This window comes from Mytilus californianus, unplaced genomic scaffold (assembly GCF_021869535.1).
Source record: "Mytilus californianus isolate M0D057914Y unplaced genomic scaffold, xbMytCali1.0.p SCAF_14, whole genome shotgun sequence".
Lineage (NCBI taxonomy): Eukaryota > Metazoa > Mollusca > Bivalvia > Mytilida > Mytilidae > Mytilus > Mytilus californianus.
The window spans coordinates 24,665,046-24,785,409 of NW_026262626.1; the positions used below are offsets into that span (position 1 = coordinate 24,665,046).

Here is a 120,364-nt window from a genome sequence, read left to right on the forward strand (position 1 = left end):
GCCACAAAACAAGCAAGCTTTTCTTTTGCTGGCAAAGGAACATGTATGAACAAAACATATAAATGTAAACAATCTGACGTTCCTTGTAGCAGAAAGTGTCAACTTGAATAGGAGTGCCATAATAGAATTCAGATAGACAATTAAATAAATATGTAATTTAATTGTTTTTAATGTTCAGTATTTCACTTTATTTATCTAATTGTAATAATATTAATAATAATAATTTGCAAAACTCAATAAAAGATTTTGATAAATGTTTGTCTAAAACTAACCCATATGGTCCAAATACATATATGGTCCAGTTCGACCCAGACCGTATGAAAAAACTCATATAGTCCGACCGTACGCGTATGGTCTGACCGTACGAGTATACACATACGGTCCAGACAGTACGCGTACGGTCAAAATACTCATATGGTCTGGAATATAAACATGTGATTGTCTTTAAAGCACAGCGGTCAATGACAAAATTCCCGAAAGAAGGTCAGGAGCTGCAATAACAGGTAATCTACATATGTGTATTACTCCATAAAATATCCTTGCAGTATTAAGTTTCGTATTTGCTTTGTTCCTATTTAACAGGGATACACAAAAATATAGAAGCAATCACGAATAGTGAAAAATTTTGAATATTAATTTTGATCTGTATGAACCAGTCCATACTTTGTGTGGACTCTCTGTTCTGGGCTGTATCGTCTGCTATATAACCAAAGGGTCGTTGTTTGTTGAATTTTTATGACATATTTATCTGGTCATTTCTAAGGTACACCACAATGTAACTGTTAGAAGAGACTACAACTTCAACCTTTCTCTTGCATCTATTAACAATGTAGATATCCTAAGGTATGATTTTCAACTACTCTTGCAGTGCAAAGAATTTAAAAATGTCCTTTTTAATGGAAAGACATTTTGAAGCATGCATGAGTTCAAGAGATTCCCTCGGTTTTTTGTGTATTTCGTTTATTTTTATTTTCCATGATTTGAATATTAGTTAATTGGTGTCGCTTAAATTGTAAAAATAACCACTGTCAAATGATTTGTCCTCCAGTGGAATAAATTTCGTAAAAAAATTCAACATAATTTTTTTTTTATGCGTAACATTTCGTGATTTCTTAAAGAAAAGCAGTTTATTCAAAGAAGCATTCTCATTTTCGTAATGCATAATTGTCACTTATTAATACATGTAATTATATCCGTTTTGAACAACGTAAGACGCTGGATCCTTTTTCTTTCAGACATTCAAATAACAATGGCCATAACTGGCTGCCTATCTGGAACATTTGTGATTTTTGCTATTATATCTTCCATTACAAAAATGTTTGGTAATGGAAGGGGGAAAGGCCAGGAAAATGAAAACACTGAGGTAAAAATCTGTCATATAAATGATACAAAATATGTTCCATGTAAAAACTTATTACGTCAACATGGTTTAAGTGGAAAACATTTCGGATGAGATTTCCACCCAACTAAACATGTTTACTGAAGGTTGCATTTCTGTTAATATAGACAATACAATTTCCATTAGGAACGCCTTTGACAGCCAAAACTGTGCCACTTTTTCTATAAAGTATCGTTATAAAATATATTCTGGAATGAAAAGTTTATATGCACAACATTTTTTTTCAAGGGTCAAAACATACGGTTGTGTGCCACACTTTTAATATGTATGACGTGTATATGCCTCGAATTTCTAAGAGTTTACACTATACTTAAATTTAAAACTACCCCGCCCTTCACTTTGGGTTTTCCTCAGAATTCAATTTGACCGCTATCCATGTGTATATATGATGATTACATTCTCTCATTGTGTCTCTACGAGATGAAGCATTAAGAGTTTATTTTGGAACAAGTTGGTAAATAAAACTATATATTTATGAATATTAAATTTCACCCCAAAAGAGGCGTGGTTTGTGAAACAGCTGTATTTACAAAGTGCAACCTGAAATATGCATGACGAAAATACTATGTCATACCAAAAACTACCAAATTATCACATAATTAAGTTTGTTATTGGTATGTACAGGTAAATAACAACTTTGAGACAGTCTGAAAAATTACTGAACTGATTTTAATTACGTGCAAGCGAATTGTCGAATAAGTACTTAATTTACGCAGTGGATAATTTGTTGCTCGGACTTTTCCTGACTGTAAGTTCAAAATGACTATTTAAGACAAAAATGCATTTATTACTATTCATCATTGTTTACCATCTTCAGCAAATTCAAAATATAGAATAACTTGTTAACATAACATAGGCACATAAACAGTTGGCGAGGACAACGTGTAGTATAATTAGTCAACAGATCTGATGTATTGTTTCAAAAGAAAGTTACTACTTTAATTATTTAAGGATGTTCGCTACTCTGTTTCAAAATAACAAGCTTTTTAAAAGACTGTTACAAATTGATATTATATGAAAAAAGGAACTAAAAAAGAAGAAAAAATTGAAGGGCCAGTGTGCTTGTTTTCGAGATATAAACCATTGAAAATTTCGCGGGAAATAATTCTCTCTAGACATTTCATAGATTTAACATTGGCACCCTTTTTCTTTAAAAAATATGAAAATATAAAAAGGATTTTATAGCATTTTCAAATATCGCTTTTAAAACTATATGTTATAAAATTATGAAAAGAAAAGTAGGGGTTAGCGGGGAAAATTTTTAATGGCACTATATGGATGAAACCAGGGGATTCTGAATATCCGGCAAAAATTCAGAAACAAAGAGGAGCAAACATCCTTATATCAACATGTGTTGGTACGTTTAATCATTGATATTCCTTCTAGCATGTGTTTACGTTGTTACTTTGAAGTATATATTTTTAAGTTTTGAAAATCATTATTTTTGTTTATTTTTTTATCTTATTTACATGATCATGATAATTTTAAAAAGGAAGAAAAAAAGACAATATTTTAAATATGCCAGGCTACTTTATATATTTGGGTTGAAGTGATAAACGCAGTTTGGAGTCAAATTAAGTGTTGGATAGATTTTGCTTTCCATATAATAAATGAACACCTTACATTGAATGGGGTATGCCAAACAAAAACAACGTAACACAATACGAATTACCACAATATAAAACCACAAAGGTATTACCATATTCTGTCCAAAATAGTTTATATTATTGTGTATTCTCATTATTTCTTTTTAAAAAAGTAACCATTCTTTACATTTCTGCATAAGGTTGCGATAGAAAACGGAAGAAGATATGTAGAAAATAACCTTTTCGAGTTGGAAAATGGACAAAGTAGATTTGTTTCCAAGAACATACCTCCTTTGGACCACCATGACCTTAAGCATTATGTACACAGAGACTGACTACTCATGTTAAGCAACTCGTACATTTTAGTTTACATTTTGAACATCTGTAAACTACGATCGCCTGATTTTAATTTCTTCCGTATTAAGATATGACACACTACTTGGTTTGATGCTTTATGTATATGTTGTCTTACTTGAACATGATTTTGTTGATACCATTCATATATATACCAGATACATGTATGCTTAAGTTGTACTGTTCTATGCGAGATAAAAATATTTACAGCTGCATCATTCATGTCATAAAAAGTATCATTTCACAATAACTGAATAAAATGACTTATCAGCGTTAACTCTTTCGTTAAGATTCACTTAAACCTTTCAAATGGGTTTTTTTCTCAATCAAATTTAATCATTATGTAATATTAGTCACTCTAAGGGAAAAAAGAAATTAATCAGTTGCCTCCTTTTTTTGAGTAGGATACAAGTCATTAGGAATATTTTTACCGGTAAAACAGAGTATGTTAATGTCAGGATTTTCGAAAAACATGTTAATATTTGCAATTAGTAATCTTTTTCCATGTGCTATATCTGTACACTAGTTGCCTTCAGGTCAACCACAAGTCTTTGGCCAATTTGAGTTCCTGTGTAATGTAGTTTACACTGCAAGGTATGACGGAAGATCAGCATTACGAACGACAAAATCGTGGTTATCATGATGTTCAACCTTAAAAATGTTATAATTTAAAAAGAGTGTGAGTTCGTATTACACCATACGCCGCTATCATTATCACAATAAAAGATACGAAAACGCGAAATTTAAGTCCGAAACCCATTAATAAATATAATGTTAAAAATTAACATAACATAAAAGTGCGTACACTTTTAAGGTGGATGATGCAAGAATTTCATGGTTACATTATACTTCCTGTATTCAAACTTCGACCTTCTTTCATGAAACACAAAGTCTTATTTATTTATCAACGTTGGCTAATTATTGATTAAGCAATACTGATGTGGACCCCTGCAATGATAAACACATCATATCTAAAAAAGTAGGTTTTACGCTCATACTTAGAAGGATTATTATTTTTTTATACTGACGTTTAAAAATCATACTTTTACTGTTACTGCATTATCTTATTTTAAAATGTTAACGAAAAACATTTTTCGTAATTTTAAGTTATGTTTTAAACCTCTTAAATAATACTTTAAAAAAGCATCCTTATCAAGATTTTATGAGCAGTATATCCCTAAAAAAGACGCGTTTTGTGTATAAATCATCCGATCATATAGAACATGAGCACAAAAAATGTGTTTATAGTTAACAAACATGCTATTGATTCTACTTGACGATTATTTGATCAATAAAGTTGATAAACATATTCAACTCAGCTGAAACAAACAAACAAACTATTTTTGATGTATTTACCGATGGGTTCTTGGCCATTGATTTTCAAAAAGAGAGTTGTCTCATTTTCTAACCTTTTTTTTTAACTTCCAAGAACCAGATACCGATAATAATATTTGTACATGTGGAGTAAGAGTAAAACTGATGTAATCTAAAATATCAAATACATATAAAACAAATATTTCAGTCTTATTTAAGAAAAATACTTTATCACAACATATAATACACAAAATTATGATATATTTAGTTCCATGCAACAAATTGAAAATAATTTATTCAAAAGTGGTGAATACAAACTTATATTTTGTTTACCACCTAGATCTGTACATGTTCACTTGATTATTCTTTTCAGTTCAATAATAAAAACAATTCATCCTAATACATGTAGTATTATATAGCCATATATATCATTAGATGTTTATAGAAACATAGTATATGTTAGATGTATCATAAAAATGTGTATGTATGAGCAGTACAAGTAATGATTAATATAAGTTTAAAGTACAGTAAAAGTGATATTCCTTCAATATCCAACATTTGTATGGACATCAGGATGGGTGAAGGACATTATCAAACGTTACAAATTACAATAGAAGTAAACTCTGTGTAACCCTTCTCCAGTTCTCTTTTATGAAATTATCAGATTACCAGATGAGTGTTCCCAGAACAATATTACTTGAATCTTGCGATTTTTAGAACACACTGGATCAAGTCTTAATTTAAGTTATATTTATATTCATAGATTATCGTGGCTAATCTCAACGAGATTGATTTTCTCGCTTCAATCGAGTTGAGATGACCAATGATAATCTGTTTATCGCTATTTTACATATGACGACGTTTTTAATTATATTGACAACGGGCACGTGCACCCTTAGTTTCTAGCGATAATTTTTTATATCACACTACTGTCTTTAGAAAGGAAATTATCAGTAAGTAAGATCAAAGGAAAACTTCGTAAAATAGCGATAATATTTATTATAACATAAGATAATAGCTACACTGGTTTTTTTATATTTTGTACATACTTAATAAAATATCATAAATATTATACTTTAAAGATGATTTACCTCAGAATATTACATTAGATGCACTATGAATATGTAGCCCTAGTCTATATAAAATGTTGGATTCAAATGTTTGACAAAAATTCAATTTATATAAATCGTAATTTCTTGTCAATACTGTTTGATATATATTATACATATAATACATAATCATTGTCATATACAAACATTGAATGTAAAGTAACTGAAATAGACATCAGATTGTAGTATATTCCAGAAGCAAATGGATAAGATGAAATTTTTGTACTGTTATAGTCACTAAGTGTATTTTTTTATAATGAATTTCTTTTTATTTGCACATGAACATAAAAATAAGTTATACACACTTTTATGCACAATAGTTATATAGAATAAACAGATGATATATAATATATTTGATAGACACTGCTGTAATAGTTTGGTACATTGCAGAAGATGAATGCAAGACAAAAGCTGTTTGTACAATATCTGTGATGTCTGTTGATTTTTTTTTTTTTTTTAATACAATAAAGGAGTCCAGTGGTTCTATCAGTTCTCTGACCTACTGAGTATTTTATTTTTATAAAATATATATTTTTTCTATTAATAAGTTTTCTTTTAAATATTTTTTTAGTGCTATCATATCTGTTTGTTCCGTTGATAATTTGCGTCTATAAATGTAGAATTTTGTTAACAGAATTATTAAGTTTCTTATGTCATTTTTGTCTGTTTTTATTTGAATACAAAATAAAACTAAATCAATATTCAAAGTTAGTTCTATTTCTATCTTCTCAAATATCCAGGAGTAAGATCCTCCCATAATTTTGATATATACGGACAAGTACAGAATATATGTTCTATTGTTTCGACCTCTCCGCACCAAAAACTACACTTATTTGTATCTTTAATTTTTATTTCAAAGATTAATTCATTCGTGCCTTAAATTCGATGTATTATTCTGTATTGTAACCACTGCAATTTTGAAGTCTTGGTAATATTAAAAGGCAATACATGTTTTTTTTTCCAATTGTAGTTTGTACTGAGAATTTATGACCATTTTTGTTCACATTTATGTTTAGGATATTCAAAATATTATACATGTCTTTTTAACCTCTCTGGGATTTAAAAAAAAAAACCCTTTATAACTGAGGGCAAAACTGGACCGTTTTCTCTCACTAAGTCATTGAGACATATGTTATATTCTTTTAAATACTTTTTTTATTGCAGAAATTATGCCTTGATATGTAAGAAAATTAGTTTTAATATTATATACATTTTTAAAGTGATCAAAAGTCATGAAATTTCCAACTTCCTCTAACAAGTCATTGATCAGCCAAACTCCTTTTTTCCAATCTTTATATTAAACTGAATGGTTACCAATCTTTTTTCCATCATTCTTTCTAAAATAAATTATTCAACTTTTTATAGGGGCCACGAAATTGCATTTCCAAAAATTCAAATTTTCTGAAAAGAGGAATAGTTTCACTTGTTTTGAATTATTTCTATTTATTCTTCTTATCCAGGTTAATTTTAAACCTTTTTCAATATTTATCAATTTTAGTCCTCCTAAACAGTGTGGTTTGGATAAAGTGTCTCTATTAACTTTATCTGGTTAAGTGTCTTGAATAAGAATTACAGTAGAGGCTGATCATCTTTGACATCTACATGTAGTTTTAAATAATCAACCTTTAATTAGCAGGTGACCTTATTGTGACAGTCATCACCTCATTACGGATTTTTTATAGGACTCTGAGAGGAGCTCTGATTGCAAAATCATGTTTGCCAACAGTTCTGAAAGTTATGAACATTAACACTATTTGACGCTTTCGTTGCTTACTTGTGACTTTTGAATCAATTTTCTGTTCTTACTTTATTAAAGACAGACAGAATTGTAAATGTCCTGCGAAGGAATAATACTTGTAGAACTTGCAGTGACAGTATTTAGCTTGTGAAAATACTTGATATATTACCATGGATTAATATTAAATAAATCATGTAAACATAATATTGGAAGCTTCAGAAGGCTAACGAAAATCTATTTCTGACTGTGTTTACATCGTTATTTAAACGGTACTGCCTTCTCGTTGCACATCGCGAAATGAATGCTAATAAAACATCTACTTGAGCCTCAGGCTCCATTACTAGATTGACTTATCTGCAATCCAAAATAATCGTACATAGCTATATATATAACAAATAAAATAATCGCAGAGATGATATCAATATTTCGAGCGACTTCGGACCAAGCGATAGCCTTTGTTTCTGTCAATTCTTTTGAAATAGATGTAGCTTCGTGGTCAATCTGTGAAATGGAGTCTGATTCCAAATGAACATTTTCCGAATCAGCTCCATTTGTTTCTCCCTGAACACTGAATGTCGTGTTTGTTTCGTTTTTTTTAATATAATTAATTTTCTTTAAAGTAATTTCATCATGAGAGGATGTATTATCTCTATCTGGTTTCTCTCTGTTTGTGAATTTGTATTTCGTTTTTTCGTCCCGATTTTCATATTTGGATCTTATCTTATCACAGCACAATGACACAAAATTCGGGGATTCGTTATAAATACATGTAGTTACAAGAATACTTAATACAATCACAATTCCACTTAACAATAAATTAACAGACAGTAGTATACCAAAATACGACCTTTCGGAAGTAGGCGGAATAGAATCGTTGAACAATCGGATTGAAACCAAGTTTGCTAGGAAAACAAAAATAACCAATTTAATTTTGTCTCCACTTTCTGGAGGTAAGACGAATCCAAACCAGTCTGCAACAGAAAGAGAAATCAAGGGAACTAAATAGTTCCATATGTAAAATTTATGTTCACGTACCATTCGAATTTTTAATCGTATACCTGATACAGTTCCTTCAGGATGCCAAAAAGTTTCCTGATATGTTTCTATTTTGACATCTTCCCATTCACTGCTGGAAAAATGTCTATCATTATCCACGGAATTATTGGCACTTCTTAAAGTCTCAGATTGATCGTCAAAATATGATTTTGTTAAGTTAATGTTACAATATTGAGTTTCAAATGGGTACAATTTCGTACTGACCCTACATTTAGTTTTCATATTAACGTTTACAAGCAATTTAATTATCCCGTCACTATTTATTGTGACGTAATTAGTATCATCGCCGTCATTTATCAGAACTTTCTGTGTATTTGCAGAGTTCATGATAAAGACATCCGGATTCCAAACTGATTTAAGATTTACTGTTAATTTGTCAAAAAATCATGTTTTATGTGTATCTCTATATACATGTACCGCTCAACACAGACCCAATTGAATATTTAAAGAACATAACATTTAAAAATCAAATAGGTATATACCAAATAATTGTACCGCGAACGTATACATATTGTTATGATTTTGAAAATACTTATAATTATGCCTTCTTTTTTTATCAATGACATATCTAAAACTTAAATAAAATCTATTGTGGAATTTAAATTCATAAGAATAAGATTTGTACGACGATTGTGTACGAATATAATATAGTATTGAACAAAAATCGGCACAACAAAACTTAGGACCTTCGTCTTTTTAATATAATTAAATGTGCTGGTTGTATGTTATCTTGTGACTCTAATAAATATATATATATATATGTGTGTGTGTGTAACCAACTGCGAATTCGAAATCAATGATTTACAATCTATGTAAATATGTTGACGTAATGAATTTATTTTTTAAAATTTTTTTACCAAACAATTCACTAAATGTACCGAATAAACAGAACAATGAATCTAGATTAACGTATTTTACAGCAGCTTTTAGTTTTCCAATAACGGAATATGTAGACAAAAATCGAAAAAGATAACATCTAAATTAAATAAAGTGGGATTTAAGGATGTATTGAAAGACGATAAGTAAAATACAAAACAAGCAATACCATGGCCAAAAGAAAAAAGGTAAACAGGAATACGACAAACAATCATAACACTACACAGGACATTGACAGTTGAGCAACACAATGGTTCGATGTTTAAGTGATGATTGTCATTTAAATGATTTTCAAGAAACAGAAATTGATATTCAAGTTCTGGTGAATGTGTCTCTCTATATACTGCCTACAGGAACACGATAAAACACAACAACCAATAACATATTTGAAGAATCAAACACTTAAACATCAAATAATTGTACTAAATAGGTATGTATGTAAAATAAGGAGAGGTAGTATGATTGCCAATGAAACAATTATCCAACGGTGTCCACATGACGTGGATTTTAGCAATTATAGGTTACTTTACGGTCTTCAACAATGAGCAAAATCCATACCATATGGTCATATATAAAAGGCTCGGATATGACGATATGTAACGTAGTCCAAACGACAAAACCTACTGATTTATTTAAAAACTAGATCGTGGCGCGCTTAAATATTTTTAAGAGTTCTTAATCATCGCGCAAACAGGAATATTGGTGTAACATCACACCATAAGTACAAACTTTAAAAATGAGTTGGTCATTGCTTGACTCGTCAGATTAGCACGAAACAATAAAAACACTTAACAGTTAAGACAAAAGAAAAACAGTCCTCGTATTTACCGATAGCTGGTACAAAGCTAATATAAACTAACATTTAGATAATTTTCTATCAGACTAAAGTATCAATCGGTAGATGTCTAACGGATTTAGTATATATAAAACATCATAAACAGTCTGAAAAAGCATGACCTTGTGCAATGTCAAGTATATAATATCGATACGATGAAGGACCATAAGTTTGAATAGATTTAAAGCAATACATAGTTATTAAAATTTATGTTATTCAAAGATCTTTATTTAAGGAATGACTGTAATATTTTTTCTGTCTATGAAGAAATAACATCAAAAATGTGGTGCACACTGAATAACCCGCGTAGCGGGTTATTTAAAAGTGTGCACCACATTTTTTTAGGTTATTTTGAATAGACAGAAAAAATATTACAGTCATTTCTTATAATTTAATTCTAAATTTCATTTTTAAGGAGTAAATTTTGAAAAAAACGTTGGTGACGTCACGGTCACATGACAAAATTATGTCTATTAGCTGATAGACAAAACACTTTCAGCCAATTAGAAGACGTGTTACATCCAAAATTAAATTATATGGTATTAAAATTAAGTCCTTCAAAAAAAATTTTATTCAAAAGATCAATAATTTTACATGGATCGTACTTACAATTTATGCTGTATAAACAATATTACAGTAAAATAATGTTGTGATATTCCTTTTTTGATAAGAATTCTACAGATCAAGCCAAACACCAAAACCAAATAATTGTATATAAAAAAGATATTAGTAAAAGTTTTAAATAATTCGGCTTTGAGCGTTCTTGAGATAATTACATCCGAGAAATTTAAATAATATGGACATTAATTTTTCTTGAAACAATAAAATATGTAACATTCGTAGGTTTAAATAGCCACTTCAATTAACATGAAAATATGTACTTCTAGTAATTTCCCCCAAAATATTACACAATTGATGAACGTTGAAACTGTGTATGAGCCTCAAATGAATGACGTAACGCAGCTGTTTTTAAACTGAATGAAAAAAAAGTTAAAATCACTAAAGAGTGGTATAGTATAACACTACAGTGTTTTATTTTGGGAATTCTGTGCTTTATATTGCATTGCATTTGTATTATTTCATCATAGCTTGCACAGAGTCGTAATGATTAAGAGCTTGTCATTCTGTATAGACAACTAATGGAATTTAAGTACTAAATAGACTTAAATTCAGTTATCGCTGGGGCCACTGACGGATTGTGTTTCATGTTTTAGATTTACCTAACATGAGTGACGTTATATTCTGTGACGTAATTTAGTCCTTTACAGAAATTCATCGCAGCAAGCAAGCTGTTTAAATTTCGTTAGCGGTAAAATTGAAAAAATTGAAAAGTAGTATCTTGTAATGGTAAAGTAGTGTTAGTATTGTATGGTTATAACCTGCCTCATGCTTCCAATGTTTATTTGAGTAATCTTAGAAAGAATTCATTTTATCGATCGTCATTTTTTAACCATTCCACCAGGAATTTCATCGCCACGTGGAGAGCACATGCAAAGACTGAAAGAGATCGGTCCCATTATTCGTTTTCATTTTTAAAAAAATATTTAATTTTTACAAATATGAGTAATTAGATGCAATATTGTCCTAAGATTTGCAGATTATAATAATGATTTCGTCATTGTATTCTACATCAAATTAGATGCATGTATATTCTGCCTGATACCGATAGGTACTCATATATATATATATATATATATATATATATATATATATATATATATATATATGACGAGTTTAATTTTTTTTTTTTAATATTACTTTTTGTCCATATCTTATTACTATTGAAATTGAGTATTGACAGATCGTCTAGTGTCTATGGTTTAGCTTAACAAATTGTATTTGCGCTGTAACACTAACAGACCATCCAGGTTAGTAACGTGTCTATAGTGTTTATGTGTTATGGGGCAGGCGTTATCTGATGAACTCCCGAATTATCATTAAATTTTCCTTAAAAGGGTATACATCGGGAATGTGTACCTAGATCTTTCATAGCACATATTGATATACAGCAAATATTCCATGAAAGGATATGGACGTACAAAGGTGCAAAGGGACGTACCCTTTGGGGCGAAAGGACCCAGGTTCGTAACCGGAAGTTCAACTTTCGATACAAATAAACAAAAATCTTGGAGATAAATCACAAATTTAGACATAATGTCATCAACAGGCCACAGCTTGAATTATTGTAATAACATAATTATATACAAATATTACACTATGTCACTATCAACTGACTGTGGATTTAAGAATTAATAAATAATATATACTAATTTTAAATTTATTTTTTTTTAAATTATTGTAACTATCATAAGACACAACTATGAGTATACATAATAATTTTATTGTTATTGTTTCTTTGTACAGTCATTTGATTTTGTTATGTCAATGCTATGTAGCATGGTGGAACTAATATTTACCTTTTGTTGAGTTGTAGCACATGTTGGGAAGATCAGTTAGAAAGCGAAAAGTGTGACCTTGCTTGGCTACAGAACACCACAAGGGTTGTAACAATTGGACCAGAGACATAGACAACAATCAGACAATGACGTGCACAGTTTTTACAGATGGGTCACCAGACTGGACGGGATTCACGACTCATCACGCCACTAACTCAACTCCTTTAGGTCACATACATTTGTACATTGGATCATCATCAGACGTCATTTATGCAAATCCCCAGAGCTCTGCATCAGTATGTTCCATTTGATAATTTACCAGGTAATCGTCAGATTTACAAAAACAGTATATTACTTTTAAGTTAAACCCCTACGTGTACATGTGATTCTAACAAATAACAAACATATGTATAAAGATATAAGGCAACTTTTTTCCAATCTTATGGTTTAGATGTAGATTTGTGTAATGATTATTTCTCAGTTTCTAAATTTAAAACCACAAAATATTATTTAAAACCACAAAATATTGGTGAATGTGTTATTTTTATATGGGATGCCACATCATTCGTTAGAAATAAGAAACAATTCTTAATTATAAGGTTATACAGTTATATATGATTATTATAATTATATATATATAAATATATTACATGTGAAACTTTTAAATGTTGTGTTGTATATTATCATATGATTGGTAACATATGATTTGTAATCCAGAACACTATTGACTAATATAATATTATTTATCTTGATAATAATCTGAATATTCCAAATCAGATATGCATATACTGCATGAATACAGATATTGCAATAAAGTACCACAAATATAAAGGACAAATTTATAGAAGTGAATACTTATTGATCACTATTTTAGGACAGACTGCAAATATTTCTGTTTGCCCAAACCCTATCAACCAGTCTCAGCTGTGTGGGAAATTTTTATTATTTTTTATTTTTATTTTTTTATATATTTAAGGGAAAATAGGGGCCAAAATGGTTTTATCTTGTAAACAACTTTTAAAATGAGACTATAAGAGATTTTTGTGTAATTTGTGTCAGACGCAGTAAGCGAGGATATATACATGTATGTATGGTTTGAATGGTTTTACACTAGTAATTTTGGGGCCCTATATAGTTTGTTGTTCGGTGTGAGCCAAGGCTCCGCGTTGAAGGCTGTTCCTTGACCTATAATGGTTTACTTTTATAAATTGTTATTTGGATGGAGAGTTGTCTCATTGGCACTCATACCACATCTTCCCATATCTATGTACATGTAATATTAGCAAAACTAGTACAAATTACGTAATTATTTACAGCTTGTCTTGCAGTCTGCTCCAAAACCAGTTAAAAATCTTTAGTATTTAGGTGTCAACAACAGCTTTAATTAATATATATACTAGAATTTATTGTAATCTTCATCCTGGAAGATTCTAGGAGTTGCTCAAGCATATGAGTATCTTACGCTGTACGTTTAGGTGCCAAGCTTTGTTAATTTAGGCTGGAAGCATTATGACGAGCAATTTCATTTACATAAAACCATTGACCCTACTGGTTCCTAGGCTACAGTTGATTCCAAATTATGGTTGAAATTTATTAATGAAAATTATAGTACAGGTTGAACTTCAGTTAACATGAACACTGGGACTAATTTGAAATGTTATGCTTTTAATTACGTGGGTACCTAGATGTTGTTAAGCAGCTTATTTGTTTTTTGTTGTTGTTTTTTGTTGTTTTTTTTTGTTGTTTTTTTGTGTGATGCAGGTCATCCTATTATAACTTGTCGGTTGTCCTAACAGGAGCATTTACCGTGTTTACTTTGCATAATCTAGGCCTTCTTATGATAATCCAAGTTTAAGGTCACCTAGACCTCAAATGGAAATAAGTTTTCATTTGGGCAAACTAGTTCAAACCCAAGACGAGACAGAGAGTGGTTGCTGCTGTTATACTAAATGTTTGTTTCTTCTTACATGGATTTAGACTCTAGTATACAGGTCCTCATAGTCATTCTTTAAAAATTGCATTTGCCTGAGTTGATCCAGTTATTCTTGTCTTGTTATATGGGCAGTTTATTACATTATAAGAAATTCACTTCATCATAGACATCTTACACATTCAGGTATTTCCCATCCAATCTTTTATGGTAATATTCTTTACAAAGCACAAAATGTCAGGTTTAACTCAAAAGCTAACAAAACATTAAAGCAAACTTATGAAGAAGGAAAACTGTTGCCTGCAAAAAAAACAAAAACAAAAAAAAAATTGGCATTTTTGGCTTTAATATTGATTCACTTGCACAGTCTTTGCATCGGACATAAACTTATTTATTCTTAAACCAGTTGCTGGTATGATACGGGTTATGTTCCTCTAATATATTTTATGATGGTATGATACTAAACCCCCAATGGAGGTGCTAGATATTTCATATAATGAAGACATAATCTTTCGAACAGTTAAAATAAGGTCTGGAGCTGGCATGTCAGTAACTGTTTGTAGTCCTTTGTTGTTTATGTAATATTGTCATTTTCAATTTTTGTTTTGTTTGTTTTGTTACCTATTCTGTTATTGGACTCGGACTTCTTTGTGATTTTTACTTTGCGTATTGCTGTGTGTTTGTTTCTTCTTCATTGGGTTGAGATTTTAAAAAGCTTGTTTAATTTAACCCCTCTGCATTTTAGTGCCTGTTCCAAGTCTGGAGCCTCTGGCCCTTGTTAGCCTTGTATGAGTTTTTATTTTAGTTCATATATTTCGGTGTTTAGTATGACATTCATTATCACTGATCTGGTACAAATTTTTCTTATGGCTGAAGCCATTTCTGGTTTTTAGGTGGATCGCTTCAGATGCTTGGTCCCAACTGCAGATGTTTTTCCTGCTATAACCCCACGGGAATTTATTACTGTTATTTCAGACCTTTAGTAACCGTTTAATTGTAAGTTCCATAGCACCTAGTACATATAGATTTTTTTTTCATGAGTTCAGATCTCTAATTGTTTTAATGAATACATTTCCTTTCTCTCTCTATGAATTGTTGAGGTATTGCTTACTTGTACATTTTGTATCTCTCTCAATAAAATTGTGACATTACTAATTTACTAGATTTGGATATATTTTAGGAAAATTTAACAGATGTGTCAACAAAAAAAAATTTGAGGTTTGACAGTTTTTAAGGAGGTATCAAACACTCCAGGCCTAAGGACAATGATTTACATTTACCTTAACCAGAGTCATGCTGAAGTCTAGCAAATATTTCCTTATCTTGTGTTAGTTAAACTTGGTATGAATGCAGTTTGTTTGAAGCTGTCTTTTCAATTGTTTTTGAGGATTATTAAAGGGTCGGAGATCCAATGCTGACAACTTAATACAGGGGTTACAGAAGAATTATTATTTTTCTCGATTAATTATGCTTTAAATTGTATTGGTTTTTCATATGTACATATACTTCCATGTAGCTAATTGCCGTACAAGAATTGTAGGAGATCCTATATAGCTATAATGTTTGGATAGTAGAATCCTCAATAGTAAGTATGTTTTTGTAGCAGACCGACATCCTCCAGATGGGGTTGACTTAGGTCTAGGCATTGAAATGAATCTTTGTGGTGGCATGATTGTCAAGCATGTTAAAAGTTAACTCAGAACAATGAAACTATGAGGATCCACCATATTTCTTAATAAAACATGTAGCAGGTAATGACACAGGTAGTTCTAGAGTGGGATTTTTGCACAATGAGATGAAGAACATGATCAGATGGATTATGCGGTTCATCAATTCTTAAGTAGTATGGTCTCAAATTTGACCAGGTTATTGCAAAGCATGGACTTGTGTTGCTATAGATCTAGAATATACAACTATATTATTGCCTTTATAATTAGCTGTCAGGGTTGCTACTTACAATATCATGATTTTCGATCAGATCAGAAATTTTTCAACTTGATGGTTCTCACTTGTCACCCTTAACCAACATGCTTATGAAATGAATTGTTAAACATCTTGAATATTTATTTGATGATATACTATAATATACTATATTTTATGATATACAAATACAATCAACTATCTTATGGTTTGGTGTAGTTTTGGTTAGTATTTTTATCTGTGTAGGTAAATATGTTTTTGAACAGTTGTTCACAAAACACCATATTGATTATTTAACATATATATGTACCAAGTTGTACTTTAAATAAAATATCTATCTATCTATCTATATTTATCTGGTTCACAGCTTTGCAGCGAACCGCCCTTTTTATGGCGGTTGACAGAGTCTCTGTTTTCCTCCGTCAATGTGGCAGAATTCGCTGCATAGAATCTTAATGTTAACTATGAAATTTTAGGTTTTTGGATAATACAGACTACACTTGTGTATCCCACGGTGTTTTCTAAATTTAAAGCACCAGTGTATCCCACGGTGCATCTTTACATTTTCATATATATCTATCTATCTATCTGCAAGGTTGCCATATTATCTTCGGGTAACCAACCATATATCTATCTACATATACATATACATCTATCTATCTATCTATATATATATATATATCATATGAATCTATATTATGAATAAAAGTTGTGGCCAGATATCGCCAAACCATATATGTATTTTGTTTTAATGGCACCATCTGAGATAATGGAATTTAAGTAAATAGACCTAAATTCAGTTATCGCTGGGGCCACTGACGGATTGTGTTTCATGTTTTAGATTTACCTAACATGAGTGACGTTATATTCTGTGACGTAATTTAGTCCTTTACAGAATTTCATCGCAGCAAGCAAGCTGTTTAAATTTCGTTAGCGGTAAAATTGAAAACCCGCCCTCCCACTCCTTTTTTTTGTACGAGATACTGCTCTTTTGTATTTATTTTTCAGGTTTTTGTCGGTGACAGTGGTAATACAGATGTGACTGATGATGTTAACTTGTTTGCTGTTGAGAAAAGTGACTTTTATTTGAACTTTGAGCATCATAAATAGATTCCCAGTAAATGGCAGAATTCGCTGCATAGAATCTTAATGTTAACTATGAAATTTTAGGTTTTTGGATAATACAGACTACACTTGTGTATCCCACGGTGTTTTCTAAATTTAAAGCACCAGTGTATCCCACGGTGCATCTTTACATTTTCATATATATCTATCTATCTATCTGCAAGGTTGCCATATTATCTTCGGGTAACCAACCATATATCTATCAACATATACATATACATCTATCTATCTATATATATATATATATATCATATGAATCTATATTATGAATAAAAGCTGTGGCCAGATATCGCCAAACCATATATGTATTTTGTTTTAATGGCACCATCTGAGATAACTACTATTTAAGACTGTATGTTACAATGTGTAAATTTTTAAATTAATTTTTATGTCATTATGCTGCTGCCTCATATACATATGTCCAGCATCTTATTTTAGTCATATCATTTGCACAATTTTGATTTTTTATTATGTTAGATCTTTTCTTGTTAATTTATTTTTCAAAATAGTTATGTTGAGTTTAACCTCGTGTACACGATTCAGCATCCATAAAAGGAGATGTGTGGTACACGCCCGTGAGTTATTTATTGATTGATTGGTGTTTAATGCCACTTTCAACACTATTGTGCTATTTCGTGGCAGTCAGTTTTTATTGGTGGAAGCTGGAGTGCCCGGAGAGAACCACAGACCTTCCAAAAGAGCACACGAGAGCCACCTCCCCCCAAAAAAATGTTATTAGTTGTTCTTTTTGGAACAAGAAAGTTGATTGCATATTTAAGTAAAAAAGACATTGTTAATTTATATGTGATAATAAAATTTGCCACGCACATCGTGTTTTCAGAGTTTGAATTTCAGAGTATTCACTGTGCATGACATTTTTGTTCAATATATCTCATTTATTGTGCGCAACTAATGAATTCAAATATATTTAGGTGCTCATAATGACATATTGCTTAAAAACGATTTTTTTATTTTACAAGTTGTCCATTTATACATAATTTAAAAAGCTATTGTACTTACCTATTGATAGTTGCTTTGTCTCAAATAATCTTTTATATTCTTTGAAATAAGATTATGAATTTATAACATCTTCAGACCCTGTTTGTATCATATCATGTCGCTGATGGACTGTGTAATATTTATATCTTTTTTTATTTCAACATCACTTATAAGTCTTATTTAGACGAAACGCGCGTCTGGCTTAACAAATCATATTAAGCCTGGTATCTCTAGGTTAGTCTATGGAAAGGTATATACTATGAAATTTAGAGCGAGGGGCTTGCCAATTATCCAATTTAGCACATATTTACAACTCGAGTAATCTTTTAATTGGTCTATTGATAGTTTATTTTGGCTGACTACTTGTATCAGGTGTTTGTAAAACGGAGCTCATTAACGAAGTTTTGTAAATCAAATTTATTATAGCTTTAGTTTTACTGTGAAATTAAAAAATGTTTTCAAAACATGTAAAGCTTCCACTGCAATTTAATTATTGCCTGCTTTTGGTCTATTTATTTTGTCATCTTACCTTGTAAGAAGAACATGTATAGTAAAACACCGCTTTATATCAGTATACATACTTACACCAGCAGCTACCATCTTTTCATTCTGGAGTGAAGGGCCTTTTGAAATCACATATTTTACAATGATACTAGTGAGTAGATTTACAAAACTTCGTTAATGAGCTCCGTTTTACAAACACCTGATACAAGTAGTCAGCCAAAATAAACTATCAATAGACCAATTAAAAGATTACTCGAGTTGTAAATATGTGCTAAATTGGATAGTCTATGGAAAGGTATATACTATGAAATTAAGAGCTCGGGGCAAGCCCCTCGCTCTAAATTTCATAGTATATACCTTTCCATAGACTAACCTAGACTTAGTTTTTATCGAAACAACTATTCACTAGTAACCAATTTTGATCGAAACAGTTCTTCAAAGACTGAACAATAAACTATTATGTAGTTTTACTCTTTCAATCAACTTTCAGACCTTTTCATTAAATGTAGTAGTGTTCAGACAATTCGTTGGCAATTAAATAAGATATGTTCAGTAATTATTCAGACTGTTCAGTAGTAGTTTGTTATATCTTTACACATTAAAAACATACTCAATTGTTTGAAAAAATACTGAACAGAATTGAATTACCGCTGTCAATTAGTCTGAACTTTGACTTAAAGACTAAATATGCTTTAATAATTTATTGTTCATACTTTTCAGATGTTGTTGAGATTAAAATGACCGTTTTAAGACTAAAGTTCATTTTGCTGGTGTTCTGATAAATTTTGAAAAAAAAACATGAGTATCTAATACTTACTAATGTTATTTAACAGAAGACAGGGCAAGCTCAATAACAATAATTCACGTGCACACCGTGTATCATATGTACACAACCTATTCAATTCTCTAAAGACTATGGAAGGTACGATATATATAGACATGAAACAGCAATGAAACATTATTGATACAGTAAACACGAGTGACCAAGATAATCATTTAATGTTAATAATTAAAAACTACATTTCTAGTGTCTGGGTGCCTAAAATAGGATATGAGGAAAATAGGTATCACGTGTTCGGCGTTTTAGATATGGTCCGTTTCGGTTTTCACAGAATTTAAGCTGCCCAGCATAAAACCTTAATCCAAAACAAGTATCGAACTATATACCAATGTTTCAGAAAAAAAATATGTTTCTTTTTTTCCAACATTATTCAGGAAGATTGGTCAAACTTTAGTCTGGTTTTTGAAACAATAAACTACATACTAGTGTAAAATAACGAGATGTGATATGACTTCCAATGAATCGACTGTCTAATAGAGTCAAAATAAGATGGATATAACCAATTACAGGTCAACGTAGGCTTTTAATAATAAGGGAAAACAATATCCTAGCCTTTTGAGACCCGACAAGACAAAATGTGATACAAATCAAACGATAAAAACTAACGGCCAGATTTAAAATAAAACAATAAACGAAAAACATATATAACAGACATCATCCAACGATAACTACTGAATTTTTTAAGATCGTGAATTGAGACAGGAATGTGAATGTGTTAATGATGTGTGTTAACGCTTAATCCTCTCCTAATCTGGGACAATTGTGTAACAGCACAATATAAGAGCAAACTGTGGAAATCAGTTTAAAATGGTTTGACTTGTCAGATCGGCACGAAGTACAAAATAACGTAAGCTTACCTCGATTACAAACAAATAAGAAATTAAACCACTACGTTTATTTTATGAATAACTTAAATAACTGATCCCGGAGCTTTATTTTAAGACCCATGTAGCTTAATATTAGCTTCGAGATCCAAATTAATTACCTCCGTAAAATGTAAACTCCAATCTTATTACACATACAAAATTTCAAGCAATGGAAACACAACTCCCATTATTGCAGTATATACCAGAGACATATCTGTTTCTAAACATTAAAAAATCGCCTAATTTTATACCACCTTTTCAGGATAACAACAATTACCATTTTGAATTTAATTTGTTTCGAAACAACTTGTCAATTACGTAAAGAATTCCAAACAGCTTTGATCAAATACAAAACTCGGTGTTGTTAGTTTTCCACTATACTAAGAGTTCGGACCTAGAAGAATTTACTCTCTAAAATTTCGAGAATAAAAAAAAAAGTTTATAGATTAGCTTTCAATTCATTGTTTGATTCTAGTTTTGAATGCTATGGATCTTTTTAGATATTCATTATAATTGGTCATTGATTTTTCAAATTCTAGAACCATATGAATATACTTGTTTGTGTTGCATAAACATTGATTTTGGGAAATTTAAGGCAAATAGGATTTAACGTACAATCTTATAACTTGACAGTAAACTGGAATGATAACAAAAATATTAATTATACAACGATTAATGTTAACTTGTAAACTAATGTTTTTTTTTTATATTTTAACTGTAACACATTTTCGATAAAACTGTATTTGCATCATTAACTATATTTTTGTGTATTACAAAAATCCCATGTGGTAGGTTTAGAACTATATATATGCAATCTTTTTCCAGTACACAAAAAGAGATAAAACCAAAAAAAACATGCATGATCAGGAAAGTGACGATAAATTGTCTGCTACCACAAGAGTAGAACGGGAACAGGAACAGGAAAAGAAAATCACCAAATGCTTATAGCCTTTTTTCCCCAGTAGTTAATATCTTCCAATCTCTGATTTATATTATATTAGAAACCGTGTCCAAGACCAACAAATCCAAACACAGTTTATAAATGGTGTGCGTTCGAAGCATGAGAGTGCTAACAATGCAATTTTCCATATAATCAATATTTCCAAGGGGCATAACTCTTTTAATAAAATGCTCCGCTGGGTGCAGCTTGATACGACCGCAGAGGTCGAACCCTGAACAGTTGGGGCAAGTATGGACACAACATTCAAGCTTGATACAGCAATGAATTTGGATTGTGATTAAATATTTGACACAGCATAGGTTTCTGACAGAGAATGAATGTGGTCTAAGAACTTAAAAAATTTTAATTTACCTATTAAAACCATATCATTATTTGCTTTTATATATAAATCAGAAATAACCAATTTAAAATGGAAAATTTTAAAGAAAAAAAAAAGAAAAAAAGGAAAAAAAAATCCCCCCCAAATTTTTTGAACCCCCTTATGATTCATCACCCCCCAAACTCAATCCCAGCCTTCCCTTTGTGGTATGGTACCTTGCAGTACAATTTCAGAGAGATCCATACACTTGAACACAAGTTATTGTCTGGAAACTAGAAAAATGCTTATTTTTGGCCCCTTTTAGGCCCAAAAGTCCTAAACGTTTAGGGCAATTACCCCCAAACTCAAACCCAGCTTTCCCTTTGTGATATGGGACCTTGTAGTACAATTTCATAAAGATCCATACACTTACACACAAGTTATTGTCCTGAAACTAGAAAAATGCTTGTTTTTTTTCCCCTTTTTGGCCCGTAATTCCTAAAATTTTGAGGCAATCATCCCCAAAATCAATCCCAGCCTTCCAATCGTGGTATGGTACCTTGCAGTACAATTTCAGAGAGATCCGTACACTTGAACACAAGTTATTGTCTGGAAACTAGAAAAATGCTTATTTTTGGCCCCTTTTTGGCCCCTTATTCCTAAACGTTTTGGGCAATTACCCCCAAACTCAATTACAGCTTTCCCTTTGTGATATGGAACCTTGTAGTACAATTTCATAAAGATCCATACACATACACACAAGTTATTGTCCTGAAACTAGAAAAATGCTTGTTTTTTTGCCCCTTTTTGGCCCCTAATTCCTAAAATTTGGAGGCAATTACCCCCAAAATCAATCCCAGCATTCCCTATGTGATATGGAACCTTGTGGTACAATGTCAGAGAGATCCATACACTAACACACAAGTTATGTCTGGAAGTTACAAAAATGCTTATTTTTGGCCCCTAATTCCTTAACTGTTGGTACAATAACCCCCAAAATCAATCCCAACCTTCCTTTTGTGGTATTGAACCTTATGGTAAAATTTCATAGAGATCCATTCACTTAAACTAAAGTTAGAGTGCGAAAACCAATGTGTCTTCGGACGACGACGACGACGACGACGCGGGACGACGACGACGCCGACGCCGACGTCATACCAATATACGACCGCAAAATTTTTTTGCGGTCGTATAAAAATAATTGGTCGGCACTGACTTTCGAACTCGTTAAAAACATTGATGATATAAACCTATAATATAAATTTCATAAAAATCTGGCAAGAATTGTACACATGAGAGTGCTAACAATGCAATTTTCCATATAATTAATGTTTGCCAGGGGTATAACTCTTTTAAAAATAATTGATCTGCACTGATTTTTGAACTCGTCCAAGACATTGCTGACATAACCTATGATATAAGTTTCATAAAAATCTGTTAAGAATTGTACACATGAGAGCGCTAACGATACAATTTTCCATATAATTAATGTTTCTAAGGGGCTTAATTCTTTTAAAAATAATTGATCAGCACTGTTTTTCGAACTCCTCCAAGACATTGCTAATATAAACCTATGATATAAGTTTCATAAAAAACTGTTAAGAATTGTACACATGAGAGCGCTAACGATACAATTTTCCATATAATTAATGTTTCTAAGGGGCATAACTCTTTTAAAAATAATTGATCAGCACTGTTTTTAGAACTCCTCCAAGACATTGCTAATATAAACCTATGATATAAGTTTCATAAAAAACTGTTAAGAATTGTACACGAGAGTGCTAACGATGCAATTTTCCATATAATTAATGATTCCAAAGGGCATAACTCTTTTAAAAATAAACAGCTGCGCCATGAGCGCATGATACGCCCGTCGTCTTGTGTGTGAATTTTTATGCAATAAGCAAAAAAAAGTTTCTGACATACGGCGTGACATGCGAAAACCCCCTTTTTTTTTTTAACAAAAACTCAATATCTCTAAAATATAATTTTGAATCAAAACCAAAAAGTATACAGATCTTTAGATTAATATAAATAAGAAGTGTGTAAAATTTTAAGCAATAATCATAAATCGTTTTTGAGATACGGCGCAACAGGTGAAAACCCCCCTTTTAAAAAAAAAAAATCAATATCTCAAAAATAAAATTTTGAATCAAAACCAAAAAGTATACAGATCTTAAGGTTAATATAACTAAGAAGTGTGTAAAGTTTTAAGCAATAATCATAAACTGTTTTTGAGATACGGCGTGACATGTGAAAAACCCCTCCCCCTTTTTTAACAAAATACTCAATATCTCTAAAATAAAATTTTGAATCATCACCAAAAAGTATACAGATCTTAAGATTAATATAACTAAGAAGTGTGTAAAGTTTTAAGCAATAATCATAAATTGTTTTTGAGATACGGCGCGACATGTGAAAAAAAACACACACCTGTTTTAGTTACTAAGTCCCGTAACTCAAAAAGTTTTAATCTTATTTTCACCAAAAAGTATACAGATCGTTTGACCATCATAAGAAACAACTAAGTTAAGTTTCATGAAATTTGGATAAGTCATTCTCAAGTTACAGTGCGACATGTTTACGCCGGACAGACAGACGGACGGACAGACAGACAGACGGACAGACAGACAGACAGACGGACAGACAGACAGACGGACGGACGCCGGACATTTGTATAACATAATACAAAAATTTGACGGGCGTATAATAATTGATCGTCACTGATTTTCGAACTCATCCAAGATATTGATGAAATAAACATATGATATATGTTTCATAAAAATCTGGCAAAAACTACACGTGAGAGCGCTAACATGACCGGACGGACGGAAGCCCGGTATTCCTGTCACCGCAACGCATTTGCAGGGGACAAAAATAACGGCTTGCCAGTCATTGCACACACATTAATCCTTGTTCGTGTGCACAACCTATGATGATGATAGATGGCCGTCCAGCGTTAAATTCAATGCCGATTCAGGACCAGAACATGTTAATGCAATATGAATAATAACCCTGGCTTTGTGCTAGACTGACATGCTGATCCAGATTTGTTACATGCTAGCTCACAAGGTTAAAACAGTCCACAGGAAGACAAGTTAACCCTACCAGGACACATTATTCTGACTCCGATTCATCCAGTCTTTGCTCTTACTCCTTCAAAACGCATGCTAAGCGCTGCAAATACGTGGTGAACACGCTACCATAAGACAACCCAGGCGGTGCACAACTTACGCTATATGAACAAAACAAGATGAAGGGTATATGTCAATGTGACAGCAACCAGGCAAATGACACAAAATATAGTCAACAAGAGACAAGTGCTTATAGTGTTCCAAGCTGCAAATGGGCCTGGGTATAGAGGACATAAGAATAAATCGAAAAAAAGTTTGCAAAGATCTTTATGACAAAAACATTAAGATATGACTACATCTAAATTCAGAAAGCACTCATTAAGGAACTTTTTAAACAATTGACTCATTTAGAGCTGACATATTGTTTAGACATCTATTGTTAAAGACTTGTATGTTGACCTTTAGATATATTGTGGTTACTGTTGATTCATTTGTTTTCGTGGATACCAATTTTCATGGATCCGGGCAAACTTGTATTGTCGTGGATATTTAATTTCGTGGTTTTGCAAAGTCTGCATACAAATCTATATAAAATGTGTAATTCGTTGAACATTTGAATTCGTGGTTTACCTATACCCACGAAATCCAGGAAAGTTGGTATCTTGCAAAAAATAACGAATCCACAGTATGTGTATCGTGTGGATGCTTTCTCATCCACGTATACTATATTACTGTACTCCTCTATTTCATATCAAAATGCTTCATAATGAAATGGCAATTCAGGAACAGCTTCAAACAAATGCAAACAGAATTCATAATTCAGAGTTCTAATAAATACAAAACCAATAACATTTCATTATTGCATAATTTTATTTAAAACATTGCATCATAACATTTTCTGGTTTAAAGTAACCTTAAGTAATACAACTTTTACTATAGAAACAAAATATGTAATGAAATCAAAGTTGGACCTAAAATAATAAAATTTAATCCAAAATATATTCATTAAATTTCCTTACAAATAAAATTTGAAATGAACAATATACTTAAAGGATAAAATAATTAAGCCATAGTAAGATGGTTAAAGATACATCCTGCCTGAAGATAGTTTTAAATACAGTTAACACTTGCCCGAAGATAATTTTTTGAGGTTGTACATCTAGCTAAAACATATGCCTTTTCTAACAAAGTAGGGGGCCTCGGTTGCATAAGTTGGTCTAAGAAGTCGAACTACTGTCAACACTGAGGTTGTGAGTTCTAATCCCGAATGTGGCAGGTGCCCTCCACTCCTATCTTAATTGACTAGGATTGTCAGATTTCCTATCGAAGGTCGTGATTCTCTCCAGGCACTATGGCTTCCTCCACTAATAAAAACTGACTGCCATGAAATAAAACAATAGTGCTGAAAGTGGTGTTAAACACCAATCAATCAGTCAATCAATCTTACTAAGTAGTTATTTTGGTCCAAAAGTGCATGTAGCAAATGGTTCAACAAGTTTACATTTTACATGAACTATTTATATCAGAAAAGTGGAAAATAGTATTACTTTAAATGTTACCATCGCTACTTATAAAAAAAGAAACGGATAAACCGTTTGTTTTAGCTAAAATTGCATAACTTGTGTATTTTAACACTATTATAATTCCAAAATTTAAAACTTTCCTCAATATACACTCCTTCCCAAACAACAGTGAATGCATGCTTGTTTACTGTTAAAATAATAAAATACAACAATAATATAAATTTAAATAAAATGCTCCGCAGGGCGCAGCTTGATACGACCGCAGAGGTTGAACCCTGAACAGTAGGGGCAAGTATGGACACAACATTCAAGCTTGATACAGCTCTGAATTTGGATTGTGATTAAATATTTGACACATCATAGGTTTCAGACACAGAATGAATGTGGTCTAAGAACTTAAAAATTTTAAATTGGACATTCATCTATTATGGTCCAATATCCAAAATCTAAATACATGGTTAGATTCAGCATATCAAAGAACCCCAAGAATTCAATTTTTGATGAAATCAAACAAAGTTTAATTTTGGACCCTTTTGACCTCAATGTGGACAAAGTTAATAACGGGGTCCAAAAATCAAAAATCTAAATACATGGTTAGATTCAGCCTATCAAAGAACCCCATATATTCAATTTTTGTTGAAATCAAACAAAGTTTAATTTTGGACCCCGATTTGGACCAACTTGAAAACTGGGCCCATAATCAAAAATCTAAATACATGTTTAGATTCAGCATATCAAAAAACCCTAAAAATTCAATTTTTGTTGAAATCAAACTAAGTTTAATTTTGGACCCTTTGGACCTTAATGTAGACCAATTTGAAAACGGAACCAAAAATTAAGAATGTAAATACACGGCTAGATTCGGCATATCAAAGAACCCCAATAATTCAATTTTTGACGAAATCAAACAAAGTTAAATTTTGGACCCTTTGGACCTCAATGTGGACCAATTTAAAAACGGGGCCCAAAATACAAAAACTTAATACACGGTTAGATTCAGCATATTAAAGAACCCCAAGAATTCAAGAATAAAACCCCATTGAAATTGATCAAGAAATAAGCAATTTATACGAAGTATCTTCTTTTGCACAATACTGTGCAATTGAATATTTCTTGCTATTGCGCAATACTGTACAATTGACAATTTCTTGCTATTGCGCAATATTGTGCTATTGGATATTTCTTGCTATTGTGCAATACTGTGCAATCGAAAATTTCTTGCTATTGCACAATACTTATTATATAATAACTTACACATCCTGTTTGGTGTGTATCTCCTACCATATCATTATTATTTGCTTTTAAATATAAATCAGAAATAACCAACTTAAAATGGAAAATTTTAAAAGAAAAAAAAAAGAAAAAAAAGAAAAAAGAAGAAAAAAAAAATCCCCCCCCCCCCAAATTTTTTGAACCCCCTTATGATTCATCACCCCACACTCAATCCCAGCCTTCCCTTTGTGGTATGGTACCTTGCAGTACAATTTCAGAGACATCCATACACTTGAACACAAGTTATTGTCTGGAAACTAGAAAAATGCTTATTTTTGGCCCCTTTTAGGCCCAAAAGTCCTAAACGTTTAGGGCAATTACCCCCAAACTCAAACCCAGCTTTCCCTTTGTGATATGGGACCTTGTAGTACAATTTCATAAAGATCCATACACTTACACACAAGTTATTGTCCTGAAACTAGAAAAATGCTTGGTTTTTTTCCCCTTTTTGGCCCGTAATTCCTAAAATTTTGAGGCAATCATCCCCAAAATCAATCCCAGCCTTCCAATCGTGGTATGGTACCTTGCAGTACAATTTCAGAGAGATCCGTACACTTGAACACAAGTTATTGTCTGGAAACTAGAAAAATGCTTATTTTTGGCCCCTTTTTGGCCCCTTATTCCTAAACGTTTTGGGCAATTACCCCCAAACTCAATTACAGCTTTCCCTTTGTGATATGGAACCTTGTAGTACAATTTCATAAAGATCCATACACATACACACAAGTTATTGTCCTGAAACTAGAAAAATGCTTGTTTTTTTTGCCCCTTTTTGGCCCCTAATTCCTAAAATTTGGAGGCAATTACCCCCAAAATCAATCCCAGCATTCCCTATGTGATATGGAACCTTGTGGTACAATGTCAGAGAGATCCATACACTAACACACAAGTTATGTCTGGAAGTTACAAAAATGCTTATTTTTGGCCCCTAATTCCTTAACTGTTGGTACAATAACCCCCAAAATCAATCCCAACCTTCCTTTTGTGGTATTGAACCTTATGGTAAAATTTCATAGAGATCCATTCACTTAAACTAAAGTTAGAGTGCGAAAACCAATGTGTCTTCGGACGACGACGACGACGACGACGCGGGACGACGACGACGCCGACGCCGACGTCATACCAATATACGACCGCAAAATTTTTTTGCGGTCGTATAAAAATAATTGGTCGGCACTGACTTTCGAACTCGTTAAAAACATTGATGATATAAACCTATAATATAAATTTCATAAAAATCTGGCAAGAATTGTACACATGAGAGTGCTAACAATGCAATTTTCCATATAATTAATGTTTGCCAGGGGTATAACTCTTTTAAAAATAATTGATCTGCACTGATTTTTGAACTCGTCCAAGACATTGCTGACATAACCTATGATATAAGTTTCATAAAAATCTGTTAAGAATTGTACACATGAGAGCGCTAACGATACAATTTTCCATATAATTAATGTTTCTAAGGGGCTTAATTCTTTTAAAAATAATTGATCAGCACTGTTTTTCGAACTCCTCCAAGACATTGCTAATATAAACCTATGATATAAGTTTCATAAAAAACTGTTAAGAATTGTACACATGAGAGCGCTAACGATACAATTTTCCATATAATTAATGTTTCTAAGGGGCATAACTCTTTTAAAAATAATTGATCAGCACTGTTTTTAGAACTCCTCCAAGACATTGCTAATATAAACCTATGATATAAGTTTCATAAAAAACTGTTAAGAATTGTACACGAGAGTGCTAACGATGCAATTTTCCATATAATTAATGATTCCAAAGGGCATAACTCTTTTAAAAATAAACAGCTGCGCCATGAGCGCATGATACGCCCGTCGTCTTGTGTGTGAATTTTTATGCAATAAGCAAAAAAAAGTTTCTGACATACGGCGTGACATGCGAAAACCCCCCTTTTTTTTTAACAAAAACTCAATATCTCTAAAATATAATTTTGAATCAAAACCAAAAAGTATACAGATCTTTAGATTAATATAAATAAGAAGTGTGTAAAATTTTAAGCAATAATCATAAATCGTTTTTGAGATACGGCGCAACATGTGAAAACCCCCCTTTTAAAAAAAAAAAATCAATATCTCAAAAATAAAATTTTGAATCAAAACCAAAAAGTATACAGATCTTAAGGTTAATATAACTAAGAAGTGTGTAAAGTTTTAAGCAATAATCATAAACTGTTTTTGAGATACGGCGTGACATGTGAAAAACCCCTCCCCCTTTTTTAACAAAATACTCAATATCTCTAAAATAAAATTTTGAATCATCACCAAAAAGTATACAGATCTTAAGATTAATATAACTAAGAAGTGTGTAAAGTTTTAAGCAATAATCATAAATTGTTTTTGAGATACGGCGCGACATGTGAAAAAAAACACACACCTGTTTTAGTTACTAAGTCCCGTAACTCAAAAAGTTTTAATCTTATTTTCACCAAAAAGTATACAGATCGTTTGACCATCATAAGAAACAACTAAGTTAAGTTTCATAAATGTGGATAAGTCATTCTCAAGTTACAGTGCGACATGTTTACGCCGGACAGACGGACGGACAGACAGACAGACGGACAGACAGACAGACGGACAGACAGACAGACGGACAGACAGACGGACAGACAGACAGACGGACGGACGCCGGACATTTGTATAACATAATACAAAAATTTGACGGGCGAATATTAATTGATCGTCACTGATTTTCGAACTCATCCAAGATATTGATGAAATAAACATATGATATATGTTTCATAAAAATCTGGCAAAAACTACACGTGAGAGCGCTAACATGACCGGACGGACGGAAGCCCGGTATTCCTGTCACCGCAACGCATTTGCAGGGGACAAAAATAACGGCTTGCCAGTCATTGCACACACATTAATCCTTGTTCGTGTGCACAACCTATGATGATGATAGATGGCCGTCCAGCGTTAAATTCAATGCCGATTCAGGACCAGAACATGTTAATGCAATATGAATAATAACCCTGGCTTTGTGCTAGACTGACATGCTGATCCAGATTTTTTACATGCTAGCTCACAAGGTTAAAACAGTCCACAGGAAGACAAGTTAACCCTACCAGGACACATTATTCTGACTCCGATTCATCCAGTCTTTGATCTTACTCCTTCAAAACGCATGCTAAGCGCTGCAAATACGTGGTGAACACGCTACCATAAGACAACCCAGGCGGTGCACAACTTACGCTATATGAACAAAACAAGATGAAGGGTATATGTCAATGTGACAGCAACCAGGCAAATGACACAAAATATAGTCAACAAGAGACAAGTGCTTATAGTGTTCCAAGATGCAAATGGGCCTGGGTATAGAGGACATAAGAATAAATCGAAAAAAAGTTTGCAAAGATCTTTATGACAAAAACATTAAGATATGACTACATCTAAATTCAGAAAGCACTCATTAAGGAACTTTTTAAACAATTGACTCATTTAGAGCTGACATATTGTTTAGACATCTATTGTTAAAGACTTGTATGTTGACCTTTAGATATATTGTGGTTACTGTTGATTCATTTGTTTTCGTGGATACCAATTTTCATGGATCCGGGCAAACTTGTATTGTCGTGGATATTTAATTTCGTGGTTTTGCAAAGTCTGCATACAAATCTATATAAAATGTGTAATTCGTTGAACATTTGAATTCGTGGTTTACCTATACCCACGAAATCCAGGAAAGTTGGTATCTTGCAAAAAATAACGAATCCACAGTATGTGTATCGTGTGGATGCTTTCTCATCCACGTATACTATATTACTGTACTCCTCTATTTCATATCAAAATGCTTCATAATGAAATGGCAATTCAGGAACAGCTTCAAACAAATGCAAACAGAATTCATAATTCAGAGTTCTAATAAATACAAAACCAATAACATTTCATTATTGCATAATTTTATTTAAAACATTGCATCATAACATTTTCTGGTTTAAAGTAACCTTAAGTAATACAACTTTTACTATAGAAACAAAATATGTAATGAAATCAAAGTTGGACCTAAAATAATAAAATTTAATCCAAAATATATTCATTAAATTTCCTTACAAATAAAATTTGAAATGAACAATATACTTAAAGGATAAAATAATTAAGCCATAGTAAGATGGTTAAAGATACATCCTGCCTGAAGATAGTTTTAAATACAGTTAACACTTGCCCGAAGATAATTTTTTGAGGTTGTACATCTAGCTAAAACATATGCCTTTTCTAACAAAGTAGGGGGCCTCGGTTGCATAAGTTGGTCTAAGAAGTCGAACTACTGTCAACACTGAGGTTGTGAGTTCTAATCCCGAATGTGGCAGGTGCCCTCCACTCCTATCTTAATTGACTAGGATTGTCAGATTTCCTATCGAAGGTCGTGATTCTCTCCAGGCACTATGGCTTCCTCCACTAATAAAAACTGACTGCCATGAAATAAAACAATAGTGCTGAAAGTGGTGTTAAACACCAATCAATCAGTCAATCAATCTTACTAAGTAGTTATTTTGGTCCAAAAGTGCATGTAGCAAATGGTTCAACAAGTTTACATTTTACATGAACTATTTATATCAGAAAAGTGGAAAATAGTATTACTTTAAATGTTACCATCGCTACTTATAAAAAAAGAAACGGATAAACCGTTTGTTTTAGCTAAAATTGCATAACTTGTGTATTTTAACACTATTATAATTCCAAAATTTAAAACTTTCCTCAATATACACTCCTTCCCAAACAACAGTGAATGCATGCTTGTTTACTGTTAAAATAATAAAATACAACAATAATATAAATTTAAATAAAATGCTTCGCAGGGCGCAGCTTGATACGACCGCAGAGGTTGAACCCTGAACAGTAGGGGCAAGTATGGACACAACATTCAAGCTTGATACAGCTCTGAATTTGGATTGTGATTAAATATTTGACACATCATAGGTTTCAGACACAGAATGAATGTGGTCTAAGAACTTAAAAATTTTAAATTGGACATTCATCTATTATGGTCCAATATCCAAAATCTAAATACATGGTTAGATTCAGCATATCAAAGAACCCCAAGAATTCAATTTTTGATGAAATCAAACAAAGTTTAATTTTGGACCCTTTTGACCTCAATGTGGACAAAGTTGATAACGGGGTCCAAAAATCAAAAATCTAAAAACATGGTTAGATTCAGCCTATCAAAGAACCCCATATATTCAATTTTTGTTGAAATCAAACAAAGTTTAATTTTGGACCCCGATTTGGACCAACTTGAAAACTGGGCCCATAATCAAAAATCTAAATACATGTTTAGATTCAGCATATCAAAAAACCCTAAAAATTCAATTTTTGTTGAAATCAAACTAAGTTTAATTTTGGACCCTTTGGACCTTAATGTAGACCAATTTGAAAACGGAACCAAAAATTAAGAATGTAAATACACGGCTAGATTCGGCATATCAAAGAACCCCAATAATTCAATTTTTGACGAAATCAAACAAAGTTAAATTTTGGACCCTTTGGACCTCAATGTGGACCAATTTAAAAACGGGGCCCAAAATACAAAAACTTAATACACGGTTAGATTCAGCATATTAAAGAACCCCAAGAATTCAAGAATAAAACCCCATTGAAATTGATCAAGAAATAAGCAATTTATACGAAGTATCTTCTTTTGCACAATACTGTGCAATTGAATATTTCTTGCTATTGCGCAATACTGTACAATTGACAATTTCTTGCTATTGCGCAATATTGTGCTATTGGATATTTCTTGCTATTGTGCAATACTGTGCAATCGAAAATTTCTTGCTATTGCACAATACTTATTATATAATAACTTACACATCCTGTTTGGTGTGTATCTCCTACCATATCATTATTATTTGCTTTTAAATATAAATCAGAAATAACCAACTTAAAATGGAAAATTTTAAAAGAAAAAAAAAAGGAAAAAAAGAAAAAAGAAGAAAAAAAAAATCCCCCCCCCCCAAAATTTTTTGAACCCCCTTATGATTCATCACCCCACACTCAATCCCAGCCTTCCCTTTGTGGTATGGTACCTTGCAGTACAATTTCAGAGACATCCATACACTTGAACACAAGTTATTGTCTGGAAACTAGAAAAATGCTTATTTTTGGCCCCTTTTTGGCCCCCAATTCCTAAACGTTTCGGGCAATTACCCCCAAACTCAATTCCAGCTTTCCCTTTGTGATATGGAACCTTGTAGTACAATTTCAGAAATATCCAAACACTTACACACAAGTTATTGTCATGAAACTAGAAAAATGCTTGTTTTTTGCCCCTTTTTTGGCCCCTAATTCCTGAAATTTTGAGGCAATTACCCCCAAAATCGATCCGAGCATTCCCTTTGTGATATGGAACCTTGTGGTACAATGTCAGAGAGATCCATTCACTTACACACAAGTTATTGTCTGGAAGTTACAAAAATGCTTATTTTTGGCCCCTTTTTGGCCCATAATTCCTTAACTGTTGGTACCATAACCCCCAAAATCAATCCCAACCTTCCTTTCGTGGTATATAACCTTATGGTAAAATTTCATGGAGATCCATTCACTTTAACTAAAGTTAGAGTGCGAAAACCAATGTGTCTTCGGACGACGCCGGATGAAGACGACGACGCCAACGTCATACCAATATACGACCAAAAAATTTTTAATTTTTGCGGTCGTATAAAAATAATTGTTTTAGTCACACAAAAATAAAAATAAAACTTTTTCATAAAAATAATATTTGGAATGGTTTTCTTTGAATCAAATCGGTTAACAAAATATATAATGTATATCATATACAAATTATATATACCTATATATATATATGCTGATAAGAAAAATATATATATATATTTTTCTTATCAGCATCCGATTTCACCTAGATTGGGTGCATGTGCATGATGAAACAAGTTTTTCTAGAGAAATATTACTTGAATCTATAAATTACAACAACTATTCTTATAACACTCATTAGTTTGTTAAAGTTTCCATTTTTAGTCATTGATATATATTGTATATACTTTCCAGTTCTATTCCACATAGAAAATAGGCAAATGAATACCTTACAGAGAATAAAAAAATAATTAAAAGGGGTAGACAGAGGTTAGGGAACATGGAAAATGAGAGGGTGGGAAGTGGGAGTCAGGGGGTGGGGGTGGGAACCAGGGGAAAGGGGAAAGGGGGAGTTAAAATAGGGATATTCTAGGTAAAAAAATTGACCAATTTTCGTCTGGGAGTAGGGAAGAGGGAAGTGGGAGTAGGGGGATGGAATTGGGAGTAGGGGAGGGAAGTCGGAGTAGGGGGAGGAAATTGGGAGTAGGGGAGGGAATTAGGAGTAGGGGTAGGAAAATGGGAATCTGACACCTCTCTGTATACCCCCTCAATTAAAGGGAGGAACTTCCAATTAGAGATTTTTCTTATCAGCATCCGATTTCACCTAGATTGGGTGCATGTGCATGATGAAACAAGTTTTTCTAGAGAAATATTGCTTGAATCTATAAAATACAACAACTATTCTTATAACACTCATTAGTGTGTTAAAGTTTCCATTTTTTGGCATTTATATATATTGTATATACTTTCCAGTTCTATTCCACATAGAAAATAGGCAAATGAATACCTTACAGAGAATAACAAAATAATTAAAAGGGTAGACAGAGGTTAGGGAACATGGAAAATGAGAGGGTGGGAAGTGGGAGTCAGGGGGTGGGAACCAGGGGAAAGGGGGAGTTAAAATAGGGATATTCTAGGTAAAAAAAATTGACCAATTTTCGTCTGGGAGTAGGGAAGAGGGACGTGGTAGTAGGGGGATGGAATTGGGAGTAGGGGAGGGAAGTCAGAGTAGGGGAGGGAATTGGGAGTAGGGGAGGGAATTAGGAGGGGTAGGAAAATGGGAATCTGACACCTCTCTGTCTACCCCATCAATTAAGGGGAAGAACTTCCAATTAGAGAAAAGAGGAGATAATTCCATTATTTAAAGCACTAAAAAACTTAAAATTTCTGGAAAATTATAATTAAATCCTTCATAGTAATACCTTTATCTTCACTTTTTATCATATCACAAATTATTTTGAAAAAAAATGGAGAGAAAAAAGAGGCACCAGATGATACCAAAAGAAACATTAATAAAATGCTCCGCAGGGCGCAGCTTGATACGACCGCAGAGGTCGAACCCTGAACAGTTGGGGCAAGTATGGACACAACATTCAAGCTTGATACAGCTTTGCATTTGGATTGTGATTAAATATTTGACACAGCATAGGTTTCTGACACAGAATGAATGTGGTCTAAGAACTTAAAAATCTTAAATTGGACATTCACCTATTATGGTCCAATATCCAAAATCTAAATACATGGTTAGATTCAGCATATCAAAGAACCCCAAGAATTCAATTTTTGATGAAATCAAACAAAGTTTAATTTTGGACCCTTTTGACCTCAATGTGGACAAAGTTGATAACGGGGCCCAAAAATCAAAAATCTAAATACATGGTTAGATTCAGCATATCAAAGAACCCCATATATTCAATTTTTGTTGAAATCAAACAAAGTTTAATTTTGGACCCCGATTTGGACCAACTTGAAAACTGGGCCCATAATCAAAAATCTAAATACATGTTTAGATTCAGCATATCAAAGAACCCTAAGAATTCAATTTTTGTTAAAATCAAACTAAGTTTAATTTTGGACCCTTTGGACCTTAATGTAGACCAATTTGAAAACGGAACCAAAACTTAAGAATCTAAATACACGGTTAGATTCGGCATATCAAAGAACCCCAATAATTCAATTTTTGATGAAATCAAACAAAGTTTAATTTTGGACCCTTTGGACCTTAATGTGGACCAATTTAAAAACGGGGCCCAAAATCCAAAAACTAAATACACGGTTAGATTCAGCATATTAAAGAACCCCAAGAATTCAAGAATAAAACCCCATTGAAATTGGTCAAGAAATAAGCAATTTATACGAAGTATCTTCTTTTGCACAATACTGTGCAATTAAATATTTCTTGCTATTGCGCAATACTGTACAATTGACAATTTCTTGCTATTGCACAATATTGTGCTATTGGATATTTCTTGCTATTGCGCAATACTGTGCAATTGAAGATTTCTTGCTATTGCGCAATACTGTGCAATTGAAGATTTCTTGCTATTGTGCAATACTGTGCAATTGAAAATTTCTTGCTATTGCACAATACTTATTATATAATAATTTACACATCCTGTTTGGTGTGTATCTCCTACCATATCATTATTATTTGCTTTTAAATATAAATCAGAAATAACCAACTTAAAATGGAAAATTTTAAAAGAAAAAAAAAATGAAAAACAAAAAAATCCCCCCCCCCCAATTTTTTGAACCCCCTTATGATTCATCACCCCCAAACTCAATCCCAGCCTTCCCTTTGTGATATGGTACCTTGCAGTACAATTTCAGAGAGATCCATACACTTGAACATAAGTTATTGTCTGGAAACTAGAAAAATGCTTATTTTTGGCCCCTTTTTGGCCCCAAATTCCTAAACGTTTAGAGCAATTACCCCCAAACTCAAACCCAGCTTTCCCTTTGTGATATGAAACCTTGTAGTACAATTTCAGAAAGATCCATACACTTACACACAAGTTATTGTCCTGAAACTAGAAAAATGCTTGTTTTTTGCCCCTTTTTGGCCCCTAATTCCTAAAATATTGAGGCAATCATCCCCATCATCAATCCCAGCCTTCCCTTTGTGGTATGGTACCTTGCAGTACAATTTCAGAGAGATCCATACACTTGAACACAAGTTATTGTCTGGAAACTAGAAAAATGCTTATTTTTGGCCCCTTTTTGGCCCCCAATTCCTAAACGTTTCGGCAATTACCCCCAAACTCAATTCCAGCTTTCCCTTTGTGATATGGAACCTTGTAGTACAATTTCAGAAAGATCCATACACTTACACACAAGTTATTGTCATGAAACTAGAAAAATGCTTGTTTTTTGCCCCTTTTTTGGCCCCTAATTCCTAAAATTTTGAGGCAATTACCCCCAAAATCAATCCCAGCATTCCTTTTGTGATATGGAACCTTGTGGTACAATGTCAGAGAGATCCATACACTAACACACAAGTTATGTCTGGAAGTTACAAAAATGCTTATTTTTGGCCCCTAATTCCTTTACTGTTCGTACAATAACCCCAAAATCAATCCCAACCTTCCTTTTTTGGTATTGAACCTTGTGGTAAAATTTCATAGAGATCCATTCACTTAAACTAAAGTTAGAGTGCGAAAACCAATGTGTCTTCGGACGACGCCGGACGACGCCAGACGACGACGACGAGGACGACGCCAACGTCATACCAATATACGACCACAAAAATTTTTTTGCGGTCGTATAAAAATTATTAAGTAAAAAAGAAACTAACAACAGGTTGGCAAAAAAAAAAACAAAAGCTATGAAAAATAAATGTCCACAAAACACTACATTAGAAAACTTAATATTGAGTAACACTAACCCAACTAAAAACAAATATCAAATAAATTATGAAAGCAATAAAAATATGTACAAATAAATATTACTTTAATTATGTACAACAGTATACAAAATGTACACCTGGTTTTGATCTGCTACAATACATCACATAATATAAGATGCTATATCTTTCCAGCCTATCATGCATAGATACTGTGTCCCTGTTCCTGCAAGTACTTTTCTGAGCTACTCTTATTGTTGGTGACTAGTATGAATGTTTAACATGAATGAACTTCATTCATTATTATACAATAGTTTTATCATTCTATTGTGTAATATTTCATTTAAGTTTCCAGTTAAACATTATGACTAAGTTCCAAGTTCAATAAGAGTCAGCTTTTGTATAAAAATGATATCTGAACATTTTTATAGATATCTAAAAAAAATTTTAAACTTTTATCCATTAAATAACAAATCTATTTATACTGCACATTTATTTAATTCTAAATAATAAAATTTATAAATTTTTTTTTTTTGGAAACTGCATGTATAAAATAAAGTTAAAAATTTCAGGTCAAGTCAAAGCTATTTACATGATTTAGGGTACTGTGTATTCATTAATATTCGTTGGATACCAATTTTCATGGATTTTGTGGGTACTGCGGAACCACAAATTTAAATGTCCAACGAATCAAAAATTTTCTAAAGGTATGTAAGCAAATTTTGCCAAAGCCACAAAATAAAATATCCATGAAAACACAAGTTTTCGTCAATCCACGAAAATTGGTAACCACAAAAATAAATGAATCAGCAGTATCTTACAAAATAACCTTTTGGTCTCCTTATTTATTTGAATTGACACGTCCCTAAAGGCAAAATTCAACCAACTGTGCTAGTGTTCATTTTCAATGAAGGAGGGTTTCCTACACTTGCAATATTAATTTATATATTTTTCTAGCAGAAAATCAGATTTATCTTTAACAGTGATTTCTTTAATCTAAAAATAATAAAATGTGGTATGGTTGGCAGTGATACAATTTGCCTCCAAAGACCAAATGATGTAGAAGTTAGCAAACAAAAGGTCACCGTAAGACCTTCAAAATGAGCAAAACTATAAGCATAGCAAGCTTCAATCAAAGCATAGCAAGCAAAACAATTCAAACAAAAATACTAACAGTCAGATTTATGTACAAAACAATAAACCAAATAAAACAAATAACAACAACCACAAAATTACAGGCACATGCAGTGTGTGGCAGGGTTAAACTTGTTTGCAAGCATCCAACCCCCTAATCTTGGATAATGGCGTAAATAAACTCATAGATCTATACAAGATACAACAGCATTCACAACATAACACTAAACTGTAATAAACTGTTGACAAAGAGATATGTCTGGTCTGTATTAGAAATATGGCCCTTAGGCAATGCACTTTTTCTTGTGATTTTAAAAAACAAAGGTGCAGGAATTATGTGTTAACACATTAAATCCTTTTTAGCAAAATTGTTCTTTCCAGAATTTTCTTATATATTTTTGCTTTTATATTACCTGAAAAATTCCCTACAAAAATAAAGACATTATTTCTTTATTTTGATTATTTCCATAAAAAACCAAACATTTATGAAAGAACAATGCATGCATCAAACATCTAGCGCCAACATCCTTAAAAGCAACAACTGTTACAAAACATATATGTACTTACTCTCATTTAATTTTATCCTGTAATATATGGAAAAATATACTATAGGTGTTTTTTCAAATATCAGTATCATACACCACAAAAAACATTAATTTGTAAGACTAGTCAGCATGATTAGATCAACAAATAATCTCTGACATACCCTTTAAAAAAATCTATACAACATGCAACAAGCTTAAAAATACCTTTGAAATTCCTTATCTGATTACAAATCAGCATATTCTGGCACTTGTTCTAACAGAATGATTAAATGAGTTTCCATTGCCCAAAATTAATTGACAGATGACTTATTAAGCAGTTTCAAATGTCACTCCCAGTTTTTTATTTTACTATATCAACTTAAAGTTCAACTTCTTAACTGGACCCTTATTATGTTCTCTCCCTTTTTCAATCAATTAGCACAACAGAAACTGGTTTAAATCATAAAATTGAAACGAGTGACAAGGGGAAAAAAATAGTTTGACTGATTTCTAACCAGGTAACATTCAAAGGTATTCTAAAAAAATAAATATTTTTTTTACACTAATTTTTATATAATATCATGAATTTTCTGAAAGACAAAGATCAGAGAACTCTTACTTAATTTAAAGTAACAACTTCATTAGCACATAAAAAAGAAGATCAATAAATAATATTCTATAATTATAATTTAAAAACAAAAGTAACAACAACTTTTCTTAATCCTGATAAGATTTTTTTAAAATAAACTTTGAAAAATCAACTCAATATAAACTCATTTAACTACATGAAATTTTTTAGAGCTATTCAAATTGATGAGTAAAGCTCCTACTGGCCCTACAAGGTATAGAACCACTAATTTGATCAGAAAGAATATACAATAAAGTAGTACATATTTTAAAAACAAAATGGGTCCTACATACTTTTTTAATATGTAAAATATTTGGGTAATTTTTGTATCAAATTTTTGTATCACATGAAAGCTTAAGAACTTCTAAAAAAGTTCATCGGAAGATACCAAGACCTGGTTGATAAATATTTTGTTTTAACTTCGCAAATAATTCATAATTATTATTATAAACCATAAAATTTTTTTGAAAAATCTCAATCTACCCGATCTTCTTTATATATATTCCCGACAGAAGTCCTGGGTTGCCATCATCATCTTCCTGTTCATTAAATCCTATCTTATTATCATAGGTCCACCATTGGCCACGGATATTTATCCTTGCTGTAAAATGATTGTCATGCCAGAAGCTCAAAGCATGAACCTGGTAGACAGAATCACCGACTCTGAATGGACTAAGCATATCTTTTATATTGGCCTTTGTTATTTTAGCATGGAAGGCATTTATATAAATAAGCCTTGAATTAATCATTCTTCTGCTTTGTCTAGTACCAGCTGGAGCTCTGTAAATGAATTAGAAGATAATCAAAACAGTATATTTACTCAAAATGAAAAAAATATTTAGTAACGGTAAACATGTTTGGTAAATTAGTTTTCTGAACACTTATACATGTATAGCGGCTAAGCCTAGTTGGTCGAGTGGTCTAGGGGGCTGGACACAGTGCATGCAGTGTTGCCATGATGTTTCGGATGTAGAGGTTGAATACCACCAAAAGAAGAATTTGCAGATCTAACATTGTTGGGCTAAATTTGAGACGAGATATATTCATAAATCATGGTGTTAGTCCTGTATTTCCACATGTTATCCGATGGAGAATGACTAACTTAAGGTTGTCTCATATTTAGATGTATATATATATATAATTTAATAAAATAATATAAGTTTTGTTTGCATAAAAAAAACAGACATTAAAAATTTGTATTTTTTTTCAAAATCGTAAAAATTCTTTCCTTCTTTAGCTGTAGATAATTATAATGCATTTGAACAACTGCAGTCATCGTCAACTCTTGGAAATAAACTGAACAACTTTTACAATATGTAACATGTAACATGTGTAAGAGGCAGTAAAATATATTAAAATGTATGGCACAATACCTTTACCAAGTCAAACATATGATTATTCATGTAGATAATTGAATGAGCATAACAAAGAGAAATGCATGATAGCAAATTTATAGCAATAGCAGATATTTCCCATTGCATATAAGATATTTAGTAAGAAATGTTACCCTTTCCATTTTTACAAAAATGTTTTATTAGTGGAGCAAACCACTTATTTGTATCACTCTATTGTATTAAATTCTGGATTACAGCTTCATATCAAATCAAAAGCTTTACTACATATGTGTAGGTGATCAACTTTATTACCCAAAAGGCCAATTTTTACCTCATAAATCAGATACCTATATCTTTTATTGAAATGGGTACTTTAAGCACAAGAATGATTAAATCCATTATCTCCCCTTTAACTTGTTGAACTAGAATTAAAGTTGTTATGCACACCCTATGGTAGTGTAAAGTTTCATCAATATCTGTTAAGCTGATAGCTAGGAGTTGCATTTAAGGTTCATGGACAATCAGATAGGGTGATTCTTACATACCCCTAAAAACTTTCAGTGTAGGGGTAACAACTATGCAATTCAGTGAGGGAAAATAAATATTCACATCAGCTATTAATCAATTTTTCAAGTGACTGTAAATTCTAAACTGTCTTTGTACAAAACATCAAAACTAGAATTTAAAATATCTAAAATTACTCTTTATTTTAACTAGCTTTAGACTTTCATAATTTACAATTATATCATTGACATATAATGCTATATATTAAAAATATACATACATGTATATATCATGCTTTATATGTAATTTTTTAAGCTACTAAATTTATATATATCAAATAACTTTATCAAATACCTAATAAATATGTGTATTTCATGTCCAAGTTATATTATAGGATTAAACGCCTTTTAAAGGAATTTATTGGTGTATAAACTCTACCAATTCACTCACAAACAAATGAAAGTCCGAAGGACTTTTATGATATGTTTGTAAGTGACTTGGTCCAGTTTATACACCAATAAATTCCTTTAAAAAGGCATTTAATCCTTATAATTCTTTAAAATTGGAGATAAGGAATATATTTTTCCACACTCTTAACCTCTATCACACGTAAATTGTATATTTGTGTCATTGAATAGGCCTGGAGCATGAATATGATGAATATATTTGTTGGTTAACGCAAAAATATGTACTCCATGAAATTTGCTATCTGATAAAAAATAAACTACAAAAACTCTTATTATCATTCAAACCAACGTTTTGTGTTTATTATTTAATTTAACGATTAACGCGAAGTGAAAATAAATTTTGTTAATGTCGATCCGGATTGTGTTATTATCACCGCCATCTTGTTTACATTGGTTACGAAAAGAAGTTAGGTCAACGTCGTCTATCGAAAAATAAACAATGTCAAGAACAACTACCGGAAGTCCTCTCGACCAATCATATCAACGTATTCCCTAATATGCAAATTATATAAGAATTATACTAGAATAAAAGTCTACTTCTAGCCAATCAAACACTGTATGCAGACTCACATGATCAATAACCCCATCATTGACTAATTTAAAGAAACAAAAGTGAGACACATAAATTCAGAAGCTTATATATAACCTCATCACAATTTTTGCACCTGTCCTAAGTGAGGAACCTCTAGCCTTCTTTAGTCTTGTGTGTTTTTTTGAATTATATGTTTTGGAGTTGTGTGTGATGTCAATTTTGCTGAACTAGTAGACATTATTGTTTAGGGGTCAGATAAGACTGCCTCCAGGTGCGAGATTTTCTCGCTAAATTGAAGACTCATTGATTGCCTTGAGCTGTTTTCTGCCCTTTGGTAGGGTTGTTGTCTCTATGACACATTCCCAATTTCTATTCTCTATTCTATATATATTGTCAGTTTGACTCTATGTATTTGCAAACATTTTTATTCTTAAAAATCAATTTTTTTCTTGATGTAAATAAATATATATACATATACATATATATGTATTGAAAACTCAGACTATCACTATCATATTTTTGGTCTAGAAAAAAAAAAGAAAAGATTTATATATTTATATTTAGTATCCATTTCACTATGGTTCATTTGTTAGTTTGCGAGAGAAAAAAAGACAAAAAAATCCATTTTTGTTTTAAATCAACATTTCTTCTTAATGTATGTTAAGATAAACTTTCATAGATACTAGGATTAAAATTTTGTAGCGTGATGACAGTTCATGAATAAAAGATTCACCAGTGACACTTGAATAAAAAAGACAAAAAAGCAAAAAAACTGTTTTGTAATATTCATACAAATCCCTTCTAAATAGAGAATTCTGACAGATATAATTATGTATTAAATATGTGCAAGGATGTTACATGTGTATTTGGCGCACATTGTTTTTGTAAGTCATTTTCCCTTGTTTACATAATCTTTAAGGTAGATTAACTGTATACCGTCATCTTGGACTGTAAAGTACACATTAGGCCTAGTTCTTTGCTTAAATCTTCAAATTTTGAGACATATTGGCAATTAACGTGTAGACTGTTTATTTAAATAAAGGAAAATAAATTATTTATTGCATTATCTACATGTACACTGTTTTAACAAATATCAAATATTAGTTTTTTGTTCTTATCAATGTTTTAGCTTAGCCATTTCAGGGGAGATGACTCTAATAGTAAAAATTCTATGAAGGAATGTTAAAGAAATTTTCATTTTTACTTGAAGCAAGAAAACAAGATCGGTGACATTATATAAAGCATATATAAAATCTATCTTCTTATATTTTATTTTAAAATTTTATCTCAAACTGTCAGATTTTTTCTTATTTACAAAAATAATGAATAAACTATGTAAAATTCTGCAATTTAACACAACTTGTAGCTTGAAAACATGGGACACATATGCCCCATCTTGTAAATTTGTAAGAATCAAAGTACTTATTCAAACCTATTGACATTTTGTTTTTTTTCTTTGAAGCCTTATAACATTTGTTTGTGAATGTTGAGTGTGCAAAACAGAAAATATGGCAATTTTTCATTAATTTAGGGGCATAACACAAGGACAGTGAAAGTAGAGCCACCAAATTCAAACTTGATATGTTTTTGGTGGTTATGAGCATTGTACATAAGTTTCATAATATTTTGTTATATTATTATTTCGTATATTCTAACTAATTGATTCCTTCAGGGATAGTCACATGTCAAACTGTATTTTCGAATTCAAGGTAGATAGAAAACGTGATATTGCATGGTTATTTTTAGAATATCTAAAAACCGATATACTTTGTGACGTCACCTAATGAATTTCATGATATTGTTAAAAGTTTTTAAAAAGTGTTCATTTATGATCGATATTTTGAAGAAAAAAATCTTCAAATATATAAGATGTACATGAAAAAACATAAAAAATAATAGAAATATCAACTAAAATGTTGTTATTTTCAAAGTGACAATATGATATCTTCAAAATTGTAATAAAATTAAATGATCAGTAAAAGAGAGAAAAAATTATGGTCGGAAATTAATAATATTACAATTATAGCCTTTGTATGAGGTCAATACAGGATATATCGACACAAAGAAGTATATCGACCTCTGACTTCATCATCAGTCAATATACTTCTTTCAGGTCAATATATCCTTATATCGACCTCATACAAAGGCTATAATTGTATAATAAAGTCAAGTTAGAAAATGGAAACTGTAAATTTGCCAACTTTTCCATTTATGAAGGGACATGCATTACTTGAGAAGGACAAAAGCAAAGCCACTCATATTCAACCATGATCTGTGTTTGGTGGTGGTAAGCATTGTGTATAAGTTTCAGTACATTTGGTTGTAGTAAAGTAAAGTTGGAGAACAGAAACTTATTTTGGGACATACAGACAACTTTATGCCTTCTCCCTCTTGGAGGGGCATAAAAAGTCATTTAAATAATAGTCAAGAGTTTGAATATATCCTATATTAAACATACATCAAGAAAATTTTTTGATTCTAGCTTATAACTTTTATCTTAACATGCTTAAAGGGGGTTAAATAAAAAAAAAAAAGCCACACACACAGCCCAACTTTTCTTTTAAATTACCAAATTTGTCCTATTAGAATTAAAATAATTCATATAAGTAATATATTGGGTATTATTTTCATAAGACCTGAAATGTTTCACTTGTAACAAATCTATGGCTTGCATAAATTATTTTTTTATTTGAAAAAAATGGAATTTTAAGAATTTATTCTTGCCAATAACAGCTACGTTTTGAAGGTGATTAAGACCATCCAAACTACAACTCCAGAGATGATCATAAATGTATCAAATATCCAAAGGTTTCCAGCAAATGGTCATTCATGTGATTCATGACTTATTATATTGAATTTTTACTTTAAGTATTCCTATGCCCTAACTAACACACTTCTTTGTTAAACGTTGTCCTACCCTGAACATTGACTGCAAGTTTCTTCTCTTCTCATCAAATGTTGATTCAGATATTCTGCTAAACTTTTTGATGTCAAAACTCTTCTGTCATGTCTGTTGCTGAAACAAGATAAATAATTCTGTTAAACCAATAAAAAGGAGAGGCAGATGATACCACAAGAATAATCAGATAATAAAACTCGTAAGTTGAAGATAAACTGACAACACCATGGCAAAACACAAAACAAGAGTGCACACGCTGAAATGTCTCGCCTTCATTACTAACCATTGATTTCATGTTGATAGTCCTAAATACAAAGCTTTACTACAAGTAACACATAAACTTAACATGATCCAAGAAAATGAGGTCAAGGTCAGATAAACCAAACGAGAAATACATGTACACCTTACAATCATTCAATAAACCAAACATAGTTGACCTATTGCTTATTGTTTCTAAGAAACAGTCTTAAACAAGAAAATTTAACATTGACCAATGAACCATGAAAATGAGGTCAAGGTCAGATGAACCATGCCAGACAGACATGTACACCTTACAATCAATTTAGGCATTAAATATAGTTGACCTATTGCTTATATTATCTATAAAACAAACTTAACCATGAAAACTTAACATTGACCAATGACCCATGAAAATGAGGTCAAGGTCAGATGATACCTGCCAGACAGACATATACACCTTACAATCCATCCATACATCAAATATAGTTGATCTATTGCTTATAGTTGAAGAAAAACAGACCAAAACACAAAAACTTAACACTGAGAAATGAACCGTGCAAATGAGGTCAAGGTCAAATAAAACCTGTATTAGAAAAAAAGACCAAAACTCAAAAACTTAACTTTGACCACTGAACCATGAAAATGAGGTCAAGGTCAGATGACAGCTACCAGTTGGACATGTACACCTTACAATCATTCCATATACCAAATATAGTAGACCAACTGCTTATAGTATCTGATATATGGACTTGACCACGAAAACTTAACCTTGTTCACTGATCCATGAAATGAGGTCGAGGTCAAATGAAAATTGTTTGACGGGCATGAGGACCTTGCAAGGTATGCACATACTAAATATAGTTATCCTATTACTCATAATAAGAAAGAAATTAACATTACAAGAAATGTTGACTTTTTTTTCAAGTAGTCACTGAACCATGAAAATGAGGTCAAGGACAATGGACATATGACAGACGGAAACTTCGTAACATAAGGCATCTATATACAAAGTATGAAGCATCCAGGTCTTCTAGCTTCTAAAATATAAAGCTTTTAAGAAGTTAGCTTACGCCGCCGCCGGATCACTATCCCTATGTCGAGCTTTCTGCGACAAAAGTTGCAGGCTCAACAAAAATGACAAAAAGAACAAAAAACAAGCAACAGTCTACAAAACACAAAACTGAAGTTTAAACACTGGCAAAGATCTTGGGTGCTCTGAAAGGGCAATCAGCTCCTACTCAATAATTGACACACATCATGGTGCTCATGAAAGTACAAATTTGTCAATAAGTCTATTTTGATGTTAAATTCGAGAAAAAGAGGATGGAATTATGAATATGACAATTGGAATAATCAGTTGTAATCTGTGAAACAGATATCTCATAAAAGTAAACCAACTTGTGACAGTGTCTATAAAGTGTTTAAGGTAAAGGGATGACTTTGGAACCCTTGGTTTAATAGCTTTCTTGTAAACCCTCTATCAACATGATCAAGAAAATGATAATTTAAAAGAAATGCTTTGGAGTATAGTATCAATTTGAGATACATACTTCATATACAACATAGATACGGAAAGTTCACAAATGGGAAGCTAAAATCATGTTTTGTCAGAAAATTTTGTTCTTAACAGACTCTCATTGTCAGTTTTTAAATGTAAGTCAATATATCTATATATAGCTGAACATGAAGTTAAAGAATAATGCTAGCTTCTTTTCATTCTATCTAAGAAGCTACTGTATGAAGTCTGCCCCATAAAAATAAAGGAATAAAGGAACACATCAGCAAGAGGAGAACAGTTGGTTCCCATGGTAATGCCCAAATTGCTTGTTGAAAAACATGTCCTCCAAATATAACAAATATGTACCGGGGTAACAGAGAATTGGTTGACTGAAACAAAAATTATAATTAATAATGATATTTTTAATTATCATTTTTATTTTTTCATTTACTTTATGTTTAGGGGGTGGGGTGGGAGGTATACAATTTTTCTTATCATATTTCTACAGTTTACCTGGAAATGTTTTACATTTTGCTTTCCTGGTGAAAGGCATTATAATATTTCAATTGCATAGGCTTTAGTTAGCTTTACAAATTCTGTGTACAAGGCAGAACACATTGATTATACATGAAAACATTATATAAATTTCAGATAAATGTTTTTTGTAAATTAAGGAATGACTGTAATATTTTTTCTGTCTATGAAGAAATATCATCAAAAATGTGGTGCACACTGAATAACCTGAGTTATTTTAAAGTGTGCACCACATTTTTTATTTTTATTTCGAATAGACAGAAAAAATATTACAGTCATTCCTTATAATTTAATTCTAAATTCCATTTGAAGCTGTAGTAAATCATGAAAAAAAGGTTGATGACGTTACAGTCACATGACAAAGTTATATCTATGAGATGAAAGACAAACACCGTTAGCCAATCCGAAGACGCTTTACATCCAAAATTAGATTATTGACAGTTGTAACTAATACAATTGAATATGGTTTGAAAGGTTTAATTTGGACATGTGATTGATAAATTTCACAAATAAAAACATCAAGTTCGGTGAAAGAGGGAAAGGGGGTAATGGGGGAAAAAGGGGATGATAAAACTGTCAGCTTGCAAACAAGGGACTTACCTGTAGGTTTAAATTGAACTTCTTATTAATAAACAAAATTACCCATTAAATCAGGATTATACATGTTATAGATACATGCAGAACTATACAAGAGGCAAAACACAAGGTAATGAATAGAGAAAATGAGGTATAAGTCAGGAATATTTAACATGGGTAATGGATATATAGGAATACATATTAAATCCATACTTTTTCCTGAACTGAGAGAGAAGATTTGCTTTATCTATCTTACTATATCTAACTGGAATCAGTTTCTGTTCAGATAAAGAAAAAAATATTACGATCACATGTTTCAAATGTTATTTTATGTATTCGAAGTCTTGTTTCTATTTTTCTATAACTGTTATGCAATGATAATTTGTGATCTTAACTTTGATGCCGCATTAAGAAATTTACACAATTTTTTTATGAAATTCTTTGAGCTAGCCTGTAAAAGAAATACCAGCTTTCTATTAGTTGGCCATGAATAATGATATTTTGGTAATAAAATGCTCCGATGGGCACAGCTTGATACGACAGCAGAAGTCGAACCTTGAACAGTTGGGGCAAGTATGGACACAACATTCAAGCTTGATACAGCTCTGAATTTGGATTGTGATTAAATATTTGACACAGCATAGGTTTCTGACACAGAATGAATGTGGTCTAAGGACTTAAAAAATTTTAATTTACCTATTATGGTCCAATTTACATGGTTAGATTCAGCATATCAAAGAATCCAAAGAATTCAATTTTTGATGAAATCAAACAAAGTTTAATTTTGGACCCTTTTGACCAATTTGATAACGGGGCCCAAAAATCAAAATACATGGTTAGATTCAGCATATCAAAGAACCCCATATATTCAATTTTTGTTGAAATCAAACAAAGTTTAATTTTGGACCCCAACTTGGACCAACTTGAAAACTGGGCCCATAATCAAAAATCTAAACACATTTAGATTCAGCATATCAAAGAACCCCAAGAATTCAATTTTTGTTAAAATCAAACTAAGTTTCATTTTGGACCCTTTGGACCTTAATGTAGACCAATTTAAAAAACGGGACCCAATATTAAAAACTAAACACACGGTTAGATTTGGCATATCAAAGAACCTCAATAATTCAATTTTTGATGAAATCAAACAAAGTTTAATTTTGGACCCTTTTGACCTCAATATGAACCAATTTGATAGCAGGGCCCACAAATAAAAAATCTAAATACATGGTTAGATTCAGCATATCAAAGAACCCCATATATTCAATTTTTGTTGAAATCAAACAAAGTTTAATTCTGGACCCCAATTTGGACCAACTTGAAAACTGGGCCCAAAATCAAAAATCTAAATACATGTTTAGATTCAGCATATCAAATAACCCCATATATTCAATTTCTGTTAAAATTAAACTAAGTTTAATTTTGGACCCTTTGGACCTTAATGTAGACCAATTTGAAAACTGGACCCAAAATTAAAAATCTAAATACACGGTCAGATTCGGCATAACAAATAAATAAATGTGGTCAAAGATTTTACAAATCTAATGCGCCATACTGTGCAATTAAAGATTGCTTCTTGAAATTTTTCAATATTTGAAATTTGAAAAAAAAAAATATTTGAGAATAATTTTTTTTTATTTCTGAAATCTGAAATGAGAAAAAAATTGACCCCCCACAATTTCTTTCCCCCCCCCCCCCTTTTTTCCCCCAAAAAATTCTTTCCCTCAAGTTATGGTCATAATCTCAATTCAAATTTCCAATGGAATTTGCAACCATAATTACCCATTTAAATTTACCATAGTGCTAACTTAATCTATTTTATAATAGAATTTAAAATATGGTGTCAAATCTTTCATACGGATTTTTTTGTAAAAAAAAAAGATGCAACATTTGCAGATATTTTTACTGGTCTTCCTTTATAAATATGCATTTCTTTAAACATAATTTAAAAGCAGTGTAAGGGAAGTAATCAAAACGTATTTTGGATTACCTCCCTTACACTGTTTTAAATTGTCTTAATTGTTCATTAACCATTACTTTATACATAATTTAAAAGCAGTGTAAGGGAGGTAATTCAAATGATGTATTTGATTTATCTCCCTTACACTGCTTTAAATTATGTTTTGTACTAAAGTATTTGTCCATTAACCATAACAACCTTGTTTCCCCCCCCCCCCCCTTTTTTGCCCCTAATTCTTAACGGTTTGAGCCATAACCCCCCAAAGCAAATCCTAACCATCCCTTTGTGGTATGGAAACTTGTGGTATAATTTCAGAGAGATCCATACACCATTTCACAAGTTATTGTTTGGAAACTAGAAAATGCTTATTTTTGGCCCCTAATTCCTTAACTGTTGGTACCATAACCCCCAGAATCAATTGCAACCTTCCTTTTGTGGTATTTAACCTTATGGTAAAATTTCATATAGATCCATTCATTTAAACTAAAGTTAGAGTGTGAAAACCAATGTGTCTTCGGACGTCGAAGATGACGCCAACGTCATACCAATATACGACGGTCGTATAAAAACTGTTGCCTCATGTCATGTTGACTTATTTGTAGATCTTGTCTTGCTGATCATTTTTGCTAATCAAACATTTCAAAGTCTATCATTATTTTTTAGATAATGCATGTAATGGTCAAAAATGAAAAGAATTGGTAAAATTCATTGATTAAGGGCAATAATTCTCACAAAAAGTTATGTGACAGTTTTTATGTCTATAGAAAGTAGGAAAATCTTATCATTCTAAACATTTTTGCTTGTGTCAGATTTTAGTTGTCTATAGAAAATAAAAAAAAAAGACATTGTTTTTACCCCTAATTTCTATCTTAAGCCATGGCAGCCATGTGTGTCAGCAGTGACAATTGAATACCCCAATGATGATTGTGGCAAAGTTTGGTTTTATTTTGCCCAGAATTTTCATTCATGAGATTTTTGTAAAAGTTAACGGAAGATGATGACAGACAACAGACAATAGAGCCCAGGTTATTAGAATAGTTAAATTGGCCCTTTGAGTCTGTTAAGCTAAAAATAAAAATGGTAACCTTCATTTTGCTTTTTTCCTCAAAGATTTCAGCTACATAATCTCCCCAAAGAAAGAATCTAATTTTTATTTTTTCATTGTTTTTATGATTGATTGATTGATTGTTTGGTTGCTTAACGTCCAGTGGTTGTTTTTATGACCCAATCAGCATGATCAGAAGAACATTACAAGAAAAAAATTATGAGGAAAACAAAATGTCTCCTTTCGTTTTAGGAAAGACAAAAATATCCATAGAACAAATAAATTAGTTGATGCTGACTTACAACATTGACAAAGAAGAATCAATAATTCTGGTGTTGATTGCATGGCATTTTGTGTTGGTACATGTTGTCACTTCCTCAATCTTTGTATCTCCCATTACAGCTGAAACCACATCGGCCTCACGATAAATGTCTCCACTTTCTCCATATCTTTCCCTTACAATGCGATGGATATCAGTTGTTACACCAACATGATTGTGTACCAGAAAATTTCTTACAATTTCCAAAACCTAAAAAAATACAATCGTTTCACATATATATTAATTATTAATAAATTATGCATGGTAATGTAATATGAAATTTAGTGAACTGTGTTTAATGCCCTGAAAGGTGTAGATAAATATATGGTGTCCAAACTTGGAAAATAATAATAAAGATTACAGTGTCATCACTAGCCATTGTATAGTTGTCCTTATACCCATCATCATGAACATGCTTCCTTTAAACTAAAAGGCCAAGGACATCATGATGAAACTGTTGGCTGGCATTAAGAAACATACCCACTCATTCCACTTTAAGGTTTACCCATGATAACTTTTTATACAATATCTTCATCTTATTTAAATTTTTTGTCATTGATTTGTGCATTTTTTTTTATCTTGACACCATGAAAATTATATAGACTGATTTGAAGATATCGTCTTGCTACAAAAAGAGTATTTTTTAATGTTTTCAAGATAAAAGATAACAAGAATGTGTCCATAGTACATGGATGCCCCACTCGCACTACCATTTTCTATGTTGAGTGGACCGTGAAAATGGGGTAAAAACTCTAATTTGGCATTAAAATTAGAAAGATCATATCATAGGGAACATGTATACTAAGTTTCAAGTTGATTGGACTTCAACTTCATCAAAAACTACCTTGACCAAAAACTTTAACCTGAAGCAGGACAGACGGAGGAACAGACGGACAAACAGACGGACGAACGGACGAACAGACGGACGAACGAAACAAACGGACCCACAGACCAGAAAACATAATGCCCCTCTACTACCGTAGATGGGGCATAAAAATGCAAAAAATTAAAATCATCAAAAAAGGTAAACATCATATATTATTACAGGGCAATAACTCCAACAAGGATTTATCCTACCGTTTACATAATGATGGCTTGTTTATAGATCTTGTCTTCCTGATCATATTTCCTTAGAAATTTTCTCTCTGTTTTTTATGTTTTTGAAGATGATAGGCAAAAAAGAAAAAAAATAGTAAAATTCATCATTGAAGGGCAATAAATCCTATAACAATTTGTCTGCCAGTTAAATGTAAATGAACAGTACCAGGTATATATCAATATAATGATAATTTCTGTCCATATCAATAATTCCTCTTATAGCAGTTTTCAAGATGCATGAGATGATAGACAAAAATTGCATTTGCCACTATTTTCTATTTTTAGCCATGTTGGCTGGCAATCAATGTCATCAGACATCTTTTTTTCGCTAGATTTTATTTTATATTCTTTGTTCAGAATGCTTTTGTAAATTTTTTAACCCGCAAAATATGAAAGTCCGTTGGGTTTAGCTAACTACCAACGGGAAGCTCGTACCTAAAAATGGATGGTCACTGACCATGGACCACCGCTAATTGGAACCCCAGATGTATACTTGATAATTTTTTTGTTTTTTTTGTTTAAATAATGTCTTACATTGTATATGCTCTTAGTGAGCCCATTTAATGGAAATAAAATATCTTCTTCTTCTTCATATAAATTCACAATAAGTATATTTTAACATTAATTGACTTGACCTAAATCAACAAACCTGTAGTCCAGTGAAGTCCCTTGTTCTAAAATCATCAAGGATTTCTGGACTATGACCTACAGCCAATGTCAAAATGGTGGCAACTGTATCTGGGGAACACATATCTGGTCTATGTTGCCCAGCAATAGGTGCACTTCGTAGTATTGAACCTAGTCCTACAATAGAAATATATATGAAAGAATGTTGTCAACCAAAAATGAAATGTTATCTTTTGATATATGTTACTCTTACTTCAACAAAATGTTTAAAGTTGAATATTTCTTAATGAGGGTACTTTCTGTTATGACTTTTCAAGTGATGTGAATAACCTATTTTTAAAAGACTATGTTATGTACAAGTTTAATTTGTCGTGCTGAAAATTTAAATGTCTCGTGTGTAGAAATATTGAATCCCCCATGATGCATTAGCAGATTTTATATTACTGTTTATTCATATATTTAATAGAATTTATTTTCATTCACATTTTTATCTACATTGGAGCAATTTGCAATGAAGAGCTTGACCTATCTATCAAACAAGTTGGTTTTTTTTCTTGAGACTGCTGTTTCATAAAGGTATACTATGCATCTATATGCATGCAATTGTATTTAAAGTAAATTTCCTTGTTTAAATAGCGCAAATGCAGAATTTAGGCTGCTCAGTGTAGATCAAAAATCAATACTAAAATATGTTCTTACCCCGATGTTGACATGATCGTTGACATATTCGTTGTATAATATTTGCCAAATCATCCGCTCCCACTGGCTGCTCATTCATTCTGACTGGATTTGACTCAATATTAACACCTGTATCGGGAACCATGGTAACTGTAGAAACAGTTGATCTACTGGCAGTCACAGGATTACAAGTACTGGAAGTTTCCTGTCTAGAATTCCTAGTATTGTGGCTTTGTGGGGTAGTAGTGAAGGTGCTGTTTACAGATCTTTCCACAGGCATAACAGGTAGATTTCTTCTATTAGCTTGAGCAGCTTCAAGGCGCAGGCAAACATCCTGATATCTTATGACTAAAGTTGAATGGGGAATGCGGATAAATGTAGGTATATTTGTACTTTGTTCTATTCTTTGAGTGGTTGAGTTCCTTTCAGAACTGTGTTCTCTAGAAGACATGCTCATCTCTCCTTCTAAACTTCGCCATGTACAAGCAGCTCCCATTTGTATCATTCCAGCCGGGATTTCCCTAGGTCTATCAGTACATTGTATTGCCGTAATAGTCACATTACAACTTCCTCCAGCACTATGAATTGTTCCAGCATGGATGTCACAATATCCATCAGTAATGTGTACTGCCCTGGGATCCGCATCAGAACTTTCTCCAGTACTTTGAGTTATTACATCTGGGATATCCAAAGGTCCTTCAGTACATTGTATTGGTGTGGTAGTCACATTACAACTTCCTCGAGCTCTTTGAATTGTTCCACTAGGGGTGTCCCAATATCCATCAGTAATGTGTACTGCCCTGGTATCCATATCAGAACTTTCTCCAGCACTTTGAGTTATTACATCTGGGATAATCCTAGGTCCTTCAGTACATTGTATTGCCGTGGTAGTCACATTACAACTGTCTATAACACTTTGTACAGTACCTGGAATTATGGCATTTATAATTGAATCCATGCCTCCTGTGTTTATTACAGCATGTTCTTGTGTAGATGGAATCAACTCATTTTCTTCATTAGGAGGAATGAAATCGTCTGTTGGCATCCAAATAACTGCATAAGCAGTTATATTACATGTATTACTCAAGTGCTTCATTTTTTCAAACAAAAAATTGTGCTTTGGATGACATTTCTTTAAATGTAACTTCTCTGAGCTCATATACTGAAATTGACATTTGGAATCTAAGTATCTTTCAAAAAATTCATTTACCATAGTCTTAACCTTAACCTTGTACTTCATGCTTGAGTTATCAGTCCAAAAATTCTGTTTACAGCTGACTTTCATAAAATACTCATACTTTTCATTGCTGCAATATTCTGTTTTATTATTTCCATTGCTAGAATATTCGTTCACGACTGGTCTTCCTGTCTTTGTGATTTTTGAGCTCAAATAAAGGATAGGAGGGACTGGATATTTTATGTTGGTCATTTGCAGATTGTTGTGGTGCAATATGAAAATAAGAAGAAGTGGTATTATCCACAAGAAACCAAATGATGTGGATGTTGAACTGAATTGAAATTCTGCTTCAGGGGTACATGTATCTGTTCCATCCTTTTCTTCCTCTCTAATACTACTAGCAATCCTGCTTCTTAAATCATCAGAGGCCATCTGCAGTTCTGATGTAGGCAAATGCTCCTTGTTATCATTTTCAACAGTTGATGTCTTCTTTTTACTTTTAACAACTCCTAAGGGGTCTACCTCTGTTTTAGGAAAATGTTCCTTGTTACTATTTTCAACAACAAAGGTCTTCAGTTCTTTTTTTGGCAAATCTATCTGATAATTACTTTCACCTCCTGATGTAACCTTTAATTCGGTTTTAGAATTAGCCATAGCTTCGTCATGTTCCTGACTTGATTCACAGGCAAGTGTCCTGTATTCCTTTTCAATAACAGGTTCCTGGCTATCGTCTGGGATGGTTTCAAATGATTGATGATGTAAAGATGGGTTGTGTCTAGGATACTGGTAGTCAAAATCTAGGTCACTATGATCTGATGGTTGTTCAGATAATACTTTCAAAACATCACTGGTACTAACTTGTCTTTGGCTATCAGGTTTATGCATTTCTAATTTTTCTATTTTACTACAGTCCTCTGTGTAAGATTCGCCAATGGTCTTTGATAATTTGTTTATGGCTAGAGGTACATCAACATGAATACTCACATCTGAACTCATTGAACTGTGCTTCTTTCCTTCAAAGCCAGTATTATGCATACATGTTTCTGTTTTTTGTTCTGAGTCAATTATTCTCCTTTCAACATGTTCAATACTGTCTTTACCATATTTATCATTTATATCCATATTAATGATTACACAACTATCCAATTCTTCTCCCTTTTCCAGAAGCCAGCTTAGGCCAAGAACCAATCTGTAAAATATAAATATAAATCAGCAAAATCAATATTTAAGCTTGATACTTATGATACTGTTTGAATTTGGATTGTGATCAAATTTTTGACATATAATACAGGTTTCCTACACATAAAAAATGTGGTCAAAGATCTTAAAAATCTATTGTGCAATACTGTGCAATTGAAAATTTCTTCTTGAAAATTGTCAAAAAAATTGATATTTCAAAAATTTGTAAGAAAAAAAATATGATTATGAACCCCCTGAAAAATTGGGGAAAAATATCCCCTGACTTTTTGACCCCCCCCCCCCCCTTGAAGTAATTACCCCCAAACTCAATCCCAGCCATCCCTTTGTGGTATGGAGCCTTGTAGTACATACAATCTTTGAGAAATCCATACACTTAAACACAAGTTATTGTCTGAACTAGAATAAACAGCTGCGCAATGAGGGCATGATAGGCACGGTCGTCTTGTGCGTGAATTTTTATGCAATAATCATAAATAGTTTCTGACATACGGCACGACATGCGAAAACCCCCTTTTTTTTTTACAAAAAACTCAATATCTCTAAAATCAAATTTTGAATCAAAACCAAAAAGTATACAGATCTTTAGATTAATATAACTAAGAATTGTGTAAAATTTTAAGCAATAATCATAAATTGTTTTTGAGATACGGCGCGACATGTGAAAACCCCCCTTCTTAAAAAAAATATCAATATCTCTAAAATAAAATTTTGAATCTAAACCAAAAAGTATACAGATCTTTAGATTAATATAACTAAGAAATGTGTAAAATTTAAAGCAATAATCATAAAACGTTTTGAGATACGGCGCGACATGTGAAAACCCACCTTTTTTAAAAAAAAATTAATATCTCTAAAATAAAATTTTGAATCTAAACCAAAAAGTATAGAGATTTTAAGATTAATATAACTAAGAAGTGTGTCAAATTTAAAGCAATAATCATAAATAGTTTTTGAAATACGGAGCAACATGTGAAAAACCCCTCCCCTTTATTTACAAAATACTCAATAACTCAAAAATAAAATTTTGAATCATCACCAAAAAGTATACAGATCTTAAGATTAATATAACTAAGAAGTGTGTAAAGTTTTAAGCAATAATCATAAATCATTTTTAAGATACGGTGCGATATGTGAAAATAAAATGCTCCGCTGGGTGCAGCTTGATACGACCACAGAGGTCTAACCCTGAACAGTTGGGGCAAGTATGGACACAACATTCAAGCTTGATACAGCACTGAATTTGGATTGTGACTAAATGTTTGACACAGCATAGGTTTCTGACACAGAATGAATGTGGTCTAAGAACTTAAAAGTTTTTAATTTAACTATTCAAACCATACCATTATTATTTGCTTTTTTATATATAAATCAGAAATAACCAATTCAAAATGGAAAATTTTAAAGAAAAAAAAGGAAAAAAAAAATCCCCCCCAAATTTTTTGAACCCCCTTATGATTCATCACCCCCAAACTCAGTCCCAGCCTTCCCTTTGTGGTATGGTACCTTGCAGTACAATTTCAGAGAGATCCATACACTTGAACACAAGTTATTGTCTTGAAAGTAGAAAAATGCTTGTTTTTTGGCCCCAAATTCCTAAACATTTAAGGCAATTACCCCCAAACTCAAACCCAGCTTTCCCTTTGTGATATAGAACCTTGTAGTACAATTTCATAAAGATCCATACACTTACAGACAAGTTATTGTCCTGAAACTAGAAAAATGCTTGTTTTTTGCCTCTTTTAGGCCCCTAATTCCTAAAATTTTGAGGCAATTACCCCCAAAATCAATCCCAGCCTTCCCTTTGTGGTATGGTACCTTGCAGTACAATTTCAGAGAGATCCATACACTTGAACACAAGTTATTGTCTGGTAACTAGAAACATGTTTGTTTTTTTTCCCCTTTTTGGCCCCTTATTCCTAAAGGTTTTGGGCATTACCCTCAAACTCAATTCCAGCTTTCCCTTTGTGATATGAAACTTTGTAGTACAATTTCAGAAAGATCAATACACTTACACACAAGTTATTGTCATGAAACTAGAAAAATGCTTTTTTTTTTGCCCCTTTTTTGGCCCGTAATTCCTAAAATTTTGAGGCAATTACCCCCAAAATCAATCCCAGCATTCCCTTTGTGATATGGAACCTTGTGGTACAATGTCAGAGAAATCCATACACTAACACACAAGTTATGTCTGGGAGTTACAAAAATGCTTATTTTTGGCCCCTAATTCCTTAACTGTTGGTACCATAACCCCGAAAATCAATCCCAACCTTCATTTTGTGGTATTGAACCTTATGGTAAAATTGCATAGAGATTCATTCACTTAAACTAGAGTTAGAGTGCAAAAACCAATGTGTCTTCGGACGACGAGGCAAACGTCATACCAATATGTGACCTCAAAATTTGTTTGCGGTCGTATAAAAACACACACCTGTTTTAGTTACTAAGTCCCATATCTCAAAAAGTTTTAATCTTATTTTCACCAAAAAGAATACAGATCGTTTGACCATTATAAGAAACAACTATGTTAAGTTTCATGAAATTTGGATAAGTCGTTCTCAAGTTACGGTGCAACATGTTTACGCTGGACAGACAGACGGACAGACGACATTTGTATACCATTATACGTCCTGTCAAAATTTTGACGGCGTATAAAAATGCATGTTTTTGTTTTTGACCCTCTTTTGACCCTCTTAGACCCTTGACTGTAACATATGTATATATAATTTTGATCCATTGGTATATCATTCTATTCTACTGTTCTAATGATAGTGCAGTGCAAGTGCATGGACATTTGGTGGACACTCTTCTGTAATAATTCGATTTTTCTAAAACATTGGATATGAGTAGGCATTCATATTTTCCTGCAAAAAGAATCTTCCATGCAGAGTTATCCATCCTTTCTCATAGAGAAGGCAAGGAGCAACAATTCTGCATGGGAGATTGGCGCAAAATGTTCTTGAGGTATTCTTCCGCATGCATTAACACAATTTTTTGGTACGTGTGCATAGATATTATCAATGTTTTTTTACTTATATATATACATGTATCATGTATATTTCTAACGACAAAACATTTTCATATTATCAATTTATGTTCTAAACAAAAATATTTTTATTAGTATTCATTGAAGACTCAATACACCTTATCGCTATTTAGTCCAATATGGAATAAAATGCTCCGCTGGGGCGCAGCTTGATACGACCGCAGAGTTTGAACCCTGAACAGTTGGGGCAAGTATGGACACAACATTCAAGCTTGATACAGCACTGAATTTGGATTGTAATTAAATATTTGACACAGCATAGGTTTCTCACACAGAATGAAAGTGGTTTAAGAACTTAAAAATGTTTAATTTACCTATTCAAACCATATCATTATTATTTGCTTTTATATATAAATCAGAAATAACCAATTTAAAATGGAAAATTTTAAAGAAAAAAAAATCCCCAATTTTTTGAACCCCCTTATGATTCATCACCCCCAAAACTCAATCCCAGCTTTCCCTTTGTGGTATGGTACCTTGCAGTACAATTTCAGAGAAATCCATACACTTGAACACAAGTTATTGTCTGGAAACTAGAAAAATGCTTGTTTTTTGGCCCCTTTTTGGCCCCAAATTCCTAAACTTTTAGGGCAATTACCCCCAAACTCAAACCCCGCTTTCCCTTTGTGATATGGAACCTTGCAGTACAATTTCATAAAGATCCATACACTTACACACAAGTTATTGTCCTGAAACTAGAAAAATGCTTGTTTTTTTGCCCTTTTATGGCCCCTAATTACTAACATTTTGAGGGAATTACCCCCAAAATCAATCCCAGCATTCCCTTTGTGGTATGGTACCTTGCAGTACAATTTCAGAGAGATCCATAGATTTGAACACAAGTTATTGTCTGGAAACTAGAAAAATGCTTATTTTTGGCCCCTTTTTGGCCCTTATTCCTTAACTTTTTAGGCAATTACCCCCAAACTCAATTCCAGCTTTCCTTTTGTGATATAGAACCTTGTGGTACAATTTCATAAAGATCCATACACTTACACACAAGTTATTGTCATGAAACTAGAAAAATGCTTGTTTTTTGCCCCTTTTTTTGGCCCCTAATTCCTAAAATTTTGAGGCAATTACCCCCAAAATCAATCCCAGCATTCCTTTTGTGATATGGAACCTTGTGATACAATGTCTGAGAGATCCATACACTAACACACAAGTTATGTCTGGAAGTTACAAAAATGCTTATTTTTGGCCCCTTTTTGGCCCCTAATTCCTTAACTGTGGGTACCATAACCCCCAAAATCAATCCCCACCTTCCTTTTGTGGTATTGAACCTTATGGTAAAATTTCATTGAGATCCATTCACTTAAACTAAAGTTAGAGTGCGAAAACTAATGTGTCCACGGACGACGACGACAACGACGACGACGCCAACGTCATACCAATATATACGACGACAAAAATTTTTTTGCGGTCGTATAAAAAACAGTCATTTAGACAACTTTCTGTTTGGGTCAACAGGCCCCAAAACAAAGGTCATCAATAACGAGCTGAGGGATGAAAAATTTAGAAAGCGAACACTTTGAAACTTTGATAGATTATGATCCACTTTTTCGAAACTCAAATTAAAGTAAAAAATATTTTGTTTGAAGTGTTTACAATGGTTTTTTACAGATCTCTTTAAAAAGAATCATCTTCTTCTTCTTCTTAATAATAATTAAGTACTCCATCAACATACTGATGATAACATGCTGGAAACTGATTTTACTATGCCGCACATGCGTGGGATCTAAATTCTATTTACAGTAAACATGGTAAATAATATACAAAATTAAAATAAAAAAATTTCAACAGAATTTCTTTTTTTTTCTGTTTTCATGGTTTTGTACTAAACATTTTGGTTAAAACTATACATGCTATATACATTGTAGAATTTACCTAAATGTTTAGATGTTTATTGAGAATAGATATTGGAATCTGTTCTCTGAAACTGTCAATAGTATCGGACATTGAACTGCAGCTACTGGAAGAAGGTTCCATTGTACATGTTGTAATATTGTTCTTGGGTATGAATATAAGCATTTGTATGAATCTTTAGTGGTTTGTTTAAGTCTAAAAGAATAAATTTGTGAATGTTGTCATGTTCTTGCATCGGATTGTGTTAGTAGATCTGTTGAATCAAGATGATTTTGTAGAAGATGATGATGCATGTTCTTATTTTCCTTTTCTCAAGAGTTGTCTCATTTAGTCATGTTAGTGTTTGCAGCATTTCAGTGACTGAGCTGGTGTTATGGTATCTGTTGCATGTGTACCTAGCTGCTCTGCCCTGGACCATCTCAAGTTGATGTGTTTGTGATTTGGTATGTGGGTCCCAGATGCAACTTCAAATTTGTTTCTTAAATAAGTGATTTTTAAATCACTTATTCCAGTAAGTCCCCTGACTGTTGGAGAACACCAGATGCTACATATATTTTGTTTGATTGAACACCATCAATAATGACTGTTTGTGCGCCGGATGTGAGGAAATCTTCTATCCATTTTAAGGTGTATTCAATGCCATAATATTTCAATTTGTAGAGGAGTCTTTTGAGAGGCACTTTGTCAAAAGCTTTGGCCATGTCCAGCATAATTATATATATATATGTCAGTTTGAATGTTATTGATGTTATTTTTTGCTAGTTCTTGGATGAATGATACTAGTTTGGTTTCAACTGGTCTTGAGGCTCAGAATCCACGTTGAAGGTCATACAAAATTTTGTTGTTTTCTAGGTGGTCCATCATACATGTCATACTACTCATGCTACTGGCTATAATGTGTTCCATGATTTAACATAGTATGCATGTGAGTGATACACAATGTATGGGTCTATAATTTATTGCATTGTGTTTATTCCCTTTTTTAAATACAGGACAGACATTTGCACGTTTCCAATCTTCTGGGATTTTTCCTGTGTTGAGCAATTTTTGAAAGATGTAAGTGATTGCCGTTGAAATGTCACTACTAAGTTCTTTAAGTACTGTTCCGCTAATTTTATCTGAACCAGTTGCTTTATTAGGATTGATCTTGTCCAGTATTGGCAGTAATTTTATTACACCCTTCTTTGAAATGGTGGTGTTTTTCATTTTCGGATAGTTAGATTTCCCTTTATCTGGAATGGGTTCACTTGATGTTTCTTCGGAGAATGCTTTTTGAAACTGACTGTTAAGGATGTTAGCTTTATCAGATGCATGGTACATGTACACTGATTCAATGCAAACAATCAACATAGCCTCATACATGTAGGCATAACATTAGTCCAAATAATACACCTTATCGCTATTCCCGCTTGACCCGAGAATATGTCCCGCTCGAACTTTTGATGTCATACAACAATCACTTTTCCATTGTGGCGTCAGATATTTTCTATTATGACGTCAAAATTTTACGGGAACTTGTGTGATGTCCAGTAATGGCGGACAAATAGCGATAAGGTGTATTATGACATCTTGAAAGGCTTAGACGCCTGGATTTGGACTAGCATAACATATGTTATAACTTGACACTAACCTTGTGATTTACCCCACAATAACCATGAAGTCCTGTCCCCATTAACGCATCCTTGACATTTTTATTCTTTCCGCTGAAAGATTTGATTAGGGATGAGACTGTCTTGCCACAGCACAGGTTGTCCAATGAGAATGCGGTATTGATACACACCTCCGTGTGTCGAAAACTGGTCAATTTGCAAATGTCTCGATGTTTTTTACCTTAAACTGTTGTCTTGTGATCTAATCAATTCCAGCTGAGAGTGATCATTCTTCCTAAGCATAAGTTCTGCCCAAGAATTTCTACAAATTCTTTTCTCTCCGTCTGTCTAAAAATAGATGAAAAATAACGTCACATCGGAATGACATAAAAAGAGGATTGCAATACGAGTTGCGGATTACGGAATGATTTAGAATAGTGGTCACCGTGACCTGAGATTATAATAGTTTCAGACGTAACATTATAAGTTGTTCAGTTGTTTAATATTTAGAATACACCTTATCGCTATTCCCGCTTGACCCGAGAATCTGTCCCGCTCGAACTTTTGACGTCATACAACAATCACTTTTCCATTGTGGCGTCAGACATTTCTATTATGACGTCAAAATTTTACGGGAACTTGTGTGATGTCCAGTAATGGCGGACAAATAGCGATAAGGTGTATTAAACTTAATGAATATACAATAAATTATTTATTTCATTTTTCATTTTGTAAACCATGTATGAGAAGAGCAGCAAATTGATTCTTCAGTTTTGACTTCCGAAATCGGGTACATCGGTTTCAGCCCTCAGATTTTTAGTTTAACCGAAGCGGAAGTATTCAAAAATGTAAACAGTCAAAAAAAGGTAAAATTTGAGGTTGCGAACAAAAGACCGTGAGAAGCATCAGAACAATTTTATAAGTTTTTCGGTACGATGTATCTAAGTTATAATAGCTGCGACATATAAACTAATCGATAGACGATAGAATATTGAAAGAAAGAAAACAATATGTGTGTCCTACATCAGTTTGAATATGGGTGGTTTCGCCCTAATTCATTTCGCCCCAATTTTATAAATTTATCAATATTTTTTGGGCAACAATAATAGCTGCGGAAACGTAACTCTTATAGTCCGCTTATTGTCAAAAATAGCATGACCTGTCCTGGAAACCACACATCGATAAGGTAATCATAAAAGCAAAAAATGTTATGATTTCTATAACGCATGTGAATTGTCAGATCCAACTTTGACTACTGTGCAACAGTTTTGGAACCTCTTCCAATGTCTCGGACAAGTACAAAAGTCAGTGCCAATCAATTATTTTTAAAAGTTTTATGCTCCCTTTATTTGAAATATTAGTTATATGTAAATTACATTGTCAGCGCTCTCAGGTGTACAATTTTTGCCAGATTTTTATCAAATGTATATCAAAAGTTTATATAGCATTATAGGCAATGATTCTGACAACATGAACAAGTTTAAAATATTTTTTAAAGAGTTATGCCCCTTGGAAATTACATTGTACAATGATCATGATGATCATGATGATGTTTAAAAATGAAAACATAAGTTAAAATTTTAAATAATTTCAACAAAAACTTCATAATTCATAATTGTGAATATTTATAGCAAACGTATATATATGTTCTAAAATATATTCTAATATGACGTCCTTCTTTAGCTTTGGAAACAAAGCCATGTTCTAATTACAATAAAACATGGGCTGCACGTGAATGATTGACGTCACAATTAAAATTGCAACGTCAGTTGTATTTTGAACATCGCCGGAGGTCGATATGCATAGTTTTGTCTGTGTTGCTCGCTAGGAAATTAAATAAAATCATTCTAAAAGTAAGTTTACGTCTATATATTAATTTTTTGATCGTTCAACTGTTGATTTTCTATAATCATGATAATGTTTTGGGTTCATCAAATCAAAATGGATTCCTACAATGTATCAGAATCGAAATAATTCTATCATGCCATAATTTTATGCTTTATGCTAATTTTAACATGGGTAAGGCATTATATTGCTCAATATTTTACACCTCGCTAACGCTCGGTATAAAGATATTGACAAATATACATGTAATGCCTACCAATGTTAAAATAAGCATAAAGCATTGGCATGAAAGAATTATTTCTTAAAAAAAATCCTCTTAATACCAAAAATCAACTGAAAAAGTTTGTACTCGTAATGACCTGACTTTTTCTTCCCCAATGCAGGTCATGAAAAAGACCTACATTTTCATTTTCAGAGGTTGACGTGCATAAACACGCCTACCTTTGCTGTCTGAATCAATTCTTGACAGGCCTACCTAAATGTATATAGGCCAATGGAAAATCATGTCCTCTAATAATGAATATATTCAAATGAGAAGTTAAGGATTTTGTAAATTTTTTACATATTCATCATTAATGTAATACATGTACTCTGATAAGGAAGCTGAGGGGCGGATTCAGAACTTTTCATAAGGGGGGGCTGGGGCGCTCCAGTCATGCTTCGGTGATTCCCTATATATTATCAACCAATTTTTCCTACAAAAGGGGGGGGGGGGGGCCCCCCCCCCCCTGGATCCGCCTATGGGAAGTTAACTTTTGTTTCAAAGTGTTAAATCGTGTCGATCACTTTCATACAAATGCCTCCACTTACAATCTTTATCGTCAGAAATCAGCTAACCAACAAAAAAACTGTCATGTACATTGTAAGTCATAATTATAAAAAAAAGTTCTGAAAGTACAATTTTCATGAAATTTTCTAATTCATCATTAGCGTCCACAACTCTTGAAAACAGCTAGACAGAATTCAACCGAACTCAGATGTTCCTCTACAAGAAGTTGTGCACCTATTTAATATGTACATGTATCAGTGATTTTGGGGGTTTTCTAAACCAAAACATGGACTCACCTTTTTCTGCTCATTATTTGCAGACAACAGACAACAAATGGGTTCCTCTGTCATTTTATGGTATAAATGTAATTTTTAATAGTTTTTTTGGTGAAAGCATTCAAACAAGCATCTTGATTTATAGTAAAGCAGACACCAATGTACATGTTTATATCTCTTTAGATACTGAATTACTACATGTAAGGGTTGCCGTAGCAGAGTACTTATTTACATATATAAAAATAAGAAGATGTGGTATGATTACCAATGAAACAACTCTCCACATGCTCGACAAGAGACCAAATGACACAGAAATTAACAACTATAGGTCACCGTACGGCCTTTAACAATGAGTAAAACCCATACCACATAGTCAGCTATAAAAGGACCCGAAATGACAAATGTAAAACAATTCAAACGTGAAAACTATCAGCCTGATTTATGTCAGAAGAATGAACAAAAAAAAACAAATATGATATACAGCAACAAACAACAACTACTGAATTACAGGCTTCTGACTTGGGACAGGCAAATACAAAATATGGCAGGGTTAAACTAGTTTGAAGGCCATGAAGGCACCAACCCTCTCCTAACCTGGGATAGTGGTGTAAAAGTAAAACATAAGAACAAACTGTAAAAATCAGTTGAAAATGGCTTAACTCATCTGATGGATACAAAGCAGAAATACATCTAACAAAAACAGAGTGGATGTGGCAGGGTACAATAATGTACTTTTACATCCCCACAACAAAAAAAAGTACAGATCTGAGAGTACTCGCTGTTACTGACAGCTAATTCAAAGCCAATAACAACTAATGAAAAAATATGCATCTATGACTAAAATGCTTAAATATATGTACATATATATACATGTATTGCATGCTAAAATCTTCTGATATAAGCAGCGGCTAGAGCATGCAAGCAGGTAAACATTTAATGGCTACCTTCTACTTAAAGCCCAGGAGAAGTAAAGATGGCATTAATCAGTAAATTAACTTTCTATACAGTTTTACCAAAAAGATCTATAACTTGATGGCTGCAGAAAGGGAAACATTGGTTAAAGATTGCCTGTCAAAGTTCCTAAAAAAGCATGATTTACATGATAGCATAGAGTAAGTACTTTAATTAATCATATCTTGACTGGATAAATATTCATTCAAAGTATCTATGTTTGATGACTATCAACTAAATTTTACATTTATATTTTCCATATCTAGCCAGAGAAAAAAAAACATGTGACTGGGTAAACAATTTTTAGCTCATCACTAGGCATCAATCTTTAACTTTTGCAAAAATATTCTCCTCTGAAATTGCTACGCCAATTTGAACCAAACTTGGTCACATTTATCATTGGTGTATATCATGTATATAGTATTAAAAAATGTGTCCAGTGAGGCCACCTGCCAACCAGCATGGCTAATTGTGGAACTTTGGGGTAAAATGCAAGTTTTGTCTATTACATGTATCTTGAAAACTTCTCTTGAGAAAAGGCAATTATGTTCAGTCAATGTAGAGATTTAACTACTGTCCATGTTTACACCAAACCTGACAGAAGACTTATTACCATATGCATGCTTACAGGATTTATTGCCCTTAAAGGACAAATTTAAAAAAAAAAATTATTATTGCCTACTACATGTATCATGAAAACCGTGATAGAGAAAAACTTTGAATAGCAGACAAGATCTATAAATAATTCATGGCCAAGGAACACAGTTATTGTCCTTTGATGTTTTGTTGTCCCTAGTGTAACATTGTGTTACTTGCAACTTTTTTTCATATACCTTTCCTATTTATTTCTTCATGTTTTATGTAGCAAGAAGGGTGATGAAGTGACACTAAAAAATATGGCTTATGAATTTTAAGGAACAGCATTGATTTGGTCCAGTTGAAAAAGGTGAAAAACTAGAATGTCTGAAGCTGTCAAATGGAATTCAACACTCTCTTCTAAAATATAAAAAATTATAAAATTGTCAATATTTGAGGTTAGAGCTGATGAAGTTTTCTATAATTTGATATAATTTGTGCCTTAGGTAGTACACTACACAGAGCAAAAGAAAAGTAAACCTCAATAGATAAAAGGTAATATAAAAAAGAAGGAACAAAAAAGAAGGAACTCAATAGGAACTAACCATAATGATGATCATGATGATAGAGGAAATGTGTTGCAACGAGATGCAAGTTTATTATGTTCAACACATATATCTTATTTGCTGCTTTGATTACCCTGATCGATTATTATAGCTGATACTCTCCAAAAATCCTGGTAGGAACAGTGTAACACTTGAAATCTTATTGATAAAGGGCATGTGCAATTTTTTAATTTGCATTATGCATATAGTGTCTTGAAGAAATGCACTAAGAAATAACTGTGTTGTGTGTGTTCTCACGCGATCAAGGCACAAATAGTAAATCAACTCTTTATAGTAGTTATTGCCATTAAATGCTTTTTAACCGGATTTTCGAAGGAAATATCGGTTATTAAAATGGTGATATACTTAATGAAGGTCTCTATTAATTTTCAAGATTTTAGTATATCTCCTTTGTGAGTTATCACCATTTTTAATATCCAAAAGTAGAATTTTTAAATATTTTACTGTTGTTATCATGTTATGATTTGTCTTATCTCAGAATAAAAATTGGAGTGACAGATTTATTTGAAAATTATCTATTTCCTAAGTGGTAATGATTATAAGCTATATCATTAGACATTTTGAAGATTATTACATTATTAATTATGTTAGAGTACTATGTTAAACAACCATAGTTCAGAAAACTTCTGTTCAATTAGATATTATAAATATTTCAGCATATGATAATGATTTATTTTCATTATTAATTAGATCTTGGAAATATTCTAGCATATGATAATCATTGAAGTGACAGATTTATTTGAAAATTTTCTGTTTTCTGATAAGATCTGTAGGACTGTATATATACAGTTTGAAACTTACTGTATTACTATATAAATGAGGTTTGGAATTTACTGTTCATTATTAGACATTTTGTAGATAATTAAGTGTCCGTTAATCATATATATTCTTACCCCTACCCCCCTTCAATTTGATAATGTGCTTTTATCTTGTAAACGGTTGAGATCCCTACTCCTAAACCATATATATTCTTGTATGGAACAATAAAACAAATCAAATGAAATATTGGGGTAGTCCTCAGATTCACAGCTACCCTCCTTTTTTTTGAAAACTTGTAAATGTGCAAGCTCCCCACCCTGAAACCATATATATTCTTGTATGTTACAAATCAAATGAAATAAAAGGTGAGTCCCCTGGGGTCACCCCCAGCGTGTCTGTTTGAGAACTTGAAAACAGTCGAGATCCCCACCACTAAACCATATATATTTTTGTATGAGACAATAAATGAAATCAAATGAAATATAGGGGAAGTCCATTGTGGTAACCCCCCACCCCTTTCTGTTTGAGAAATTGTAAACAGTTGAGATCCCCACCCCTAAACCATATTTATTCATGGAATTTGACAATAAAACAAATCAAATAAAATTTAGGGGAAGTCCACGAGGGTAAACCTCACCCCCTTCTTTTTGAAAACTTGTAAACATTTGAGGTCCCCACCCCTTAACCATATAAAATCTTTTTTGGGACAATTAAACAAATAAAATGAAATTTAGGGGATGTCCCCTGGGGTAACCCCAACCCCCCTTTTTTTAAATTTGTAAACAGTCAAGATCCCCACCCTTAAACCATTTTTCTTCTTGTATATTACAATAAAACAAGTCAAATGAAATAAAAGTCGAGTCCCCTGGGGTCACCCCCACCTTTTTCCTGTTTAAGAACTTGTAAACGGTTAAGATCCCTCAACCCTAAACCATATATATTCTTGTATGGGACAATAAAACAAATCAAATGTAATATAGGGGAAGTCCATTGGGGTAACCCCCACCCCCTTCTTTTTGATAGCTTGTAAACGGTCAAGATTCCCACCCAGAAACCATATATATTCTTGTATGGGACAATATATCAAATCAAATGAAATATAGATGAAGTACACGGGGGTAAATCCCAACCCCTTCTTTTTGAAAACTTGTAAACGGTTGAGATCCCCACCCCTAAACCATATATATTCTTGTATGGGACAATAAAACAAATCTGACAGGGTTCGACCTCTGCAGGAAAATCTGGTTTGCTGTCTCTGCATTTTGCTTATCATTTTGAATACTATAATAGATAGGTAGAAAATTTCATAACAAAAATGATCAGCAGGACAGGATCTACATGAACAAGTACATACGCATGGTTGAAAATGTCAGTTAACTCTTTATAGTATGTATTACCCTTAAATGGTCTAGTAAACTCTGGAAGTATTTTTGCCTCTTTGACTTATGAGATGACTTTAATTTTTGGGTTTTTTTTTTCAGTGCCATTTGATGAGATAATGTTGAGTTATGTCATCAGTATCTTGGAAGATTTAGGAGATGACCAGAATGCTGAGGAGAATATTGATGTGGACCAGTTTACGGAGATGATGGATGCATACATTCCTGGATTAAGTAGCATTGACAGGTATTAATCAGGGGAGATAATTAATAGCACATTAAGGCAAGAGAACACAATTATTTCATAGTGCATTAAAAAAAATTCTTTTAGACCAAAAACTAAAATAAAAAAAATGGAACTAGCTCAAACACTCAAGCAATTAGAGCAAATCTGATGAGAGGTTAAAATGTTCATTAGGCCAAGTTCTACCAGCCATGAAATTTTCAGATGAATCTAACAGTCCATTGTTTGGTTGCTGCCACTAAATTGGTAATTTTAAGGAATTTTGCAGTTTTTGGTTATTATCTTGAATATTATAAATGATAAAGATAACCTGTGAACATCAAAAATGTTCAGCAAAGTAAGATCTACAAATAAGTTAATATTACCAAAATTGTCAAATGTGTCCTTAAGGAGTTATCGCCCTTTAAAAACAATTTTTCACAATTTGTTCATCTAGTTTGCTTACTTTAAAAAATCTTCTCCTTTGAAACTGCTGAATCAGTTTCAGCCAAACTTGGGCTGAATGAGTTTCAGAGTATCTAGTATAAATTTTGTATTTTATTTTCTTGTACGTCAAGAAACATAGCCACTATGGCTTAAATGGAACATAGGGGTAAAATGTATTTCTTTGCTTTTGAAGAAAATATGACAGATACAAAGAACATTTCAATGGAATTTTTAAGCCACTTATTTAACAAACACTATCACAATATATCATTTTCCAAGTCCGTGGCGCGCGGAAGTAGTCAAGGAGATAGTATTATTTTTTTCAGGGGTTGACAGGATACACTTAATAGTTTTTAGTTTCAACTTCAAGGTTATTATGCAAGAAAATTTAAAAAACAATGATTTTATATATGTTTTTTATTTGGTTTTCACTTTACATAGGGCTTTATCTCTGATCTTATTTCAGTGTGCACAATTCTTATTCTACGTATTTCACCTTTATCAATATTAGGAAAATCTGTTTGGTCGATTGCATATACCATTTTGTTTTAGGTGTGTTCAGATTCAATGTCGAGTTAATGTATATTATTTAGTGTTGTCTGCGAGAAACAAATCATTTCTCTGATAAAGTATCTAAATTCAAGTCCAATATAGATATAGTTAACATATATATTTAATTGAACTGTGTAAATTGATTGGAATGCGGATGCTAACATACACCTAAAATTCTTTTTTAGTGTATCCCGTTTAACACATGACATTTACGTGGGAACTTCTTCCATTGACATCGTAATATAATTGAATTTGGGGATTAATCATCAATTGGATGTAATGTGATATTTTTTGTTTCTTCTATAGTACATAATTTGACGTCAGGTTTGTACACATTAAGACTCTAGTCAGTGGCGGATCCAGGGGGGCAGGGGATTCCGGAGGTTGAAAGCCCCCTTTTTTATTGACGTGACGATCAATGACAATGCATTTGAATGGGGATATTTAGTTGGAACTGCATGACCCTTTATCCTGGGTAAAGTTCCTCTTTTTAAAAATAGCTGAATCCGACCCTGCTAGTCTAGTCAGAACTGAAGAAGATGTAAAGCATATTACACAAAAATTGTCCCAGAAAAAAAGGGGGGAATCGGGTCTGTTCGCAACATGCTCACCCTAGGTCCGTTCTCCATGATTACATGCTCGCCCTAGGTTTGTTCGCCCTGATAGTCCGTTCGCCCTCTTTTTATATAGGATATATGTATATGTTACATTTATGAACGGGAAAAGGGGGAGGGGAAAGGCCTTAATCTGTCTCTTGTCTGACACATGAATTCGTACTACATGCTATGCTATGCAGCGGCATGCTTTTTCAGTGGAAAATATCACATCACTCCATTCTTAATAATACATAAACCCACGAGATGAGTGTAACGTGAAACCGAACAGGGCGTTTTAATATCTTTATCCTCGAGTTTATGATGTGTACCAGTTTCCTGGGATTTGAAGAGCAATGCAAAATTTCTAAAGTCAATTAAATACTATTTAAAGTGAATTTCAACACCTATTAACTAAACCCGATCCTGGTATATCAAAACTGTTCAAAACCCTTTCAGTCTGATATTCGTTCAAACCAAATGTTTTGAAATAGGCAGAAACCTAAATGTATGAAACTGGGCTGAAACCTTAATGTATAGAACCTATTAAAACAAATGTATGGAAATTATTTGAAGTGGTATGAAACTAACTTATCCTGCTTTTAACTCTTCACTCTCCTGCTTTCCTGATCTTCTTCCTTCAACTTCTTCAGTACAAATGACAACTTTAATGACGATGGAAGTTTTTAACGACCTTGACTGGCTTTGCAGCCCTTGCAAGATCAGTAACAACTTAAACTGTATAGCTACCCAGTATTCATACTACGAAAGCAGACCTCAAAGAGCACCCTAGCAACAACTGTACAGGTAAAGCGTCTTATTATAGCAACCAAGGATAAAGGGATGATTTTTTATGCTGTTTTCAATAATAAAAAGATCAAATGCGAAATTTATAAAGATACCAGAAAATTCTTCAGTATTATCTATAAGTTATATAGAAATATTATTACATTCATAAACTGTAAATTTGTAACACGAGGTTAATACAATAATGTATTGTATGTCTGTATCAACCAACAAATAAAACTGAATTACTGTTTACACTTCAACTGTTTAATAGACCTTTGTGTACATGTATGTATATTTAATCTCATTTCTGTCCATTCAACTGATAAAATCAACGAAATCTGTATAAATTTCGTGAATTCTACGTCTTACACCTATAAAGGCTTTATAAAAATCGCTATAGAGGATTTTGTATACATTATCCTCGTCTCGTGAGTTTTTGTTCTATTAAGAATGCATTATGACGTCACGATTTCCATTGAAAAAGCATGCATAGTACATGTAGTACGAAAACATATGACTTAAGTAAACATGATCTGACCATATATTGTAGGGGTTGTTTACATACAGAGTCAAGTTATTAAGTAACATACATGTACATGTACAATTAAGGTATGTTACTAAGTTTGATTTACTGATAAACTTCCTTTAATAAAGAAACATTATATAAAGTAAACATGTTCTTTATATTTTGCTGTGTGCAATTGGCCTAAATATGAAGGACAGTACAGCCCTAAAAATGGTATATCCCATTTTACACATGACATGTACATGATGTATGCAGGAAAGACCCATTTGATTGTATCACCTTTGTGACAATTAATTTGTCTCTGCATTGTAATTTACTGACTGTCTTTTAATTTGATATCCTATCCTATCATAGGAAATTATCAACATTTGATGTCGGGTTTGGAATCTATATAATACAGATATACTGTTCCCAGACTTCAATCTGAATTATTTATTGTCAATATTGAAAATAAGTTGATCCATCCTTTAGAAAAGTTGTTTCGAATATAATGAATCCCCCGACCTCTACACCTTTTATTAGTTAAAAAGGCTACATTTTCTTTTTTCCCTTTTTTAGAACAGCAAAAAAAGGGATATTCCTCATTTGGGGGGGGGGGGGGGATCCCAATCTGTTGTTTAAATTAATTATAAATCCGGCCATTACTTTTCTCATTTGAATTTTTGTATACTTTTCCAGTAGGGACTGTTGCATTTGACAGCCAACAAGGGTTTTCCTCTTTTGAACGCTGTATTTGCTTTGTCATTTGAATTTCAGTGGATAGTTATCTCATTGGTAATCATACCAAATATTCTGATTTTTATATTGATTGCAGACCTGAAAAAGATGTACAAAGTTACATATGCTGATAACTTCAAACAACCTACTACAACTGATTTACCATAAAACTGTTGAGCCGAACTATATACATATTATGTATATTTGATCTCATTATTGCCTTATACCACTACCAATCGACAGAACAAATGCAAATAATTATGATGTCTTGAAAGGTTTTTGTATAAATCTTATCAATATAAACTGTATCACAATATAAACATGTTGGGCTCTGTTAAAGCCGACTATACAGTATAGGGTTTTCTCATTTTTGAAGGCCTTAAGCTTGTGGTTGCCTATAATTGAGAGCTTTGGCGAATATTTTATTAATATGAATAAATCCCACGTCAATTTTACATGTACAACAATCCGACATCAACCCAAATCCAAACTGAATGTAATTGAAAGACATCTAGAGGTTAAAATACAGTGGAACAATAGACAAAATTAAAAAACTAGAGGCTCTAAAGAGCCTGTGTCGCTCACCTTGGTCTATGAGCATATTAAACAAAGGACGCAGATGGATTCATGACAAAATTGTGTTTTGATGATGGTGATGTGTTTGTAGATCTTACTCTACTGAACATTCTTGCTGCTTGAAATTATCTCTATCTATAATGAACTTGGCCCAGTAGTTACAGAGGAAAATATTTTGTAAAAATTGTTAAAAATTGACTATAAAGGGGTCCTTTGGGCCAGGTGAGCTAAAAAGAGCGAATTATTGAAAAGAATTGTACTAATAAAAATATGTAATTACATGTATTTGCAAGATTTAAAATATAACATTTAAAATTTTTTGAGTTTTAGGTTCCACCTACCATTTAAGAAAACTGTGATTTCATTGCGGCTAGTCTGTAAAAGGGATGTCAATTAGAGAAGCCAATATTTTGGGGCATTGATTTGAAAACATCAAATAGCTGTCCATTAGCATGATTAGAGGGGTATTTAATTGGTGGTAGATTAGGAATCTTATTTCATTTGGACATTAGAGAGTGACATCAATCTGAGTCTTATATTATTGATTCAGTTTTGATGGTAAATACATGTAGCTATAGACACTGATAAGTGATAAGTGACAGTCTAATAACATTTTATAGTTTTGAATGTTTGTTTTTCAGTTTACTATGATTAGGTGGAGGTATGATCTTATATTAAACAGAGGGTGGTACTCAGCCTATATCAATTTGTGCATGAAGCAATTTAGGTACCGAATCATTTTACCACAACTTTGTGAAAGTTTTAACCGGTGTTTCCCAATCATACCGTACATGTATACTGAAAATATGATATGAAATTTAATTTTTTTTTTTCAGGACTTCAGATCCATCCATGTCGTATGGCATTTTTGTGAGAAGTGGATATTCATGAAGGACCTGTAGTACAAAGTATATCACTGGATTGAGCTCTTTGTCTAAGTTTATTATTTAAGTGCTTTGCTTTGAGCTCAGTTCATTGTTATGCAATTCATTCTTTGTGAAATAAAGATTGGACAAACAACTCTAATCTGTACAAGGAATTGTAGAAGTATCCATTCCATGTAAGTAGTAATGGGGAGAAACATAGTAAAGCATTTTATTTACGTTTGAACCAAAGATGTTGTGTCCAGAAGCTAAATTAGAAAAACACACAAATTACCAAACAATACTGCTCGTGCTACTAGCAATATCATGAACATGAAGTGAATATGATGCTAGGTGATTTTGTTACACTTTTTTAAGCTTCTGCACCTGCACTGCCTACTGATAACACAGTCCTGAGTAGATGTAAATGTCATTCAGTATTGTAAAAAAAAGAACCTATCTGCCTTAATTGATTTCTAAAATTATATTTCATTGTTCAACATCTATCATTCATTTGTCAATTTGTCAAATTGTGTGAATTAACAGTAAATGTTAATAACAGCACTTTCATACCACAACAAAACTAGCTTAATACTGTACTGGCTTCACTAATATTTATATTCATATAACAAAAATATCTTAGAACAAGAATATTTTTGCAATACCTTTTTCATTTTAAATTCTATAACTTTTTAGATAAATAGAACATATTCGGACAATTAAATATCTTCTAATCTGAGAAACAATTTTGACATTTAAACGAAATATTTTACTGATGGTACTGGGAAGATCCACCAAAAAGAAACATAAATATAACCATACACATAGTACATGCATGCATGTTCTCCAATACCATCTCCCATATAAAAAATCACATCATGAAGAAATGAACTTTGTGTTCCTCTCCTAGCTACAAATGTATCCAAAATCAAAGGTGTAGAACATATTTTATCATAATCATTTGGTAATCAATGCAATAAGTGTCTCCATGACAGTCTTGAACATTAAAACAAAGTATTAAATAAACAATACTGCTAATGTTAAGTGTTTGGCTCAGTAAAGCTGTCATTGTGCAACACAGTTTAATATATATAGAACTCTATGTCAACATGAAACACTGTCAAACATTCATACATACTATCCACACTGATCTGTGTCCACACTTGTAAAATAAATTAAAAAGCAAAAATAATCTTTGATAAAAGATTTAAGCAAAAAATTACAGGTGAACGATTCAGGCTCTTGAGAGCCTCTTGTTTGCCTTTGCACCACATGGTTATTTTGTTTTACATTTAGTGCTGTTGATGAGATAGTATTGAGTTATGTCATCAGTATCTTGGAGGACTTAGGAGATGACCAGAATGCTGAGGAGAATATTGATGTGGACCAGTTTACGGAGATGATGGATGCATACATTCCTAGATTAAGTAGCATTGACAGGTATTAATCAGGGGAGATAATTAATAGCACATTAAGGCATGAGAACACAATTATTTCATAGTGCTTTAAAAAAAATTCTTTTAGACCAAAAACTAAAATAAAAAAAATGGCACTAGCTCAAACACTTAAGCAATTAGAGCAAATCTGATGAGAGGTTAAAATGTTCATTAGGCCAAGTTCTATCAGCCATGAAATTTTCAGATGAATCTAACAGTCCATTGTTTGGTTGCTGCCACTAAATTGGTAATTTTAAGGAATTTTGAAGTTTTTGGTTATTATCTTGAATATTATTAATGATAAAGATAAACTGTGAACAGCAAAAATGTTCAGCAAAGTAAGATCTACAAATAAGTTAATATTACCAAAATTGTCAAATGTGTCCTTAAGGAGTTATCACCCTTTAAAAACAATTTTTCACAATTTGTTCATATAGTTTGCTTACTTTAAAAAATCCTCTCCTTTGAAACTGCTGAATCAGTTTCAGCCAAACTTGGGCTGAATGAGTTTCAGAGTATCTAGTATACATTTTGTATTCTATTTTCTTGTACGTCAAGAAACATAGCCACTATGGCTTAAATGGAAATAGGGGTAAAATGTATTTCTTTGCTTTTGAAGAAAATATGACAGATACAAAGAACATTTCAGTGGAATTTTTAAGCCACTCATTAATATGTATTAAAAAGCAAAGATAATCTTTGATGAAAGATTTAAGCAAAAAATTACAGGTGAGCGATTCAGGCTCTTGAGCCTCCTGTTTGCCTTTGCACCACGTTTGCACTACATGGTTATTTTGTTTTACATTTAGTGCTGTTGATGAGATAGTATTCAGTTATGTCATCAGTATCTTGGAAGATTTAGGAGATGACCAGAATGCTGAGGAGAATATTGATGTGGACCAGTTTACGGAGATGATGGATGCATACATTCCTGGATTAAGTAGCATTGACAGGTGCATGTGCATTAGATTGTTTTAATTCAGATTTGTATATCAGTTTTCAATGACAAAAATTGTGAATCTGCTAATTTGATTTCCTGTTAACTACCTATCCAGACTAAACTATTGTAGTAAATCTTTTCTTTTCAATGTTATATACAATTTTTCTATGAGGGTAAAACTCACTGTAAAAGGGCATTTTCAGGTCTGTGTATTTTCTGGTTCACTCTTTCTGTCCCATGTGTGGTTAAAATTTTGGTTTAGAAAGAATATGGACATGTGACAATTTTCCATCAGGGACCAAACGATGTAGATTTAAGCTATTTTTTGGTCAACATACAGCCATTAAGGTGGTACCTAACACTACAGGGAGATAACTCTGTAAAAATCAGCTTAACGTTTTAATTCCGTTGTATTGTTAAGGAAATATTAAGCTTCTCAATGACCAAAATTAGTGTTTGTCAAACTGCTATATAACCAATGAAATTTTTCTGATAAAGTGGTTGGTTCAAATTTTTTGAAATTTTTATATTTTTGTCAAAGGGTCAAAGTAAACATTTTGTCAAAATTTTATGAAAATTAAACGAGCCAAATTAATATTAGTCAAGGTGTTGGGTACCACCTTAAACAATGTGTGAATTCCCTAACATAAAGTATGACTGAAAAAAAAATCCCATTTGACAAAATTTAATGCAATTCAAACAAGGAATCTAAAGGCCAGTTTTATAATTCAACAATAAAAAAAAATATCTATGACAGACAGCAACCAACAATAACCACTAATTCACAGGCTCCTGTCTTAAGACAGACAATGTACAGAATGTGGATGGGTTAAACATGTTTGCGAGCTTTTGAAGAGCTCAACACTCCCCTTACCAATAACAGTGGTACCGGTGTAACAGCACAACATAAGAACATACTTGGGCCAAGGCTCCGTGTTGAAGACCGTACTGTGACCTATAATGGTTTGCTTTTATAAATTTTGACTTGGATGGAGAGTTGTCTCATTGGCACTCATACCACATCTTCTTATGTCTATTTAAAAAATAGTTTGAAAAGGTTTGACTCATCAGCTAGGCAAGAAGCTTAAATGAAACTGATAAGAAGACATCAGACTCCAGGTACTGTCTGATCTAAGAGTACTCGCAGTAACTGAATGCTAACTCAAAGCCAATTACAACTAAAAGATAAATCATATTTCCAAGACAAAACTTTTATTCTGACAGTACAAATCCAACAGATTTAGTGTAAAGATGTTGTAAACAGTCTGAGATGCACAACCTTGTTATATAAGTATTGCCAGGATGTAAGACTATAAGTGATCATGAATCATGTGTATAGCAATACATATTAAGCCATGTCTGAATTTATTACCGGTAATAAGAAAATCGGTGTTAGTTCGATGAAGACAATATTTAAAATGTTTAATTGATAACCTTTATGGAAAAGTTTATTGAAAGGATCAATTAGTTTACAATGATCATATCATAATTAACAGGCTCTAGAAACAATATCGCCTTAAAAAATAGAATGTGTTATATTGTTTGTTTATATTGTTTGTATTTCTGTAGGTGCAGGCAAACTGTCAAACCAAATCTCTGTATCTATGGACTTCAGACTTTAGTTAAAGGTTTAAGGATGTTCGCTTGTCATGTTTTGGAATTTTTGTCAGATTTTCAGAATCCTCTGGTTTTATCCATTTGAATGCCTTAAAAAATTTTGCCCACTAACCTCCATTTTTCTTTTTATAAATCTTGTACATGTATAATTATAAGCCATCTGTAAAAGTCTTATAAAATCTTTGTTATTTTTTAATAGTTTTTGAGAACTTAAACTTGTCAATGATAAAGCTATGAAAAATCAAGAGAGAACATTTTCCCGCCAAAATTTCAATGGCTAATATCTCAAAAACAAGCACACGGACCTATATTTTTTTTTCGCTCTTTTGGTTCCTTTATTAATCCCCTATCAATATATACTAGTGTTATGAAAAGCTTGTTATTTTGAAACTGAGTAGTGAACTTCCTTAAGTAGTTTATGGTAATAAAATCCCAGAAATAATTTCATACATGTAGATAATACATGAGTTCTGATCATCAAAATGTGTTTTCGTGATTGTTTGACTAATGAATAAAAAGATATAACCATAAGGTTAGATATGAGTAAAGAAATTGGTCACCTTGAATTCACCCATCTGGCAGGAACAAACATTATGGTAGGACTTCTGTTTGCAAATTGCAATGCAGGAAATAAAAATATGCATTCATGTCTACTCTAGTCAGAATGGAATTGTTAAAATCAATGCCTCTTGTTACCCACAACTTCCGATATTCAAGGTTAGAAGACTACAACAAGACCACTGAGGTATGTTCTTAACCTTGGCCAAATTACCCTAGTTATGTAGAATTAAATGCAGTTATAACAGGAATAACATTATTTTTCAGTGTAGAAATTTTTGAGTGGATGTTTTCCTTGTCTTCAGAACTTTCAAAGAAAACGGGAGGTAATCCTCATATTTAATTCATATATATATGTCTTCTTCAAAAGTCTCAAAAATTTGGATAATTTGTTTTGGAGAAGAATTACTTTTAAAAGGCAGTTTTCACGTTTTCATATATTTTTCCAAATTGAACTACTTAAGTGGAAATCTTTTCCAAGGGAAATATAACCTGCAAGATCCAGCTAAATGTGTTTTTTGTTCCAAGGAAAATCGGAATTACAAGATCTTATTTAGTGTTCTTACATTTCTAAGTTAATTGAAAATTACAAGATATTGATTAGTGTTCTTAGATTTCTAAGGCGAATGAGAATGACAAATTCTTGATATAGTATTCTTAAATTTTCTAGGGAATTTTATGCCCCCGTCGTAAGCAATGGGGTGATTAAGTGTTACCCTTGACTGTCCATCATTTACCGTTCTAGAGTTATGCTTCTTTTTAACTTGGCAAATTGCAAAGCTTGAGGGGAGCATTCATGTCCTCAGACGGTGTCTTCAACCTATGCCAACTTTTGATAAATTTATATTCAACCTATGCCTACATCCAAAATACAATAGGTGTTGTTATAACACTTGTTAATTACTAACAGGTAAAATACAGTCAGTATATTTAAGCTTTGAATATTAACTCTTTTAAAAATTAGAAACAAAAAGTATTTGCAAAATTGTGTTGTAGTAAAAAAAAAAAATCTAAAAAGGAAAAAATGTTCAAATAGAACACTTGAAACTAGCAAAATTGTGTTGAATTAAATACAAAATTAATAACAACAAATAGACAAAAATTCTAAAATTGAACACTTGTATATTTATAATACTTGAGAATTAAAGTTAACAAGCTATTTCTTTTGTGAATTTTTATGATAACTTTTGTTCATTATTTTGTTATATTAAATATGAAACATGCTACAAACAAGCAACAAAATATACAAAAATACCATACTTTAACATTTTTTTTTTAGTCAAATTAATTTTGCAATATGAAATTTTAAATAAATATCAAATAAAATGATTTTTTTTCTTTTTTTTATTACACGGCGGCTTTCCAGTGGGACAGTGCACCCTTTGATTATCTAGTTTTACTTCAGGAAAAAATACTCTGTGTGGCAAATACACAGTTAGATATTCAGTTTGTCACCACTAGATAAGAGTCTAATCCACAATGGATACCAATAGGGCATCGGTGGCCGGGTGGTCTAAGTAGTCAGAATTACTACATTACTAGCCTGTCAACACTGAGGTTGTAAGACTCCATAACTTCCATGCTTTTGTCGATGGAGCCATCATATTAGTAAAACTACTGAAGAAACAGCAAGCAGCTACAGAGTTTAGAATAATCCAGAACTCAGCAGGTGGTAAACATCGTCAAAGAAAGTACATTGAAAATGACAACAGGCTAGCTGACCTAAACTGGAGACTCTAGGATGACAACATGACACCAGTTGAGTGTGCAGATGCATCATCATATCTTCTACATATAAATTAGTGCCACAGAGACCCTATTGGTATCCATTATGGATTAGACTCTAATCTATTGGTGACAACTGAATATCTAACTGTGCATTTGTCATACTGACTTGCGAATGATGGAATTTCAAATTACAAATTGGCGACAAAAAATGTAACCACAAATATCACAGCTCAGTTTAATAAATAAAAACAAACGCAGATTACTTTTTCTAAAGTAAAAGAAAGTAAATAAAGGGCGCACTGTCCCATTGGAATGCCGCCGTCTAACAAATGAAGAAACACAATCATTTTATTTAACATTCATTTTAAATGTCATATTGCAAAATTAATTTGATTTAAAAAAATAAAGTTTTTGTTAAAGTATGGTATTTTTGTATATTTTTTCTCAAGTTTTCTATATATATATATATCTACTCTTTGGTCGGGTTGTTGTCTCTTTGACATATTCCCCATTTCCATTCTCAATTTTATTTTATAGGTGTTCAATTTTAGAATTTTTGTCTATTTTTTTATTATTAATTTGTTATCTAATTTAACACAATTTTGCTAGTATCAAGTGTTCTATTTGATACCTACATTTTCACTAGTATGTGTAAACAAGAGTGCACACGCTGAAATGTCTCGCCTTCTTTACTAATCATTGATATTATGTTGATAGTCCTAAATATAAAGCTTTATTACAACTGTCACATAAACTTAACATTAACCAAGTAAACTAAACATTGACCAATGAACCATGAAAATGAGGTCAAGGTCAGATGAACCATGCTAGGCAGGCATGTACAGCTAACAATTCTTCCATACAACAAATATAGTTGACCTATTGCTTATAGTTTAAGAAAAACAGACGAAAACACAAAAACTTAACACTGAGCAATGAACCTTGAAAATGAGGTCAAGGTCAAATAAAACCTGCGTGACTGACATATAGATCATAAAATATTTCCATACACCAAATATAGTTGAACTATTGCATATAGTATTAGAAAAAAAGACCAAAACTCAAAAACTTAACTTTGACCACTGAACCATGAAAATGAGGTCAAGGTAAGATGACACCTGCCAGCTAGACATGTACACCTTACAATCATTCCATACACCAAATATAGCTGACCTATTGCATGCAGTATTAGAAAAAAAGACCAAAACTCAAAAACTTAACTTTGACCACTGAACCATGAAAATGAGGTCAAGGTCAGATGACACCTGCCAGCTAGACATGTACACCTTACAATCATTCCATACACCAAATATAGTAGACCTATTGCATACAGTATAAGAAAAACAGACCAAAACACAAAAACTTAACTATAACCACTGAACCATGAAAATGAGGTCAAGGTCAGATGACACCTGCCAGTTGGACATGTACACCTTACAGTCCTTCCATACACCGAATATACTAGACCTATTGCTTATAGTATCTGAGATATGGACTTGACCACGAAAACTTAACCTTGTTCACTGATCCATGAAATGAGGTCGAGGTCAAGTGAAAACTGTCTGACGGGCATGAGGACCTTGCAAGGTACGCACATACCAAATATAGTTATCCTATTACTTATAATAAGAGAGAATTTAACATTACAAAAAATCTGAACTTTTTTTTCAAGTAGTCACTGAACCATGAAAATGAGGTCAAGGACATTGGACATGTGACTGACTGAAACTTCGTAACATGAGGCATCCATATACAAAGTATGAAGCATCCAGGTCTTCCATCTTCTAAAATATAAAGCTTTTAAGAAGTTAGCTAACGCCGCCGCCGCCGCCGGATCGCTATCCCTATGTCGAGCTTTCTGCGACAAAAGTCGCAGGCTCGACAAAAAATGGCATTGAGTACACTTTAACGCTAAGTTTAAACTGATTGTAAATTGATTAGACCTTAATCAATTTATGTTTTAATAACACTTAATCTGTAACAAATTATTCAACCTATGCCAACATTTTTTCATACAATTTTATACCTAAATTTCAAAATGTTGGCATAGGTTGAATGAACCCCTCAGACACATTCAGTCATTCTTCTTTATTTTTTTGTATTCGTAAATATCACTTGTATTTTTTTATGCCCGACCTACAATACAAGGGGGCATGTTTTCTTGTCTGTGTCATCCTCTGTTTATGCATCCTGTGTCAGGTATGTGAGTTTTTGTTATAAGGTAGTTTAATATCATGACGGTGTGGTCACATCAGCCTGAAAGATTTCACCGGTACACATGTTCATTATGATGAGATCTGTAAAAAATTGTCAAGTTAGGATTTTTTATAAAGATTTTTCAGTTTACTTTTAAGGGCATACGATACAGTTTTGATCCCATGTTGATTTTTTTACGAAAATTTGCATACAACCTATTTTTCACCTAGTCAGCTCAAATATGTAATAAAAATATACCTTCATCATTTGTTCATGTGCTACTTTAAGAAATAAATGGGGTCGAAATTTAGACATTTACCAAAAATTTCGGTTTTTTTTACATTTCTATCCTTTTGATAGACATACCTTGCTTTTTTCTTTCAAAAGATAAACACACGCGGATTTTTGTAAAATCTGAATGACATAAAAAGAGGATTGCAATACGAGTTGCGGATTACGGAATGATTGAGAGTAGTGGTCACCGTGACCTGGCTGAGACTATAGTAGTCTCAGCCGTGACATTATAAGTTGTTTAGTTGTTTAATATTTAGATTAAACTTAATGAATATACAATAAGTTATTTATTTCATTTTTCATTTTGTAAACCATGTATGAGAAGAGCAGCAAATTGATTCTTCAGTTTTTACTTCCGAAATCGGGTACATCGGTTTCAGCCCTCAGGTTTTTAGTTTAACCGAAGCGGTAGTTTTTTCAATACATTTCTAACAATTGTTATAATTTTAAAAATTTAAATAAATCTTCTAAATTTTTATGGCTCTTGACTCAAGAAAACGTAACTCTTATGGAAAAACTGGGCTGTTTTAAATCAAGGAGATCAGGTGTGAATATGGACACTTAGTCAAGTAAATGATATGAGAATGAATGCATATAATGTAATTTTATTCTTTTATATACAATATATTATTATTTAAATACGCATACAGAAATTCAAGCATTCAAAACAAAGCCCAACCTTTAAATCATATCATTGCAGTATAAACCAGAGACATATCTGTTTCTGAACACTGAAATACCACATAATTTTAAACCACCTTTTCGAGGGATAGCAAAAATTACCGTTATGATTTAAAGTTGTTTCGAAACAACTCGAAAGCTGGCAATTATGCAAAAAATATTAAACTAGTTTTGATAAAATACCAAGTGCAAGTTTTCCACTGTACGAAGAGAGCGCACCTAAAAGAAGATACTCAATAAAAATTTTCAAAATTACGACACAATTATTTATTAAGCATGCAGCTATTTATTCATTGTGTTTGGTTTTAGTTTTGAATGCTTTAGATCTTTATAGATATTCAAGACAAATTATGACTGAACATTATAATAAAAATTCTCAAAGCATTCAAATTATGTCGATTAAGCATTCAATGGGAAGATTAATGTAAATTGTATTTAAAGTATAATGAACTAACTGATTAATTGAGATCTCCTCATTTAACTTAAAATTCACCTGTGATGTAAATCTTTTGTTCAAACTCTCCATTATTTTTCAGGAATGGAGAGTTATTTTCTTTTGTTCATCTTCATTCATCCGGACATTTTGCGCTTTGAATATTTCCATGGGCACTTTCTTAAAAAGTGTTCACCCATGGAAATAATCGACGACTGAATGCGATATTGAACGAAGATGAAAACTTACTAAAACGACTGATAATGGGGGATCGTAGTAATACAATGAACACCAAATATCTCATTATTAATAAACAGCTTTTATTTGCGAGTCGTATATAATTCCAATGTATAACATATAGTATCGTTTTCACTAAAATTCCACAACATTATCCATATTTTGTTTTCCGAAGCAAATCGTGATTGAATTTTTGTCACGGATAGTATCCAAGCGGGTAAAAACGAATATTTTCCATTGAGTTCCATTCCAATTCTGTGCATCTACAAAATATTAAATGTGTTAACTCAGATGAAGTCTTTTGTGATATTAAAGACATTAACATTATTCAGAAAGGAAAATTAGTATTAGATGCATGATTTTTTTTATTATTTGTTATTGGCTTTGAACTAGTTGTCAAGTAACTGCGAGTTATCTCAAATCTGTACTTAGTGTCTTTTTGTTGTGGGGATGTATAAGTACCCTGTCACGTCCACTCTGTGTTTTTGTTACTTGTTTTTGTGCTTAGTATTTATCGGATGAGTTAAGCCCTTTTCAACTGATTTTTATAGTTTGTTCAAATGTTGTACTGTTACACCACTGTTCAAAGTTAGGGGAAGGGTTGGGCGCCCTCTAACATGTTTAACCCCGCCACATTCTGTATGTGCCTGTCCCAAGTCAGAAGCCTTTAATTCAGTGGTTGTCGTTTGTTGCCGTATATCATATTTGTTTTTCGTTCATTATTTTGTACATGAATCAGGCCGTTAGTTTTCTCGTTTGAATTGTTTTACATTTGTCATTTCGGGGCCTTTTATAGCTGACTGCGGTATTGGCTTTGCTCATTGTTGAAGGCCGTACGGTGACCTATAGTTGTTAATTTCTGTGTCATTTGGTCTCTTGTGGAGAGTTGTCTTATTGACAATCATACTACATTTTCTTATTTTTATATTCACTTACAGATTTGATTTTAATTTTACCGTTTAAGATATCATTTGCTTGAAATTTAAAGTGTTGTATTTTGATTTTGTACAGCAAAAATCGGTTGTTCCATTTTATAATAAATGTACATTAACAAAAGAAATATTACTCGGATATAGTTTCTACAAAAAAACTGAAATGGTCAAAATGACGTATTCGGTATATTATTTGATTTTTTGTTGTTATAATTTGAATATAGTATTAATGAATAGAATTTGAGGGAGTATGGATAACATTTGAATAAGACTTTAGTTAAATATTGGGTGGGATTTTTATTCAATTTTCAACAGAAACGCGTAACATAATCGAATTTCTTTACTGTTGTTATATGTCCAGTGGCAAATATAACAGTTATATCGGCAGTGCAAATGACGGCGTTAATCTTGAAATGTTTTAATGAAATCAAAAAGCAGTTTTCCACTCAAGTTAAAGACTTACAAAACGAAATCTAGAACTGTTTTTAATCACTCAGGTTTTTTTTTCTAAAACTGTTTGCCTCCTTTCTGATAATAGGGAAGAATGATTTCAGTTTGCTTGTATTGCTATTTAAGAATTATTCGCTTAAACATGCATAACATTTTTTTCGTTGTTATGAGCAAAGGGAAAGAAAAAAATGTTGGGTTATGCATGAAACACGAAACACTGTTTTCTTGTTTAATTCTATTTGATCTAATAGAATGGTTTGAAATATCGAATCATATTTTGTTTCAAATATGACTTATAATCGAGCACACCCTCATTAGTTGAATAACCGTTACTAGAGTGTTACATACCTGGAAATTTATTCTAGTTGTACCATGTGATTTTTATCAGACGATTCTACATCCAAGATTTATCAAGCGAAAAACACACATAATCCATCAACATATATGCATAAATACTAGGTTTTTTTTTCTCTCCCAAAACAACACTAAATAAAAAATCATTACTTCAAATAAAACACTTAATTGCACTAAATAACAATTTATACATTCGAAATACTGTTCTTAAGTCCTAAGTGTGTCTGATGAAGAAGTGTGTCTGATGAAGAAGGTGTAATAGGACACACTTAGTTTACACAGAAACTTCCTTTTGATGAAAACAAACTACAGTCCTAAGCAGCAAGAATTTCAAGATCTACATAACATGTTTACTGTATGCAGGTCTACAATCTGTGTAGTGTTTATTCTTCTTTTTTTCTTTGCGTTTGAATTTGTCAGTCTTTCTTCTTTTCTTTTTTTGTTTTAAATAAAGGCAACAGCAGTATACCGCTGTTCAACAGTCATAAACAGATTGAGAGAAAACAAAACTAGGTTTCAAATTAAAACCGAGGGAAACACATTAACTATAAGAGGAAAACAACGGAACAACAGAAACACTGAAGTGCAACAAAAACAAACGCCTTGTGCATAGACACGGACCATTTGATAACAACTGCATTTTCCTGATATTCTCTCATAAATTTCTTGTACTGTTAAAAAACTTTGGAGGCCTTCGGCTGTGATCTGCTCTTTGGTCGGTTTGTTATCTCTTTGACATATTCCCCATTTCCGTTCTCAATTTTATATACAAAATCCTCAATAATCCTAACCAAAATAATAATAATAATTGACTACATTGGAAATTATTCCATTTAAATAATGCAAATACCAGAACTATGACTTCTGGGCAGTGGAAAATTAACAGTTAACTGATAGGTTGATTTGCATTATAATTTCACCTTATGTAATAATGCTGTAGTTTGATTGGATGAAAGAATTGATATTTTTCACAAACTTTCTATACATTGAGATTTCCTTTTCTCTACTGATGTATTTGTCAGTATTTTTCATTAGAGAATAATCATGTGCCGGTGTATTTGCTAGCAAATATCACGACAGATTGGAATTACCATGTTTAAAGATAACGCGACGTCCAAAGAACTCTAGACTTTTCGTTGAGATTGAAAAGAACATTCGTTGGAATCAAACAATATTATCATGGTAACAAGGGGTACTTGCCAAAATATACCGGTTTCAAGCTAAACAAATTTCCCTCGCCTAACAGCTCTGGTAATTGTTTACCTCTCAACCGGTTTTTTTTGGCAAATACCCCTTGTAAGCATGATATATTTGTATATTATAAATTGATGATCAGTTTGCATACGGTAATGATATAATTGACCATATAGTTTCGAAATTGTCTAAATCTAAAGAAAAAGGTTTATAGAGCATTTCGTCCTTTTTTCACCGTGCCGCATCCCAAGACAACTTATATAAGGGTAAGTCATTGCTAAAGGCCCTTGGATATGATTTTTTTCTGCATTATCATGAGTGTTTTATGTTCTAAAGAAATTAAAGAAACCATTTGAATGGAAATAAAACGATCTGTTGTTTTAAATAATGTTCATTCCACAAAGTCACTATGCCAACAGCTTTTGTTCTTCATCAAATCAATCATAACTCATTAAGAAAGTATGATAGAAATTGACCATGGAACACGTGTACATGTATTATCTGACGTATTCCTGATAATCCGATTGTACATATGATATCAATTTACCCCACATTAACGTTTTTCTAATAACAAATAAAAAATAAATTTCGAGTCGAGTTGATAAAATCTTAACATCTTCCAGTATGTGGAGACTCATGTGCATTCGACGGCAATATTTCTAAATAACAATAAAAACAGTCTTATGGCAGTATGTTTTCATTTGATCAAATAACATTTTATGTTTAAAAACACACATAATCACCTGATGTGAACTCATAAACACTTTGATTTTGATAAACATTATAATTATTTTCACATAAGTTACGAAAATGAAGAATTAACTGATATATGTCAGTAGTGGAGCATGAACTGCAGAGTCTTCCAGTACACCTGAGCTAAATCATGTTTGTTTTTTTTATTGTGGTCCTACTGTTGCCTCTATTTACATCCTGTTTTTCAGCAATAACTTGGTTAGTATTTTGATAGCATACATTTTGCTGAGCATTATTTCTGGGCATGTTGCAAAAATTCTGTTTCGGTTTAAAATATATCCCATCTATAATCCATACAAAATAACTATTTTTTCGTGAATTTCAACGAGTATTTTTATTGAAATTACATTGACCAAGAAATCCTTTACAGAAGTAAAAGAAAAATCTATCATCCAACATTTGGACACCAAAGCTACCTTAACATTGGCAGCTTTTTGGGGTGTTTTCACTTTTAGGTAGTTCTTTTGTGGATCCAAATTCAAGCTCCATGTCTTTCAAGCGCAAAGCTGCTTCCCGAAAGAGTTCTTCCACGTTTGTACCTTTTTTTGCCGATATTTCAATAAACAAATCCATTTTTAATTCAGCACATCTTTCGTGGCCATCCTCAAATGTAACATCGTCGTCCTTTGCTATGTCACATTTATTTCCGACAAGAATACACTCCATACGACGATTAACTAATTCGTCCACCATGTTTTTTAAGTATGTTATCTGATCAAAGCTGGGTCTGTGTGTCTTGTCGTAGACGAACACGATCACTGCACAGTTCTGAAATTCGGGAAACACAAATCGCCTGAAATAAAAAAAAAAAAAGTTTGCAGAAATTATAAAATGATAATTCAATGTTGCTTTCATACGGATGATGAATCATTTGCTTGAATACTCAATTTTATACTTACAAAAAATGTAAAATAGCAAAAATACCGAACTCCAATTCAAAACGGAATGTCCTTTATCAATTGGCAATCAAACGCTCAAACACATCAAACGAATAGAAAAAAGGTCATATTAAACGAATAGAAAACAATTGCCATATAAAAGCAATAGGATTCTTTTCTTATTGTCTATTAAGGTAGATGGGAGTCTGAAATAAAATCCATAGATCTTTTAAACAATTTGTCAAAATGTAGTTTATATCATATTTTTTTTCAAAAATAAAAAAAAAAGTATGTGTCACCGGGCTGTTTTTCACGCTACAGGTTGTGCAAAATAGTCAAATTTTGTATAGCCTATGGAAAGAAAACCTAATTTTGTGCGATAAAAAGATAACTACAACATAGAATTTTAAGATAAAGTATGAGAAGATAGCTCAGATAACATGCTTTCAGATAAGAAAAAGAAAATATGGGGTCACTGGACTCATTTTCTTGCTGCATAATAAAATAGGTAAATTCACAACACATTCTATTATAAAAGTTGCTTCATAAGAGTTATCTCTCCTTATGTGGCAAAGTTGAAAAATATGAATCAAACAAAAACATTCTGTTTTTTTGTTGTTGTAAAATAAAGGTGTAAAATACGATAAAACACAAAACTTTCTATATTAAGATGATAAGTCTTATACATGAATTACATACTACTCTCGAAATTTGCATATTTCATTAAAGATCTAGACCGATTGTTATCTGCTAATTCAAAATCCAAGATGGAGGAAGACACCCCAGCTACCTCAACATGTTTTTCTCTTCTTTTTCTATCCTGAAAGTGTTTAATGTCGATAGTTATTTTCTGTAGCAAAATCTGGAGTGTTCAATAGCCTTTTAGAGGGAGTAACATTTTTTAACCTTTTTCAGATATATAATAGCAAACGTATTTTATAACGAAGTTTTTGTACTTAATTAAAGTAAATATTTGAAAGTAATTCGAACATGGCAAATTAGGCACAAAATAGAATTGAGCCTCGTTCACAAAAAAAACCCACATAGATTGTAAATATAATCAAACAACAGCATATTAAAAATTTTAAAATTTGATACTTGTAAATATATGCCTATTACTTATTGAACATCACAGGGACATGTAGGCATGACAATTTATAAAAAAAAAATTAACTCGTGTTGCTTCTATTGACAAATCTTTAATATCTATCTCTCAATAGAAAGAAACAAACAAATAAATACCACATGCATATTACAAAAGAAGTCTCAACACTCATATAACTCACCCGTATTTTATTGAATCCTCTTTCATACCTGGAGAGTCCTTCACAGTAATAATCATATCTTTACCATTTACAGTAACACTTATTGTACTCGGTTCAATTTCTATTGTAGGAACAATTGTATCATCAAATCGTTTTGTCCGTTGATAATTGATTAAAGTACTTTTACCAACATTGAAATCACCAATTATCAACACGTTTGCTCTTTGAGGAAAAGTTACACCAGCCATCAGTTTTAATTCATTATAATCTATCTATTTGTCATGCCTGGCTGTATCTTTTGCTTTCTAAAAGTAGACAAAATATATAACTGACCTTTTTTTCAAATCAAATTGATGCCACATAAGGTTGTATTGGAAGTTGCAAAGCGTGTAACAGTCGGTTTTGTTAAGCTTAAGAACTCCGATCTTCTTTCTTATCCTGATCCATTCAGAAAACATTTTAATAATTGTTAAGTTATTTACGCATAAAAACCCGTATTATAAGTCTATCTAAGATTTTGTTCTCTTTTTCTTTTTGCTGTGTATACATGTATATAGTCTCTCATCATCTGTTATCAAGAATATATCTTTTATAAATAAAATTCAACCAAAATGTATACCTTGCGATTACAAGTATACAATTAGGCATATTTCAATTGAATGTATTGACTTTTCTGATATCCGGATAATATGTATGATTTATTTATAATATTCCTGTTGACATAATTATTTCATTTTTTGTTTTAAAATTGGAATATATTCCAAACTATAAATATATTGTATAAGTGTAAAACGAATTCAAAGCTTTATCCCTTTATCTTGTTTGTAAATTTTATATGTGCATACAAAATTTCGCTTTAAATAACAGTTTTAGTAAATTGAAAGACCTGTTGACTGATGTTTAAAACCTGTCTTTAGTTAAAATATTTGAATTCGCTCTCGCCGCGATATAGCCTTTTTGTTCTGATGGGGCGTATAGAAATAAATAATCATTTAGTCATTACAAGAAAATTTCCAATAAAGCAAACATTTGATAAAATATTCTATCAGGTTTGGTTTTTTTTTTAGAGAAAATTCTTTTTTGTTTAAAATTTTTATCTATCATAGTTTTCTATGCAATACGACACATTGGCTACACTCACAATGCCAGTCTCTGCTTGCCAGGAATATGCGACTTAATATTCAAACTTTAACAGAAGTAGCACTACGGATCCATGTCCCTTGTACAGCTGAAAATTCGTCCTATTTTGTTGGTTTATTTCAACTAATGGTTTTTGATTTCCCATTAAACAAACCGCGTTTTTCATTTAAAAGAGCTGTTATGCTAAGTCATAAAGGACACAATGAAAATTGTTTGACAACAACTAGAGGATACAAGAAACCTGTAACGCTCACCCGGTATTTTTGAATAACAAAAATACAAAGCAGTAAGAATATGTACAGATTTCAGCAAAAAGGTAAATATTTATCAAAAAAATAATCATTTCAGTGTAATTACTCATAAAGAGAGTAAATTGACCATTTCAGCCATAATGGCAAATTTGTAAATCTTATTTTGTTTATTTTTTTATATTTTAAGTTCCTCTTTATTTATTGTAGGTTTTGCACAAATTGGTAAAATTGTCATTGAAAGACATTTTTTTTTCTACAAAAAATCGACGTACGGTCCCGGCAATGTTAAATTATTTTTAAATCTTGTCCTGTTGATATTTATTTTTTTCATTAAGAAGGGTCTCAAAGCTCACTTGTTTTGCGTAAACAAGGTCGTCATTCAATGACAAACAAAATGGATACAATTGATTTTAAGGGCAATATCTTGACAAACAGTTTTGGTAATGCTTCTTTGTATATCTTGTTTTTGCTGATACGTTTTGCTGTGTAGACTTTTTTTCCGTTTAACGGTTTCCGCAAAAACACATAAATGAGTAAAAATGGTCTATCAAGCATGATAACTCTGATAGGTGAAGACTTATGCTTTCGGATGTTTGACATACTTATAATCACTGACCTGTTGATTACTTCAACTATTTACAGTTTAAATTTACACTTTCTTGTATAATTTTTAAGATGATGTCCGAAATTGTTCAACTTTTTTTAAATTCGTCGTTTAGGGCAATATGGAGTCGTCTGACAAATTTGGAAAACATGGACAGTAGGTAAATCCTGACATTGTGAAAAATTTTAACCTGGTAAAACATTCCATATCTAATAATAACAGTATTCTTAATAAAATATAATTCCTGCATGTTGTCCTAATTTCTTTATATTCCGTGGCAATCTTAGAAGGTAGAACGGGTTATCGGACGCATTTTTTAACAATTACCTCAAGGATGATTTTGACCACGTTTGATTCCAAAATTGGACCTGTTGTCCATTCGTTTGATGTGTTTGTGCTTTTGATTTTGCCATTTGATTAGGGACTTTTTGTTTTGAATTTTCCTCGGAGTTCAGTATTTTTGTGATTTAACTTTTCAGAAGGGAAGATTTTTTTTGTAAAATTTTATGGACGTCGGACACCAAAGATTGAAAGTAGCAAAAGCAACAAAAGTAAAATACAAAAATAAAGCAATTAAGTAAAGCAAACCTACTAGAGCTGGAAAGTATAACATATTGTCATCTTAAAGGAAGAAGAGTTTCTGGTACACATGCATCATATTCATACAGGTCATGACATTTGTATCATCAATTGAAATTTGATGATAAAGATAATTGTTTGTTTGTATTTATACAACCCGCAAAGAAAAACTGACGTTCAGGCTTTTCCTGTCAGAATTAAGGAGGTCCAAATGCTCGAGGATGCCCATATGTCTATACCCGAATGAACCCTTGTGTTCATGAATGATCGTTCATTTTCAAAAGTTATAGTTGCAAGTTTTAACATAAATGATTCAAGATGAAAATAACACTTTAAACATTGTGTGTATGTCAGTAGCGCTTTACCCGATTTACTTCAATCAGGAACGCTTTGAACTAGACATTTGACAAATGCAACGTTTTCATTAAACTGAAATCTAAAACAGAGAGCCTTAAATACAATTCGTTAAACCCTAAGTGGAATATCAGTTAGCGCGCCACATTCAACTAAAATTACCAAACTTTCATAGTTTTGAACAAATTTTCGTACCCAAAATCATCGTTGTGTGTTATTCTGCGAGAGACATTAAAAATTCTTACTATACGAAATTATGTAAAAGCAATCTAATAAGTTTTTAGAAATTGAAACGAAAAATCGTTATTCATGACACACATAATAGATAAAATTCATTTTAAGGGCAATAAATTGAACAGTTTTGATAAAGTTAATTGATTCTTTGTATATCTGTTTCTTTTTTTGCTGATAAATTTTGCAGTGTAGAATTTTTTTACGTTTAATGGTTTCCGAAAAAATACATAAATGAGTTGAATGGTCTATCAGGCATTGTAACTCCTATAAGTGAAGACTCATGATTTCGGCTATTTAACATATTCATAGTCATTGACCTGCTGATTACTTCAGCTATTTACAATTCCACACTTTCGTATATAATTTTCAAGTGAATACCCAAAACAAAAATGAAAACAATTGTCGTTTATGGCAAAAATGGACAGTAGGTAAATCTTGACATTCTGAACATTTCTACCCTTGTCAGAATTTCCATATTTAATAATAACAGTTTTCTTGATAAAATATAATGCCTGCAAGTTATCCAAAGAACTTTATAAGCTTTGGCAGTGTTAGTTGCAGAAAAGGTTATTGAACTTATTTTTAACGGTTACCTCTTGGATGATTGTGGCCACGTTTGATTCCAAATGATCCCTGTAGTTTCAGAAGCAGAGATTTTTGTAAACGTTAACGGATGAATGACGCCAAAGTTTGAGAACATCAAAATCAATCTACAAAAATAAAATACAGCAATTAAGTAAAGCAAGACTACTAGAGCTGAAAAGTATAAAGTATTGTCATCTTATAGGAAGAAGAGTTTCTGGTTCACATTCATTAAATTCGAAGAGGTGCTACTTGTATCAGCAATTGAAATGTGTAGTTTATTGTGAAAGATAATTGTTTTTATGTATCTATACATCCCGCACATCCAAACTGTTATAGTTGCAAGTTTTAACAAAAATGGTCAAAAATGAAAATAATACTTTAATTTTTTTTACGTTTCAGAACCGATTTGCTCTATTTACCATAATCAGTAATGCTTTAAACTGGACATTTGACAAATGCAGCATTTTCATTTAACTTAAAGCTAAAACAAAGAGCCATCGTGACAATTCGTGTAACCCTCAGTGGAATATCAGCTAGCGGATCAAACTTTCATAGTTTTGAACAAGCCATCGTATCCAAAATCAATATTGTTTGTTATTTTGCGAGATACATAAAGTTACTACTACATGTACTATGTGAAAACAATATAATAGGTTTTGTAAAAATTGATTTTCCCCTTCCGTCGAGAAAGGGACAATATTTGCATAATCTATCCTTTCAAGGATTTTCGAAAATATACTCTACTGCATTTCCAGATTATGAACTCTGATTTTAAACTACGTACGTGTAGCATTTCCATATAAATAAGATATGAGCAGATAGAAAATTGTTTAGCTAAACTAAGTTGGATTTTTCTTAGAAAAACAATTCAATGTTTCATCATAAACATAAAAACAAGGAGATGCGGTATAATTGCCTTTGAGACACTTATTATAAAATACTTATTTTGGTGTAACATGTAATTTCAAATTGTCTATAATAGATCATAATAATGCATTGTCACGTTACATATAAATTATTTTGAATTTGTGACTTTGTTTAGACGTCTCTTATAAACATTTTAGCTGGATCAGTATTGTGTGTACTAAACTCAAACATGCCACATGTCATTTTCTATTTCCAAATGGAAGAGTCGTGATCGTTTCTCACATATGTATTCGACAGAAACAATGGTCACACAAATAGCTGTACCTTGTTAATTCTTTTAAAAAAAGAGTACAACAAACATACTGAACTCCAACTTATTTTGAAAAGAGAAAGTCCATAACAACTGGCAACATCAAACGTTAGACTTTATCAACCAACGAAATGAATGGAAAATATATGTAATATTTGTGACTTGGTATTGGCATTTTCCGAAGAAAAAATGTTCCATTCAGTTTTAATCGATGTTTTGTTGGGACTTTCCTGTCGGCAATGGTATCATCTGTCCCTCTGTTCTATAATTTTGAATATCTACTCTGCAACCGAAAGTATTCAATGACATGTGGTTTTTATCATATCTGTTTGATTTGTACACAGCTCACGTTGAAATATGACGATGAGTAAAAACGCTTGTAATATACAATTTATGTCTGTCGACTATGGTGACTAGGAATATGACAATTTTTCTCCAGTCTAGAATTTTAATAGATTCATAGTGTGGGGGAATCCGGTTGACTATGTGAAAGTTATTGATACCACAAACGGTCTGAAAAAGTAAGTTTTACCATAGCATGTCCTAGAAGCCGTTGGTTGCCATGATCGTGGTACATTTTTGAACGCTTGCTTTAACTCAACGATTAAAAGATAAAATTACTAACCATGTCAAACATAGCTTGTTCTAAATGTCCTACTTCAATCAAAAATTTCCAACTTTTATTCCCGTAGATCCACATTGTATCTTAACTCTTTCTTAAATTTAATTCTCGATTGGTTATCGTCCTTTATATATGTAGGAAATATTTGCCCCTGAATTTTTTGTAAACTATATAAATTATTGTCGACAATATCGTAATTATGATGATCCTTTCAAATTAAATGTTGTTTAAATGTGTTTTTTTATATGCCATCTTGATTTGAATTTCAATTAATAAGCAAGTCGGTCATTTAATTGTTTTAGTTCATATAACTGCTACCTTATCTCTCAGTTACGTCTCAGTTATGTGTGTACTCACTTATCTTGTTACCTGTTGACCTTACATGTTTCTGATGCATCAATTTCTTTCATTACATAACGTTACTGAAATACGTGTGTAGTATAGTATAACATGTATAACTACACAGAACAAGGAAATAAATTACATTAAAGTAAAGCTTATAATGTAAAATACATTTAGTTGGTACTGTTGTATTCACTAATACACATTTTCGGAAAGTGATCTAATTAAACATATCACAGATACTTACACCGACACAAATAATCTATGGCGACTAAAATAGTGGCGTACCAAGATGTCGAAATCTTCTGAATGAATATTTAATTGAATTTCGGTTCAACTTGTCAAAAATAAGTTTGAACAAATCTTAAGATAGCTTGTTTAGGGAACGGTCATTATTTTTCAGCTGAGGGGGTCGGTGCATTTTAGGGGGGTCATTACCAAAAATATCATACCGCTGGGGTTTGCAATCAAAAATTTTATTTACAAAATGAAATTTTTATCTCTGAAAAGTATATGAACTGTTGACGATATTGAAGTGGATATGCAATCTCTTAAATGATTTCTGTCATTAATAAATTGTGATCGTAAACAGTATTAGCAGGATCATGCCTAATCTCCCAAGGGTAGTGAATCTGATCACTCCTTATCACAGTAATATCCACAGGATGGGTAAATTCACAATCATTAGATTGACAATTGTATGGCACTTTCTCCCTAGTTTTGGCCACAGGAAACAATGAGTTAGAAAAGTTTCTGAACATGTGTATTCGCCTTTCAAAAGTGTTAACATTGTTTTGATGCGATTTCTTGGGGATATGTGTAGGATTGTAAAAGGCGCGTATATATATTCAAAAATCATTTGTAAATAGGTAGATAATTTCATGAAATTATTACAAAGATATCAAATAAAAATAAGAATATTTAATGTTCCAAATAAGAGCACTAAATGGCAGCATGGCATGCACACACTCAAAACAATACACTATGATTTCGTAAAACATTTTCAAATTGAAATAAAATATTGAATATTCATATAAATATAAACCTACATATCTATTTCTTTATCTTAAATAGATCATGTACATAGTTGATCAATGAAGGACCAGAACCATAAAGTTAGTGATATTTCGAATGTGTTCAGTTGAACTTTCTGGCGTGGGATTGAAATAAAAAATAACTATATGATGAAAAATTAAAATCCACGAATATCATTATTTTAGTAATTTAAGGCTTTAAAGGAATTGAGACAAGTTTCCTATTTTTTTTTTAAAAGTTTTTCCATTCACACAAATAATCTGTGACAGCAAATGTACATTTATTCATTATATAGATTAAACTACACGGAAGTTCTCCAAAACGAAATTACAAATTCATCTACATTCAGGTCCGTACGCTCCACAGAGAGTCAAATTGTAAACAAGCATATCACTGCCACTACCCAGCTTAAGGCCTCTTCCGAACATTTGAAAGTCCCTACTATGTACTGGTTACCTAAATTGCACAAAAAACCATTTAAATTCCGTTTCATCTCCGCATCTAGTAAGTGTTCTACTACTAATCTATCAGTGCTTCTAACTACCTCCCTTACTACTATCAAAGAACTTGTTATTAACTTTTGTAATAAAGCTTATGAAAATAATGGTATTAATTATTTTTGGAGTGTTAAAAATTCTTCAGAGGTTTTAGATAAAATACATGCTTTTGATGGTCCTTTTAATTCTGTTGACAGTTATGATTTTTCTACTCTCTATACTACACTTCCACACAATCTTATCAAGAAAAAGTTTTCATATTTAATTAAATGGTCTTTTGAAAAATCTCATTACAAATTTATTTGCTGTAACTCGTTTAAAGCCTTTTTCTGTAACGAAAAAGGAAAGTATGCTAGATACACTTACTGGAAATGTGAAGATATGATTGAAGCTTTAAATTTTCTCCTGGACAACATATATGTACGTTTCGGCGATAGAGTGTATCGACAAGTAGTAGGTATTCCTATGGGCACTAACTGCGCCCCTTTAAAAGCAGATTTATTCCTGTATTGCCATGAATCTCAGTTTATGACCAAACTCAGTAAAGACACGTCATTGTTACATTTGGTTGATACATTCAACAATACCTTCCGTTATCTAGATGATATTTTTTCGTTAAATAATCCAGAGTTCTTTAAATATACTACCGAAATTTACCCAATAGAACTTACTTTAACCAAATCTAACATAAACAGCAGTAGTTGTCCTTTTCTGGATTTGGACATTTCAATCTCTAAAGGAAAACTCCATACGAAAATTTACGACAAAAGAGACGATTTTTCATTCCCTATTGTTAATTTTCCTTGTTTAGACGGCGATGTTCCTTTGGCTCCATCATACGGTGTATATATATCCCAACTCGTTCGTTATGCCCGTGTGTGTAGTGATGTCATAGATTTTAACGAACGTAATCAATGCATCACTGGTAAATTATTAAATCAAGGATTTCGTTACCATAAATTACGTAAAACTTTTGCTAAGTTCTTTCATAGATACAAAGATTTGATTAGTAAATTTGGCTGTACTTGTAGAAAACTGATTAAAAACGGTATTTCACATCCTAAATTTTACGGTCATATTGTACTTAAAGCGCGGAAATCACAATGTGATCCGTGTAAACTCATCGAACCTTTAAACAAACTTATTAGTAAAGGTTATCTTACCAATGTTGTAATTAGATCTTTGAATATAGTTTACATTGGCACTAATATCGATTTTGTCATCAGCAAATTAAAACATAACTAAATTTGTATTTTTTTCAAGTGGGATGTATAAAGACACACCCACGTTCGTTTAGATCTATAAAGAGGTTAAACTCCTAACTATCCTACTGTCTGTCGATACATTTATGTTTGGCATTGCACTAGTCATGTCTTCTTTGACTGTCCATGACGTTAAAATACTAAATCCCTGGGATGTGTTTTAGTTGATTTTAGTCTCTGATGCATGATTTTTTATTGTTAATTGTTTTGGCTTTTAACTAGCTGTCAGTAACTGCGAGTACTCTCAAATCGTACTTTCTTGTTTATTTGACCTGTTGATACTAATTGTATTGCTTTTTTGTTATTTAATGTTATTCAGGGTTATATCTGGTCTATATACCAGCTTTGATAAGTGTTTGGTATAACTATAAATTTTCACTTCGTACTATGAACATCAAAATTATTTATTTTGTAAAAATATTTCCTTTCTCTATTGGTACTGTACACGTATACCTAACAACAAAATTATTTTCATTTACCTGTGTTTAAAGTTATTGCAAATGGATGGTATTTTTGTTCGAGCATATTGTTTTTCTTTAATTGTTTAACATTTCTTACCGATATAACATGTTACTTTTATTATTCTTCCATTAGTTTATTTATTTTTGTATTTACATTGTGTCATAGGTCAAATTTATTTGTTCAGTGTATGTTCAATGGTGTTAATATGTCCTTTGATTGAGTTAAGCTATTTCAGTTGATATTTTATAGTGTGTCTTTCTATGTTGTGATGTTACACTATTGTTTCAGAAAAAAGGTGAAGGTTTGGTACCATTAAAACGTTTAAACCCGCTGCATTTGTTTGCACCTGTCCTAAGTCAGGAATCTGATGTTCAGTAGTTGTCGTTTGTTGATGTGGTTCACAAGTGTTTCTCGTTTCTCGTTTTTTATATAGATTAGACCGTTGGTTTTCCCGTTTGAATGGTTTCGTTTACACTAGTAATTTTTTGGGGCCCTTTATAGCTTACTGTTCGGTGTGAGCCAATGCTCCGTGTTGAAGACCGTACTGTGACCTATAATGGTTTACTTTTATAAAATTTTGACTTGGATGGAGAGTTGTCTCATTGGCACTCATACCACACCTTCTTATATCTATAAAAATCATTATTGAATCATAATTGAACGATGATATAATATAAAATGTTTAGAATTATTGGTAGCAGTCTAATAAATTGGAACAATGAATTTTCTCTTTTCGACATTCCATTCATTTTAAATGGCATATGCTGGTAAATGGCTTTTTTTTAGGATAAGCAGTTTCGAAATAAGGGACAATCTATATAGGTATGACTTCATTCTGTACACGCAGGTTCAATTGAAATTGAAATATATTTTGTTGTCATTTAAATGTTTATGTTGTCCATTTTTCTACAATATTTATATTTGAGAAAAACATCAAGGTGAAAAAGTCTATGTTATGCTCTGTGTTTTCTAAAATGAGGATAAAACTGAAAAATGTTTACTAAAATTAGTTTAATAAGCTTCAAAACAAAGAATATGGAAGGTCATGATGAAACATCAAGGCAATATAATATTTACAGAATATCACAAGCTAGTTATATAAAATGACAGAACATATGTGTATAGAATGTTTTGTAAAAAAATCAATGTTCGCATACTTTTCATGGCTGTTTGTCAAGTAAATGCCTGTAACTATGTACCTGGTAGTCATCACCTTCTCACAACTGTTAATCGACAGGACAAACTTGATCTACGGCCGGGGGGTCATTATGTGGTTCATTGGAATGATTGGGGAGGGGTTGCCAACAAAACTTTTAAATGGGAAAATTATGAACTGACCCTCTCACCTGATTAATAAGGACCATTCCTTTTACGGAAAAGTTTTAACTAAGGCGTTAACATACAAAACATACAAAATTGACAGAGAATAAAGGCAATAATCTTTTATATCTGTTTAAAAGCAAATACAAGGATTGCGTTTAATCTTCTGTCTTCGAAAAATATCTGTATCAAGTCAGGAATATGGCAGTTGTTTTTCACTTGTTCCGTTGAATGATAGCCTTTTATATTGTCTGTTTTGATATACTTCCCTTTTTTGAATTTGCCTTAGATTTCGGTATTTTTGTAATATTTTTCAATGCAGAAAAATAAATTAAACTGACATGATAAAAGTGTATACGAATGTCGAGATAACATCTTAGTTTTAACTGTATTTTTTAGTATTGGTCCGTTTAAAAATTTGGCAATAGCCATATACAGTGATATATCCATAAGATGAAAAGGATATTTTTGGTAATTTTCAGTTCATCAAATAAAGGATTCTGTTTAGAAATATTTGTGATGCTGTGTTAAAAAAAATAGAAATTTTGGGACTATATTTAAATTATTTCAACAGCAACATTTTAATACGATAATTCATAAAAATTAAATCTTAATCTGCTGAGGAGAAAATTTCGCCTACGAACTATTATCTTTATTACACATTATCTGCGATGAGTGTGATCTGGACAGGTTTTGTATAACGTCACATTGGTTGTTTATCTTAAAAAAAGTATCACATTATCTTTATAAGTTACAAGACCCATTGGTGGCCTTCGGCTATTGTCTGCTCTTTGGTCGAGTTGTCTCTTTGACATATTCCCCATTTCCATTCTTAATTCTATTTTCACATCATTCTAATTTCCGTATAATTTTGAGCATCCGGATATTCTTTTTCACTGACAGAACGGTAATTTAATAGAACAAATCATTGTAATAAACGAATATTTTACATAGGATGAAGAATATAATAAATCACTAGTAGATAAGGTTAATGGGACTATCTGTGATTACTGAAAACCTTGAGATTGCCCCAAATTAAAAGGTAACCTGTCGTCTTAGGTATAGGGGGAAGGTGTCGGTATCGATTAGTTGTCGCAAATGTCATCATTTCTCATAAAACGACTTCTCTTCAGTGCGATAAAACGTCGAGTTCATAAGTTGAAAAATTGCATGAATGATCAACCAAAGTTCGTTTTCACAGACAAAGAAGCTGTTAAACGTCTATCATCTCTTCGCAATAAATATGTTGTTATTCCTGCGGACAAAGCTTCAAATAATATTGTTTTTGTAGATAAAAGAGAGGCGAAAGATACCAGAGGGCCATTCAAACTCATAAGTCGAAAATAAACTGACAACGCCATGGCTATAAACGAAAAGGACCAACAGATAAACAATAGTACACAAAACACAACATAGAAAACTAAAGACTTAGCAACACGAATCCCATTTAATACAGGGGGTAATCTCAGGTACACCGGGAGGGTAAGCAGATCCTGTTCCACATGTTGCACCGTCAATCGTACTACTACGAGTGTCTTGTAAAAGAATTAGGAATAAATGAGCACTCAGGTAATCTCACATACAAAAACATATCATTTAATAAGGATGAGATTTTGGCGAATCATGAGGTCCTTCATGGCTTCAATGAATATTACATCGAACAGCAAATCTGAGGACTAACATTGTTTGTATTGAATACCTAAGCGTCGTAAAATTCGGTACAAACAACGGTACATTGCCGGCTCATCTGCATGTTTTACAAAGGACAATTAGACAAAAAGTATGTTCGCAGTGACGGAGGGTCTTCAGAAATACTGTGAAATTGTTTAATCGCGTAGTGGTATTAACCATATGTGGATTCTAAATAACTAAAGAAATTCTGAACAATTTTCGCCATTTTTCTCTGAAATTACAAAACTTTTGATTTTTTCAACCCTGTATACTACCATTCCCTACGTGAAATTGAAAAAATTGGAAAGGTTCCGCGGAACCCAGTGTCTCGCCTACTTTTGCTGTTAGTCGCAGGCTCAACGAAAATAGGGAAAAAAATATTAAAAATTTTCCTCTAGATACTATCTTTTGATTGTAAGAAGTTCTGTTCAAGTTTGGTAAAAATCCAAGAAGGTTTATGAATATAATAAATGTTTTAAAATCTTTAACTGCAGACTGTCATAATGTTAACTGGAATAAAACTAAGTCCATTTATAAGTTATATATGGAAAAACAGGAAATAAATTTTTCTAAAATTTCCTTCTAGATACTAGCTTTTGATCATAAACAAGCTTCTGTCCAGGTTTGGTACAAATCCAGGATAGTTTAAGAAAGTTATTAAAATTTTGAAAGCTTTAACCACAGAGTGAATGTAATGTTAACTGGCAGAAAAACTAAGTCCATTTATAAGTAAAATACGGATAAACAGGATTTTTTTTTTTTACAAAATTTTCTTCTGGATAGTATCTTATGATTATAAACAAGCTTCTGTACAAATTTGGTACAAATCTAGGATAGTTTAAGAAAGTTATTAACATTTGAAAAACTTTAACCACAGAGTGAATGTAATGTTATCTGGCAGAAAAACTAAGTCCATTTACGAGTAAAATACGGATAAACAGGATTTTTTTTTTACAAAATTTACTTCTGGATACTATCTATGATCATAAACAAGCTTCTGTCCAAGTTTGATTGAAATGCAGGATAGTTTAGGAAAGTTATTAAAATTTCAAAAAACTTTAACCACAGAGTGAATATTTGTGGACGCCGCCGCCGACGACGACGACGCCGACGGAATGTAGGATCGCTATGTCTCGCTTTTGCGACAAAAGTCGCAGGCTCGCCAAAAATCGTCTAGAAGAAATAATCCATAATGCTTTTCAATATAAAAATGGTAGCTTTTACGCTATATATTTATTACTTTGGGATACCATACGGCATATTTTGTAAATAGTGAACAAAAAGGTAAAACATGCTAAACAGATATAAAGGAACAATTAAGTGATCAGTATGATGGAGTTTCTTACTGACAACAAATTTGTTGAATTTGGAAGTAGACTTTTTCAACAAATTGTTAGCATTCCTATGGGAACGAACTGTGCGCCTCTCCTTGTCGACTTCTTCTTCTTTTCATGAGTCGGAGTTCCTTCAGACACTTGTCAAAAACAAGAAAATCAAAGAAGCAAGATCATTTAATTTCAAATTCATATATATTGATGATTATGATGATGTTCTTTCCATTAACAATCCAAACTTTTCTGATTGGGTTCCATTAGAATATCCTCCAGAACTAGAAATTAAAAACTTTTCTGATTGGGTTCCATTAGAATATACTCCAGAACTAGAAATTAAAGAAACAAAAGACACGGCTTCATCCGCCTCATTTTTGGCTTATACCTCGATTTTGACATAAGCGGTCATCTCAGTACTAGAATCTATGACATACGAGAAGATTTTAATATTGAAATTATCAATTTCCCCCCACCTTAATAGTAGCAATATACCAACTTCACTTGTAAATGGGATATACATTTCCTCCAACTCATACTGTCTTCAAGAGCTTGCAGCTGCTACTCAAACTTTATAAAACGTCACCGTGTCTGAGCAGGAAGTTGATGAATCAGTGTTATGTCAAAGAACGTACCATTCTTTTTTCTAAAAAAAAAGTTCATCGGAAGATACCAACACCTTGTTGATAAATATTCAGTATCAACGTGTTTTTGTGCTATGGTCGTTTTTTCATTCTTGTCGTTCATGTTTGCTTGTGTGCTTTGTCTATATGCCATTTCTTAAATGACATATTCGTTTGTTTTTATAGTGATTAAGATTATAGCACAATATTGACTGCTGTACCCCTATTTTTGATATTTTTACCTATTATGTCCGTTTGTTTTGTTCACACATTGTTGTCAATATAATGGAATTTTAAGCAACTGTCATACAAAACAGATGTTTAGCTAGCTATAAAACCAGGTTCAATCCACCATTTTCTACATAAGGGATCCTGTACGAAGTCAGGTATATGACAATGCTTCCATTCGTTTGGTGTGTTTGATCTATGATTTTTTGACATCAAGTGCTTTCTGCATGAAATTTCCTTGGAGTTCAGTTTTTGTCGAGCCTTCGACTTTAGTCGAAAAAGCGAGACATAGCGATCCTACATTCCGTCGGCGTCGTCGTCGTCGTCGTCGTTGTCGGCGGCGTCCACAAATATTCACTCTGTGGTTAAAGTTTTTGAAATTTTAATAACTTTCTTAAACTATCCTGGATTTCTACCAAACTTGGATAGAAGCTTGTTTATGATCATAAGATAGTATCCAGAAGTAAATTTTGTAAAAATAAAATTCCATTTTTTCCGTATTTTACTTATAAATGGACTTAGTTTTTCTGCCGGGAAATATTACATTCACTCTGTGGTTAAAGTTTTTAAAATTTTAATAACTTTCTTAAACTATCCTGGGTTTGTACCAAACTTGGACAGAAGCTTGTTTATCATCATAAGATAGTATCCAGAAGTAAATTTTGTAAAAAAATAAATCCATTTTTTCCTTATTTTACTTTTAAATGGACTTAGATTTTCTGTCAGGAAACAACACATTCACTCTGTGGTTAAAGTTTTTAAAATTTTAATAACTTTCTTAAACTATCCTGGTTTTGTACCAAACTTGGACAGAAGCTAGTATCTAGAAGGACATTTTGTAAAAAAATAAATCCATTTTTTCCGTATTTTACTTTTAAATGGACTTAGATTTTCTGCCAGGAAACAACACATTCACTCTGTGGTTAAAGCTTTTAAAATTTTAATAACTTTCTTATATTATTTTGGATTTGTACCAAACTTGGACAGAAGCTTGTTTATGATCAAATGGTAGTATCCAGAAGGAAATTTTGTGTTCTTCCAGTTAACATTACATTCAGTCTGCAGTTAAAAGTTTTTAAACATTTATTAGATTCATAAACTATCCTGGATTTTTACCAAACTTGGACAGAAGCTTCTTACAATCAAAAGACAGTATCAAGAGGAATATTTTTATTGATTTACTTCCTCATTTTTGTTGAGCCTGCAATTAACAGTAAAAGTAGGCGAGACACTGGGTTCCGCAGAACCCTTACGAATTTTTTGTTGTTGTTATCTTTATAAACTATATAAGATATCCTATTTAGTTTAAAATATAACTTATAAAGTATATAAGATATCTTATTTAGTTTAAAATATAACTTATAAAGTATATAAGATATCTTATTTAGTTTAAAATATAACTTATAAAGTATATAAGATATCTTATTAACTTCAAATTAAATAAGATATTTCATATAATATATAAGAAATCTCATATAATATACAAGATATCTTATATACTTTATATATCTCCATTTCTTTAAAAGATATCTTGAATTTAAATAAATGAAAAAATGTCTTACCGTTTATTGCACACACATTAATCCTTTTTCGTGTGTACGAAGCTACAACCTATGCTAGATGGCTATTCAGGACGAGAACATGGTAATGCTTTATTAATAATAACACCGCTTTGTACTAGACTGACATATGCTGAGCCAGACTTTTAACATGCAAGTTCACAAGCTAACTGTCCGCAGGAAGACAAGTACCTTACATGGACAAACTATATTGATTCCAAGCCAACCAGTCTTTGCTCTTACTACTTCATTGCTCGTGCTTAGTTCAGCAACAGCAAATACGAAATTTAAAGACTTTGTTTGACCAAGTCAGGTTAAAACACAAGACCTCACGTATTCGAGGTGAACTCACTAGCACGAGACCACCGAAGCAGTGCACAATCTTTGCTATATGAACAAAACAGCAATTGCGAAAATATCACAAACCAAAGTGTTCAATAAGAGACAAATGCTTATAGTGTTCCAATCTGCAAACGGTCTCGTAGAGGACGTGTAAATAAATAAATAACAAGCATTCTTTGAGTATTGCATGGCAATACATAGTCCCCTACCGGTTAAAAATTGATTGTAAATTAAATTTTAATGGAATGAAATTCTAACTTGATCATCTATAACTTGTCAAGGTGTAAACTACATAAAATAACAAACAAACCTACCACTAAATTCTTCAAACAATTTATTAAAAAAAGGGAAAAAAATCCAAAATGTCATTTATCTTAATACAATGTCTTTTATAATTCTTTTAAAAAATAGAGTTATTTTCCTTTGAACTGAAATCTTGTAATTTATTAGTATTTCATAAAAAATTTAATTCTAGGGAAAGTTAAAAAAATGAGTTATTTCCCTTTGAACAGAAATCTAGTAACAAATAAGTATTTCATCAAAAATTTTATTCTAGGGAAAGGGCTTAAACTGAACAAGGAGAAAAGCTAAAATCGTGAAAATCGACTTGACCTGTAACTTGTCATGATAAAACAATACACCAAATATCAAATCAATATCTTGAAGCATGTAAAAAAAAAAGTATGGAAAACTGATTTGCCGGGCTGACGGACGGACAGACAGACGGACAGAGTGCAAACCTAAAGTCCCCTTCGACTTCATCGGTAGGGGACTAAAAACTCATTTACAGCCAATATATTGTTTGACACATACTGTTGAAGATATTCTAACCTCTAGATATATTCGGGTTACGTGTTTCGTGTGGATGCTTTCTCATTGAGGTATACTACATTCCTCCTTTAATTTTTTTTATGTCAAAATGCTTTATAAGGAAATGGCATTTCAAGAACAGCTTCAAACAAATGCAAGAATTCATAATATGCCTTCTAGTTAATCCAAAACCAATAACTTTTTATATTTGCATAATTTTATTTCAAATTGCATGATATAATTTTTTTTATCAAAAGTGATCTTCAGTACTAAAACTTTTACTAAATAAACAAAATATTCAGTCCCAAAGGGATTTAGTTTAATATGTTTATATGCAATTAAATTAAAATATGAACTAAAATAATAAAATTAAATCGAAAAAAATAATCAAACTTTTCCTTAAAAATAAACATTTGAAATGAACAATACACTTGAAGGATAAAATAATTAAGCAGGAAAAAGAGGGTTGACAAATCAGTTTACACTTGCCTGAATATAAGGTTTAAATACAGTGAACACTTGCATAAAGATTATTTTCAGAGGATGTGAATCTAGCTGGCCTCAGGTGTATAAGTTGGTCTTTTAAAGTAGTCAAAAAAAACTGTATAACTAGTCTGTCAACACTGAGGTTGGGAGTTTGTATCACGCACTTGGCAGGTGCACTCCACTCCTAACTTAATTGACTAAGATTGTCAGTATTCCTACCGAAGTTCGTGGATCTCTCCAGGCACAACGGCTTCCTAAACTTTTAAAAACTGCTGAAATGGAGTTAATCATCAATCAATTTAACGAAGTTGTTATTTTGGTCCAAGAGGGCATGTAGCAAATGGTTCACTGAGTTTACATTTTACATTAACAAGCATTTTAATTTTAGCAGAAAAGTGGAAAATAGCATTTAAAAGTTACAATCGCTACTTATATAAAAATAAACAGATAAACCGTTTGTTTAGCTAAATTAGCATAACTTGTATTATTTATGTATTTTAACACTATTCTATTATACTAAGTCCAAAATTTAAAACTTTCCTCATTATATACTCCTACCCAAACAACAGTTAATGCATGCTTGTTTACTGTTAGACAATGATTAAATATAACAATAATAAAAATTAGTCACACAAAAAATTAAATAAAAATATTTGGAATGGTTATTAAAAGGTTTCTTTGATTCAAATTAGTTAACAAAATAAATCATGCATATCATATACCTATATATATATATATATACTTCTTATCAGCATCCTATTTCACATGGATGGGGTGCATGTGTCTGATGAAACTAATTTTTCCATAGAAATATTGCTTGAATCTATCAAATATAACACCTATTCTTATAACACTCATTCGTGTGTTAAAGTTACTTTTTTAGGCATTTTAAAATATCTATTGTATATACTTTCCAGTACTATTCCCCATAGAAAATAGGCAAATACTTACACAGAGAGTAAAAAGATAATCAAAAGGGGGAAGACAGAGGTAAGGGACATGGAAAATGAGAGAGTGGGACGTGGGAGTCAGGGGATGGGGTGGGAACCATGGGGAAAGGGGGAGTCCAAATATGAGAAAAATTTTGACCAATTTTCGTCTGGGAGTAGGGAGGAGGGAAGTGGGAGTAGTGGTAAGAAAGTGGGAATCTGACACCTCTCTGTCTATCCCCTCAATTAAAGGAAGGAACTTCCAATTAGAGAAAAGAGGAGATAATTCTATTATTTAAGGCACTGAAAAAATTAAAATTGATTGAAAATTTCAATCAATTCTTTTGTAGTAATAAATCTTCACCTAACATTATACCTTATCATTATGAATTTTACAAAACTGATTTAGAGTGGAAAAAAATTTAAGAGAAAAAATAGGCACCATATGATACCAAAAGCAACATTCAAAAATACTAAGTAAAAAAGAAACTGACAACACTCCAGCAAAAAAAACAAACAACTATGAAAAATACATGTTCACAAAACACGACATAGTACCGCTTAAGTCGACGCTAGAGGCCGTCTTCACCTTGTTGTAGGGTATGAATGATTCGTTCATTGTTGAAGACCCTAAATAAACTGTCAAGATGAAGAACAGGAATAAAAGCCTTGTTCATTGATAATTTTCTATGTTTTTCTATGTATTGGGTGCGATTTTGTACATTTACTCCATATCCTTTCATTTTCTATAGAGATCTAATTATTGAGCAGTACTAACCCAAATAAAAATTTGGGGGGTTTCAGGTGCTCTGGAATGGTTAGCAGATTCTAAGAGTTGAAATTAGCATTTAATATTTTAAATGATAAGTCATGCCCAACAGGAATGAGACAACATTGTACAATTTCAAATATATTATAAAAACAATAAAAATAAGTAGAAATAAATATTATTCTAAATAAATATGTACAACTGGTTTTTATCTGCTACAACACATTACATAATACAAGATGCTATACCTTCCCAGCCTATAATGCATGGATACTGTGTCCCTGTTCCTGGAAGAACTTTTCTGGGCTACTCTTATTGTTGGTGACTAGTATGAATGTTTTTTCATTCTATTGTATAATATTTCATATAACTTTTATTTAAATAGTTAAGACTAGTCCTTCCTAGTTCAGTAAGAGCTGCCTGTTGTATAAATGTGATATATGTTAATTTTTATGTTAATCTAACTTCATGTTTTATCTTCACAGAAAATTACCTAAACATTGCACTTTTATTTATTTTCAAATAACAATATTCAAATGTTATTATTTTCTTAGGAAACAGGTATGACATAATCTATGAGTTTTCAAGCTGTTGGAAAGGTGATCAGCATCATGGGGATGTATTTATTAAACATTCTTACAATATTTATAATGAACAATACTTACTAGCAAAACAAAGCTATTAAAAAGATACTATAGTCAGAGGTCAGAAGTGTTTCATACCTCAAAAATTACACTACATATTATATTGATATTTTATGTAAAAAAAAACCACTTTGAATAAAATGTCAAAATCTTATCTCATGTCCATTTTTCATAGAATTTTTACTGTTAAACTTTTGCATTTCTTATGGTAATGATGAAATACATTTATGGTGTGTCATAACTAAGAAATCATTTTAATAAAAATATTGAAATTTATCCTACACATGCTCTATACCCTTATATATTTTTTCTAGCAAAACTTATTTGTCATTAAACAGTGATTTCTTTGAAAATGATATTCTAACAAATATTTCAAAACTACTGTAAGAAACTGCAGATATTTCTGTATCAATGGAAATCATTTCATTTTAAAGGACAGGAAAAAGCTTTAGAACTTTTTTTCTCAAGATGTATTTTTATATGAAATACATACGGTAATTTGTGTGGTACACTACTGACTTCTAACTACACATAAACAAACGCTTCTTCACAATCAATACAAACTCTATAAAGGATGTTTGCTTCACACAATATCAACTTTTCTCCTAAATTTGATGTGCTACTTTTTGACATTTCCATAAGCAAAGCATTAAGAAGATGATCCTTAATCAAAGAATTTTTGCTGACATTTTAAAAAAATAAGTGTGTAGGAATTTTTGTGTCATGAATTGATAGACCAAATTGCTGCTTTTTATACTACAACATTGTAATTTACTTCCGAGAAAATATTTTACAAAACTAATTATTCCCTCCATAATTTTCTTTGACATATTTTTTCACTTTTATTTCCTACACCATTTCCTAGATAAAATGCTTCGCAGAGCGCAGCCTGATACGACCGCAGAGGTCGAACCTTGACCAGTTGGGGCAAGTTTGGACACAATAATCAAGCTTGATACTGTCTGAATTTGGATTGTGATCAAATTTTTGACATAATATAGGTTTCTGACACAAAATAAATGTGGTCAAAGAGCTTAAAAATTTGAAATGGGACATTCATTTTACCTAGAATGGTCTGATATCCAAAATCTAACAACATGGTTAGATTCAGCATATAAAAAAACACCAAAAAATTTAATTTTAGTTGAAATCAATCAAAAGTTTAATTTTGGACCCTTCAAACCTTAATATGGACTAATTTGAAAACAGGGCCCAAAATAAAAAATCTAAATACACAATAAGATTCAGCATATCATACAGCTGCAATCATTCAGTTTTTGATGAAATTAAACAAAGTTTAATTTTGGACCCTTTTGACCTCAATGTAGACCAATTTAAAAATGGGGCCCAATATCCAAAAAAGTAATACAAGGTAAGAACCCCCAAAAATTAAAGACTTTAAATGAATCCCATTGAAATTGGTTAAAAGATTTGTATTATTTTCAATTGAAGATTTCTTGCTATTGCACAATACTGTGCAATTGAAGATTTCTTGCTATTGCGCAATACTGTGTAATTGAAGATTTCTTGCTATTGCGCAATACTGTGCTATTGTGCAATACTGTGCTATTGCGCAATACTGTGTTGTTGCGCAATACTGTGCAATTAAAGATTTCTTGCTTTTGCGCAATACTATGCAATTGAAGATTTCTTGCTATTGCCCAATACTGTGAAATTGCGCAATACTGTGCAATTGGATATTTCTTGTTATTGCGCAATACTGTGCAATTGAAGATTACAAAAACTTTGAAGAAAAAAAATATGAACCCCAAAAAATTGGGGAAACACCCCCCCCCCCCCTTTTTGCACCCCCCACCCGAAGTTTATTAAATTAAAGTTATTGGCAAATTTCCAATGAAATTTATTAAAAATAAAGTTTTTGGCAAATTTCCAATGAAGTTCATTAAACTAAAGTTATTGGCAAATTTCCAATGGAATTTATTAATAATAAAGTTTTTGGCAAATTTCCAATATACATAATTTAAAAGCAGTTTAGGTGAGATAAACAAAAAAGCTCCATCAGCAACATTTTATATTGGCAAATTTCCAATGAAATTCATTAAACTAAAGTACTTGGCAAATTTCCAATGGAATTTATTAATAATAAAGTTTTTGGCAAATTTCCAATATACATAATTTAAAAGCAGTTTAGGTGAGATATTCAAATGAGTTTCAATTACCAACCTTACACTGCCTTTTAAATTATGTTTTGTACTTAAGTAATTGTCCATTAACCTGGAAACCCTTTTCCCCCCTTTTTTGCACCTTATTCCTTAACGGTTTGAGCCATAACTCCCAAAGACAATTCTTACCATCCCTTTGTGGTATTCCAATATCCAAAATCTAAATCCATGGTTAGATTCAGCATATCAAAGAACCCCAAGAATTCAATTTTTGATGAAATCAAATAAAGTTCAATTTTGGACCCTTTAAACCTCAATGTGAACCAATTTGATAACCGGGCCCAAATATCAAAAATCTAAATATATGGTTAGATTCAGCATATCGAAGAACCCCTTATATTCAATTTTTGTTGAAATCAAACAAAGTTTAATTTTGGACCCCGATTTGGACCAACTTGAATACTGGGCCCATAATAAAAAAAATAAGTACATGTTTAGATTCAGCATATCAAAGAACCCCAAGAATTCATTTTTTGTTAAAATCAAACTAAGTTTAATTTTGGACCCTTTGGACCTTAATGTAGACCAATTTGAAAACAGGACCAAAAATTAAGAATCTAAATACACGGTTAGATTAGGCAATTACCCCCAAAATCAATCCCAGCCTTCCCTTTGTGGTATGGTACCTTGCAGTACAATTTCAGAGAGATCCATACACTTGAACACAAGTTATTGTCTGGAAACTAGAAAAATGCTTATTTTTGGACCCTTTTTAGCCCCTTATTCCTAAACGTTTTGGGCAATTACACCCAAACTCAATTCCAGCTTTCCCTTTGTGATATGGAACCTTGTAGTACAATTTCAGAAAGATCCATACACTTACACACAAGTTATTGTAATGCAACTGGAAAAATGCTTGTTTTTTGCCCCTTTTTTGGCCCCTAATTCCTAATATTTTGAGGCAATTACCCCCAAAATCAATCCCAGCATTCCCTGTGTGATATGGAACCTTGTGGTACAATGTCAGAGAGATTCATACACTAACACACAAGTTATGTCTGGAAGTTACAAAAATGCTTATTTTTGACCCCTTTTTGGCCCCTAATTCCTTAACTGTTGGTACCATAACCCCCAAAATCAATCCCAACCTTCCTTTTGTGGTATTGAACCTTATGGTAAAATTTCATAGAGATTCATTCACTTAAACTAAAGTTAGAGTGCGAAAACCTATGTGTCTTCGGACGACGCCGGACGACGCCAGACGACGACGACGACGCCAACGTCATACCAATATACGACCGCAAAAATTTTTTGCGGTCGTATAAAAAGTCCATACTCTATGTTCAATGAAATGATTTTTACAGTTTCATAATTTTAATCTTAGTAGTGTATAACATTTCTATGATGAATAAATAAAAATTTAAAAGAGAGCAATCATTTACGCATCATACATTAAAAGCAAACATCCCTAAATTTAGAACAATAACAAAATAACAATAGTCCAGGAAATATCAGAAAAACCCTGCACAATGTGATAAAAGCATAAAACTTGGTATATAAGCTCCTAATACCATTCTAAGCAAAATAAGATATGGAGCCAACCTGAAAAAAATCAACTTCCGGTTTTTTCCAAGATGGCGGACAAAATTGCCAAAATTCTAAGCTAACTATCAAAGAAACCGTACACAAGGTGGTAAAACAATGAAACTTTATATATTATCTCTTTAGACCCTTCTTAACAAATAAAGATATGAAACCAATATGAAAAACTATCAACTTCCGGTTTTTCCAAGATGGCGGCTGAAATAACAAACAAAAAAAATAAAACAAGTCAATAGGACGTTGCAATATTTACAAAAAAAATATATCAGATGAGAACAATTGAAAGTAATATATATACAGTAGCTGTTATATGCAATAACACGTTCATTCATCTTGTTTGTGTCGGTAAGGCCTATACTCTGCAGTCTATCAGGCACAATCTCCACCACTCTTGCCTAAAGCTGTATTCGGAAGGGCGGATTTGAAACCCTTGCATTGTCCTCGACAACCTTTCTTGCATCCACAGTGAACAAGTACCTGCAGTGAAGAGGTTGCCTCTGCCAATATTGTCCAGAACGGGTTCTTACATGCCGTTGTCTTGCTTCTTCCAACCATACAAGTCTGGGGATGGAAGAACAGGCTGTAAAAGCAAACACTGTATCCAAATCAATCCAATTTGGTACACAGAACGTTTGGCATGTTGGTAAAGTGCCTCTCGTGTTGGTGGTACAGACTCGATTGATCTACCTTTATGTGCAAAGAGTACTTTTCTAGCTTCATTTACACTGTTGGATTCACTTGTCCGATGGTACAAAAGAACAACATATCGCTCCAGCAATGGTAGAATTAAATCACGGCATATTGTACTTGGTTGGTCTGTCATCTGTCTAAAAGCAGCTGATACCTCGGGGAACGTATTCCATGTATCCCATGCTGTTTTCTTTCCTCGTCCTCCAAATGAAGATACAGTGTCACAACCTGTAAAGGCGTGGAATATTGGTAAAAGCATGGATTCAAGAGGACTCAAAGATTGTGCAATATCATGAATAGGAATGTAACGGAAATTTTTCCCGGTTGCAAATGCTATCCATATCTCATCAGCTTCTGTGTCCTTAAATACAGATATAGCGATCACAATTACGTCTGTATCCACAGTTTTAATGCTGATCTTTTTTAAACCAGCCCTGACTGTATCTGCTTCTTCGTGTTTGCATTCTATCCAACTGTACAGATAACGTTCTTTTCAGTATTTGCTACTTCTGCAAACATGAAATGATATGCTGCACCAGGCTTGAGCATATTGACTACTGCTGCACCGTCAATTATTGTTGCATTCACTTGAGGGTTAACTATCGTTTTAGATATTAACGGCTCAAGACATTTTCTTGATAGATCTGACTTATCACACTGACGTATGGTCCCATTTTGACTCATGATGGCGGATTCTTCTGGTTACGGCGAAGATAAACTCTTCATTTTGTTTGGAGGTCTTCATATCGAGATGGCCATTTTAAAAAACTATTGGCGAAAGCTTAAGGCTGGAAGCGTCAGGTTGGACCAATGCTATTTCTTTTATGCGGTAAAAGTGTTTGTTCCCTACATAGTAAACCGAAATAGCGATGTTGGACGCGTTGATGTAGTATGGGACACATATGTAGAAAACAGCCTCAAAAGTGCAATCAGAGAAAAAAGAGGGAAGGGAATTTGAAGGCGAGTTCAAGCTCAAACAAATATCCCTAAGAACTGGCAATTGCTTTCTACGGGTTGATGAGAATAAAAGGGAGCTCTTTCAGTTTCTATCGAAAAAGGTTGGCAAAAGCAGCAAATACTGAAAAGAAAGTTATCTGTACAGTTAGAGAGAATGTGATTTCAAACCAGGCACACATAGACAGGTCAAAACTAAAACCGTGCAAACACGAAGAAACTGTTACGAGAGTTATGCTTCACGTTGCAGATGCATTTAGGGATGGTTTTAAAAAGATCAGCATTAAAACTGTGGATACAGACGTAATTGTGATCGCTTTATCTGTATTTAAGGACACAGAAGCTGATGAGATATGGATAACATTTGCAACCGGGAAACATTTCCGCTACATTCATATTCATGATATTGCACAATCTTTGGGTTCTCTTGAATATAGCCTTATAGGCTTTTACCAATATTCCACGCATTTACAGGTTGCGACACTGTATCTTCATTTGGAGGACGAGGAAAGAAACAGCATGGGATACATGGAATACTTTCCCCGAGGTATTAGCTGCTTTTAGACAGATGCAGACCAACCAAGGACAATATGCCGTGATTCAATTCTACCATTGCTGGAGCGATATGTTGTTCTTTTGTACCATCGGATAAGTGAATCAAACAGTGTAAATGAAGCTAGAAAAGTGCTCTTTGTACATAAAGGTAGATCAATCGAGTCTGTACCACCAAAACGAGAGTCACTTTTCCAACATGCCAAACGTTCTGTGTACCAAGCTGGATTGATTTGGATACAGTGTTTGCTTTTACAGCCTGTTCTTCCATCCCCAGACTTGTATGGTTGGAAGAAGCAATACAACGGCATGTAAGAACCCATTCTGGACAATATTGGCAGAGGCAACCCCTTCACTACAGGAGCTTGTTCACTGTGGATGCAAGAAAGGTTGTCGAGGACAATGCAAGGGTTTCAAATCCGCCCTTCCGAATACAGCTTTAGGCAATTGTGGTGGAGATTGTGCCTGGTGGACTGCAGCGAGTATAGGGTTTACCGACACAAACAAGATGAATGAACGTATTCTTGCATATAACAGCTACTGTATATATATTACTTTCAATTGTACTTATCTGATATAATTTTTTGGTATATATTGCAACTTCCTTTTGACTTGTTTTAACATTTTTGTTATTTCGGTCGCCATCTTGGAAAAAAACGGAAGTTGATAGTTTTTCATAATGGTTTCATATCTTTATTTGTTAAGAAGGGTCTAAAGAGATAATATATAAAGTTTCATTGTTTTACCATCTTTTGTACGGTTTCTTTGATATTTAATTTAGAATTTTTGCAATTTTGTCCGCCATCTTGGAAAAAACCGGAAGTTGATTTTTTTTCAGGTTGGCTCCATATCTTATTTTGCTTAGAATGGTGCTAGGAGCTAATATACCAAGTTTGATGCTTTTACCACATTTTGCAGAATTCTGATGAAAAAGTGGACTGAGCTGCTTGACTACAAGGAATTATTTGAATCTAGAATAATTTTGAATTTTGGAAAATTGATAAAAAATGTATGAAGAAAACTTACCTAACTAAATAGGGTTAGCCATGTGTGCATGGTTAAAGGGGGTTGGTTAGTTCATAATAAAATATTAGCGAAAGTAAAATTAACTTTAGCCATGCACGCATGGCTAACCCTATATGTTGGTTAGTTTTCATTATTATTTTCTAATGAATTTTCCAGAATTTTAATTTTTCCAGATTCAAATAATTCCTTGTTAAATAACTTTGTACTCACTCACAAGTCTTCCTATAAAATATGAAAAAAATGTATGTTTTTTTGTTCTTTTTCCCTTAATATCATTTTTGTACAAATAAGAATTTAGTATTAAATATCGGTTTCATACAACAACAAATATAAACAATAACCTTTCAAAATGATTACTATGTTAAAAATATAACCTCTTAAGGTAGGTAGGGTATCGTAATGTTCGACAATATATTTTTCTTAAACTTCTGTATAAGACTTCTTAAGTCAATGTATTATTCAAAATTTGATATCAAAAAAGGGGTCACAGACCTCGTTTTTTTCATAAAAATACATTGAAATTAACAAAATCATTTATTTTATATTGGTTATTTAGTGGAAACTTAATTTGTCCTTCTTCAGAGAACATTAAACAATAGAATTATTTAAAATTCAAGGGTAGAATATCTTTTCATAAATGCTTCCAACAAGAGTGCATACGCTGAAATGTCTCGCCTTCTTTACTAACCATTGCTTTTATGTTGATAGTCCTAAATACAAAGCTTTACTACAAGTAACACATAAACTTAACATGATCCATAAAAATGAGGTCAAGGTCAGATAAACCAAACGAGAAATACATGTACACCTTACAATCATTCAATAAACCAAAAATAGTTGACCTATTGCTTATTGTTTCTAAGAAACAGTCTGAAACAAGAAAACTTAACATCGACCAATGAACCATGAAAATGAGGTCAAGGTCAGATGAACCATGCCAGACAGGCATGTACACCTTACAATCAATTTATGCATTAAATATAGTTGACCTATTGCTTATAGTATCTAAGAAACAAACTTAACCATGAAAACTTAACATTGACCAATGAACCATGAACATGAGGTCAAGTTCAGATGATACCTGCCAGACAGACATATACACCTTACAATCCTTCTATACATCAAATATAGTTGATCTATTGCTTATAGTTGAAGAAAAACAGACCAAAACACAAAAACTTAACACTGAGAAATGAACCGTGAAAATTAAAATAGGGGGGCACATGCCTTATCTTCTTGGAAAATA

General features: G+C 32.2%; 1 protein-coding gene and 4 long non-coding RNA genes across 10 annotated transcripts; 2 read left to right on the forward strand and 3 right to left on the reverse strand.

Annotated features, from left to right (window-relative positions):
- Window positions 1-22,164: 22,164 nt before the first annotated feature.
- LOC127724612 (uncharacterized) lies at window positions 22,165-38,181 on the reverse strand. 4 transcript variants are annotated; one of them, XR_007992597.1, is made up of 4 exons: window positions 35,885-38,181; window positions 34,513-35,343; window positions 22,667-23,138; window positions 22,165-22,343 (listed from the first exon to the last, which is right to left on the reverse strand). It is a non-coding gene; the product is annotated as an uncharacterized LOC127724612 (long non-coding RNA). The 4 variants fall into 4 exon arrangements; XR_007992596.1 differs by lacking the exon at window positions 22,667-23,138 and adding an exon at window positions 28,500-28,972; XR_007992595.1 differs by lacking the exon at window positions 22,667-23,138 and having other exon boundaries at window positions 22,165-22,504; window positions 34,190-35,343.
- A 3,012-nt stretch (window positions 38,182-41,193) lies between these two features.
- Window positions 41,194-64,270, reverse strand: LOC127724578 (uncharacterized). The gene is made up of 6 exons (XM_052231578.1): window positions 63,948-64,270; window positions 55,053-57,397; window positions 54,376-54,530; window positions 52,612-52,838; window positions 46,475-46,573; window positions 41,194-41,500 (listed from the first exon to the last, which is right to left on the reverse strand). The coding sequence occupies exons 2-6, from the start codon at window positions 57,328-57,330 to the stop codon at window positions 41,200-41,202; spliced, it is 3,060 nt and encodes a 1,019-aa protein (XP_052087538.1). The 5' UTR covers window positions 57,331-57,397; window positions 63,948-64,270; the 3' UTR covers window positions 41,194-41,199.
- A 477-nt stretch (window positions 64,271-64,747) lies between these two features.
- On the forward strand, window positions 64,748-76,510 carry LOC127724621 (uncharacterized). The gene is made up of 4 exons (XR_007992610.1): window positions 64,748-64,772; window positions 67,803-67,907; window positions 71,189-71,333; window positions 76,346-76,510. It is a non-coding gene; the product is annotated as an uncharacterized LOC127724621 (long non-coding RNA).
- A 13,593-nt stretch (window positions 76,511-90,103) lies between these two features.
- LOC127724613 (uncharacterized) lies at window positions 90,104-98,482 on the reverse strand. 3 transcript variants are annotated; one of them, XR_007992600.1, is made up of 4 exons: window positions 98,222-98,482; window positions 96,074-96,190; window positions 92,340-92,623; window positions 90,104-90,968 (listed from the first exon to the last, which is right to left on the reverse strand). It is a non-coding gene; the product is annotated as an uncharacterized LOC127724613 (long non-coding RNA). The 3 variants fall into 3 exon arrangements; XR_007992601.1 differs by lacking the exon at window positions 98,222-98,482 and adding an exon at window positions 98,183-98,221; XR_007992599.1 differs by lacking the exon at window positions 98,222-98,482 and adding an exon at window positions 97,868-98,162.
- A 15,539-nt stretch (window positions 98,483-114,021) lies between these two features.
- On the forward strand, window positions 114,022-115,622 carry LOC127724623 (uncharacterized). Its single transcript, XR_007992611.1, has 2 exons — window positions 114,022-114,167; window positions 114,324-115,622. It is a non-coding gene; the product is annotated as an uncharacterized LOC127724623 (long non-coding RNA).
- Window positions 115,623-120,364: the final 4,742 nt, after the last annotated feature.

Excerpts from the sequence above, each read along its gene's own strand:
- LOC127724578 (XM_052231578.1), bottom strand. The coding sequence starts at position 57,330 with ATGGATATAAATGATAAATATGGTAAAGACAGTATTGAACATGTTGAA. Across the intron at positions 46,574-52,611 it reads GATTCTTCTTTGTCAATGTT|CAACAGACATGACAGAAGAG; the intron begins GTAAGTCAGCAT and ends ATCTTGTTTCAG. Across the intron at positions 41,501-46,474 it reads ACTTGCAGTCAATGTTCAGG|AGCTCCAGCTGGTACTAGAC; the intron begins GTAGGACAACGT and ends ATTCATTTACAG.